Here is a 144,179-nt window from a genome sequence, read left to right on the forward strand (position 1 = left end):
TTGGAAATGTAGATCTTAAAATACGTAGAAAGCATATCTCAGCCGTATATTTTGCATTTCACTTGTGCAGATATAAGCAGCTGTAACAAGATGCTCCAGCTCAAAACACTCCCTTCTGCTGATGATGGTATTTTCTTAGCAAAAGTTACTGCCTTTGCAACACAAGTTGGAGGGGCCACTACCCACATCTCAGCTCTCAGTCTGGCATGTTAAACTGTTACTCAGAGGATTGTATCCAAGGGAGATCACGGCCTGGGCACACATGCCTCTTTGCTGACACAGACAGGAAAGGACAATAGTCTTTGGAAAAACAGAAGCCTCAAATAGCTGGGGAGCAGTACTGTCACACATCACTGGCAACGTGCACACACAGGCTAAGAATTCTTTTCGTCTATACAGCCATACAATTATTTTAGCAAGACCAAAATGATGACTGCAGCAAAACTAAAGAAACTTTATGGTTTTATCTATGCATATCAACTGTCCATTTTTACTAGGTTTTGGTTCTAGTTTTCAATGAAAGCCTGTTTAGAGCCCATTGTCTCTGGCTTCTACTAAAATCCAATGCTGCCAAGCCACTTTTGCAGCAAAGCCTTTACAGAAGTCTGTTTCATTTCAGTAACTCCTAGCCTGCAAACGTTCAGTCTTGTTAGACAATAAGGACATCACATCATAAAATATTTTCCTTAGATATCTCTGCATGCACTGATATACATCAATTTTTAAAAGGAAACTTTGAAGATGGGGGGACTTGCTTGTCTTACTTCTACACTCAATAAAAACACTGAGAATACCTAATTACAAAATATTTAAATTCTGGTTTGCTTAGAGATAATTAGCTGATTAGAAAATTAACTAGCATTTGAAAACAATATCCCAATGATCTCTGTGACACCCAGTGAATTACTATAGGCTATCAAATATTTGAGTAAAGCTTTTTCACAGAAGCAAAACAAGCTGATGTAGCACAGACTGGTTCAGCTAAATAGAGCACACTGAAAAATAGGGCCAGCGCACAGTATACGTTCCGAAGAGCTTCCCTTTATACGGGGTACAAGGGAAATCGAGAGTTACCAGTCCACAGGAGGCTGCAGAGGCAGGAAACAAGCGGCTCAGAGCCAGCCAGTCCTCCACAGTTATTGAAGACCATTTATAGGCACATAAATATGTTGTGGAGTGCTTGAGAAACTCTTTGAGGGCTTCTGTCTGGGAGGTTGGCAGCTATACATGAAAACAGAGTTTTCTCACGATTTCGCTTACGTGTGAAACATTCTCCTTCCAAACCCGCATTCCGAGGCTGGACGTGTGCGCGTTACATCCGGACTGCTGAGAGGCGCCTCCCGCCCCGCTCTGCTTCCCTCACTCCTGTTTCTAGCCTTGGGGTGGCACTATTCTCCCTTGTACCAGCACGAAAACTTCCCTGCCTGCACAGGAAGGCATCGACCTGCCCTATAGCCAGTCGTGGCTATTCTGTTTAGCAGAGGGTCATGTGAATGTCCCAGCTCAGACAGAAGCAAGTCCCAAGCTGTGTTCATGGGGAGGAACGGGAATTATGCCTTTAAGCAGGAACACGTCATTCCACTGACACTGCCATTTCATATAACGTGTGCTAAGAGCATGTCTTTCATTAAATCAGCTAGTTTCCCAGAGTTTCTGAATTTTAATTCCTCTCTGTGGCATCCAAGATGAGGTTTGAATGACATCTAAGTACAGTTGGTTCTGTAACCTTGCATCTAATTGTACAAAACCAGCTTCCTGGGGGTGCTCAGCAATCCCAGCTCAGTGCTCGCCTCCTGTGTGTCCAGTCACACTGCTGTCAGCTGCACCTCACTGGGACTGTAGGTTTAGGGGTATAGAATTAAGGTTTACATGTCCACCCCAGATAGAGACAAAGGTATCCATTAATTCAAATAGCCTTTTTGGGGAAAGTTTTGCTTGGGCTTTGTTTGGGAAACAAACCTCCTACACCTCTATCCCTCTTTTTTTTTTTTCTACCTGTACAACAAAGTCTTACACAAACTGCATTGGGACATTGTCAGTCTGGATTAGAAGAACCACCTTGCCACTTGGAAAAGTGAGATCATGTGTTTTCAGAAATGTGTTATAACTGCCTGAGGGGCGTATGACTGCCACCGTCAGTTTCTTCTAACCAGATTAATAAATAGGAAAACAAGTTTTTGACTAACCACCACAAGAAACACATTTAACAAGTAAACCACTCTGGATACCAGAAGACCTTAACATGGTTTTCAACTCCTAGAAGAGAAGCACTCAATTTTACAACAGTTGATGCTGTATAATAGGAGCTGGAGAGGCTTTTTTCATTCATCTCACAGTCAGAAACCTGAGTGGAATCTAAATGTGCACATGTAGATAAATCACAAGATCTTATTCAAAGTTCTTAATATTCAACTTTGGTGTATTGTAAAACAAAACCCATTCTGTCACTCTAGTAAGTTATGTAACAGAAAATAAAAGTGTGCAAATGTTTTCTTTTTCCCCAGAGAATAAGGAGGATTAAAAACATTCTGGGCACAGTAAGGAAGCAGCACAAGGCCTGTTTCTTTGTTGAAGAGGATACCTAATTTAGTTGAAGACAATAAAGAAGTCACACTTGTCAACTATGCAGCTTCATTTCTGGAAATGCTGAGCCAGTGCCACTCTCTATTAAGTGTTATTGAAAGGGAAGAAGTTCACACTGGCAAATCTGGCCCTGCTATTCAGCTGCCTAATTGTGGAGCTAAACATCTAAACAAATATCTAGGGAAGTTTTTAAATATAAGGTCTATGTGCTGTGTATTTTTCTCAGTTGTTTCTTAATCCATTGTCTCAATTTCTTTTTCTTTAATCACAACCACCTCTATTCTATAGCCCCACTATGTATTATTATTTCATGTGTTTCACCTGATCAGAACACATCTCCTTTAAACAAGTTTGCTTCTCAGCCTCTGCTTTGTAAGAAAGTAAAAAAATGCAAGTTTTCTGTGCCAAGGTCATTAAAAATTACATTCTTACACTGCACTTCAATCAGACATCTCCTCCCTGCACTTCCTGGATGAGACACTGCCATCTATGGTTCTAAAAATAATCCTGCTCTTTTCTGACACACCGCTAGCCTGCATGTGCATCCTGCATGTGCTAGTTACCCACACAGCCATGCTGGACTTCTTGGAGCTCCTTAAATATAACCACGTGCATACAAATGAATGGCTTGTTTTAATGTTCCAGTGAAGCCATGAACAGATGAGAAAATATCTTTGCAATGCCAGTCCTTAGGCAACCTTTGGATCATTCCCACTACGTGCATCTAAATGCCTAATTTATTTTCATTACATTTAATCTGCCCAAGTCTGTTCCTGCCTTTTCATTATAAAGGCAGCATATTGTGCCTTCTAGGTACTGAGCTAGTGCTGCTAGAAAGGCAAATACAACTCCTGAGCTGGCAAATTACCTCTTAATTTCTGTTAACCTGATTCCTCCTGTATTTTAAACACTTTTTATTCTGGACTGAAAGGCAGGCAAGGGTCCCTAGATAAAAACCAGCAACACTGGTTAGGTCAAAAAAATTATGTGAGCATGCAGAATATTTATGTGAGCATTGTATAATTTCTGTCTCAATTCTGGAATTCCCTAAAATATGTCATAATTATAAAGGGCAGACTGAAACAGGAAAGGGAGCTTTCTTATGCACCTACTAAAGGGAAATGACAAAGACTAAAATTGGAAAGTATTAGAAACTCCCTTGCAAAGGAAACAATGAAAAGGGATCACATTTCCTCCTTCTTTAGTCCTAGTTGTACTGGATTGTAACTATGACCCTTTGGGATGATCTGGATCCTCTACAGCAGGGCTGAGTGGACACTGCAGTTACACAAGGTGATGTAATACATTGTACTCCCCAGGGTCATAGAACAGAACCATTAGGTCCATTAGAACTCTCAGATCTTCTCACTCAAGGAAGACAGCAACATGATCCAGGTCAGTCAGATGAAAGCAGAAACAGTAACTTCAGCCAGACAAGCTGCACAGGGAGAGGTGATACATTTTATTGAACCAACTGATACAGTGAAGAAAAGCAGACCAGCTTTCATGAACACAAGCCCTCCTTCACTAAGGCCAGTATCACTGGGCCAGGGGAGGAGGAACAATAGCTCCCTTCTCTTGAGAAGGTTAATCAAATTCTTTTCCAAAACAAAACATATCTTCACTATATATCCCATTGCCTTTCATTTATTAAAGTTATTTTCTTTTTTGGGTTTCTCATTGAACAGGGAAGTTAGGTTTTGAAGGCTGAAACAAAATTTTGAGAGGAAAAAAACCCCTGTAACACAAGCAAACACCTACAAATCTTTAATCCAAACTCTGCTTCTTTTAAAAACTAGTTATGACAAACTATGTAGTAGGGAGCAAAACAGACATCTTGGGAGAAAAATCTTAATATGAAAGGTGAGTTGAAGGACATGCTCTCTGCATTCCCTTAACCTGCAGCCTGTTTATTATTAAAAGCAGGAATATAAATCCCAGGAAGATAAAAAGCTCTCTCACCTATCAGGCTGAGCTGTTTTTTTCTTTTCCAGTATACTGATGAATTTCAGACCAGCATTTTATATAATTCAGTTTGTTCAGTTACAGAATAATGATCCTGGTGGTTAAACTCAAACTGTAGATCTAAATGAATGAGGCAATTTTGTGCATTCTAGAATCAATGCACATTTAAATACTTGTTTTCCTTCACAACAGTATTCAGAAACTCCTGCTTTATGGACGCTGGACCAATTTACTCTTACTGCTTTCCTGCTCACTAAGCTTGAAGTGTGTGTAGGCTAAAATGCCGAACAATGTGCACAGAATCCCAAGGCCTTGGTTAACAGACAGTGGATCCTTAAATAAGAGGCACCCTCCCAGCAGGGTGATGCAGAATTTGAAATGTCCAAACATGTTATACCTAGACATCTGTTAAGGATAATAAAAAATACCAATATTCTTTTTGTAAAAAGAAACACTTGGAAATTTCATTAGATAGACACAAAGCATGCAATGGTATGGCCATGATGACTCCAACTTGTGTACTTTTCTTGCATCTCTGTGGGTGTGAGTATTAACCTCCACCTAAAGTGTCTCACCCAATGTACACTACAAACTGACCGGCACCCCAACACTTCCTCAAGGTAGCCAGAGAGTGGTTAATACTCTTTGCAGGTATCAAGGTCAGTGAGGGAACCACCTTTACCTATACAAATCCTGAACAAAGAAAAAAAACACACTAAAACATCAACATGCTTTTCCAGCTTCATCATTTAAGATAAAGCAGGCAGGTTACCAAACAATTTTGCCATAGTAAATTAGCCCAAATGAATGCCAACATAATTCATCTGGAAACAAGAGAAATGACTAATGTTACGAAGGATACGTGACAGGTGACGTATTTCCAATGATCCAGTAAATGGACAAGTTTACCATAAAGGCTATTATTCCAGACAGCAGTACCATTATCTGTGGATTAATGGACACAGTCAGTAATCTGACCTGCTTTTGTAGATACATTCCAGGTTATTTATTCAGTTTAATTTACTTTCAAATGCAAAGTATCAGGCAAGAAAAACATATGGAGAACAGAAATAGAAGGAGCTTCAAATCAGTAGACACTGGTGATGTGTATAAGCAGCTCAGAGTAGGATGTCCATAAATACACACTGAGAGACCCACAAGCCCTTTTCTCCTTTACTCTGGTGAATATTTTGGAAAATCTGCTGCTCATGCACACAGAGGTTGCATTCTTTACCTTTGAGACAAAGTCTTATTTATGGTCACAACAAAAAGTATTTTAGCAAAATATCAGACTTTATTATTGTGAATACTTGCTATCCTGTCCCTATGCTGCAGTGCTACAAGAAAAGACTCACCACCAAGGGGCATGATCAGCACTGGTAAGAATATGCCACTGCCTCTTTTTTAGACACAAGGATACAGAGAGAAATTAGAGTCTTCTTGGTGGAAATAAACTACTAATTCTAGAGACCAATCAGTATTGGCACCCTTTCACAGAAGAGGAGCTGAGAGTGTCAACGGTGAGTCTGTTTATCTCTTCCCCTGAGTGGACAGCAAGAGCTGGAACTACAGCATTTACGTATTTTTAATTTAATACACTAGGGGAAGCTTCTAGATTCTGACAGGTTTTCCTGTTGTTCAGATGCTCTCTAAACAGAGAAAAGAATGAGGTAAATCAATTGACAGAATCGCTCCTCTCGGAGGAAGTGGGGTAGATTCAATAAAGGGCTTTTTTCCTGCACACACCCCTCTCAAGCTAAGTGCTGTATAAAAACCTGTTTCATAAAGAAATATATCTTACTATCAAGTTTAACTACATCAGTGATAATTATTTAAATAAAGTCAATAAAAGCCTTACCACAGCAGAAAGCGTCCAGGGCCCAAATATTCCCCCTTCTCCAAAGACTGGCTCGAAGAAGGGTATGATGAACAACAACATAGCTGAGGACATGGGTGCCTGGTAGTACAGCAACTGCATAGAGTTTACCTGCAACTCATGCTGCTTAGCACCTACCCACTAAAAACAAAAGAGAAAGCTGTTAAAACATGAGGGAAAAAAACATCATACATTGAAAACCTGAGCAAACTGGCTACTAACACAGAGGGAATCTCACATGGACAGTACCACAGACTGTTGAGCATCACCTTTGCCAGACTAGAGGCCCCATGTTTGTCTCTTACAAGCACAAAAGTCATGAGAGGACAAAATCCTATGCAGGGACAGTGAAAAAAAATCCTGAGTGCCTAAAACTTCTTTTTCCCATAGGCTGGGGGTAAAGTATTGCACTTGAGGAAGAACAGAAAAGTAGCAGAACTAGGAAGAAAATGCCAGCTCCCTTTTAGACTCAGCACAAATTCCAGATCCTGTCTGTGATGGAGCTGAGTAGCTTTGCCAAGGCAGAGATCTGCTTCTGCACCCTCCTTCTCATTTTCTTTCACATACATGCTAACAAAACCAGTAAACATTTGTCTTTCTTTTGCCAGTTTATTCCAAATTTAATGGACTGTATTTCAATATTGATTATATTTGACTCTAACTTCAATTTTCAAGGTGTCATGCTTCAAGAAATATTAGTTACCTATGGCTATGAAGACAGATGTTACAGCCAAAAAGATGCAACTTATATTATGCTTAAGTAAGATGTTTAATACTTCATAAATCACATTAACTGGTAACATGGATTCCAGTATAGAAACTTGCTAAGGATTTTTTTCTAATGTTAAAGGATAATTTCACTCAAGTACTATCACTTCTCCAGTATACACGCCATCCTTTAAATCTATTATACTGCATCTCTCTCCTCCTCCTGCCCCAAAACAGGACAAAAGACCATTATTTATCATCTTCTACATTTCAGGTCAAAGAGCCTCACTTCTTTTGGAGACACAGTACAACTGTTGCAAATAAATTCCCATTTAAATGGATGATTATCACATTAACATGACAGAGGATTCTGATTTGGGAGGCTTTTACAGTTTTGGTCAGTAATGAACTGGTTGAGTTATTGGTACATTGTTACAGCAGGAAGGGCTAAGGCAGTCCCTGGAAATATCTATTTTTTCAACCATAATCATGCAGAAGGGTTGTATTTTGCTTATATTGTGCACATGTATTAATGCACCCTCTACAAAAACACCTTAGACTGTGTATAGTTGAAATTGAAAAAGGATGCTGATAAAACGTAAATAGCTCAAGGATAAACTATGGGATTAACTGAAGGACTGGAAAACGTCCTTTCTAGGGAAAGGCTCAAATGCAAGGCACTTGCTTCATCAAGAACATCTGTTCTCTGTAGAAAAAAAGGAGTTTTACCGCTAAAGCAATCTTTGCCCCTTGAAAATACAAGATGACACCCCAACTTTTAGCAGCAAGGACAATCAGTTCCCCAGTTTACCAGGGATTAGGTGAATTACCACAATTTGGAGCGTTTTTTAAAAACCAATAACGGAGCCTGGCGGGTCTCCAGGAAGGCTGGAGCTGCTGAAAGGCGATCAACCCGAGGGGCAGCGTCTCGGTGACCAACCCCCAACACCCAAGGGGCAGCGCCTTGGTGACCAACCCCCAACACCCTCCTCCCGCCATTACCCACCACTTGGTACAGGGAGGTCACCAGGACGCCCAAGGTGGCGAACGCCATGCCCAGGACACTGAACTTCACGTCGTAGTAGGAGTTGAGGAAGACGCCCAGCGTGATAGGGACCTGTGGAGGTGGAGAGCGGCGTTTGAGGCGGGTGGTCCCTCCCGGCGTCGCCCCCACCCCGCAGCCCTGAGCCCGGCTACCCCCTCACCAGGGTCAGCTTGATCCGCAGCGGGAAGGTCTTGCCGTAAGCCACGCTCTGGATAACCACGATGACCGGCGTGGTCATGGCCTTGGCCAGCTGGTAGGTACCGATGGTGTTGCTCTGCAGGGAGAGGTTGGTGAAGACGACGAAGCCGCAGAAGCTGAGGGCCAGCGGCAGCACCTGCGAGGGCTGGAGGCTCTTCGGGGAGAAGGCGCCGAGCGCCTGGCACAGGTAGAGGCCGAGCCAGGTGATGGCGAAGTGCACCAGGGTGAGGCTGAGGTTGGGGAAGCCCAGCCGCACGTACAGCCACTTGTTCAGGAAGACGATGCAGATGGAGGCGGCCAGGTTCACCAGGAGCCCCGCGGCCAGCCGGCCCTGCGCCGGCAGCCAGCCCATGGCTGCGGCTGCCCGGGGCCGCCACACACCCGGCGGGGCCGCCACACACCCGGCGGGGCCGCCACACACCCGGCGGGGCCGCCACACACCCGGCGGGGCCGCCACACACCCGGCGGGGCCGCCACACACCCGGCGGGGCCGCCACACACCCGGCGGGGCCGCCAAACACCCGGCGGGGCCGCCACACACCCCGCGGGGCCGCCACACACCCCGCGGGGCCGCCACAATCCCGGCCCGGCCCGGCCGCCCCGCTCCGCCCGCACACGTGGGCGCGCGCCTTCCGGTGGCCCCGCCCCGCGCCGCGGCAGCCGCGGGACAGCGCACGGGACGAGCCCCGCAACGTGTGTGTGTGCGCGTGTGCTTGCACTTGTGTGTCTGTGTGTGTGTCTATGTCTGTGCGTGCGTCTGTGTGTGTATGTCCGTGTGCGTCTCTATATGCGTGTCTGTGTGTCCATGTGCATGTTCCTCCGCTCCCTCCCCAAGTACCCCCCCACACCTCTGCCCAACAGTCCAGCAACAGGCAGAAACGCACCTTCCCTCCAAGGTACCTCTCCACAACTGGACTGGGTATTTCCATAAAACATGAAAATGCAGGTACAGACAGGTACAGCACAAATGACATTCTCTGTCAGGTGTCAGAAGGCGCCGAGTGGGTGAAGGAGCCAAAACCCTCACCTAACTGCATGGTACTGCAATGCACTCTCTAGTAAAGGGAAAGGCAGCTAAATGTGTGTTTACATACGTAAACAGAGTCAGAAAGAGCTTTCTAAATAAAGTGCATCTTAAACATTGGAGTTTTAAGCTAAGATCATCCTCTGGTTCAGAATTTCATCAGCATTTTAGCAATTCCACAGTGTACAGAACAGCACAAGCCCTAAAAAGGCTGCCTTCTCTTCTGAAGGGCTGGAGGGAGCCCCTCACTTTTGCTTTTAGGCGTTCCTTTCCTCCAGCCCCAAGTGTTTGCCTTCTCCTCCCCTGCCTTCCACATACACCTTTCTGCAGTCTCACTTTTCTCCCCACTGCACCCATGCACATTCTTTTCCTGCCATGTAATGTTTTCAGTCTAGGAGCAGCTCTTTCTGGCATGTAACAAAAAGGAGGTTCATACAATCACCATATTTATATGACACTTTAGATTAGAACAAACAAACGTTTTCTCTTTTTGAAGCACTTTTATTAGAAAAAAAATTTGATGAAAAAGGTTGTATAACAAATAACATCTCTGAAGTTGGTCAGAATTTTTCAAGTTTAAATTGAAATCTGAGGGTGGGGTTCCCCAAAAATCAGAAGAGTTTGTCCCAGTAATGGTTTTGTTGTTTTGGGTTTTTTTTATGTAACCAGAATGTCCGTGTTCAGAAATCTTTGTAAGTATCTACATGAAAACCTATGACTGAATTTCATATCCCAAAGGATCGAGATCCTGGTCCAGAAGTATCAGAGAAGATTCCCTCAGCTTCTGTAGAAGTTTTCTGAGTTCTTCTTTGGAAAATACCTAAGAGTAAATTAAAAACCCCAAACATAATAAAGTTACATTTATTTGCAGTGAATAATGCTGACATTAGAGTAAATGGTGGTTAATTAAGTTACTATTTTTTCTAATGTTTCTATTTAAGATAGCATGAATATCAGGCATTTCAGAATGACATTTAATAAGGCACAGGAAGCTAGCAGCAGCATCGAAAACCCAAAGGTAGGCTTGAGATAGCTCTGTCTCATTTTGAGGTTGTTTTTCAGGCTTTTGGAGGGAAAGAAGGTTAGGGGTAAACCAAGTGCTCCAAAACAAAGCCTGCTTACACAATGTTCCGAAATGAAAGGTAATTGTAAAACCAATTACAATTCTACAGCTCAGCTTAGAATCATAGCATTGTTTAGGTTGGTGAAGACCTTTAAGATCATGGAGTCCCACCTTTAAACTTATTTCAATTCAACAGCTCCCATCTAAAAATTAGTAATTCCAGTATTCAGAGGAACTGCTTGTCAAAACACTGGCCATCGTCCTCAGTGTTTCAAAGTTAACTCTTTGATTCCCTAAGTCAGAATACAAGGAAACCCTTTACTACTGCTGTGGATGGGAATCGACAAAGAAACTTATAATGTTAAGGAACATATGGCATCTTCCTCTCTATATAGAAGCTTCTTCCACAGCCAACCCACAAAGCTTTTGAATGTCAGCTGAGCTGCCTGCAGCTCTCCCTAACTCACCGTGTAAAGCTTGTGCCGCTCTGAAGCGACCATGTCAGCCAGGCGCAGGCATTCCTGGTACTGCCCAGTGCTGTGCAGCACCGTGTGCAGCAAGAAGCACATCATTGGCAGACACAGCTTTCGCAGCAAAATCATCTGGTGTGTTCGCTCAGGGTCATCCTCAGCATCCTTACCAGAGCAAAGTAACATATTAGGATTATGAAAATCTACTTTTAAAAGGCAACTCAGCATAACCACGTCATTAGTAGCATCAGACGCAGAACACTGGGCTAACCAGCCTAGACTGGACTGTGAGATATGATTTCTATGGTAACTGAAGGGGAAGCAAGTTCTAACCAGTCACAGCAAGGCCAGCGCAAATTAACAGGAACACATCAAACTAAAGGTGACAAAGGAACACCTGGGTACAATTTATGCTTTGTGGTCTGTAACATGATATAAAAACTCATTTTACCTCTCTAACATCAACCATCCATCCTCCATCAACAAAAAGCAACACATTGTACATCTTCTCTTTAACATCAGCTGTAAGAGCATCCAAAAGGCCTTTCCAAATGCCATAATCCATCTGGCAAAGAAACAAAAAATAAACCACTGCAGAACAGGATAATTTCCAAGGCTATTTTAAAACAGACTCTTCACCAGCATGCAACAGTCAGCGCAGCTCCAATTCAAATTAGAATCTTCAGCCAATGGCTAAAACTTAAAACCTGCTGCTAACAGCTATTTCCATCCTTGCTTAATTCCCTGTCTAGAATCAGACAGATTGTTCAGAAGCAAAGCTCCTCAAGGAACATAATTTTAAACAACTTATTCTGCCATGCTTATAAAATAAATGTTTGTATTAACTGAATACTGGCCATATAAAAAGAACTTTTGGCAAAACAAAACTGCACCATCTTTTAGATATAAAAGGTGATAAATACAAGAATAAAGACTTAACAGCAAAATCGAGTGCTCAGATTTATTAATAACACTGACAATCAACACATTATAATGAATATTTACAGCTATATTACAGTATTTTATGCAAAGCTGAGTCACATTAAAAATTCAGAACTTATTGTGCAGTGCCACTATTATTCTATTGTCTCATACTCCCTTCAGCCTAAAAATAGAGTAACTTATAATAGAGTTCTTAAGCAATACAAAATAGCAGTCCTCTACTCTGTTTCATTGAACTAAGACTGCCTCCTAAGCAAAACATAAAAGTTTACAGTAAATAACTTGGACTTTTACTTACCTCATACTTCTTTTCTTTATGTTCATGGGCCACTTTTTCAGTAAAACTTGCTTGTGGTAACAAAGAAGGCTTCTGTGGAGCTGAGTTCATGTGTTTAAACCATTCGTTAAAGGTTTCATGGGCTTCCTGGATTGCATTGAAAACACTGTTTAGACATTTTTGACTCATATAATGACCAGAAGGTCATTACATGCACAGCTGTAACCAGAATTTAAATGGACAAAGCTAAAGTTTCACCACCAAGTCAAAACCATCATTATTTCTAAGTAATACCTTGGAATACTGCCTCTTTGAAACTCACCAAATATGCACGAATACATAAATGTTCCCGTATAGCATTATCATCTTCAGCTGGAAGTGGTGTATCCATTCCCTGTTCTTCCCATTGGTTATATATTTCTGCTATAGAGTCTTGGGGAATCTTCACAAACACATCTTTTGCAGCTTCATGTTTCTTCGATGCTATGAGAAGATGAACTAGGTATCAACAGCTTTGCAATTTCCATACCTTATTTTCATAAGCTGGAAAAGCCATGCTTTTAATAGACTAGATTCAAAGTTACAGCAAACATAGTGCCAAGAGCCAATGACAACAAACCCAACATTTAAAAAGTCTACAATATTTGTGAAGCTTAATACCCAAGAACTTCCTCATGATTGCATTGCTTTGCTTCAGTGCTTCTGCCCTCTGTGCAGGATCAAATACAAGCCAGTCAATCACATCTATTTTCAGCTGATCTGCCTGTAAAAACCAACACAGAGATTTACTACCATTTCAACCATACAGCTGATGTTACACATGTTAAATCTGGGCAGTGAAATACACAAGTTTGGAAAGCATTACGACATAGTAACAGGGATCACTTTATACATAGGCTTAGAAAACAACCTCTGCAATATGGAATAATAAAAAAATAATTTCTGTGTGTTCCCAAGATATTGAGCATCGTATCTCAAAATTTTTTATGGATTATGATGCATTTTCCTCATACTTTAATATGAATACACTGTATAAACCTCGTTTATGGGGCCCTTGCTATAATCTTCAGAGCTGCCATCAGCCTGTGTTAGATAAACTACATTCTTGTCTTAGAGAGCTTAAACTTTGTACTGAACAGCAAAAAACCTGCCAAATATTTGCAAACAACCCTTTGCTTTCTAAACAGCACTTTGAATACAGGCTTTTAACAGTACCTAACTGTCCCTAAAGTACTGAGTTGGATCCAGCTGATGCAAGGAAACTGTCCCTAAAGTACTGAGTTGGATCCAGCAGTGACAAGGAAACTGTCAGCAAAGGCAGCGTCTACTGCAGCTACGAATGTCACTTGAGCATGTTAAAAGGTACATCTGGGATCCAAAGTATTAATCTTCATAACCTGCGGAAGCTACAATAACATCCTACTCTCAACTGTGACGTAGTTTGCTGTAGACATTTCATGGGCTTTATCTTCACTTAATGTTTGCACACAGACATGGCTGCTGAGCAACAGACACACAAAGATCAAGGAGAAGCTGAAACAGAAGTTAAGGATTTCTGCACTATCCTCATTTGGTCACAAGGAAAGTGCATTTCCCTTACCGGCTTTTTCACGACAATTTCCACCAGTGTTCAAAGAAAACTGTGGATCTTATATGGTCAAGGGCTCCATAGTGGATTGCAAACTAGGATATCTGCTCTGTGAAGTTTACTCACCTCTGTTGTGCCTGTATCTAGCATTTGATCATGATGGCTGAATTCACCAGCATCCTTCTTGCGGATGTTTTCAACAACAGTTTTTGTTATGGTTGCAACATCCAGACCTGGGTTAAGAGAGATCTATATAAGAACTACCATGAATTCAAACTTGACACAAAAAGAATTTCAGACTCCAGTTTTTGATCTTATGCCTTACTACTAGTAATTCTTCTTCACACACACACATGGTTGGAATAAATTTTAAGCTTTTGAGATGTGTAATTTATTGCAGATATTTTACAAGAATGATATTTAAGAGAGAATATCAAATATGAGAAAAAGAATAAGACAACTAACAAGTTTTTCAGTCTGTGCTGAGGACCACTATTTGCTAAGACTACTGATTCCTACAGTTCTGGCAGCAAGACTATAATTTGACAGGAATGTACAAGGAAAAGCTGAGAATAGTTCTTTTACAGATGCTCAAGTAGGATGTTTTATTTTTGAAACCTTAGCCCAGTTTAAAAGAAAATGACTGAAGAATGATTGAACAGAAGTTAAGACACTGAAATCTGCAGTAAATCTATTTCTTTGTGAATTCTGAGTGTTACAGAGGCATTGTCAAAAAATGGACAGAGTGCTGCTTCATTGTAGTCCCTTTTAGTTGGATGTATAGGCCTGGAAGGAAGCTTTCCATTAATGCAGCAACCCACCATGGCTAAGAAAAAGCACTACAAATAGGACAAAAACACTGAAATACTCGTGACCTTCCTAAATCCACAAAGAGGTTTCTCTGAAATAATATGATCATGTCAAGTTTCAGAACCTGTATTTAAGACAGACAGCTGGCTTCTAGTTCTTGGTGTGTTTGGATATAATCCAGCAGCCAGTGACATTTAGTTTAATTCAGAAAAAGAACTTCAATTCCAGGTTAGTTACAACACATGTATACACCTACGTGAAGAAGTGATCAGCAAATTAATTTTATTTAATTGAAGAATAGAGACACAGGAAGGAAAAAGCTAGGAAGCTAGGTCGTGGAGTAAAAACTACTGAAAGACAAAAGAACCCAGGATATAAAATTATAATCGGAACTTCAAGATCTCTCACCTGCATCTTTTGCTAATTCAAGGCAGTGGTGGCGTTGATCGCTCTCAGTAACATCTTCAAGAAATAAAGCATACTGAGCAACAGCTAGCTCTGGGGGCAAGTGGCTAACATAAAATGCTATTAAATCTGTGTGCTTCTCGGATACCAGCCTCTGCAGAATAAAATGAAAATATAGGGAACAAGAAGGAAATATACAAGAAGGAAATATGCAGAAGATGCCCATTATTATATAAATATATATATAATATATAAACATACATTATTCCTCTGTGTAAAGACAGAAACATGTTTACACTACAGTAAAAACATGTATTAGGTAAAAATATAAATGTTTAACAAATTTATTATTACTTTATTCTGATGTAGAAAGATTCCACTCAGCTTCTAAACAAGGATCAATAGAACTTCCTCTTATTTAAGAACTGCTGACAGAAAATCTGCATATTAGGCAAGTTTCCATGTATATCTCTTGAGAAAAGAGCATTAGCTGCACCAGAGTCTTTTCATCCTGTAACCTTAAGTCTCCTTTTCTTCCTCCTTTATGTCTAAATTACATTACAGAAAGCAAACTATATTTCTGAAGGCTTACCTGAATGTAGGTCTTTAGGACTTCAACAGAAACTTCCTCCTTATTACAAAGAAATATAAATTCAATTTTAAATCAGATAATGTGGAAAATAAAATAGAAGATACTTTACAGGCTATCACTATTAAAACAGACAAAAGGTTACTTGCTTATTCTTGCTTCAGTAATCTACACAAACAGGCTCAACTGGAAGAACTGTTTCTCTTGGAGTGTGTTTAAAAAATATGCCTTCTAATCCAAAGATTTAGTGTTCCAAGGCTTTTCATATTCAGCAACTGGATAATATAGACTTTAGTCTAACTTGAATGTAACTTTTAAAATGTTTTTTATTTTTCTTTCCATTTTCTTGTATTTTTTTAATTAATAAACAAAATGTTATGCACATATATTACTATTGCAGTGTACCACATGCACTGTTTCATTATAGAAAATTCTAATCAAACAGGGTATAAATGTCACCTTGCTCATCATAGTCTGAGCACCTTAAACGTCTTTAGCCAAGACTCAAGTGTTTGTTACTATCAAGAATTATCATTTTAGTTTTATATGTGTAAATTAAAGACCTTCATCTAAGCAAATTGTATACAAACAACAAATACTAAATATCATCTGCCTCCTCTGCCTGAAATCTACTGAGGGCCGATCAAGAAATCATTCAGTAAATTCACTTACTCCAAAATTGTAGAGGCAGAATCAACAGTTACTCACAATCCCATAATGGAATTCATGTAGGAAATTGCACCTTTTTTGTCCTCTCTGTTAACCATATGCTCATGGCTAGTTCTACTATACTTTAGCTTAAAGACCTACTTTATCAAATTTTGAGTCTGGCTGAAAAATTATTATGTATACCTACATACACACACACACACACACGTTCCTCTTATTTACGTAAATGTTAACTGACTTCAAAATAAATTTCAACAAGGGAATGAAACAGTGATTAGAGGCATGAATAAACATAGTAACTCTGAGCTGTATTTAAATCACCTAATGAAAACACACATTTGTCTTTTGCCAAAAGAGGTTATATTCAGAAACTTATTTGATACATCAGGGCTTCTAAATTTTAAAACAGTAAAAAAGGAGAGGTTCTAATTACTTGTGATTTCCCCAGAAGAGAGTAATTACAGTTATGTGATCCATCTGCATATTTAGCACAAATAGACTAGGTAGTTAGTAGGCTATATTCAGTTCGTATTTTGAGGTAACGTGAAAGTTACAGTGAGTAGTAAAAACTTCAAGCAAGAACATTTATGAGCTTACAGCAGCAATACATACAGTTCCAATGACTGTCTGTAAGAACATGATATATTCAAAACATCTTGGCTGCTATGAATATGCCCAACACTGAAGTCTGAGTCAGGACCTTTGCAATAAAGGGCTTATGAGTGAAATCCACCATCCTCAAAACCAATTTTTAAGCTGAGCTGGAGGAGAAGAGGATGCTCTTTTCTCATTTTGGCTGTTGTATTTAGGCTTCAACATCAACAAGTACATTATTTAAGCATGCAGCTCCTCATCAGCCTGGTAGTAATTTGCTATCCCTCTATGTTGTTTATAGAATCATAGAATCATAGAATCGATTGGGTTGGAAAAGACCTCCAAGATCATCGAGTCCAACCCTTGGTCCAACCCCAGTCCATTTACTAGATCATGGCACTCAGCGCCACGTCCAATCTGCGTTTAAAAATGGACTTGCACACAAGCATTTCTACTTTAAAGACCAGCTACTGCTACAATCACAAACCAAATACAAGTGAACTTACCTTAGTCTGCATACCCAAAGTGCGGAAAAACAGAATAAGATGTGTCATGAAACGAAGGAGGTGTCCTGGGAGCACACTTCTGTCTTTGGAAAGCCACCTGCTGAATTCTTCCATCAGACCTATAGTCAGCAATAAATGTCTGCCTTAGCTGGATCATGGGAAAAAAATACCTAAGAAATATTTCAAAATCATGCATTTATTCAACAAATGTAATTTAGTCTCAAAAGTCCAACAAAACAGAACAGGAACCATTTTGGAAAGATGTACTTGTTTGGCTTAAATATCTACTGTATGTATTTTATCATTCCTCAGGAAAATTCTTGCATATATCCTGACATTTTTACATGATATCATGACTTCTTTGAAAACTACCTTATATGTCAATCTGCACAAAGTCCCTACTGTTTTAGAGCTTAGCTTTAAGGTGGAGTTTGCCTGCTGCATGTTTCTAAAAATCCATTCACATAGAAGTTTCTGGAAAGGTCACTCAAAATAATGTAGTCAGTTGACAATTAAAAATCCCTTATAGAAAAGCTCACCATCCACGTCTCCCAGTATAATGAATTTCTGAATCACATGATAGTGTTCTTGATTCTCCTCTATAACCCTCTGGAAAAAGAAGAAGAAAGTTCAAACTTCTAATAAAATCTTGTAGCCTAATGTATGAAGAAAACAAACTTCTAAATAAAGCAAAGGTTCCTCAGGGGAGAAAAAAGCTATCCTATTTCAAAGGGTATTCTTCACAAAGAGCAAGAGAAAAGGCACTTGCTATCTCCATGTCAAATTACGAGAATATCGACAAACTGAAAGAAAGAACAGAATACAGATCTGTGCAGTTAATACTTTCCTTGGAAGAGATCCAAGACTATGGGCTTTTTGCTCTGAAGAGGAGAATAAACAATGATATTACAGATAACGTATTCTACAAAGTCACAGAAGAAGCAACAATGTGTATAAATCCTTAAATAAAAGGTCTGTGAAAGTTACTTGAGGAAGAAGTAACTTTCTCCCCTATAGAAGAATTAATGCATTAATGCAAGAAATACAATCCAAATGCACCTCTAAATTTGCTATATGCTGGGAATTTCACTATGCTGCAATGGCAAATGCAGCTGGGTGTATCTGTAGCTTGACTGCATGTCTTTGTCTTAGCAATATGATAGATGCCATGTGCCCATGCCATCAAAGATAAGCAAGCGTAGTTTCAATTTAATCATTGCAAAAGCAAAGATGCTTTTAAATTTTGAAAGGCCTGTTTTGAAATACACAAAAAAGTCCTATAAAGAAAATGCAATGTAATCAATCTTTGAACATTTTATCAAAGTGTTAAATAGTTGATTTACTCTGTCTGCTTTGTATGTCTGAGAACACTTGACAGTCAGCTGTTTCTTTAGCACACCCAGCTGGTTCGTCATACAGGGCAAAACAAAACCTGTAAAATTTTCATCATTAAATGATGGCAGTATATAGAAAAATCTACTTGAATTGAGAAATAACATATTATAGAGGTAGGAAATATAAAACTGGATCAGTCATAGTGCGTATTTGAGCATTTCATTAAATAGTGCAGCAAAAACAGAACCCAGAGAATAGTTAAAAATGGTAAACAGTGAGGAGAAACACTTCAATTATTACATACTTTTTTGTCTGTTGCCTGAAGTTCTTCAAAAACCTTTTCTGAAGTCCAGCTTCAAAATAGGAGGGAAAAGACAAAAAAAAGTTTGAGTATTCCAAACAGATCACACAGCATGCTTTGTTGAGTGTAGGAACATAATTTTACTTGAAACTCACTTTGTTTCTAAATAATCTCTAGGGAGCTCTTCCATCTCCTCTGCAGTTATTACGGAGGTTCGTATTTCCTGCTCAACTAGAGTATCCACCATGACCCTGAAATATGCCCAAACAGTATCGTCCCAGGTATCACAAACTGGAAGAAGCTACGATTAAAAAAACAGAGCAAAAATTATCAAGAGATGGAGAACCATCAGAACCCAAACAGAGCAACAATAACTGAGATTTTTGGACAACAAAGCAGACTAGTACCATCTTAAAAAGCAGCCTTTCCCTCATCAAAGCAGGATGACTTTAAAGTCAGTAGGAATAACACTAAGAAAAAACTATCATATATTTAGTTAAAACATGTCAGTCCTACAATGAGCAGAAATATTTGCCATTCTCCTGTTTACTGCATCTTTAAATAACCAGTAATTGCAGTATTTCTGATATCATTGTCACATATGAAAAGAAAAATGCACAACTACCAAACACCACTTATCTAGGAGGCTTGACATACCTGTTTGAGGTTTCCACTCAGAGCTGCATAGATTGCTCTTTCGTACCTATTAAACTGCTCCTAAAATAAACAGTAAAAACACCCAAACTTTTAATTACACAGCACTTAAGGTTTCTAGTCACTTTACATTTTATTAGAGATTAATTCATTGCAAAATATTCCATTAACAAATGAAAGACCACAGGACACACCAGGAACCAAAATAAGAACAGCAAGTGACTTTCTCTTCACAAGAATCCCCTTGTAACTTACCTGAAAAATTTATATTGACCTGGAAAGAAAGCAGCACTTTTCCCTTCCCATTCAACTAAGTCAAGATGAAAGTCAAAGTGTCAGTGGTTTTACTTTCAACCAGAAAAAAAAGGCAGACATTTCCTGAAAAATTGGTGCTGATTATGTAGATTTCTAACTACAATACATAAATGTATTATTTCAGAAGTCCCCTTAAAAGCATTAATTGTAAACTATACAAGCGGCAAATACAGAGTGGGTAGGTTTACTTAAAATTGTGTTTCAGAGTTCAGAAAAGTTCAAATGTGTGTGTTAATATCAAGCCAACCAGCATTATCTTACCTCTTCAGCCATACGCCAACAACTTATTTTCCAAATACACCTGTATGGATTGCCTTGAACAGGCTCCAGCTCTTTTCCTACATGCAAAAAATAACATCAAAAAAAATGGGGGAAAAGGAAAAAAAATAAAAAGTGCTATTAAAGAAAGAGAACCCAGTAACAGTAACATTTTCTGTTATTAACCCAATTTCAATCCCTTTGAAACTCTTCCCAAAGCATTTTGATGCTTTTCACTGGGCCACAAGGTGCCTGTTCTGGGAAGTTTGGTAAATTTGTATCTGTAAGTTACAGTATTTTAAAAGCTTAGCTGCTAGCTAGCTTAGAAGAAAATTATTGTTTTGGCTATAACATATCTACAATGTTAACATTTGGAAAAAACCAAAGTTAAGGAAAAAAAAAGATAATTTTTACATCTTAAGGAATCAAAATATTTAAAAAATGTTACTGCTTCAGTGCTGCTATTTTGCATGAATGTGCATAAGGGCATTCAAACCCATATAACAGCAGATGCAGCAGGTAGACTCAAAACAAGCCTAGGACACTGGTGTGGCATGCAGGCGTAAGTGACAGCCTATCAGGATTTGATAAGTAGGAAAGTGTTATGCATTCCACACTCAGCTGGAACCAACACTTAGGATTCGTTCTTAAATTCCTTGCTAAATCCTGCAATGTTCTGAGCATAGAGAGAAGCGAGCAACTGTGTCACAAATGGGATCATGTGCAAGGAACTCCAGAAACAAGGAAAAAGGTAGTTTAATAATTTTCAAATATTTTAAAAGCATCTCTTTTTCCTGCACTTATATTTGCTGAAATGTAGCCCTGCTACACCTTTCTGAAGATGGATATGGAGTCTAATTTGAGTCTGTAAGCAACAAAATGTGTACTACGTGCACAAATCAGATATTAAGAAAATGCAGACTGAAATATTATCTGGAGTTGGAGAAGATCTGTCCAGAACTCTGGGACATCCACTCCCTAGTGATTATGCCTGATTTTAAAAGAGAAAGTGACTTTAGGAGGTTTAGATGAATTCAGTGAACTCATACTTTCAAATAAAGTAATTTCATATTAGTTTTTACACATTCAACAGACATGGGAAAATATATTGGATACAAAAAAAAGGCTCGTAAGAAAGAGCTATTTCTCTTTGCCACAAACAGATATTAGGAGAAAGCCCTCTGCTCTATTTTTATATCTGTCTCAAATGCACTTTGGAGCAGATACCTCCATTTATGTTAGGATCATGATACAATTTCCAGCCTTCCAAAGTTGCAGCTCTCCATGCCTGACCACATCGTTTGCATAAGCGCTGTGCCTGAAAAATAACGGATTTTCTCAGCAAGGTAGGAAAACCTCCAGCATCTTCTTTGAAAATGTGAACCTTATTAAAATAGTTAATTTGTGTAGAAATTGTTGTATGTGAAAAATAAGCACAGAGTATCTTAAAACACTTGGAAGACTCAAAAGTAAATATCATTGATTTTTTTTCACTGAACTTTTTAGTTTTTCAGTATTTATAGCAATGAGAGAAATGTGCTACAGCCTCATCTTTGTTAACTTAAACAGCTGTTATGCATCCTTCTGACAAGTTTAAGTGTTGTCCTGGTGCTTAGACGTATAATCCATCTCTTCACACAGTCATCTACTTTTCCAGTTGACTTAGACTTCCAAACCCCAACTGAAGCTGTGCATTTATATTTATATTGCCCTGCAGCAATATGCTCACGTTCCCATACCATTAGAAAATGTATAGATGTGTACCATACTGGAACAGAATACAAGCAAGGAACTATATTCCTAAGACTAAGGTACTTGGCACAAGAATCTCAAGTCTCCTTTCCCCCTCTTACTCAACTGTCATTATATATACCTGTGTGATAATCCACTGATGACTACAGACACAGTTAGGAAGTTCTCTGAAACATTCTGTGTGCTTGTCTGGCAGTGTTTAGTATAAAGCCACAACTGTGAAAATATACTGCCAAACAACCAAAAGACCCCAAACTACATTTCTTCCCTAACATCTACTCTACACCCAAAATTACTTAACTAAAAGCAAGATTTCATTAAAATGTTAATTTAGCAGTCGATATCGACAAATTGAAAATCACTACAAGACAAATTTAAACATTTAAATATATTTCATTGGTTTTAACAGTTAAGATATTTTAAATCTTAATTAAAAGTTATGCTACCTCATCTGTCATTCCTGCTCTGATGAGACTGAAGAGATACTTCAACAACCTTGCATCATCTTCTCGGTCCAAATCATCAAGTGGCAGTTTCTGTCGTATAGGAGCATCTGGATCCTGCAAGAAAAAAAGTCATCACTCATCTATACAACGCCTATATATCTCTTCCATTAACTTCCTGCCCTGTTTTATAATTTGAAGTCACTTTTTCATGTTGGCACAACAATCTGTACTATGTAAGTAATATCGAACATATTACTGTTTTACCTCTCTCATTTCTTTTATTCCTCTTCTGTCACTGTTCCTGTCAGAAGGAGCCAATGCAATTTACTGACTCCACTGTCTTGTTATTTGCCCCAAACGTCTCAGCTTCTACCTCTTCTCCCCTTCAAATGTCCTTTCCACTTCTGTCTATCCCCCTACCAGACTGTTCTTGTCCCCCACCTTCAGTCTGAGAAGGCTTTTCACAACAGCTGAACTAGCTTTTGTTTAATCCAAGCAGACTTTCTTAAGCCAATCAATACCTCAGATCAGTCCCCAATAGAATTAATCTTCTACGACTGCTTTGCTGTTACTGGGGCAGTTCATTACCTCATTCTACTGGACAGTCCTTTCTTTCCTTGCCTTCTTTCCTATTAGCTTTTACTATAGTAGCTCTCAAGGAATTGGATCAGGACATGGTTTCATTGTACTAGCTCCTGCACAAAGACAGTATCCCCTTATCTGTAATGGCTCCAATGGCTCCCAACCATTTTTCTGAGCTTTTCTGGTTAGGAACACTAGTTTGTGTCAGACATAAAAAGTCATAATAAAGCCATTTACTTCAACAAATGGACCACAAATACTTGTGATGGGGTGTGGGAGTATGGAAGTGATCGCTGAAATGAAACACAAGTCCACAGTGATCCCGAAAAGACCTTTTGAGGTGCCCCGCCTCACAATTTCTGTACTAATTTTTAGATAGTGCAACTATCTAAGAATTGGTGGAAAGCTGTGAAAATAGCATATATGCTGTTTCTAAACCATTTTGAAACCAAGCCTTATTTTCATATAATACTTACCAACTCTGTTACCAGAGCTCGAGAATTTCCAATGTATGAACTTGACTGTCGCTGCTTCAGGGTATGCAGTGTGTTATCCCTGAAAGTAGTGAAATATTTTATAGGAAAATGTTTTTTTAGCAAGCATCTTTTAATAAGACCCAAATATTGAAAGATATCTTTTCTTACATGGAATATGTTTACAGAACAGACACTTGGTTTGGTTGCTTTATCAATGGACTGTTGTGAAAATGCAACGTTTCACAAGAAGTGAACATTGGAATCAATATGCATATCTTTGCTCTCTTTCAAAAGCATCCATTATTTCAATCATTCTTGTATTTAACTATTAATTGACTTCTACATAAGCAAATTTTCCCATTAGCCTTCACTATAAAGTCAGTCTAGGGCAGAAATTCAACTTAAAATAAGCACTATTCCAAAAGCATCTATTCATTGGCCATTAAAAGTAGGTTTATCTAGGCATATAATGTGAAAGGTAGTCTTGGGTCTTTTCTGCCATAAAACACATCAGTGACAATAAAGATGACAATAATGGCTTCTAGAGAAGAGTCAATGACACAAAGAACTTAAACAGGCAAAAATTAAAGACAGAATAAGAAGTGACCACCCGAGAAACACATAACAGAAATCATCATCTAGGTTAAGATTAAATTAGGTTGGTTTGATGGTTTTTCCTTCCATTCTTGCCTCCCAAAATGCAGTAACTGACTTGTGAGAAGATATATTTCAGCAGACAGGTAAGAAATCTCAAGTTTTACGTCTATGTCTTTAAAGAAAAGAAGTAAATGCAGTGAACAACTTTAAAAATCACTTTTTTCCAAGAGTGATTCTGTGACTGTGAATCTTACACCTGATGAGAGCATGTATATAATTAAAGAAAGTCTGAACTCACCAATATACTGTTTTTGCATAAAACTCAATATTATCGGAGAAGTCCCCAATTTCATCCTTAGCAATGCTCTCTAGCCAATCTACCACCAGCTGGAATAAAATTGAATTGCATTTTTAAAGCAAACATATAAAAAATAATACTTTTACTGCCTTCCTCTCATTTCTGGATCTACTTGTTAACTATGTGGCAGCCAAAAGGCATACAGACCCAGAAGACTATTCCACTTGCATTTTAAGTATCCAATGTGAAGCTTGTTGGCACTTGATCTCTATTTCTCACTGGATGCTGCAGTTTATTAGTGCTACTTAAAAGTTTATTAATCACAATCAACAGTAACAGATTCTGCAAATGGGAAGAGCTCTCAGCCTTTCATCATCTCCAAGCTAGCCTGAAAAACCTTCCTCATCTTTAGACACTAAAGAGTGTTATTTTTATCCATAGAAGGAATAATACACTGGAGTGAATATAAAAAACTATTAGAAACAACCTCAAAACATGCATAAAGCATTATTGTTATAAATACTTAATTTTTGTTGTCATATTGAAAACTTTTCGTCATACCTGACTTTGTCGAACAAGTGAATCTTTTTGGAAGAAATTTTCTATGTTTGTTTTTTCACTAGCAGTTAAAACCTGTTTAAGAAAAAGCTGATTATTACTTCATGGAAAAGAAAACTACCACAAAACCAGAAATACCAAACTGCGCATGTACCCATAATTCATAAGCTTTCTAAAAGTTCAGTATGTTTTCTCTCCCCATTCCCTTTTCAAAAAATGGATGATACTATAAATTGTTTTATTTGCATGACCTTTGACATCCAGTTACACTAAAAACTCCAAACATGAGATTCAGAATATAATTCACAAATGTATGATGACAGAAAGGTTTTAGTTAGTAGATCCATTGATTCCACTACCTGCACTCATATTATTCTAAAGCTCATTTGTTACTATACATTTAAAAGATGACATTTTCCAAGATCATATGCACATTTAGCATAACCAAGTGAGAAAGAACAAAAAAAAAAAAAAAAAAAAAACCAACCAAAAAAAATCAGCCCCAGAGCCCTGATCCTTCTATCTGATCTGCATTCATTTAGCTTTCATTAGACTTGCAGTAAAAAAAGAACACGAGATGCGTTTTCCTAAAAAACACAGGTAGGAGGAGACTTGGGGTTTTTTTTGGCACAACAGTGTTTAACAGTGACAACTTCGCAGTGGGAATCCTAGAGGAAGCTATTTGATGATGACTAAGAAGAAAGCGATGATAAATTCTACAAAGGCAGAGTCTTTTTACTTATTGTTTTGTCTTCCTAAGCATATTCTGGCAGCAAAGACTGGAAGTGCTGTATTGACATAGACAAGATGACTACAGATGAAACAAGAATGCTAAAAAAATTGGACTTCTCTTGAAATAAATTGGAATCAGGATTGCAAAGGCTAGACAGTTTGAGACCACATGTTCTTCCTTTAGGAAAACCAAAATTATCTCTGACCTATGGGAACATTACAGCTATTGATGCAGCTTTTAAAAAGAAATAATTATTTCTATTGAATTTAGGTTGTCATGTGCAGAGACAGAGTTTGGACTCAATAATCTTTGTGGGTCCCTTCCAACTCAGGATATTTTATGATTTTCCAAGTGTATGTGGAATACTCAAGGAAACAAAATAATAAAAAGTTCAGAGTATTTTTTACACTAGAACCCTCTCTTTAGAGCTTAATATTTGGACTTACTCTTCACAATACATGCAATAATTTAATACTTGTCCTGATAAAAATCAGTCTCATTTTTCACTTTTGAATTTTAAATGCCCGCAATTTTGACATTGTAAAAATAAAATAAAAGCATTTAGCCTGTATTTTGCTAATTTAGCTTTTTATATCACTTAAAAAAACCTCCCACAAAAATAAGTCCACACTCACTGTGATATCAAATGCAGTTTCATCTTCCAGTGCAGACTGTATTCTGTCTCTAGAAATGAAAGTGCAAAATGTTAATGATTAAAATAAAGCAGAGAAAATATATCAGAATGCATAAATAAAAATGCTTAAAAAGCCTTTATAAAAATGGGTTTTTTTAAAACATACTAGAAGTTGCAAACATAGTAAGAACACAACTTTCATTTCTGTAAATAGATAATAAATATATCAGAATGTAGTTTCATAAACATTTTATTAATAGGTACTTAATTGCTTCACTCCCTATTTATAAACTCATAAAAATATATCCAAGACAGTCATCTCAGTGCAAAAACGTCATGCACTTTTCAAAGGAATTACCTATAAAGTGAGGACAACAGTCTCCAAGTTACCATCTCCTGCTTCAGAAGCCACAAGACACTGGCAGTTTTGGAAAACTTTTGCTGTCCAGGAGTAGCCCGATAAACAATTTTCCCAAGTATATTCACCTGAGGTAGACAAATTTATACACAGTTAATATTGCCCATCAGTGTGGGGTTTTTCCCTAAATACTTTCAACAACTGAGCTGGATTACTGTCTCAAAATAGGTAGATAATACTCCACATCACAAATTCCCTTAATTAGTAATAACAAAAACATTAACACAGACTAGACGAGTGGGTTTGTTTTGCAAACTGTACAAAACAGCTTACACTGTAAAATTTAAAAACTGGGAGGGGAGACACCAAGCACTGGGGGCAAAAAACCCCCAAACACCAAAAACACACACAAAAAAACTCCAACAAGCCACTAAAATCCTCAACTTTTCTTGCCATACACATCAGTATCAAATATTAAGTTACTCCTACTGGTATTTGTGAGAGCATTTATGCATTTATCCACGCCTGAAAGATACTTTTTCCTTTCTATCTCTGTTAAATGAGGGAACCCAATCTGCTAGTTACCACATAATTTACAGTATCACCAAACAGAAATTCTACTATTTTGTCTTTATTTACTATTAAGAAAGCCACACAATAAAATCTTTTCCATTGCTAGTTAGTTCCAGAGCTCCTACTACTGCCAAGAAGAGCCCTATTATATTTCAGGTGTACCAAATTCATCAGACATCAATATATTCATTGGTTTTCAAGTAAGAGGTGAACACAGATTTGGAGACAAGAAAGAGGTGTACCATCATGATGCAAGAGAGGAATACAATCTTCTGTTCTATTACCCACTAGAAAATATGAAGAGCTTATGGCTGCCAGGAACCACTGGGCTGATCTCGGGGTACAACTGAGAGGCAACATGATAACTCAGTGCTGTCCCTCCATCCCCATCCAAGCCCCACCAGCAACATCCAAGCCACACCTTTGAGCAGCATCCTTCACTGTACTCTTGTACATCCTTGGCAACACAGAGTCAAATTCCCTCAATTCCAAATGGCTTAAAACACCCACTCAATTATTCCCTGACCTTGCAGATCTTACCCATTTTCTCAAACAGGAGTTCCCCTATCTCACAGAATAATCAAGTTCACATTTATTTTCCTTCTCTTGACTGCTTCCCATCTGGGCATGCCATTGTGGTACAAGCCTCATTAAACAACTCACCATTCTCTGTTTCAGTCCCAACTATAAATTTGCACAAAAATGGGCTAGCAACCTCCCACCAAAACCACATTTTCCTAACATAGACATAGGTATGAAGTCTCTTAAAAAACTTAATCAGCACACCTTTCTTGTGATCAACACTTACTGACAGAAGCATTATAATTTCTTCCTTTCAAATTGTCAATCCCTGCTGATCCTGAACTGACAATCAACAACCAGTGAAGTAAACAACTGTGTCTAAATTCAGAGACACCTTTGAGCCAACATTTAGCTCTCTACGGAGAGCTTGTTAGTAATGTTAGCAGAGAACTTAAAGCATCGTAATACAATGATTTTATTTCTTTATACCTGAGAGAAATAAATACATTTTAATCCAGCTTATCAACATTAACAAAAACATCTATATATCTGCTAATGTGTATATTACCACGACACTTGAAGTGGAATGGCAGCCAGATGACATTTTTAGTATTCAGCAAGCTACACCATGGGTATTCCTGGGCCAAAGTAGTGTACGAGGAAGGAGTGATGTTCATTGAGTGATATTCAATGCTAGTGTGACTCATAAGACTGCAACCAGCTAGAAGATTTGAAGTACGTATGTCATGCACTGTGACTTCTCAGCAACATTGCTTTGAGAAGGGACTGTAAAATGAAGTAAATAAAAACCCAAGTAAACTACTTACCTGACTGTTACAAATAGTTTCATACTCATCCACAAGATCAAAAATGGTAGTTGACGTATGCTTCAGGAAGGAATGCAGAAAATCTGAGTACATGCTCATAGTAGCTAGGACAGATTCAATAAGGAACAGCTATATTAGTCAGATACAGCTCCATTAAAAAAAACCCAAAACAACAGACAACAAAAAAATCCTTCTGATGACAAGGCACCTCATCTTTCACAAATTTAATTGAGAACATTGATTATATGATTTATTTAGATCCTATGAAGTCAGAAGAACTTATCAGCTAAGATAGTAAGGTAGACAGAAGCTATGAGCTAAGTCAAATAATTATAAAAATTTTGCTGTAAATATGTCATCCGCAAAAGTTTTAACAGCACAACTAGTCCAGTTGTGTCTCACATCACTAGAACATCCCATTTTTTCCATCAGGTTATACAGAAGACAAAAACTCACAAAACTCCAATAAACTGGAACTGTTTAATTTTCTGAACTTTTTAAACCAGATTGTTTTTGACTAAGAAATATCAGCAAAATAATAGAGATAAAAAAAGAACATACATATTTATATCCCACAAATAAAGACTGTGGTCAATTATGAAAACTCCAGACTGTCTCACCAGCTTCCCCAGGGTCATCCTCACGCAGCAGTACAGCACTCATAGTGACATCTTCTGTCATATTGGACAGGTCTGGATTTACAAACATTCCTGTCTGCTGAGGGGAGAGTGCCATTGTCCAGCTACTTTCATCCAACTAAAACCACAACAAGAACATAAAGAAAATAAATCATAATCTCAGACATTACAAGCCTAGCTCCACATTTTTTAAATCTATATGAATGGTACATAAACAGAGAATCATAAAAAACTAATAGTGGAACAACTGTGGTTAGGTAAGGTGCAACTATGCCTTTAGCAAACAGCTCTGAAAAGATAAATTCTAACCTGGAAAAAGAAAAATCCCTTTTTTTCCTGAAAATAACAAAAATGGAAGTTAATCTAGTAAACCCATATACTGTAAAACATCATGTATCACTTTTCATCTTCAAACAAGCAAATCACTCCAAACTTTAATGTTCTATTATGCTAAATGCTTAGGTAGTGTTTCAAAGTTAAAAGGTAACATTGATTAAGTTGTAAAGCATCTTTGAAAAGTTAAGCAAAATAGCTAAAATTTGAATCAAACATTTACCTTTCAACCTTCTTGGTGAAGTGCTCAAAACCATTTATCAATCACAGCAAGGTATTTAAAATAATATCAAGCATCAGAATATTAAAGGAGGAAATAAAGACCTATGTGTACTTTGTGGAGAGTACTTCAGGTGAGGTGTTTGACAACATATCTGACATCAGAGCAGCAAAATAGCCAAAACAGACGACTGACAGGACAGCTTCCTAGAGGTGTTTTCATGCCAGCAATTGTATTCTCAGCAGCAAATAATAGTATATAAAGACCCAGAGATGTGCCACTGGCTGATTCTTTTTCTGAACTCTTTTCTACCCACAGTATTCCTCTTGCCTGATCTCTCTCTGCCACTATAGCCAACCAGAACAGAATGCCATAGTACTCCCATTGCAGAGTAAAAATAACAAACACAGTTCCAGCAAGATCCTATCAGGCCTCTGTCGGAAACACAAAAAGGGCTGATGAGTGTTCTCATCTACCAGCAAGTAAATTTTCCTGTCACACTCCTTTCAAAGCTTTTGTCTAGTCCCAAGTTTCCCCTGCTAATCTAAACTAGATTCAAGTCAGAGCAGTAAATGCTAACCTAAAATGTATTCCACTCACAAAACATCAGTTACAAGAGGGTCTGAAACAAAGAGAAAGTACCAGTGCTAAGAGCTGTATACATGTTAATCAACTAGGCCCCAGAAGCTGATAAGCTATAAATAAACAAATGGCCTGTATCAAACTACAGAAACAACTAAACGGGTAAATTAATTAAAATGCAGATACAGAGGGATGTCTTAACTTCTTTTGAGTTCATTTAAAAATAAACAGAGATAAAATACCTCAGACATTCCTACTGATAACTTTTCCAATCAGTGTTTTTCCAATAACATTGCAGTAGAAGGTAATTAATGTCATCTAAAAAGTAATCAGAAGAGTTTGTTCTTTGAAGTCCAAACCTTAACACCTAAGTGAAGCCTAATATTGGAGAGTGCTAAAATAAGAAAAATTCTTAAGTTTTAACTTGCTGACATAAAACAATTATCTTTGAAGAATTTGTACACAAGCAAAGTCAGGATTTTTGTAGTCACAAGCCGATGTTATGAAAAAGTTTAACACACATGGTGTATTTGGAAAGTCCTTAAAACCCTCTATTATTCCTCACTGCACCATCTCAAAAACCAATACAGTAATAACACCAGCAGCAAGCAGCAATACTACCACTAGTAAGCTTATACCAACCCACAGTTTGTCCTTGGTGCAAACAACACAGAAACACTATAAACTTGTAGTTTCTAATGTTTGACAAGAACAAAAGAGAACAAGATGCTCTAACCATCTTACCATTGACAGATTGCCGAAAAGTCCAGAAGGTGGTAGAATCAGAGGAGATTTCCCTCCTATTCCCAGGAGAGCAGACATATCCGATGGCTTCATGGAACTCCGAGGTACTGCTGTACCTAGAAGACAGAGAGGTTTTTCTGAAAACAAAAAATATTTAAAGTCACTATGGTCTATCCAGAAGCTCCAAAAAAGTGTTTTAGCAGAGACTGAAGTAAGAAATCCAGCAGCTGCATTCCAGGCAGAGCCTGAAGCAAGGCTGAATGCAGGTGTATATATGCACCAAATACGTGACACACCTTCAGTTACTGAGTTCATTGATAAACATGCATGAGCATGAAGAGCAGTACATCTCCAGTAACTCTTACTTGGAAAACAGCCTCCAAACCCTTAAACCAAAAGGCAACCACAAGTCTGCTCTACCAAGCACTAATCTGCTACAGATACTTCTGCACATCAGTCCAGTGCCTAATGTGTTCCCAGGAGTATGTGACCCATGTAAAGACTGCTTTGCAAGATGATAAATACCCAATCCTGTGTCAACAGGGAGATCCACCATAACAGATCATCCTACAAAACAAAGATCAGAGAATCTGCATCAAGACAATAGCTACTTTGGTCCCCTTATCACAAACAGCTTGGGAAGCCATCTAAAAATACTATTGCATCAAGGCAGTGACAGACAGGAGCTGCATCAATAGTGGTAAAGAGAAAATGACAGAGTCCCAACATTTTGTAGCCTATTTGGAGAGAGGAGTGCTTGGACAACCTTCAACCGCAGTTCTTGGTAGCACGACAGCTTCAGTCAGCATTGAGATCATTAATTTTTCCTTTTGGTCTTGAGGACTGCTGGAATCTGAGGCATCAAAAAATGTCCACAACAGGATATACAAACACAGGATATACAGTACCTAAGCTAAAATGAACAGTGGAAGGTGCAGCCATGCTCTTGGAGCTTGATGGAAAACACACTGGCTAGATGATGTCAAGAACACAGGAGTCCCCTCTATGAATGCCTGAATGATGACAAAATAAAGATTACAAGAAGAGACTGTGGCAGGGAAAGGGGAGGTAAGCCCTGATGATAATACATATGTGTAAGGAAGGGGCACATTGTTTACTTCAGTCATAACTAGTGAGGGAGGCTCCAGAAGACTACAGACCTTTACACAGTGTGTTTACCATCCAGTCAACACCAAGAACAACAGTGCTGACACAAGAAGGCTGATGCTAATACCATTTATCTTTGCTGCTGGCTGCCAAAATAGAAGCCAATAGATGTTACACTGAACAAAAAAGACCAAGGGACTACACAGAACTTGGCAGGAAGCCCAAGAAATCATGAAGAATATGTCTCTTTGGAGCTTTGTGCCTTTGCAAAGTGCCAGTTAGGGAAAAATCCCCAAATGTTCTCCTAATATGGGTCCCACTGAAGCAGAACATGGGATGACATTGGGAGGTTTTAGGGCAACCTGAACCTAGCCACCATGTGAGGTTCCACAGCTTTTCTGTGAGGTGTGCTAATTTCTTCTTCTGCTAGTGGAAAGGAACGTCATTCACTACTGATGCAGCCAATAAATAAACATGCAGAAAGGTCAGCAACAGAATTAATCTGTCACAAAAAGGATGGAAAAATATCTGAATAATAAAAAGCTACTGCAAAAGCAAAAGAAGGATGCAAATAGAAGGAAACAACAAACATACTAAGGCAGAGAAACTGAAATGATACTGGACATATTCTTGTGTCAGACAATGAAAATGAAGCTCAAACCCACTTTAAAAAGGCAAAAATACATTGTTAATCAGGAATAACCTAAGCAAGCAACTTACAAACATAAATGTTGCCTGCTGCTTGGTGGTTTTGTACATATTCAGGAATGTGTTTAACTGCAAAATCACAGAATCACCACACAGCTCAGTGTACTGGGTTTGCATGGCTAGGTTTTGGTAGTGAGGATGACTTCTGTGAGAAGCTGCCAGAAGCTTCCCCCATCTCTGATAGAGCCAATGCCAGCCAGCTCCAAGATGGACCTGCCACTGGCCAAGGCTGAGCACCTCAGCAGTGGTGGTAGCACCTCTGGGATAACAGATTTAAGAGGGGAAAAAAACTGCTCAAGGAACAGCAGCGGCAGAGAGAGGAGAATATGTGTGAACAACTCTGTAGACACCAAGGTCAGTGGAGAAGGAGGGGGAGGTGTTCCAGGTGCTGGAGCAGAGATTGCCTGCAGCTCCCATAGCAAGACAGGCTGTGACCCTACAGCCCATGGAACTCCATGGTGGAGCAGAGATTCACCTGCAGCCCACATAGGACCCCACACCAAGACAGGTGGATGCCGGAAGAAGGCTGTGACTCCATGGGAAGCCTGTGCTGGAGGAGGTTCCTGTTGGGATCTATAGCCCTGTGGAGAGAGCAGCCCAAGAAGGACCAGTTTGCAGGACTTGTGACCCTGTGGGGAACACATGCTGGAGCACTCTGCTTCTGAAGGACTGCACTCTGTGGAAGGAACCCACACTGGAGCACTTCATGAAGAACTACATCCTGTGGGAAGGACTCACGCTGGAGAAGTTCATGGAGGACTGTGTCCCGTGGGAGAGATCCCGCACTGGAGAAGGGGAAGAGTGTGAGGAGGCCTTCTCCAGAGGAAAAAGGAGCAGCAGAGATGGCTTGTGATGAACTGATCACAACCCTCTTTCCCCATCCCCCTGCATCACTGGTGGGGGATGAGGTAAAAAATGTGGCAGTAAAGTTAAGTTGCAGAATAGGGTGGGGTCAGAGGAAGGTGTTTTTAAATCTGGCCTTTATTTGTCAATATGCTACTCTGATACATTTGGTAATAAATTAATTTCCTCAGTCTGTTTTGCCTATGACAGTAATGGGTGAATGATCTCTCCCTGTCTATATCCTGACCCATGAGCCTTCAAGTACATTTTCTCCCCACCTTGTCCTGCCTGACCTGGGGAATGATAGAGCAGTTGGGTGGTGGGCAGCTGGCATGCAGCCAGGATCAACCCACTGCACTGAGTTGCGAAGGAACCTCTGGAGATCTCCTGCTCTAATCCCCTGCCCAAGGGTGTGCTGAATGGAAAAGGTTGCTTAGGACCGTGTCCAGTCAGATTTGGTTACCTCCAAGGACAGAGACTCCACAGACCGCCTGGACAACCAGTTCTAGAATTCAACCACCACAACAGTAAAAAAGGTTTTTACGTTTAAACAGAATTCCCTGTGTATGCTGCTGTGCCTATTGCCTCTTGCCTTTTCATTGGGCACCACCAAGATGAACCTGGCTCTCTTTTTACTCCCTCCCTTCAGGTATTTATATACATTGACAAGATCCACCAATCTCTTTCTCAGGCTAAACAATCCCAGGTCCTCTCAGTCTCTCATCGTATGTCAATACTCCAGAACACTGATCAACTTTGCAGGCCTTCACTGGACCCATTACAGCATGTCCAAGTCCTTCTTCTTATGAATTGTTATTAATTATGAAGTCCAAGAGCAGAAATCCTTTAACTAAACGGTAAGAGAGCAAGCAGTCTTACCTGGCTGGTGAAGTAACGAATTAGGAGTTCGGGAAAGAAACTGGCTTCTGGGTGTCATGTTTCCAATAGTGTCATCCAGAGGTGTGAGAACTGATTAACAGACAAGTTAAGAAACACTCTCCTAAACGTGCTTTTCTAAATGATTGTGACTACTTGGAAAGCAAAACTATGTTGATGTAGTTCAAATGTTATGCAAATTACACACCTTTCAGAATAAACCACAGTTCCATTCATAAGCCTGAGTTAGGTCACAAAATGTTAAACCAGAACCTTAAAGCTGGAGGGCTAAAATGGACACCACAAAGTGAAGTTCAGAAATATGAACACAACACGTCTGGGACTCCTCACAACTGCTCAGATCAAAGAGAGCCCTTTTGCCCCATGAGGAGGTACTTTATGCTACAGCAACCATAACAACTCTGAGTCTGAAGGCATTTTTAAAAAATGTGTTCTCTCTCAGTTTCAGGTGCTCTGTTGCTCTACTTTTCTTCTTCCTGTCAAGAACCAGGTTCAGTGCTTTGGGTATGATTTACTATGAAATAGTTGTATAAAAGTGTCAGTAGCCTGTATTATCAGTGTCCAGGAACACCTTGATTCCTAGGCACAACATAATCAGGGCAAATATCTCACTAGCTTTATTTTACATGCAAAAACCAGAGGCACAAGCAAATGTACTAGATTCCTTTGTTATTATAACCATAAAAATAACATTTTCTTAGCTGTCAAATCACATGGGGGGTTTTTCCTTATTGTAAAAAATGGAGGGGAAAAAATTCTGAGGAAATTTAAATCTATGCCTTTGTAGTCTTGCTATTACAATGGATGGAAAGATACACTGAATCATCACAATACTCTGATAACAGAATACCTGTAAAAGAGCATAAATCCATAAAATTAAGATATAATGAAGAAAACTCCTTTTTTCTTTTCCAAAAATTCAGACATGGAATCATCTATGACTTACATAGTTCTCTGGGTGGACATCAACCTGAGTTGATATGCCCAATAAAAACTGTAAAACACCACACTACATAAACATAATGAAACAAGTTTAGGAGATGGACAATGCAACATCCTTGCAATCACATTTAACTCACAATCAAAATAATACATCTTCATATAGTCAAAACCAATCTCTTACAGCCTCCCAAATATGCTGAATAATCTGTTCAGGGCCATTACTTCAACAGTTATGATATGGTTTGAGACTACAATGTAGGAAAAAGGAAGAGAGAGAGAAAACTCCATTCAGAGGAAATACTATTCTGTGAAAAGGCAAAGAATTGCATCTTTTGGCTTATCTCTAAGTTCTTCAGTCAAGGCCAAGTAACGTACCATGTTGTTGAAAATGGAGTACTTGTCTAAATGAAACTCATTCAGATTTCCTAAGTCACGCTGTCAGTCAGTCCTTACCATCCCTCCCTACTGTGTTAGAGTATTGCAATTCCAGTTTTGTTTTTGAACGTTCCTCCTTCTTGATGCATGGAAATACCACAGAAAGCTGACTACAGTAGAAGAAAATAAGAGACAGCTCTCAAAAGGAGAATTTTGACTGCAGAATACCTCAAAAATCAAGTAATAATTTCACATTACATTCATATATTCTTCATTTTAAATAGGTATAAAATAAAAAGAGTAACTTACTGTGTATTCAAAAACTATTCTCAGCATAATTAAAATCATAGCAGTAATAAAAATATATACACCTGGTGAACGCAGCAAGGAGCAGCTAAAGAGAAGACAAAAGTTCTTTGCAGAAAAAGGATACTAGAAACTCTTTTCTGAGAGCCTTGCTTCCGTCCAGGTCTGGCCATCTCTGCCTCAAGGGGGGATGGCATGTCTTCAAAGCCATTTCTAGAAAACAGCAACACAGACAGAAAGCAAGCAAATAAATTCAAGCAGAAAATACAAGATGTTTTTGTTGCATTAAAGTAACTCCACAACTGGGAAACTTGAAGTGTCAAGTCATCTCCAATTCTGCTACTGACATAAAGGTTCCTCTGCAGGACATCCAGCACTGCTCATCAGGTCAGGGAAAACGACCTCGCCTGAAACCCCATACTTTGTTCCTCCTACACCACAACAAACAATTTATTATTAAAAAGAAAAAAAAATGCTAATAAGAGATGTGACAATACGAAATTCAAATTTGAACTGAAAAATTCAGTTGAAAGAATAGCATGACCTCACTATTTGATTTTTTCCTTCGGATACACACACTGGGAAAGTCCACGTGTCTTGCAGAAGGGAAGGGATCCGCTCCCAGTTACTCCGGGGCGGAGGGGCCGCTCCCGGCGGGCGGTGATGCCTCAGCAGGCCTGGCAAAGGCCTCGCTCCGCGAGCCCTGAGCGATCCACAGCTCCCGGTCAATCCACGGGCATAGCCAAGAAACAGCAATCAGATTCAAGCTCCCGGGGGACACAAAAACCTCCGGTACCCGCGGCCGCCGCTCCCGCCCCGCTGCGTTCCGCAGCCCGCAGTGTACGCGCCGGCTCCACCGCCGCCGGGCCCGTGTCACACACGGCACTGCACGGAACGGCACAGCCCCGGGCGGCAGCACCGGCCGTCTCCACGCTCACCTCTCCATGGCAGCGGCCCCAGCGCGGCTCAGCCCGGGCTGCGCCTTCCGGGCTCCAGCTTCCCGCCTCCGTCAGCGCCGGCCCTCGGCCCGGAACCACACGGCGCCTTCCGCCCGCGCCGGGCGGGGCGACCGCGCTGCACATGCGCCTGCCCGCACCGGCGGGCACCGCCCGCCGGCCCCAGGCATCGCTCGGTCTGCCAGCAGCGCCGGCCCCGCGCATTGCCCGCACCGCTCGCCCGCACTGCCGGCACCGCGCACCGACCGCACCGCCCACACCGGAGCGGCAGCGCTGGGGCCGGCCAGGCCGTGGTGAGAGTGCCCGGCTAAAGGCAACTCGCCTCTGTCAGTCCCCGGGATCCTGCGTTAAGGGACAGAGCTTAATAAAACCCCGTATTTTAAAAGTTCTTGGAGCTGTTTGGGTTGTCTCGCCGCGCAGAGAAGGGCTGCTCAGACCTCAGAGTGTTCCATACGTTCGACAGAGCACCTGCGTCGGGCCCTCGCAGTGACGAGTTTGCATCGAATTACAAACTCGTGTCTCTCCCGTTTCTTGCACTATAACTGGGACTACTGGCACCAGCTTTAAGGGATACAGTAACTAGCATGCAGGATCACTCTATGCCTACCTGCTTGGACAAATAACAAAGTTAGGAAACTATGAATTTTGGCCACTTCTTAACTATCGAAAACCACGTAATACTCTCTATCAGTACAAACGACCGTGACACTGACAGTAGTCCATTTGCTTGTGCTCTAGGACAAGAAAACCTGTCCAAACACACTTGGAAGTACTTGGGTATATTTAGGGCTACAACTACAATGGGGTAGTACTTTGAGCAAATTAAGGATACATCTGACAATGGCTGCAAAAGGCAGCTGATGAGGACTGGATATGCAGAAACACAAGCCAGCAGAAAACCTATGAGAGTAGACTGGTCACTCAGGCAATGTGATTTTTGATTTAAAACAATAAATACATGGAGTTGTCTTATCTTGTAGACTGTCATGAACAAGTGAAGGCAACAACCTTCATTACAACAGAAAACTAAAAGAGCATAAAAGGAACCCTTTATCCTAATTCAGCACTACATATTTAATAGAAATTACATCTCAACACATCCTCCCAAAACAGTGTAGCATTACTGTCCCTGTAGTGCAGTGAGAAGTTCAAACAGTAATGCTCAAATTCATATCTGGTTTAATAGTTTGCCACCAGCTCACACTCTCAGGGCAGGGAAGCATAAATATATGAGCAATGGAACCATGACAGAGAAGATGCTTCCTTTGTGTGCTGTCGCAGGTTTATTCTATGACAAATGAGGATAAAGCAGATCAGGCTGAAGAAAAACTAAGAGGGCAGCATGCATGCTTTTAAAAAAAAACCAAACCAAACAAACCTGTAAAAGTATGTAAAAGATTGGGGCCTTTTAGAGAACTTAGTATGTATAGCCTCTCTAAGTGCAGGCCAAGGGAAGCACCCTAGAGGCTCCAAGCTGGCTCCAGTAAGGGGGGGGGCAAGGCAGGGAGAACAGGGTAAAAATCCGGGAGTGTGTTCTCAGGCAGTACTTTTTGACTGGCATTCCACTTCATAGTTATCTGAGAGGGAAAGAACCGAGAAAAAATGACTGAAAGTTTCATGCAAGCATCTTATGCTTCCAAGAAGCAGAAGGGAATACAAATTTTTCAGTAAGTGATAAAAAGGATTCTGAACTCAAATTTATAATTAAAAATTATTACTCCATCTTAAGTTTGACATATTTGCATCAACACTGATCTTAACTGTAGTTATGTTACCAGAATACTGGGGGAGGTAGCAGTGCTCCCTATATAGAGGCAGGGCAACCAAGGACAACCCAGCAGCTAGAATGACTAACACAGAAAGCTGGCATGTGTATCTTCAATGCCTAAGGTTCCACTGGTCTCTACTACCTTTCTGTGAAGTTAAGAGTCTAGAGAATGTACTTTGTTAATTTTAACACAGTGTATCCTGAACTTCAAACAAGTAAACAGAACTCCAAGCACACTTTAACAAAATATGTTTTAAGAAAGCTCATGAATCAAATAAATTGTCCTAATGCATTGCTAAGCTGTATACATGATATCTGCATGTACAAAATTGCAATTTCAATTCAGAACTACCAAAAGCTCAACGAAGTTCATGCTCAATGTGTGACAGCAGCACAACTGCATTCAGTACAAAGAAAACTATGGAACTTGCGCTATATCCTGCCTTTTTGTAAGAGAAGGAAAAAAGCTCATGTTATAGCCTATCTTTTCTTAGTTGAAACACACTCCTGGAAGTGGGTAATTGTTCACTTTTTCATTTAAATACACGGAAACCTTTTTCTAAAATCAATCTCAAGAATTTTAGTGTTCATGTGATTCCTTAGTATTTAAATACCCATTTGAGCTGAGACTCAAAATGTTTGCTCAGGGTCTTACCTAAGCAAACTGATTCCCATAACTACTTCTATTGAGGCAGCTCAGCTAACCCCCCTTTTTATTAAAAAGGAAAAACGAGACAGATTTGTAACTGTCATTTTATTTGTGTCTGAAAATCATGACCAGTAGTGCCAAGAATCTTCGTTGCTATTGGGCAAGTTACAAGCAGTTAATCCAATTTATGAGAGCTGGCATTTCACATGATATTTTGTACTTAGTATGGGAGTGAAGCTACTGACTCCACCTTGCTAGACTTGGAAGCATAAGGAGAAAATGCCACATAGTATGAAAACATAAAGTATACTGATGAAAGAAGGAACAAACTTCCCCTATAGTTTCACTCAGTACCCAAAACTGCATACATGTCCCATCCCTCCAAGTTTATGGTACCCCAAAACCACTATGTAAATTAATTAGAAATGACAATGTCTTTCAAATGAAGTAGTTCACCCCAGCCACAACCTCAGAGGAAAAAAGCCCTGGTGATAGTGAACTTTCTTAAAACAATGAAGCTGTAGAGCTTGTTGCTTGGCAGAACTAATATCTCTTGAGATTGAAGTGACTACAGTGGAATTACAAAGACATTCCTTTCTCCCTTTGTAAATCTCTCCCTAAAGAGCAAATCTCTCCCTAAAGAGCAAATCTCTCCCTAAAGAACAACGCTTTGAAAACAGGAAGTCATTCTCTGGTTGATGACTCAAACTTCTGAAAATAAAGCAATCCCCCCAAAAACCCAAACAGAAAAAATCGGCAAAATGCACATTTATCTGTTGTTTGAAGCCCAGATAACAAAAACAAGACTACAAAACAACTTTGCTTACAGTTCCAGACAAAGCATGTAAAGTTTTTCACAAATATAACTATCATTTCAGAGTTTATAGAATGGAGAAGGTAAATTATGTTCTAGGAATCCTCAACTTGTTCATAAACCTTTCAAAGAAAAGCATAAGGTGCTTGAGATTCAGAAATAAAAACCTAATTTGATTAAGAGCACTGCTACTCTAATGCAACCTTGGCAAACATCTCACAACTGCATTTTGTTACATATTTGACCGAATTGTTATTTGCTTTTATTCTCCTTCCCATACAAAGGCAAAATAAAAGCTACAAATTGATGTATAGCCAAATGTCACTGGGACAGTGGTTTAAAAAGCTTTCTGTCTACACTGATGTGTGGCTGCATCATCAGATTACAATGCAAAAAGTGCTACAGACAGCTGTACATTGACTATTTTGACCATTCACATCTAGTATAACTGTCTATTGTTGATACGTTTAAACTGAAGTCTATCTAGAACTAGTACAGTACTGTTGCCAAATTTCTCCCCCTTTATTTCCAAAACTGCCAAAGGTCAGAAAACTTTGGGACAAAAAGTCACTAAGTTTGGTTCATTCAGAGTTTGTTTACAGCATTTTAAAAGAATAAAAATCCTCTAGTGTTCACCCATAAGGAAACTGCAATCCTATTTACATCAGAAAAGGAGAACAATACACAGTTTAATCCAAATTCCAAACTCCTCCCATCTCTCATTTCTAGCATCACAGTATCAGTACATCTTATGAACAAATTTAATATCTAACTCCATAATACTTTTCCAGAAGTTAAGTTCTCTTATGCAGGGGAGCAATAGTAGTTTGAGCTTACAGGTCATTCATTTGGATATCTGAAAACATCTGGCAATGTCTCAAAATAAGTCCTCTAAGTTAGTCAAGTAACATTTATTTCACAGAATAATTTGAGAATGAGAAAGGGCACTAGAAACAAGATAAGGTATAAGAGAAATTTATACTGCAATGAAGAGAGTCCTAATATGAAGAGTGCAATTCCATTAAATAATACTACTGTATTTCAGAACATAAACATTACTTTTCCCATAGAAGGCTCAGACTTTAAATATTGACATATACCAGTTTCAGATTAGGAAAGAAATAAAGCAGTCACAATCTTTGTGTGCACTGTAAGCATAAGCTAACGTTACAAGCAGTAATACATGTGTATTAACACAGAATTTGAAAAAATTACTGCGTTAGTTCTCTAAATGTGAATTACGCATATTTTCATCCAAAGTTTTATGAGAACTGTTCTGTTTCTGTACAAGTAGTTCAAGTGTGAACTTCTTAAGGATTGGTACACAAAGCAGTCATCTTGAAGATTTGTTAAAGTTCATTCAAAACTTTCAGCAGACAGGATTCTTTCTAGAATTGGTAACTGCTTACACAGTTCCAATTCCTGTGGGGAACTGGATGTTCACTTGCTCAGTCAGAACAGCTTCTTATGCTGCATTTATTTAGATATGAAGAGAATTTCCATGTGTTTTGCTTTTTGTTTCATGTCCATCATTTCCTTAGCACCATTTTGCCATGCATCTTCCCTTTAGCAATGAGGACACTGCTCCCTTGAAGCTTGTCTATGTTTTCAAGGAGAAAAATACTGGGGTTTAGGTACTACCTGTGTTTTGATGTGCTGGCCTTACAAATCTGACTTAAGTTCTAAATACAGAGGGCGTGGTGTGTGTGTGTGTGAACATATTTCACCTTTTTAGCACAATCTTTAGATGTTAAAGCCTAGAGATTCTGAAAATTTTACTTCCTCAGGGTCTGATCCAATTGGATACCTCTAATTCTGAGGAACAGCCAGACACTGAGACCAGACCAGGGCCCCTTCTCTGATGTTCTCAATGAATTTTCTCTCACTCCCACACAATGCCATCTGTACAGCTGCCTGGAAAATAAACACCTTAAAAAGACCACTAAAAGGACAACTGAGACATAAAAGTGTTACAAGACCTGAATAAGCGGAGGATGAAAATGAAAGGAGGGAAAAATACTGATTAGCTCATCAAGGAAGAAGGTAGGTACCTAGTAAAAAACAACTAGAGCATCTAGTGCTCCAGTCTCATCCTCTGGGGACCAAGCAGGATGCCAAGAGCAAAAGTGATTATTTATGGGGATCATCACATATTCCAATGATAAATGAAAAGGTCTTAACTCTGGTTCTGCACAAGTGCAAGTGTATTGCCTCCATTAAACAGTGGTGATGACTGATGAAATTACCAGCAGGAAGGATCAGCTGGGCTCCTTAATTCACTTTGGGCAATGTAAACCATCTCAAAGCTTACCAGTATTAGCTAACCTAATCTCATTGAATTTGCAGGAACGCATTACAACAAGCTCTGATGATTCTGTGCCAGAATAACAGGAGGCACCAAGGATTTGGGTGTGACATCAATTTTCAGCAGCACAGCCAAAATCAGGAAATCATCTACAGGCCGCATGTTCCAATTCTCAATCCAAGAGTGCTAACAGGTATTTCAAGTCTGCAAAATTTTGCACTCAACACTGCAAAAATGCTCTTCTGCAGTTTTCCTTGAAACCAAACAAATATGGCTTAATGATGCAGAAAAATCATATTGTCTCCCAAGAAATTTTTTTTGAGCCACACTAAGTAAATTTTAACAATTAATTCTTCCTGGAAAGAAGGAAAAGAGCAGACAACATATTTGTTAAGTTTGAAAACAGCCACTGATAGTCTAACCTCTGAAGACAGGTATTTTTGGCTCTTCATTAGGCCTTGGAGTATTCAGAGTACAGAAATAAGCAGAATTTCATTCAGTTAGGAATTCATCCACCTTAACATATGGGATATTACTAGAAGAAATAGTTATGGTATGTATTTATCAGAAGACAAAGTCATAAGGGTTCCTTTTTATCCTAAGATGTATGAATCTGCACTGTGCAAGAGATTAAAAAATCAATATTTACTAGCACTACTGAAACGCAAAACATTCAAGTAGTATAACTGTAATGCAAGCCCTTGCATGGCAATCCAAATTTATTGAACTACTGATGCTAAGTCATACAAAATTGCACCACTTTAATTAAGGCTTTTAGTTTACATTTGGCCACCTCAAAGCAGTTGTAACATTAGGTTGGTCAATTTAAATACTGTGGCTCCCTGTTGGATATACACACAATCTTTACACCCAAACGTTAATGCATACAAAGCAACAAGGCATTGTTAAATAAATCAGCAAAAGTTAATTACTGCAACTTAGGCCCTGTGACCAATTACACATGATTAAAATTACTTCCCACATTCACATCCACAGTACTCTTCCACCATTTAACATCTCAACCAAAACGTTACACATGTAAAACAATCACTAACAGGCAAAAGTACTAAACCTGTATATTTGGTATTGCAAATACACTTATGCATGAGCAAGCAAGGGAATTCACAGTGAGAATCTACAGCTGCAGAAGCCCAAAAATGATTTACAAAAAATTGTTAAATCATTAAAAAATTGTTTTAAAATATACACTTCTTGTTGTAGACCCCCACTGTACACACAACTATAAACATTGTTCCCTATGTAAACAAGGAAGAGGAAACATACAATAAAAGGTTGAAAAGTCTGGACATTTCCTTCCCAACAGATATTAAAGGCCATGTCTTTAGTCAGACGCTATACTGAAAGGACTCAAAGACTAGGTCACTGTCTCCACAGGTTTTTCCTAAAATTAAAAAACTATATAGCCGTTGTGTTAAACAAAGCGCTTTTGTACAATACGATGATGATGATCCTGTATTTCTTTAAAAAAGTTACAATAAGCTACAAATACCGATGAAGCAAAGTTATCTGGAGTAGTCTATATAGGAGCTCTTTGGACTTTCTTTTATTATGCTAAAATAGTGGTGCTTTTAGGATTTACATTATTGTACTCTCCAATAGAAAGTGGGGATTGTTGAAGTATACAGTACACAGTTTTCATACATGTACAACATTGGTGGATGAATAATGTCTCTTATCAGTAATACTGGATGTAGGCTCTGGTTTTACCAGTTGCATACATAGAATATTTAGAAGTAAAAATCTCTCATGACACTGGAAAGTGATTAGAATGTGCAAACTGATGTAGCTTTCATCCATTTCTTAAAGGGTACCACCACAGGAAAGTCCATTTAAGATGTTGGTAGGTTTAATAAAGTTGGAATGCTGGCACTGTTGAATTGGGCAACAGTTCTTCAGACCTGTAACAACAAAACAAGGAGTTAGTAACAACTACTTGTCCTTGCTCTTTCCAACAAAAGCAATAACTAGCAAAATTCATAGCAAACAAACTTAGAAAACAACTTTATCACTTCTCCTTTACTAGTATAATTTCTATTGTACATATATAAAAAACATACTATCTCAATTATTATCCTAACTGGATTAAGATAGAGGTAATAATCCAAGCTAAACTGTGGAATTAGGATTTGATTGGCGAGACTAGTTTTGCTTCCAGTATGACTGTTCTGTGGCTTTAAAAACATGAACACAATTGAAGGATCAAAGCTCTTGAATCAAAAGTCCCATTAAGGACAACCATTTCTGCCTCTCTCAGCTAATGTTGAATTGATCAAAGTTGTTCAAAGTAAGGAAGTTTCAATATACCAAAAGGTATTAAACATGGCACTACCTGATTGTTAATAAAAGCCTGTGATTTTTGACAGTGAGATGTCCTACCAGGATCCTCTGGTATACCAAATAGCTCTATCGGTTAACAAAGGAATGGGTCACAGTACTGAGACAACTGAACCACAGTGTGTTCAATAAAACTAAAGGGAAGGGAGGTAACGGGCAACTTGCATGATGTCTGGTCAGTCCAGACAGACCTCTGCCCACCCTAAGGCTTGGAGATGAAACGAGGGAAACAATCTGCCCAAGAGCAAGCCACAGAAAAAATTCATGCCAGTTGAATAATTTCTGAAAAGACTTGCTTAAAGAACAGGCTCAAGCTTCCTTGATCCTTCAGCAGCATTCTTTTGAGTATGGATTAAGTCATGTACAACTTTAGCCAACTGCAAATGAGTAAGAAATTCATCTAGTAACCAACAGGTGCAGGTTAAGTATTTAGAGCCTTAACAAGGATCACTTCACCTTTCTCTCCCAAATGTACTAATCACAGTGCAGCCTCCAAAATACCCATACTGAGGTCTCAAGAAAGGAAGCTAAATTCCTATGACACCACACAAGCACATGCAGGAGTTTGAAGCAGAAAGTGACACTTTAGCATGCAAATTGTAACATTGTACTGTGTGCATTCCTGGTAATTGAGCTCTTGCAGCCTACTCTACCAGGCTCCAAGGAAAACCCTCTTTCCAAAAGCTAAAAATTGGAAGTATCAAAACACTGTTAATTTGAGCTCTACCGACACCTTAAATCTTGAAAAAAATTGATACCGGTGTGAACAGTGTATCTTGCACATATGAGTAGTTTTGACTTTGAAACAGCAAAATAAAGACTATAAACATTTCTATAATAATATACATCAATAATTTTCAAAGCTGTTCTGCATCAACAGCAACCACAGCTGTTTAGGTTTTTTTATTGTTGTTTAGTTTGTTTTAATAGCCATAATGCACAGAAAAAATTAAAATGTTTACCTGGCTCAGAGCTACAGTACAGTTATATATTAAAGTAGCTGACATGATGACTTTTTGCGTGCTTTTCCAGGCACCGGAGTTTTTCTGTTAATTTGTCGCACAAGGTCATAAAAGATCTGAGAAGATAAAAATCAATTGGGTTATTGAAATTAAGAGGTTTCTCTTATAACCTGAAGCCTTCAATCTTCACACATAATGTACTCACATCCTCAAGAACCCCTGGAAATATTTATCACAAAGCTAGAAAATTGTCTACTTAATAACTGTTTGGGCTTTTTTCTTGTTTAAGATAATTGTCTGCCAAAGGTTTTTCCACTTTCAGTGAAGCAAACTGGAAAGGCATCTGCAGCTATTTAATCTCTGGGTCAAATTCATCTGAATTCACACGAAAAATGACACAGTGATCAACTACTACATCCTATTATTCTGCGGTTCAGCACTGAGGTCAAGAAACAGGTCACAGCTTTCCCCTAACTCAAAACGGTCTAAGGATATTATTCCAGATACTTTAAAATATTGGTGCCTAAAGAATCAATGCAGCCTCCCTAGACCTACACCATGACAAAGCATAACATTTCCCAAAAAGTAACTCATGTATGGGACTCCCATACTCTCAGTCTCCCAGAATTCTAATGAGAACAGGATTTTGTTGAAAGATTATTTTAAGAAAAGTCAGCATACTACAGTTGAGCAGCCATCTATTTCATTCATAATTGACATAGTTCCAATTATTTCCGTATCTCCTGAACTAAGGAAGTCATAGTAAAGCCATCCCAGCAGTTTCCTAAGTACTGGCTCTAAACCAGCAAAACATTCCAACAAGGGCTTACAGTATTCAATGGAAGTTCTAGTTTATGAAACATATGACTTTTATACAGTCAGGGTGATTAATTTATATTTAAGGAATAGTGAATAGTTTCCAGAAGTTTCCAACTAATTAAACACATATTACTTGTTTTAAAAATGAACTGCACTGAAAACCACCATGGTCTTTTGATTACTTGCAAGTCTTACACAGAGGGCCTTTCAACTCGATTGATGCTGCCAACGTTTTCCACATGACCCAGTGAACTGCATCAAGGTTTATAATAAAATTCAAGCTATTCCAGAAATGTAAATACTAACAGACCTTCTTTTTAATAAAACTTTTGTATCTCATCCTTTATGCTGGCACCTCCCCCAAATAAGAAAGCACATGTTACAGCAAGTCCCCAAAAATGAATGAATTTGATCAATCATCTAGCTCTTGTGTAGAAAGGCTTTTGCCTCCCTTTTTCTTTACAGAACAGTTAAATTTAACAAATCCTTTAAGAGTTTTTGTTATTACCATATCAAATAATTTAATGCCAAATAACTTAAATCAAATAGTTTTAATGACTTAATTCTCTTAAAGGTCTTTAAAATTATAGTCTAGCAATCCAGTCTCAGTTGACAGAGATTGTATCAACCAGGGAATGGAACATGAAAAAAGTATTTATTCTGAATTCATATGAATACAGTTTGAAAACAAATTATACTAAAATTAATATGAAAAAAATCCCAAGTCAAATCCCTTAACATAAACATCTCACTTTTGTCCATTAGAGTGGATATTATTCGTGATTTTGTTAGTTTTTCCTTGACAAGTTATAAATGTTTGGTTACCAGAGTGTCCCAGCCTTCTCACCCTGCCACCCCTGGCCTACATAGGTAATGTGTCTTACCTCGTTAACATTTATCTTTGATTTTGCAGAAGACTCTAAGAACGCACAGTTATTCCATTGCCTTGCTAGGTTCTGACCTTGTTCCTTTCCCACAACTCTTTCATCTTCCAAGTCACACTTATTGCCAACCAGAATCATAGGCACCTAAAAAACAATTTAATACCAGCAAAGACATAATAAAAATTTTAGGAAAGCATCATGTAAATGCATACCTAAACCCCTATCTGAATCCTTAGAGGATCCTGACTTTGAGAATAATCAAGCTCTGGTTTAATTGAAACTTAGGTTTACAATTGTGTGATGCTTTAATCCTCAAATCAATGTGACTATTTTTTGCCTGCTTTTGGCAGGGCAGTGGGGAGGAATAGTCTGAGGATTCACCAACGCTGCCAGTTGAGCAAATTTCATGTTTTCTAGATGACTTACAGAGATTTCATTTTCAGATGTTTAAGGCATCAAGAAGTCTACTGCAGAATTTGCTACACAATTCTTACAGATTCAGAAATGCTGGAAACAGTGTCCTGTACTGGTAGCATCATGAAGGATGCTAAAGCTCCTTTCACCATTCCTCTACTTTCAGCACATCAGCACACTTTTCAAGAGCAGTTTGCGCGCACAGTTCTTATTTATAAGGTCCTGCATACAGAGAAAAGAAACTTGCTACCTTATCAGAATTACCAACTACACAAAACAGTGATTTGACCTTTGTGGCAAGAAAAGGCAATCATACGATTTTTTTTTCTTTTACTCGTTTAAGGACAAAGTTAAGTTACTCACAGATTCAAGTGTTGAAAAAAGGTTTACAATATTACAACTATTTTTTTCATTCCCCTCACCAAGAAAGCAAGTTATGCCTAAGCTGTGGCATATGAAAACCTTTTTCTGTGAATTTTGTTTGGAACTAAAGTTCATTATCTTTCCCCTGATATTAAGGAATGCCTTTCAAGACTGAGGGAGGTGTTCTGAAATGAAATACAACTCCAAGGAAATACTACCAAAGAAAGCTCTTACGCTACTCAGCATAAATATACCACGTAAAGTACAGTTGAAAATACAATCACATTTACATTGATTTTAGTGTACAGAACTAACTTCATGCTAAACAAAGCCGTAATTTGGTAAGTTGTGAATGGGAAAGGTACATGCAACTTAAAATAGCAGCCTTCTGAGATACATTTATGTTAATAGGTACTAAGTCACTTCTAGAAGTAATCTGGGGAACATGGGCAAGACCTGCAAATGCTTACAGTCAAGAAAGTGCAAGGTTGGTTGTATTACAGAAGTCATAATGCACCTCCCTGAAACAGAAATGTTTAATCCACTCTGTGTCTACTTACAGCAGAAGCATATACAGATACATGCAGTAAGGAAAGCATCAAAGTTTGCACAAACACAGTTTAAATGAGATGAGCACACTTAAAAAACTGGTCATTGGTTACATTTTTCTCCAAGGAAGTTTTTCTGCCTGAAGGCTATAAGCTACAAGATGTTTCTGTTACAAACACACTCTTACTGCTGTTTCACATTCAAAATCCCTCTTTGCTTTTTTAAGGGACCAAGTATTCACTTCCTTCAACTGTTGTAAGGGTTCTTTTATCATTTATAAAATATTTAGCCTCACTTTATAGCTTTAATAGTGCTAAGAGATGCATAAAAAATTGCGTGGAAATAGGATGACCAAACAAATGCAAGCAGACAGACAACATATAAAACCTACATAACATGAAAATTTAAACTTAAACTGCATTTTAACTAAATTTAAGCTTACATTACTGTCTTCAGTGAGAACTTAAAATTTTGTGCTTTTAAAATACTACAAACAGTAGGAACATTGAAGAGAAAATTACTCTGGGTGTTTTCACACCTTCATTGATAGTAATTAAGGCAACATAGAGTTGCTTTAGAATCTTTGCTGCAGTACTGGTGAGTATTAATTCTCTATAAAACCCGTGACAAATTACAATTTTTTTCAGTTTAACTCAAGAGTTGCATTTCTGCACTACACATCAACTGGTTGATACATCTCTTAATTTAAAGCCTGTAAGACATCTGACCACAGTGTGTACACTGCAACATCTGTAATGAAAACTCTAAGCATTAAGAATTTTTAGAGATGCTTACATCATCAGTGTCTTTGACTCGAAGAATCTGTTCTCGTAGATCCTGTAGATCATTAAATGTAGACTGTGCTGTGATGGAATATACTAATGCAAAACCTTGTCCATTTTTCATGTATAGATCTCTCATCGCTGTAAACTGTTCCTGTAATTAAAAAAGATACAGATGTTGCATTCAATTTGTACTTTCCTTGCATATTGCATTCAATTTGTAGTGTCTGCACAGACTGCTATAAACTTAACGTCACAAATGGGTCACAGGTACAGTGCATTTATGCCCCCTCCCTTCCCTGTTAAGTTGACCAATATTTTACTGTTTGACTCTAAGCACTATAGAAAACAGAACTGCTTTTAAGGAAATCTGAAGTTCGGAACACTATCTGGTGTGGCTGAGCAACATCTAGACATTCCCAACAGCCATACCCTGGGAAGAGAAGTCACAGAATCTAGAGTAATTTCAAGGGAGAGCAATACAGCAGAAGGTACAGTGTAATCTGTAGATTAAAAAAGTTACATTCCTCCCAAACTTTTTCTCCATCTCCCAACAGTTCCTTAAAATGGATCATAAAGTATATGTATCCCTTTTCAGCCTCCATTTGGTAGTCTAGGCACTTTTCTACTTTAAATTCCACTTTACTTTTCAAGGAGATGGGCTAGAGGATGGAGACACTCAATAGACTTGTCACATTTCCTTGACTTCAGTGACAACGATGATATTGCAGATAAAGACCCACTGGTGCACTGCTGAGCAGCACCAGGACTTCTCCCTGTTTGAAAACTCTAACCAGTATGACCATGGAATAGCATTTGCCTTTCTCACTTTTGTGACTTGGCCATCTGGTGTCTGATCAATCACTTATTGTCCCTCCCTGTACGTCAGGTAAAAAGTGCAATTATTTCTAGGAAACAGTCAGTCTATCCTTCTGTTTTTACACAGTATTAATCTAAGATGGAATTTAAGGAAGTCATTATTGAATCAGGTTACACATCTTATACTCCAAGCGTCTTAAACTCATTGGAATCAATGAAGGAAATGACTGGTTTCAAAATTTCTGGAACTAGTCAGAGAAAAACCTGGGCAGTATGCAAAGGGTCAGCATAAACCTTGTACTTTGAGCTCCTAGAAGCTGACTAAAGCAATACTATTTTTATCCCAATGTCACGGTACATCTCACACACAAGAGAAAAAGGAGATGAGAAGAATGTATTCACTACAACAACAGAAATCAAACCGGTGTAGCCCAATGGGCCTAAATTTTCCTCCAGGCAATATAAACTTAAAACAGGAGCAAAATCTCTTTTAAAATGCTAAATCTCATGTTTCCCCTATCACAGAACATGAGCTCACAGGAATTTCTGCTGCATTACTTAAGTATTGTTTAAACACTAGTATGTTAAAGAACACCTTTAATCCAAGGCACTGACCACAGCTACTCTTCAGAGAATGAGAAAGGAAACCCATCACCATTTATATCCCCACAGCTTTTGATGGAAAATTCCTTTTTACCTACCGTTCCTGCAGTATCTAAGATTTCAAGCATACACTGTTGTGCATCTACTTCAACTTGCTGTCAAGAAAGAAAGATCAGTTTGTTAGAATTTTTCCTCTTGCACCTCTCCCATCTGATGACATCAGAAATTGTGTGATTTTTATAAGCAAATTCATAATGCATAAAGCAACATAATGGCTCAAGAAGTTTGTATGAATATACCATTTGAAAACAGCAGGAAGAAGCCTTTCAAAGAGCCCAGTGACATTTCCAAATGCAGCATCAGCAGCCAAGTACCACTTTGCAAAGTGATTAGGGATTTTTGATTATTTAAAAGGAGGCTGCTAAATTTGTAATGACGATCATCAGCAACTAGCATAACTAGTTTCCACTTGTTTCAGGGATCATCATAGGTTGAAAGAAAAGTACAAGTGGAAGCAAGAAAGCGGAACTGTCATTCTAATGCTTATTTAATAGTAATTTATATCAACAGCAGTATAAGTAGTTCACCATAAACAATTAAACAAGCACCACTAAGAGTGGTGTGCCCAAAACAAGCCTTCAGGAACACAAATTAGAAAATTGACCCAGCTTAGAAAAGTTTGCAAAAAACTAGAAGATTTAAGAAGACAGATCAGTTTTTGCATCAATTCGAGTTTCTCTAGTTTCTACCCCAAAGAAATGGCTGTGAGGGCAGCAGAGGACATGGAAGTGTCTTTAAGCTGTTTCAGGCAGACTACCCACATTTTTTTTCTTTCAAGTTATTGGTACACTTGCCTTGTTTCCACTTGCATGTAAAATTCCTAGTTGACAGATCAGCACTCCAAAGAACCTTGTGTCACCTATTATCCATATATGCATTGTAACTAGTTTAACTTGTAGATTTTCTTCTGTAACTAGATTTGAACTTAGGAGGTGGGAAAAGGGAGTATTTCCACTCCTCTTACGCATCTCTGATGCTGCCTATGGATGGCAATTCCTTAAAAATAACCACCATTTTAACATGTATTCCTGACAAAGTTATTCATCTAATTAAGTAGCATTTATTCACTTTATGAAGAAATATTTGGGGAGTAAACCAAGGCATCAAGTTTCAAGACTTCATACTCATTTAGGTCCAGACAAAAAAGTCACATCCTCTCAACTTCTAAATACTATAAAATTAGATTTAACATTAATGGCATAGAATTGCAACTGCCAAATAAACACATTTTGAAGTCACTTAAGTCAAGTAGCACACTAGAATTTTAAGTACAGTGAAAGGATGAAAATGACTGCATAAAGTGTTGTCCAGACTTCAGCAATCTGTCTGATTTGAAAAGAGGTATTACTAGTCATTTCAGGAACAAACCTGAGAGGAACATAGTAAGATACTCACTAGCAAGAGCAACAAAAAAAACAGTTAGCAAAAGGCAAAATTTCTTACGATGGCTTTAGTTTCTTAGGCTGCAAGGAAATAGTCTTTGGAAATGTTAAATGAACAAACATCATGAATCTAGTATGACCTGAATAATGTAAATATATAACAAAAGGAACATTTCACTTTAGGTCAGCCTTTGATTTTTTGAGTCACTTACTGGGCCTGACCCAGTAAAGGCCTGCACCGAAGATACTGAAGTGCTGGAGTGGGACCAGAGAAGAGTGACAAGGCTGGTGAAGGGACTGGAGCACAAGTGCTATGGGGAGAGGCTGAGGGAGCTGGGGTTGTTTAGCCTGGAGAAAAGCAGGCTCAGGGGAGATCTTATAATTCTCTACAACTACCTGAAGGGATGTTGTGGCCGGGTGGGGGTTGGTCTCTTCTCTCAGGCAACCAACAGTAGGACAAGAGGACACGAGCTTAAGCTCTGCCAAGGGAGGTTTAGGTTCGATATCAGGAAGAAGTTCTTTACAGAGAGAGTGGTCAGGCATTGGAATGGCCTACTCAGAGGTGGTGGATTCACCCTGCAGGTTTTTAAGATGAGACTGGACATGGCACTGAGTGCCATGATCCAGTAATCAATGTGGGGTTGGATCAAGGGTTGGACTTGATAATCTCAGAGGTCTCTTCCAACCCAGCTGATTCTATGATTGGGATAGGGTCCAAAATTCCTGCTTCTCTCAGAGAATTTAGTTTTGGTGTTGTCTCTACTAGAGTTCTAGCTTTGGCCAGAAGCCCAAATACTTAAAACAGACTAGGTCAAAGAAAAAATGTGTGAATTTATCATTTTGCTCTAATTCCTCTTCTGTTCAGAAGACATTTTGGTGACTACATGCAGCAACAGCTGTTAATACATCCTCTTTATTCCAATATAAATGTAGTCCAGTGTTGAAAAAGGTCTTGCAATTTTTGCCTATTCCCAGCTAGGTCTGGTGTACCTTGCCTCCCTTGTATAGACAGTGACATTTTTGTGGCCATATGATGAGCTACATCAGAGTACCAATGCATCCAAAAAGTAATTCAGAAAAAAAAATATTAACTGCCACAGCCAAAAACTTATCTGTTCCACCAAATGGTTAATGGTAGCAGTTCAGATACAAACTATCTTAGTCTGCAATCTTAATCATGGTCTCAGGTGAAACTGAAGCATGAGCAATATGGAGATTCAAGATGACGCAAGCAGAATCAAACCTTTCAGCCCGTCATGCTGAAGGTGGGAAGAGAGAAACTAACAGGCCACTTGCTGTAAGTGCTTGTTCATTTATGATGGGTTTGTGTTAACTTGTTAATAAAACAACAGCCCATCTAATGGAAGCATATTTAGCTATCATTTAAACTGTTATGGGATGCAGTATCATCGATGCCTCCAGTGTTTGTTATAAAGGTGAGTGTGAACTTGGTTTTAGCAGTTTTCTTAGTAACAAAGCAGCTTAGCACCTGCAAGTCCAAATCTACCTGCAGATACCAACACACAAACTATGTATTATAAAAATAAAAAATTGTAGTATATTTTACTTTTTTTTAATTGATGTTCCCAATTCTGATAATGAAATTACCATTTCTTATTAACAAGCTGATAAGGTATTATGTTTAAGCATTAAAAAGCAAGACTCAAATTATTCCTTTTAAACAGACTTTAAGAGCACCTTCATATTTCAAACTTGTTAAGTTATCTGGTATTTCTGGGCCTACCCTTTTTCAAGCAGTGACTCATGTATTTGACAATAGGTATTATAGTTTTAAGTTTCTGTAACACTAGAGAAGTCTTTTGGATATACCTTTCTGTAGGAGTCTTCTATCGTGGGATCGTATTTTTCAACAAATATTCCTTGAACAAACTGTACAGTCTGCAACACAAAAGTTCTTGTAAGATTCTCTTGCATAGTGACATTTTGTAAACATCATACACAAATGACTCTTCTAGGTATATATTCAGTTATCCATTAAGTTTTTTAAGGCAAATCAAGTGATTGGCAGAACTATAAGATTTTAAGAAACAACATGTGCATGCCTATTTAACTATTAGATGAAGCAATGCTGTATTTTCCTTTATCCACTGTCACTTGGAATATAAGAATTAAAGCATGCACTAAGGTTTGCCTATCTTAGAATCAGTATTAGTTTCTAGTTGACCAGGATACTAAACAGCTGCACAGCTTTTACATTTGCATTTAGAACTACTGCATCTTCTGCTCTTATCTGCCAGCACAGGAATTAGTCAAAAAAGAACTGCCAGCTTTTACTAGTCTTAACTAGACTCAGTAGGCTGCTCCTGTGTACCTAGCATGAAGGATGTTTTTAGCACAAGTCAGATGGAACCTTAAGACTCAATGGCCAAGTCAAAGCAGACACATTCAAATCCAGAAATGCTGCAGTAAGACAAAGAATTCAGAGGTGAAGGAAAATGTTCTTTCACAATCTAACATAATTTATTATTTAAGTTTTTCTTTAGGAACTGCTTTGTAAGAGAATACTTCTTACCCAAGAGTGGGCCTCTGGACCTTCCTTCATGATAAAGTGCACAATTAAACTGAAAGATGCCAAGTTTTGAGGTGGGCTGCAAACATCGTATTTTGTGAACTTTTTCAGTTCTGGTCTAGGTCAGACTGACCTGTTCTGTAATCATTTAAATAAAATACACAAGCTCTTTGATTTACAATCATCTATCTGCCACAGCCATACACCTACCAGCACAGAAAGACCTAGAAAACATGTTAAACTTCCTACAAACATGCAAATACGTATTCCTGCTTGCATAAAAAAAATATTAGCGCTTTAGAGACAGCCATCAAACACGAAGCAAACAGTACCCTGATGACCTTTCTAGAGACAGGACTTAGAAAGGCCAGACATAGGCAAGCCGGTTCACTGTGTGATTCACAAAGCAGCTTGATTCCCACAGACTGATGGCTGGGTTACCTGCTGAAGCCAGAGACCTCCATAATGCTGTGGTGCTCCACCTCACAGCCTCAGACCGATGAAGCCCCATCAACCAACCCCGTACAAAAACAGCAGCACGTGGGAATGTAGCAATGGATGCAGAGGCACCCAGTACAGGAGCTACCTATCCTCTAGCCACGAAGTCTCAGCAGTCATTGCTAACACTTACACTTACTTGCGCACAATTACATAAAGAAATACACTTTTGTAGAGAGTGTATTAGAGAAAAACTAGAATGAACCTAAAAAAAACCATACTGGAACTGCCTCACAGACTACTTACCAGAGCAGACTTTCCAACACCTCCAGAACCAAGAACCACTAGCTTGTATTCACGCATGATGCAAGAGATAAATCACCGTCAATACCTAAAAGACACAAAACCACCAGTCTGATTAAAGTTTGATCTACAACAGAAACTACAACCATGACACCACAATCCACTTTACTAAGCAGGGTTTGATAAAAACTCCTTTGTTAATTTTTTAATACAATAGACATTTTCAAACCATCAACTCTTAATGCAACTACACTAAATGCCGCAAACCATCAGACACGGTATTTCCTCTACCTCATTACTCTTCTCCCATAAAGAATATCACATACTCTACTATACTAAAGCTAACAGTCACTATTAATAAGAAACAATTACCCAAGATAGCATGCATTTTCTTATTCTGAAACACCAAAATGCCCAACAAAGAATCACACAGAGAGACTTGTATAAGAAAATTAAATTCTCTCCTTCCCAGCAAACAAACATTTTTTAAAAAGAACATTCGGATTCCACAAATAATTAGAAGAAAATAAATCCCTTCCTAAATCTGAAAGTTGATTAATGTTTTGCTAGATATCTAACTGCAGTTACAATGACTGATGTTTCATTAATAAGTGAGGCAACTAAAATACTCTTTAGAGACTATTTCTCTTCTACAAGCTAGATCTGTTCCCGTGTTCCACACTACGTAGTGGGCTGCCTACAGCAATCTGTCAGATCTGCTGCTCATCTTTCTTGAAAACTGATCCAGCAAAACCAAAACAAGGCCACAGATTTTGGGACACATCTTTGGGTCATACCCACTAGCAACTGAGCTAACAGGACTCTTACTGCTGACCTGAGAGGAAGGTCTCAGTTCCTTTCCTGTGGAGACTAGTATTTATCAGACTGAATTCCCCATTTCTCGCCTCTCTACTCCTGCAGAAAAATGAAACCCTCCCAAACTAATGAATAAACTAGGGGGGCTGGGGAAAAGGGGAAGTGCAGGGATCCAACACAGGTACTTGTAAAAGGTAAGCAGCAAGGAAAGTAAGGTAAGAAAGACCTTTCTCATCAGTAGTAATCTCAGCATCTCTGAAATCACACCATCTGTTAGGTGTTTAGCACAAAACGCTAAGATGATTTAGACAGAAATTAAACCACCACCTACCTGATGGCATCCCATCTTTGCCATCTCTGATTAACTCCACACTCAGAAGACTGAGAAATCCACAGATCAGGTCCTATTTCTTCTTGCAAATGCATAACATTTCAACTTACCTAAACTGTTCCTCACAAAAGGAATGCAAGGAGAAAGCCTTAAGGAAATAATTGACCTGATGTCCAGCAAAGCAGATGTCTCCATAGGCTTCTGCTACCAGTAAATTTTGAGACTCTTCAGTGATTTTCACACATAATAGGATATCGTTTCACTCCTGATTTTAAAAACTGTTTTCTTCTCTACACAATTCTTTGCGAGTGCAGACCATGAGAACCATTCACACCACAGGTTTTTATCTACTTGGCACCACTGTGAATGTTCAGTTAGATACGCAAATCTGTAAATCACTGAGCCTTTCTACAAACAGAATTGTCTCTAACTGTAATGAAAGGCACCTTTCAAACTCATAACAAATTAAGCCTTGAACTACATAACCCATAATTTCTTTAAAACAAGTATTCAGTTATCCCTTTATTTCTAGAAAGGTGCCCTTGAAACGACATAAACATAGTGGGTGTAGGGGAAATCCCAGTACAGTAATCTCGGCGAACAACTGCAATTTCAGTGTCTTTAAAAGGACAGTTTAAGCTGAATTTTTCAGTTTCCAGTCTGAAGTTAGCAACTAAATACCGAGATGTCAATAATGAAGGGTCCTGCACTTTGGCCACAGCAACCCCCTGCAGCACTACAGGCTGGGGACAGAGTGGCAGCCAGGCAGAAAGGGACCAGGGGGGACTAACTGACAGGAAACAACAAGAGCCAGCAGTGTGCCCAGGTGGCCAAGAAGGCCAATGGCATCCTGGCCTGTGTCAGGAATAGCGTGGCCAGCAGGAAAGTGATTCTTCTCCTGTACTCGGCACTAGTTAGGCCATACCTTGAGTACTGTGTCCTGTTCTGGGCCCCTCAGTGTAGGAGGGATATTGAGTGCTGGAGTGTGCCCAAAGAAGGGCAATGAGGCTGGTGAAGGGACTGGAGCACAAGTCCTATGAGCAGTAGCTGAAGGAGCTGGGGGTGTTTACCCTGGAGAAGAAGACACTCAGGGGACATGTTATTGCTCTCTACAGTTACCTGAAAAGAGGGTGTAGCCAGGTGGGGGTTGGTCTCTTTTCTGAGGCAACCAGCAGTAGGACAAGAGGGCACAGTCTTAAGCTGTGCTGGGGCGGGGTTAGTTTAGACATTAGGAAGAAATTCTTTACAGAGAGAGTGACCAGACATAGGAATGGGTTGCCCAGGGAGGTGGTGGATTCACTGTCCCTGGAGGAATTTCAAAAGAGACTGGATGTGGCACTTAGTGCCATGGTTTCCTTGACAGTGGTGTTGGGTCATAGGTTGGACTTGATGATCTCAGATCTTTTCCAACACAGCTGATTCTGTGAAGGCTGCCAGCAGTTTAAAAGTAACAGAACTTTAGCAGCAGGTACCATGTATCTATTTTAAGTAGTTTGTGACTTTTTTTGCTGAATGATCTACAACTCCATGGAAAATTGCAAATTCTGAAATAAACTAACAAATTTGTCTTAGTGAGATTGGCAATTTCACTTTTGGCTCTCCAACGGCAAATCAGGAACTTCACACAAGCCAAAGCTTCTTTCAGCATCCAGTTTTGGAAGTTCAACCCTAAATATCCAGCTGCTGTACAACACTCTGGAGCCCATTTCCCTACTTTAAGTGGTGGTACATAATTAATGCATACACACACACACACACACAGAGCTTGGTTAGCCAATCATCTTAATCACTGAACACCTAAGCAAAAAGCTTTTTAAGATCTCTAAAGAAATGACAAAGCCAGACTAGCACACTTGTAAGCATTTCTCTGACCTTCCCTCCAAGCTGAGGCAATGACCAATGCAAGTACTAACTTCCTCCATGAAAATGCTTTTGTCATTTGTACAGTTAGTCTTTAACTCACAAGAGCACGCAGTAATCCTTTATATAAACACACACACCCACATAGCACAGAGGTAGCTCGACACCCCCGTACTGGTGTATTGTCAGGTAATCTGGCCATTTTATCTTGGAATGAAACACGACCCAATGTATCCTCTAAAAAGCTTTAAGAAAGCCAGCTTGGATATCCCTAACACAGCGTGCAGCAGAAGCACCACCCATAGTCCACTGCCACTTAGATCTACCACCTCGCTGGCTTTGAGCAACAGGAGTGATGTCACTTCACTGTTCTCTTATTCTTTACTAACAGTAAAGAAAAACTCAATTTCTAGCTAACTTTCCTAAGAAAATTTTTCTGCTTACAGGTCTTTACTCCCTTCTCAGCTAAGAAGCCACTGGCTCATGAAGCCAGGAATTGCTTTAGGACACTGCAGTCTGCTACACTAGTTGATGTCATTAAAACCAGTTTTTCACTGACCTGTATGCCTGATGGCTGCAAGTGTGCCCCAGCCTGAGCTAGGGCTCTGATCCTGCTTGAACTTGACTTACCAGAGATTCCAAGCTAACCTGACCTGGGGCTCTGCTCTAGCTCAAACCCATTTTTCCATATCAGATATACAAACTGTTTGCATCCTAAATCTTCACGGTCTTACTTGTTTTTCAGTTGATACAATGCTTGACTCTGGAACTAACAGTATATTCAGATTCATCCAGTGCCAAAACTATTTCCTTTTGACTCAATAATGACAAATGAGTGGGGGCAAAGCAGGAACACAACAAATAGAGCCATAAATATCTGACCAGCATTTCCAGAATAGGAAATGTGTTAAGTCCAACAACAATATCTGTCTGTAGTCCCCAGATCACTTCTGGGATGTAAAATGAATGTATTCAAAGAGGCACAACAAGAGACTAAGGTATGTGAGCAACAGGTAAGCAAAACCCCCCAGATTTATAGGGCAGTTGAGAAGTACCCACCCAACCACTCAGGAATCAGATACAAGTAAGTTTAAACTTATTCCTAGTAAATAAGTACACTGTTTGAATCCTTCTTTTCATTTAATGGAGTTTATTTTAAGAGAGAAATTATGTTTTAAAGGCTGTCTGCCTTTAAGGTGACTGACCTGCAAAGAGTAAGAGCAATGCCAATTTCCTTTCCTTTTTCATTTTTCTGTTCCTTCATCTTTAGGCAGGAAAATACTGTCAACTACCCTAACCGTAACCCTGCAGGCTCTAAAGAGCAAGAAGATAGGAAGCAGGCAAAAAGTAAGACCTTTTTTTCTCTTAACTGGAGCAGGTACTGGCTTTGAATAGCTGAGTAAATTATTTATATGCACAGGTATTTGACATAACTGAACAGTGGAGATGTTTAATGCAAGATTTAGCTAGAAGAAAAAAGGGAAGCTATCCTTCAAGAAACAGCATTATCACAAACTGGATTCTAGTGCTATTTCAAGTACACAATCTCTTGAAAGTACAGAGCTCATTCTCAGATTGCCTCCACTGATGCTGCCGTTACTGCCTTGCCCTTCCCGAGACACAATCATTGGTAAAACCATCCTCTCTTGGCAGCCTCTCCCTGTAGTCTGTCCGTATCACTTTTTGTCATTAATGCATTAGTGTTTAAAGTAGAATTAAGAAATTAGATTAATACACAACATGGGACACTTAAAAATTAAAGCCCTTGATAAACTAGAAAAGCAAGTGCACACACTATATGCACACACACACTTTTCCCAGTAAGGATTCTCTCTTAAGGATAGGCAGATCTTTGAATAAACCCATCTGAACAGGAGGAAAGGGTAACCAGGACAAGTTGCTGAAAATGAAGTCCTCATATCTGACAAGGGCTGTGAACATGGAACTTGCTTTCTGCCTCTGTCCTTATCAGATAAACCACAAAAAGTGCCTCCTGGACATTTTCTTGAAGTTTCTTGAAGCATCTCTCCAGAAAAACACAAATCAAAGTGATGATGCTAAGAAAATTGAAGAATAAGTAACGTTACTTTAGAGGTGAATGAAAAGACTGCACACTTATTGCTTGTAAACCTTCCCTAAAAAGCAACCATACAATGAAGAATTTGAGAAAGTTCAAATACCATTGGCAATTATGTTTAATGTGACAGTTTTGAAAGGAGGGTGGGGGGGCATTTGTGGGGTTTTGTTTAATTTTTGTTTATTCATTTTAATTTTTTTTTCAACTCCTTCAGCTTCAAATTTTGGTTTTTGACTGAACTTTGTTATCTGTCTGAGGAATGAGAAAGCTAACAATCCAACCTTTTCAAGTGATATTAAATCATACGAAGCTGTAACTAGAGCTCAGCCCCAGATCAAAGACATGAACTAAATACAGTCACTTACTTGAAGATATCTCCAAGGCTTGCTTATATGAACTAGTTGTTCAGGTATGAAATTAAACAAATTGTCCCTCCCAGAAGCCTTAACATTTTCAGAAGGGGAGATTATTCAGCACTTCACAGACACCATGAGTCTTGTTCAGGTCCTGTCATTCTGGTTGCATTGTGAAGTTGCAGTGTATCCACTGAAATTTTCATAACACTTCTGCCCCAGCACATTTACCTCTCTGGAAGAGCAGCTTTGGTAGAACCACCTCGGGAATAGCACTCCTAAATTAATCTCAACTATTTGCATGAAAAAAATAAGTTTAAAAAACTAGACTGACAGATGAAACAAATTAACTGACTGGTTTACCTGCTTACAATTAGCAGTGGAGGGGAAAGAAAGCCAAGGAAAAAACCCCAAGCTTGTTCTCAGAAAGGGGATACCAGCCCCTGAGGTGGAACAAGATGATGACAATGGTCAGACATTTGGAAAAACAGCACTGGTTCAGTCATGGGAAGAACCAAGGTCAGAGGATTGTGCCCTTGCAGAGAAGGTGTTTCCCACTTCTGTTACTGGAACAGCCTCAGATGGCCAAACCTAAACTTTTCTCCTTGTCTGTACCATCCAGATTCCACTAAGTTGTGAATCTCTTGGTTAAGAACCTCTTCTTCAGGTACACTATTAAGAGAAGATGTCTGTTTCTCTTAAAATTCCCCAAATATACATGGGGAAAGTCTTAAATTCTTATCTCAATTCCAACGAGGGTTCTTTTCCGGAATAATTTCAGTGCATAAAGCAGAACCTTGACAACAGAATCCAAACTGAAGCCTGTTCATTTTCACCAACTTTTAGATACTTTAGGAATCAAAGCAATTCAGACATTCCTTGCTCAACAGCGTAAGTGCGTCTCTTATAAAAAAGAAATTAAAATACTCGAGAACTGTCTTTCACACATTGATAGAAAACACTGATCAAATTCTGAAGACCAGATACACTGAGAAGCTGACCAGGTCTAATAAAGACTTTTATATTCCAGATTCCTGGAAGTAAAGCTATTTCATTACTAATGCAGACTTTTGGAAAAGAACCAAGTGTTCACTAAACAAAGCTAGAAGCAATTTTTATTTCTAGTTTTCACCTGGTTTTGGTAGCTTTGATAGCTGGGTCTGACATACACGTATTTTGTTAGTTGAACAGCTGGTTCTTCTGGGCACTAATACAATAATTTTTCTTGGACAAGAATATTTCTTTAATTATGTTCAAATATTTCAACTGATGTCAGAATCTTCAGAGGATTTTTAAATAACTGGCTGGTTAAGCTTATTCAGTGACATGAAGTCATACTAACCACCTGAGAAACAGCCAGAGAGCTGAGAACAAGCTACTGCAGCACAACCACGGCACAAAGGTTTAAGCTGCTCCTTGAACTGCCCACAGGGACACTTACACAGAGGCAGCTTCTCCAAGTTTTCCTCCTTTCACTGAAAGGAGTTACCTTGATTAACACTGCACACCGGGGGCATTTCTGCCAATCAGCTAACAGAAACTGACCTTGTGAGACTAGTTCCACTGGCTATAATTAGTATAGCTGAATAAAACTTTAGGTTTTTTTCTTAACTGCCAGGTAGATCTTAAATCTGAACACAAATTTAATGGATGTTACAAAGATAACAACTGTCTGCTTGAAGCCACTGACATCTCAAGATGAAAGCTTCCTGAAGTGAGAGACTTACAAGCATGTGCAACTTGCAGTAGATTCGTGCAAAATATAAAAAGCCTTCTCAAGGCAAGTAACGAACATTCTTATGCTACTAAGAATATGCTCTCCATCAACACTTACTGAGTTTGACTTTCAACTTTGTGCAAAAATTTCAATGTCAATTCAAATTTAGAGTACCCTATAAAATCTATACTGTAGAATCTATTTAAGTTTCAAATGAAATTTGCAACATTTATCAGATATATTCTTATTTTTGGTGACTGTTTGCCATGGTTTTGCATTTTCTCCCTATTTCTGTAAAACAGTCACCACCCCCCAGGAAAGTTGTTTGTGAAATGTTTTACCAGTCAGACTTACAGTTAAAATCACGACCTTGGAATTCCTGAAGAAGCTGAATTGCAAATGTTTTTTTTTGTTTGCAAAGAAAATCCAGGCAGGCAATAAACAGAAACAAACTTACATTTTAAAAAATGCTACAAGTATACTAAATTCAGATAATGCATAATTACCACATTATAATATCCTGCTATGCGTAAGCCAAGTATTCAAACATACAGCAAGTTCTGAGAACTGAGCCAGCAATTTACTGCTGAGAATTTGGCTCTGTCATTGCAGGGAAGGATCAGTATTTAGCTGTAAAACTTTTACAAGCCACATCATAGTATACACAACATGTTTTACCTGATATGCATCCTTCTGATTAAAAGCTGATAGAAGCATTTGTTTGTCTCCATAATTGTTACAGTAAATTTTATTTTCAAGCCACAAAATGAGGTCAAAACAGCAGGACTACAACTAAGACACACCAGTTTCCAGAGTCAAGATACTTCTCTTGAAAAATGCACTTGTCCAGTTTGAAAGTTACTTCAAGAACAAGCTTGCCAGTTGGCTTCAGATACTCTTCTCTGGAAAAAGGGATCTTAATTTCTCTTGCAGAAGCAAGACCTGGCCTCAAATTCCATGAGGTATCTGCTTAACATCTGGCAATCCCAGCTCTACCTTGATTGTGACACTGGTTGCTGAACAGTAAAGCCTCGTATCAAGTTTCCTTCCACAGACATAAGCCAATGCTCAGATAAACTGCAATTTCGGGATCACCTGAATTTTTGTTACTCCTGTTTATTTTTATCCATAACCTACACATTATGTACACTCCTGGCAATGCCCAAGGAATCATAACTTGCACAGTCTTCACTATAAAAAGTGGTTTCAATTCAGGTTTGTTTAGATTACCAACATGTTTCATGGCACATATATAGAGATATTTCCATTATTATTTGATCTTTTGTTACTGGCCATTTAAAACCAGGTAGTGTAGGCCTTTTATGTACAAACCATCCTTCGACAGTACAATTTACAGTAATTCTATTACAAATCAGGTTGGTAGCCTGAGAGCAGTCTTACAAATTCCCATACCTCATTTTAATTAAGATTAGAAGTTTTATCTGTTAAACAGACACCGATTCTATGCAAATTGAGAATACTTGCTACTAGCATTCATTAACAGGAATAAAATTAGCTCTTCCATGATAAATGAACCATACCAGCAAAGTCCCTAGTAATTTTATCTCATGTCTCTTTTGACCTCTCAATCTATACATCCCTAATAGAAACATGGTATTTGAACATGAGCAGCAAGTGCCATGCAAAGTCATCAGAATTGTACCAAACTTCACCCACAGTTCTTTTTTTACAGCCTCAGACACGTGTCTTGAGGGTAAGTTGAAAAAGACACACACCAACAGCCAGCAACAACCACCATCTTCTGCCACGGAGTTTTGCAACCTCTGCAACAATGGAGGTGCAACCTTACCCACCCCTTTCACAGTTATAACTTCATTAGCTGAATCCACTGATGAAAATGAGTTTGTGAAAGGTCTGAAGTGCTTAACTGAAGTGAGAGAAACTTGTGCAGAACATCCTGTTGTTTATGGCAGTGAGGCAGCATCACCTTGAACTTAGGGCCAGTTGCTCCTCAGAGAATGTCCAATTCACAAGCACAGTTTAACTAAAAGATGACAACTGAAGTTGACCTTCACACCTCTTCCTATGTGGAGATGCACAGACAACTTGGTTTTTTCTGAGGCAACGACTAAAATGGCACAAGCTTCAGAAGAGCATATTTTAAAAAAAGAAAGAACAAAGAACAAACACAAACCAAACCCAAACAACAAAAAAACTGAACCCCACAAAAAACTCCACCCACTTAAAAAAAGCCCCCCCATACCCAGGAGCCCCCCTCTCCCTTCCCACAAAAAAACCAATCCAAAAATCAAACTAATAACCTGCACTAAAAGAAATCCTTGCTAATCCCAGCATGCAAAGCTGTGAACTGCCACAGCCCTGCATCTGCTTTGCCAGCAGCTGATGCATCTTAGCCCTCCAGAAGTCTCACTTGATGGGTCAGGAATTTCCAAGAGGGGGGGAAATCTGGAAGTTAGGAGCATAAACCCAAAGGCAAGCAATTCACACTTGCAGTGAATTGCAAGCCTGAGCTCACAGACACAAGGACACCTACAAAAAAAGGTGAATAATTTTAACCAAATAAATTTGAAGCACAGTCATCCCCACACCACTTTCTATTACATAGACTAGATCTCTGGGAGAGAGTTACTAAATTAATGAGAATTGAACTTGTTTAATCAGGTCTCCACAAGATTCTATTTGAATCTTCTGAGGATAACTCTAGTTCATGTTTAGACCATACTTTTTGATTCCTTTGCATCTTCAAAGCTTGCCATTTTCTGGCAAAACCTGTCATACCTCAAGACTCACTCTGCTCTAATCAAATTGCATTGGGTTTGCATGGCAAGGTTTGGGTAGCAGCATTGCTACATGTGTGGCTTCTGTGAGAAGCTGCCAGAAGCATTCCCCCGTCTTCACCCAGAGGGTGGTTGGGCACTGGAACAGGCTCCCCAGGGAAGTGGTCACTGCACCAAGCCTGACAGAGTTCAAGAAGTGTTTGGATGATACTCTTGGTCACATGGTGTGACTCTTGGGGATGGTCCTGTGCAGGGCCAGGGTCTGGACTCGATGATCCTTGAGGGTCCTTTCCAACTCAGAATATTCTGTGACTGATATTTTTTCTCTCCCATCCAGTTGAGGAGGGGAGTTATGGAGCAGCTTTGGTGGTCACCTGCTGTCCATCCACAACACAAATCAAACACATTCATAAGGCAACAGAAGATATCCAAAGGATACTTACAGTTAAAATTGGCTCCAGAGGTTTGGATGGGAAGACCTTTCTAAATACAAATCAGTATGGTCTTTTAAGAGTCATCAATTATTTAGGCTATGACAATCACTACAGCATTTGAAAAAGCATTACCCCTACATCCTTCAGCAGGTTAAATATATGCATCTCAAAACCATCTGCATTTTGGGCAAAGCCTAAGCAGAATGACCTTTTGGTCTATCCTGACTGTTCCAGTGAAACAAGTTTATCCTTCAAGAAACCAGTTCACCCAATGCATACTCTGTTCAGAGTGCTACAATCTAAGACTTTAACCTTCTGTAGCCAAGTCTGTGAACAGCTCCTTATTTTCACTTCTACTATCACAGTAGATTCAGCATTCAGCTTGGAAAAGAGGCTTCAGCTTCCTTCTTGGAAACTTACAGCACCAAGTTTGATTTCAAAAGTAATCTACTGGGAAACTAAGTAATGGAAGAATGGCATTACCTGCAAATACAAATATTTTCAAGTTGATATATTTGTCTTTGAAAAAAGTTTTTGCAAATTGCATCTTAAGATCTTGCCTCTGGTTAGATGCGGGACTAATCAGGAAGACTGCACATTGTTCAAAATGCTGGTTACTGCAATTAAACTAAGTTTAAGCATGCACTTAATGCTGCTTCTTCACTGGTTTCCTGGCTAAACAGGATCCAGATTTCTAGCAGAAAAGGAAGAGGTAGCATCAAGACTTCTTTGTTCTTCAGGAATAAAACTGTACAACCTACTTGATCTTTTCATTCCAGGCTTCACATAAAATATTCTTATTTTCTCACTTTTAATTCCTACTCACATTGATACAGCACTTTTCTTCTGAGACTACTCTTCAGAGTTTGATGAAAAGCAACATACAGATTAAAAGGATGACAAACACAAGCACACACAGTGGCCTAAAGCACTTAATTGTAAAGCCTCCTTTTCAGCTACTCAAGTCCTTGCAGAAGTTCAGTTACCACATTTAAGTCTCTGCGAGGTCTCTGGCTGAACCTCAATTTAGCCCTGGGCATTTCCTGAAATAAGAGGTGTATGGAGGACAGGAAAACAAAACAAGAGAGGATCATTAAATATATAATCCATGGACTTGCTCAAATATAAAGAAAGGTGCAAAGCTAACAGTAAAATAAGAACATACAATGATCATAGGTATAAGATAGCTATAATTCAGAAATGCTTGTCTCCCTCTCTAGTATTCAGATATAAAAAGCATGTAGAACATTTAACACCAAATATAAGAACATTTGAAGACCAAGCATCTAGTTAAAAAATTAGTTATGTATGCCTGTTTATTATATTATCACAGACTTCTAATAGCCTCCAAACTTACTCAATGCCCATGATGATTAAGCACCACGGTGTCTCTTCTTTGGTTAGATTCCCATCTAATCTTCTACTAAGTCAAAAAAGATATATCGAAAAATGGAAGAGTGATATTCTCCAGCATGACAGTCAGCTATTCTTGCCTCTTCCAGTGTTTCTTCTTGATGCCACAAGATTACTACAGTCTCTTAGATTCCATCAAGGCCTAAGATGACAACTTGGCACCAGTTTCTAGAAGCATGGCACAGTCTCAAATAACTGATGTCAGCAGAGGTTAGATTTTTGAACACAACATTTCACAGCCCACAAAGAACACTAGTCCAAGGCATCTCAAATTATATACTTGTTGATATAAAACTACCTTGGAGATTCATCTATGGATTGTATCATATTTGAGAATTCTGAAGGTGAGTTTACACTTGCCACAAACTCATTTCTGATGCTGCTCACTGTAAAACCCATGAAAACACATTGTATTTTCTGTACATTTCTAACAATATAAACGAGACAGTAAATAACAAAAGGACCATTTCCTCCTGGATGGGAGTAAAATCACCATACCCACACACTGCCTACTGCCCATCAAATCTCCATTTTAAAGTCAGAAGGGTCAGAGAAAGACAGGATGATATATCTTTATTCTTAAGAACTATACAAATATAACTCCAAAAGTGTAAGAGTCAAGAGTTTGCATGCCATATTAATTTATATGCTCTCCCAACCCAAAGAAAATCCTTCAACAACACTGTATGCAAAAATAAATTACATGAAGCCAAGCAGGCTATGTTTATGGGTCATCTTGTACATCAAGCTTTCAAAATGTTACCTTCTAAGGTAACTTCACAGTTAAAGATCACAGGAGGGTCACTGACTGCATCTTACAACCTGTAACAATCTACCATAACCACTTCATATTTGCAGGATTAATAAAAGAGGTTCATGCACAGTATGTCATTGGGTGCCTTTGAGCAAGCCCAAGCACAAAGCCCTGCACACAGAAAGGCCTGGACTGGAAAGGACCTAAAAGACGATGCAGTTCCACCAGTCATGGGAAGCGATACCACCCACTAGATCAGGTTGCTCAGGGCCCCATCCAGTCTGGCTTTTAACACTTCCAGAGATGAAGAATCCTCAACTTATAAATATATAAATCTAGTCCTAAAAGCTGTATTGCAGAGAGTAAGATTTTTAGGTAACTTCCACTTAAGATACTACTTGCTTTCCACATTCCAGTAAACCCTTCTCCATGCTCAGAAAAAAATAACAAACTTTGCAACTTTTCACTAGTCTTCTAACAAATCACTTTTTGGAGAAGTATTAGACCAGGTGTTACAGAAGTTTGACTAACTGCAAGCAAGGACTATACAATTGCACACCTTAACTATCACTATTGCCTGGGTTCTGATGCAGTGCAATCACTGCTCAGCTTGCTAGGCTCATCTCAAATAAAAAATACTGACTATACACAAAACCTCTAGAAAAATCAAAGTAGCTGGTCTGACTCTGCAACTGCTGAGAACACTTTTATTTCAGTAGTGCTAAAGTGCCACTCGTAGTAAGGCAGAGGTCCCTCCTTCTGTCTCCTCTACCTCCCCTCTGGAACTCCACTCAGGTAAGTCACAAGTATCTGCAGTTCATCTTTAACACAGATGTGGTGGTACTTTTTTTTCCCCTTCTTCCTGATATACAAAGCATGCCTTTAAGAAACTTTAATTCACTGCAAACAAAAAAAAGTGAAGGCACAATTGGTGAGGTTGCAGAAACAGAGACTGTGAGTGGAAAAAATAGGACAAGACTTCAAAAGCTAAGAAAACTAATACAGAGAAACAAAAAGAAACAGTTGCAGAGACTATCTGTTCACAAATTATTTCAGATTAACTGAAGATGAGGCTAGACAGCATACATTATTTGGGCAATAGATAGCAAATTGATTTGAGAAAAAGCTTTCGCCATCTAATGTCTCAAAAAGTTATGGAGTAAGGCATACTAATGGAAATATTGTTGAAATGCACACTGTCCTTTAATCCAGATTACCTACTGAAATTAGGTAATAATAACTGACTTAATAATAATTTAAAACAAGAGTAACATTCACTTCAGTGTCAACAAAGCTTTATGGAAAGAGCACATTCTCGTGCTATGAAAAAGAAATTTAACTACAGATCCTGCTTTAAGTTTGCCTTCAGTTATGAAAATAAACTCTTCTGATCCTGTTCAAGGCTGTCCAAAAATTTAATGATATAAATTTTCTCACAGCTCTGCAATTAAAGTTACACTGAAAATTATTTCATGCATGAGTAACAGCGGCACACAATATACTTTTTACATAAGACCTGGTCAAGTCATTCAGATTTAGCACACCTTCCTGTGTTGCAACAGCTGCAGGAATGATACCAAGTGATCTAAGAAAGTACAGATTTCCTAAAGAGAATCTCAAGCTGGAGAGAAACATGAGATGCTGCTTGTCTGCCACAGTATGCAAACACCAATCCATTAGAGTGGCTCGGCTGTCCTGCTCCTGCACTATGGCCTGGCCTTCCTCCCTCGGCCAGGAACGAACTAACCGCGTGGGCTGTACTTGGCAGTCTCTTCTAGTAGTTGCATAGCAGGGATTTACTTCAAATAACATCAAGTCCTTATAACTAGAGAGCTGACTGATACAGTGTACAAGATATTGCCAAATGTCTCCTCTTCTTCCTGGTTCACCTCTACAAAGTTTCTTTAACTCTGCAACACACATTCCTCTAGGGTCTTATACTGACTTTCACTCTACTGCTTCAGTAGTAAAAAAACACTGTTAAAACGCTGTTCTTGAAAAAAGAGCATCCTGAATAGCCAGAGGGCCTCCAAATCATTTTGTATTTCAAAAGTTCCCTAACACGCAGATTCCAAACTGGTGTTTACAGCCTTCCTCCCTTTCCTTGCTGCTAGAAGAGAGGAATATGCAGTCTGTCAGGAGCTCACAACAACACGCATAAGCAGGCACATAAAAATAAAAAAGCCTTTTTAATTTTTAGTTGTCCACTGTTTCTTTAGACATTCTAAAGCTTGACAGATGAGTTTCAAGTAAGAAACTGCTTTTGAAGGTAACCTCATTCAACTGCTCCGTGAAGAAAGTTTGTACCAGCAGACAAGCCTTTGACTTGTCCAAACAGTGTTTACCTACTACAAGCAAACTGCCAGAGCTTCATCAAAGTACTGTTACTACTATGCCTATCTCACTCCCCTTTCTCATGGCTGCCAGGCACCAAGGACAAGCCATACATTAGATGCTCTGAGATACGAAAGCTCTACTACAGTCAACTGTTAAACAACTTGGAAAACTCAGTCAACTTGAAAACAGGTCTCCTATTAATGGAACTCAAGTACAAAACCACTTCTTTTTTCCCTGCTTTATACAAGAATAGAAGCAGACCATCTTAACCATACCTGAGAAGGAAAACAAAGTTTGCCTTCAAATATGAAGGTGTGGTTACTGTAGATACTCTAATCTCTCGGAACAAGAAGGCTGTCTAAAATATCCCTCTGCCTGACCCAGATGCAACAGAACACAGCAGAAGCTGCCCCGACTCAGCAGGGATTCAGCACACTGACACCACACACTGCACTTCAGTCTGCTTTTGGATTTGTTCTGAGATAAAGGAGTGGCAGCGCTTGCAACCACAAGCTAAATACGAACTTCTGTTGCACAGGGCATGCTGAGTTTACATGCATCTGTTTACTAAGGGAGCAATTTTGATTAAAACTCACAACAACTCGAGCCTAACCTGAAGAACCCTCTCAAATGTCAGTGAAGTATCTGAGAGTCACCTAAGCATTACTTGGACAGACCAATTCATAAAGGATTCACCTACTCTCTCAGAATACACCCAAGGTCAACAGAGTGCCTGTTTATATCTTTAAGATATTCTTATCCTTAAGAGCACTGCTCTGTACCTAACCCTGAGCAGCCAGCAGAGCTCTCCAGATGACAGGATTGGCACTACAGCAGTAAGCATCAAGTACTCAAGTACTTCTGTGACTCCTGCACTTCCCACATCCCAGGTGATAGCTGGACAACTGTTTATTTTAGTTCTCTGTCACATTTACTGACTGTCGGATCACAACCTACAGTGTAGTCTTCAGCACACTTTGTTCCTCAGCCATACAAGTAATTTCTTTCTCCTTTTGTAGGCCCTCACCTAGATTCCCATCTGTTTGCCTCTGCTCCAGAAAGGCTCTCAATTAAAAAGACAGTCAGTTTTACTCTGCAAAACTAGCACAGCACAAAAAGAACTGTCATGGCTCACTTCAGATTTATTTTTGATGAACTGTCCTACAGCAGAGCTTTGGAACAAAACAGCACAATTTTAATTCCACTCAGAAAACTTATCTGGTGCATGCATGTGGTAAAACAAGCACAACGCACAGGTACAGACAGTAAAAAGACCACTGGGGTTTTTTAACCCCTAGATACAAGTTCTGTTTTTACACTTATAGTCTTTCAACTCTGCTTTGCAGATTATTTCACCCCCAGGCAGACAGGTGCTCCAAATCTGGTCACCTTTGCTGCAAAACAGATACATGGCACTTATATTGCAAAGCGCAACTCAACACTCAGTTACTTGGGTACAGATAATAATACAGTTTTACATTACAGCGCCAAGTTAAAACTGAAGTTCTTCATACCACTACAAGCATCCCTGAAAACACACAGGTACCAAAAAAACAGAACACTGCATCTAATTAGTTAGAAAGTTTATTTTTGCAAAGCCTTTGATGTGAACAGACAAGGTAACCCCCACTTTTCACTTAGGTATTTTTATCTAGAATAAAGTCTACAAGATAGACTTTGAGCAAGAGTAAAAAAAGATGTGATGAATAAAGAAAGTGAAAATACTCGACTGCAGCAAGTTTGGTTGGGTTTTTTTTCCCCTCCCAAAAGCTTGTAATTTTAATACAGAGGCAAGTTAAACAAAAGTATAATAATCTGATTAATGTTTAAAGTTTTCCATAGGAGAGAAGAGACCCTATCCAAAGGGAAATAAATTTATTTTTGAATGGCTGCTTTTTAAGGCAATGCAATTGTTTTTTTGCCTTTTAATTATAATGCATGAAAAAGAAGAGTGTTATTTGTCTCCTCTTTTGTAACAGTAATTTCAATATATACTTTACTGTCAAAGAGTACTGAAAAGTCTCTGTTGTATTTGTCATACACTATCTACACATCCACACTTGGGTAAGATGTAGTTGTTACATGCTTAAAATTACAAATTACACTGACCAAAGCATATAAGTGCAAGAACACACACATGACCTGTGTGATTTTCAAGCTGGGCATCTCTGACATATGCTCTCTCTTGCAACTTCATCACCTTATTATCATACCCCAAAACAGTATAGAAAAAGACTATTTTTTTTGTTTCATTTACCCTAAGCAGTCCAATCCATCCCTTTAAGATAGAAACAGGAGTAAGAACATGCTGTTCTTTTTTCGCAGAAAACCATGATTTCTTATTCTCTTTTGTATTCTGGGGCCAGTGTGAAAACAGTCGGACTTGGTCTGATTTTCCTCTCTGCAAACTTTGTTTTCCTTCCACCACTTCTTCACCAACTCAAACAGAAGGGTACCAGGTCCTCAGGCTTATATTAGACGGGTTTGGTGCAGGCACAGCCAGTCAAATTCTTCCATTTACTTTGACACGGGTGGTAGTGGAGCGCTTAGACCAGACAAGCATCCCTGTCATCATGCCCTTTCCAATTTGCGATAAGGCAGAGGGAAACTCGCTGGCCACGGCGCTGCCACCCCCGTCCCGCTCCGTGGCCGCCCCAGCCCGGCCGCGCCCGCCCCGCCCCGCCCGCACACACCGGCCGGAAACAGCGAGCGGCTTCTCTGCGGCGGCCGGACTAGGTGGAGCTCGGCTCGGACTTCCCGCTGACAACGCCGGCGGCCGCCGGGGACCGTCCCCTTCCCCGCCCGGGGCAGGGCAGGGCCGAACCGGGCGTCACCCACCCCTCCCTCCCCGCGGCCGTCCGGGCCCCACGTCGCGGCCCCGACCCGCGGGGTTACAACTTTCCGCTTCCGCTCCAACTTCTGCTCCGGGGACCGGCGGGCGGGGGCCGGCGGCCACAGGCAGGGCCGGGCCCTGGGCAGGGCCGGGCCGGGCCGGGCCGCAGCGGCTGCCCCGGGCCGCCCCGCTACCCCCACTCCCGCGGAGTCTCCCCGTGCCCGAGGCCGGACGCGGTGGAGGCTCCCGGTTCCTCCTCCGCCATGTTCCAGGCTGCTGCCCCTTCCCTCACAGCGCGCCGCTTCTCGCCGCCCCCTCCCAGCACCGCCGCCACCGCCACCGCCACCACCCCACCCCGCCCCGCCCCGCCACCTGTACCGGCGGCGCAGCGCCGCTCCCCGGCACAGCGGCCCAGCCCTGCCCTCACTGCCCGCCGCGACCCACCGGACAGCGTCTCCGCTCCCCCTCTGTGCCTCCTCCACCACCGCCTCCTCCACCTCCTCCTCCTCCCGGCCGATGCCGCCGCGCTGCGTTCCGCTCGCCGCCTGTGCCGGGGCGCGGCTCGGGCCGTCGCCGTGACGCCGCACGCCGGGGGCGGGCGGAGGGAAGGAAGGAGGAGTGACCCCGCCGTGCCGCCCCCCGCGCAGGCGCTCGGGTGCCCCGGCTCGGCCTCGCCTCCTCCCGGCCTCTGCCGCCCCGGAGAGAGGCGGCGGAGGCGGGGGCGGGAGCGAGACCGGGCCGGGGCCGGGGCGGCGAGTTCCCCCCTGGGTCGCCCCGTCCGTGTCCCCGGCTCGGGTCGGCCCCGTGTAGGAGCATATAATTAGCCTTGCTGGATGTCCATTGCCTGCAAATAATTACGGTGTTCCCCTTCGTTTATTTCAGTCCTAAATAATGCCACTTTTTTGTGTCCTGCGTGTCACTAGGACGGTCCCGTGGTGTACAGGAGAGCACTCTGAACTATGAATCCCAAGGGCCTGAGTTCGAGTCTCAGTGGGGACCGTTCCCTGGCAGTTCAATGCCTCCCTGCCATCCCATCCCGTCACATCTCGGATGCTCAGCAGGGTCAGCCCCGGTCAGTACCAGGTGCTGTGACAGTCCCGAGGACTTCACTGTCACTGTCCAAGCTCGCTCGGCCGTGGCAAATGGACCCTTAGGACTTAAACGGTGGGGCCAGTTCTGCGCCCACTGTGCCTCACCTAAAAATCCACTGGGCAGGCTGGAAGAGCTCCCACACCGACATGGGGGGCGAGAGCCCTTGCAAATCTTTGTTCGCGAAGTCTGGCCATACATACATACATGCGAGTGTCACTAGTATCTAACAGTTATAAAGAGTTTAGCTGACAAACGTTAAGAATAAACGAGGGCTGATGTTTCTAGGAAACACTTAGTAAGCAAATAGTTAACGTGGTGTATTCAGATAAAAGTTGCGCGCAGAGGAAGTCCTCGGCAGAGTGTGCAAAGCTGACAGGAAGCCGAGAGAGGCTTCTGGCGAGCAGAGAGGGTGTGGAGGAAGCACACGCTTTCTGCTGGCAGGGCAGAGATAGGAAAGGAGACCCTACGGCTTCGGGAGAATGTGTGGGAGCCGCGACAGCTCAGAGCGAAGGCAAAGAATGACCAGAGAAAGGAGCTGCCCTTCGTAAGGGAGGCTTCATCGAGATTCAAGGCATCCAGAAAGTGATACATTTAAAAAATATTTTTCTTTAACAGTGTTGCTCCCAAATCTTGAACGTCATGAAATCTCTTCCAAAGTACAGATAAATCTCTTGGTGTTTTACAGCTTAAACCCTTGTGCAGGACTTTGATAATGAATCACCGTAAATGATGGATAATGCAAGAGAGCTCTGGTTGTGGGAAATAAAGTTCATAGAAACCAGTCCTTTCTCAGCAGGAGATCCTATGCAGGTCAAAAATCATTAATGAGGGATGTCAAAATAGGTAAAATACAGCCTCTCAAGTAAAAAATCAGAAGAGCACCTCATGCATTTATTAGTTGTGTAGCATGTTTACTCACCAGAGAGAAAAACATTTATGTTCTTAGACTTTTCTGTCAGTAGATATTATTATCAGCACCCAGAAACACTCAGAGGAAAAGAACAAACAAAGATATATCCTCTGCCCTCACAACTTTCTTCAATGAACTAGGATAATCACAAATAACTAGCCGTGTTCCAGGAACAGATGTGTGTCATTAACCTAGTAATATTTTACAATGTGCCTTTAATTGTTCTGTGTTTTATAGGCATTGGAGCTAATCCTGTTCTTTGCTATACAGTGAGAAAACAGGAAGGGGCCTTAGGGAGTGTGAGTGAATCTCCCGTGAACAGATCCCGGCATTCTGACTTTCATACAGGGGTATCTGGAACATAGTATTTTAAAAGAAGTGTACATACACATATGGTTTGCTTAATTTAGACTTGGAGATTGATTACTGTAACTGGAAGAAATAGGCAATTAGAATCCAATCTAAGCAAGAGGTCGAGTGTTCCCTTTTCCCACCTCTCTCAGCCACATACTTTGAATGTAAATTGGGCCCTTAATTTTGGATTTTCCTGTGAATCATCTAGCTAATTCTCAGCACAATTCTTAAACCAGCTTTACTCATATCAGTGTGACTGGTGAATAGCAATTGGTGTGCTTGTTAGCATACTCACCCGGTACTTTACAGGGCTTGTTCTGCTCAGCTTGCTAAGAGTTTCTTATGTGCCTAATCACTGACGGTTACTCAAGCAGCTGAACAAGCGTGGAGGTGCCCCTATGATTGAGTAACTCCACAGAGAACCAGGGATATGGGGGCGACACCGCCACAGTGCTGCTATGTTGAATAGCAACAACACAGATGCATCAGCTTTCCTTAGTGGGCCTGCCTGTTCCCAGCATTGATCTGGGATTTTTAAAAGAAGAACGTCAACTACTCAGCTGCCTGCTTACTGAAGAAAAGCCGGAAGAGACTTGCTTATGCCCATAAACCTTAACATCAAATAGACCTTTCCAAAGCACTGTAGCAGTTGTCCTTTGCGCTGTAACTTCTGTCTCCCAATTTACCAGTTGCCTGCCTGTATTTTAAAAACCTCTTACTTCAATGACTAGTGTTTAGCTGTAGGTAATTCAGCCTGCTCATCACTAACACAATGAGCTGTCTGATAATGTCATGGCTGTTATGAGGAAGAAAAGAAAACAGAAGATCTCCTCTGATGGAAGATAAGGAGGAAAATACTGACAGATCTTGTTGAAAAGTTCTGTGGAATTAGTGGGGAGAATAAGGTGGGGATTGACAGGTGATTTTTGGGGAAAACAAGGTAATATTTTTTAAAATGATTGTTACTTGCTGGCAGGGTGGCAGGGCCCTTGGCAGGACAGCCTTTGGTCACCTCTATGTAATTTTTCTATTATTTTCCCTGGGGCTGCATGGGTGTTGGGGTGAAGAGTGTGGCACTATGTGTATTGCAGTTTCATTACTGTTGAAATACAGCCACCTCTGGAACAGGATGCAGAGCTGGCTTATGCCAGCAAACACTGAAGTTAAGTGGGTATGTGGTGCCAGGGAATATTGTGCTGGCTGCATGCCAGCTAGCTGTGAACTTTTCTAGAAATTTGTCCTGAAGGGAAAAGAAATACTTTGGATCATAGAACACAAAAGAAAACGTCTTCAACACTAAAAAAAACCCCAAGTCCGTTATTTTTGAGACATAGATGTGTGAAATACTTTTATCATTCTTTAGCCTTCAACATGATTTTCGTTTGGTGTTTCTCCATACTCAAAAGATTTAGTCATGTAGAGTGGGAATACCTGTCTGTCTGAATAAAACCTTGAGGTGTTTCAGGGATGTTTCTTCCCCTGCAAACTCAATGCAATTGCTTTGTGTCTTCATATCTGTTGATACAGCTTCAGCCTGAGGTTTTTCCATGGATAATTATCAGTTCTACTAGTTCATCACCTTCATTTCTGACATAACTTCCATTATGCAGTTCTGCTTCTTAATCTCTCTTCATTGCATCTTCTTGATGTATTGCCATTTGCTAATCAAATTTATTTAAACAGTGGTTTAATCACAAGCTTGTCTGAAACTTAACTTCAAGACTTTTTTCCCCAACTTTTTTTCACTTTCCTTATGTTTACCTCATTGTTGAGGAAAATTCTCAGTCACTGTGCTGTCTTCCTCCTCCAAACTATGTTGAATTTTCTTATCTCTTAGGGAATGTTTCATGACTCTTCCAATTTATCTGCCAAAATCTCTTACTGAGCTAACCCTTTTCCTTATCCTTGGCCAAAATCCCACTATTTGTTCATCTAATATAGCCCTCCCTTTATATTGTGATTTGTCTCACTCCCTGCCCTGTGATAACTGCTCTGAGGAGGAAAATTTGCCTTTCTTTTTCTAAGCTGGGGAAGAACAGGCAATGGACACTACTGCAATTTAAATTGTAAATGTCAACATTTATTTACAGGAGTCTCATTTTTTATTCTCTTTTCTTCTGTCTTTAAGAGACTACTTTTATATCACTGCAGTTACTTCAGATAAAGCAAGGAATAGCTGTTTCACAACATAGAGGTTGTGAAAGCACAGCACTCTGAATTGCAGAGGGATTCAAGAAAATGCCCCAAGCTCTGGAATTTAAACTCTTAAAAATGAGGATTCATTTGGTAAAAGGAAAATCCCACTTTATTTTATCCTGTGTTAAAAAGACCTTTCAAATTGCTTTGGACAACTAGTTTATCAGATATGGAACAAGATAGTCACAGCAACATAAGTGTTTCAAAAGTGTAAATGAAAAATAGTGCATCCCCGTGAAACTAGAGAAGAAATGTAATCACCTGGAGCAGAATCTGCCTGGGATACAGGTGAACGCTTCTCTCAAAATCCCCAAAAGTCACACACGTTTTCACAGTTTCAATGCTTCAGAAATTTTATTTCCCTGCTTTTCCCGGAAAACAGTTTTAGCAGCACATGATGCAGAAACGTTACTGCTTTCTGAATCACCAACTCCTGTGATACCTGGATAGTTCTTCAGAGTCTTCCTTAAAAGGATTGGCTACAGTGGCAGTTCACTGATGATGATACAGTCACAGTTTAAATAATACGTCATTATAAAGTTGTAAACGAACAATGTCCTTCTTCACCCCATTACCAGATATTTCAGAGTAATGCATTGAGCAGAATAGGACAGCCCGAGCAAAAACAGCACTGGGTCCTTGGTGGTAGTGCTGACCAAGTACAGGGAAAGTGGCTACTTTTGACTCTGCTTTACCAGAACATGAAAGCACTGAATTTTGACTTGGTAAAACAGTGTTTATAATTATAATTGAATGTCAGTACCACATTTTAACTGTTGTACCTTTCTTTCGTTATTTGATTTTTCCCCCTTTTTTCATTGTTAATCTTTTTTTAGAATACTCGTTTATATTCAAGTTTTGACTCTGCTGGACACAGAAGAAAGGTTCCTGTTGGTTTTAATGAGCTTTATACCAGGACTTAAATTCAGCCCTTGAGGGATGTGCAACATTTAGCAATACTTGCCTTTAAAATATATATTCACTTCTGGTTCATGTCAATATTAAGGCAGGAGCAAGTATATTTAATGATGACAGGTCTAAAAATACTCAGTGTTTTTGTCCTGTTTCCCCTGGCAGCAGAATTCTATCTCAATTAACAGAGCAATTTACACTGAAATATAGATACAGATGTGACTTTTCTTTGCTTTTTTTTTGCTTCTATCCACTTCAGAATCTTAACACAATGGGCCAAAAGCATTCCCGGGGAAAAATTGTTTACATAACAGTTCATTAGTTTTGGTACTCAGTTTGGTAAGAAGAACAACAGCACAGAAAGGAGAATTTATTTCATAGCTTTGTTAGACCATTTTCTTCTTAGCTTTCTCTGTAGATGTGGCCTTGTTCTGCCATGTTTCCTCTGGCCATGGAAGCTGTTGCTGAAACTACAATCAGGAGAGAGGTCTTAATGAGGAGAGTTGAAGTCTACACCAAGGGATAGGGCATATTCCTTGCCTTTTAAAGCTGGCCAAAAAGCAGGTTAATTTTTTTCCATTAATATTTTTTCCCAAAAGAATGCATTACAGGGTTTTTAGCAGATAAAAATGTCTTTGTTTTACTTCTTTCTTAACAAGTCCATGAATGGCAAACCATTCAAACAGTCATTTCATTAAACTGTTTACCACTAGTCCAACTGCACCTATTATAGTTAGAAGGTAATTTAGTGAAATTTTGTATCCTCTAAATAACCAACATAAATCCAGGAAAATGTTGAGAAGCAGGTTGATTTTGGAGAAGTGCATATATTCAAACCATCTCCATATAAGTTGTTATATCTGCCACAGGCCATGGCTCACAGTCTTATCAGGAAAAGTTTTGACTTGTCTTAATGTCGTGTGAGTGCAATGATAATCAGTGGCACTGGACCTTTGCAGAGATGTGTTAATGCCCCACTCTGCCTCCTCTTGCTCCCTCTCATCACACTCTGCAGCTTGTTTGCTTCACTTTAGCCCATTTTTCAGGGTGATTTATCAGCTAGTAGGCCTGCAACCTATTTACCCCTTTCTGCCATCACCTTCAGAAGGACTCATCCATTCTTGTTCCTTAACTATCCTGAAGGTCTGAATAGATTACTTGTGCAACAGATTTATTTTATGAATACTTTCATTCTACTACTGCTGTACTACGCAGTTCTGCTGAACTTCAAATTGAAGATTTCATAATATCCTATTTCCATGAGATATGTGTGTTCTTATATTCAGTTTTTGTCAATAAAAATATGCATTTGAAATGAAAATGCTGTCCCCTCCAAACCTTTCTTAGAAATTCAGAAATGCTTCGAGGTCCCAAGTCTTTTAACTGCCTCTGAACTACACAGAACCTTCTGTTACAACCTCAAGCAGCATAAAATTTATTATAATTTGAACTCTAGACAGGATTTTAATATTCAGAGGAGGCTAGGTGAAGAGGAGCCCTGTGAATCACTACCAAAGATAGGGACAGAATGGAAGCTGTTGCCCTGGTGTTGCATTTCCTTCTGTTAAGATTATACTTCTGTTGCCCTGGTGTTGTGTTTCCCATGCTAAGGTGATACTCCACAAGCTATGCTGGTTGTGCGCCCTGTTTGTGTGGGCCATGTGGCATTTCCAAATTTCATTCAAGTGAAGGAAGACACAGGGCCTTGATTTTAATGATGGAACATAAAATAAAAATTCTATTTTATTTTAATGATGTTGCCACTTAAGTTGTTCATTTTATTGTTCATGACTTTTCCTAATTCATGTTTTGTTTTGTTTTTTCTACATTATTCCTTCTCCTTCCATTTTTTCTTAAAAAAAATCATCAAATTATGTGAGTTTCAGACTCTAGTGAGGACACAGTGAACTAAAGTAATGGATTTCATGCTGTCTTTCTCTAACTCCTATGATTTTGTCTAAAATTTATTATATATAATCCCATTCTTTTATACAATAGCAACTTTCCCCCTCCCCCCTTATTCTCTTTGTCTTTTATCTTGTCTCCCATTTTGTTTTAACACGGTAGTTTAAAGATTGCAAGTTAGTTCTAAAGTGGAGTTGTGTGATATAATCAACTTCAAAAGAGTATTTAAATTTCCTTTCATCCACTACTATACTGAAATTTTTGCTCAGAGATCAGCATTTACTTTTTATTTTATTTCTTTATGCTCCTGCAGTGTTATAAAAAGAGAGGACTGTAGCTTTATTTCCTGAAAACACTCTTAGATTAGCACCATGTTATTTAACAATTCTGGTACATAACAGTGGATTCAGAGAAAGAGCAGTGCCTTGGAGATAGGAGTAATTTTCTAACCAGTTCTTTCGAATAGCTTTTTTTCATTTAGGTGGGTTTTTTTTTTAATCTGTCTTTGGGCATTAAGTAATGGAGGAAAAGTCCTCAGGGGGTAATCCTTTTATAGAAGATCTGAGGCACTTCAGGCTTTCTCAGGTTAGCCCATTTCCTGCTCTCCCTGTATCTACCCTGTACTAGGCATAATATATTTTAGTTCCCAGAAACATTCTGTGCATGGTTTAGGTTGTTTGTAAAGGCTGGGAGTGCAGAACATGTCATGTGGCCTCCAGAAAGTAAACAGAACTGCCCACAGTATTACATGTACAGTCACTGGGCCAGTAATTCTCAGCATTTTCCATACACACGATTTCTGCTCATCTAGCCAGAATGTGATTAGATGGCTCTCTCAGACTACAGTGTAGGGAGGGCAGTCGGTCATGACACCGGTATTGAAAGCTGACTGTGTACTTGTCCAAGTAACACTCTGGAGATATATTTTTCAATTGCTCTGCTGTAATAAGCTACCTATGCACAACAGAGTCACGAACCATTCTGTCAGATAGATCCTGTCAGCTTGTTACAGTTCATGTCAGGTTTGTTAGAATATGTCCAAGGCAACTTGGTCCATAGTTAGAAATCCTAAGCACTACTAACAAATCTCAGCCCCGTTTTCTTTCAGAGTGTGTATCAGTGGCAAACAGCTTGCCAGCTGATCCTTATACAGAAACTGTAATTTCCGTAAAAGACAATTAAAAGTGTATCATGCGTCCAGTGTCCTGTGGTTTGGTACCAGTACCACTTAAAACAGATTCCATGTAGTTACATGGTTTTTGAAAGATGGACAAATGAACCTTAGTTCTGCGTTTCTATATAAGCAATCACATAGCATATAGACAAATTACAAAATTAATCAAAGAATATTATTAAATACATCCCCAAAGTGAAATTATTTGCTTACCCACACACTTCATAAACATATACATGTAGGCAAAAAAAAGGGCATTTTTGATACACCAGTTTCCTAAGAATTAATCCACAGTCTAATAGGTTATGTGACAGCATTAGTATTAGGGAGAATTCACTGTACCTATATACATGTAAACATACAGTTAGAATTGCTCTGGGAATCCTATATTTGAGTTTCCACACCTCTTTGTAATGAAATGTTTGACCTTCATGATGTATTAACTTACAGATTTTTTTTTAATTTAATATACTGATGAAATTGGGGCAGAGAACACAGATGACTGCCTCTGAGCCCTCAGGCTCCTGATTATCTCAGGATAACTGTGCCTTCCTGGAGTTGCTCAACTGCTGCATTAACAGTCTTTACTGTGAAGAAAGCAGCATTAGATAAACATCTTTTAGAAGGGTATCTCTAATTGTTTGAGCCTATGGAAATAATTTGCCCCAAGCATCAGCAGTAGATAGGTGTGGTTTTCAGATCATCAAGAAATATCTTTGGCTAGTATCAGCTCAGTGCTGTGTCACCCTCGTTTTAATTGACATTGACTTTATCACTTACTCATTCTAACGTGTTTACAAATCTTGATTAAGTCACAATAGTTAAATGTCAATATACTCAGAGCAGCTTTATGGGCTAGGGAGTTACCTGCCCTTTTTTTGTGTTTGAACACCTCATGCAGAGACAGTAAAAGATATTTATGCCCGAGTATTGGCTAGTGCCAGCAACAGCTGCCAGCAGCTGAGGGTGGCACTGTGAAGATGTAACGCCCAACAGAGGCATCCCAGTAGGTATCTTCACTCCCCAATTAAGCAGCTTTTCAAAATAAGCCACCATCCTTGTACTTGCACTTATAGCAAACACATCCCAGGAGTGAGGAGCTTCTAAGCCATACAGGCCCACCACATGGATTCAAAACTGGATGATTATTCCGCTGGGGCAGGCAACCTTGTGGTTGTCCTCTCTGTGTGTTGTTGACAAGGACTGTTTTGAAGATGACCTCCTTTGCCTCTCAGCTTCACATCTTCAGTATGTGCTTGTTCCTTTTAACACGTGCACCATTTTGTCCTCCTGAATATGTCTCCCCAATCTTCATAGAAATGTTCTGCTCAAGTGCAGAGGCTGTGCACTCTGTGTCACTATATCTGAAGTTCATAGGTCATGTAACTGCCAGCACAGAAAGTGAATAAACATACCCTATAACAAGCTTGGTGAAGTAGAAGTGTTGTGGTGCTTGGAAACTCCAACTGGAAGGCCTATCTCACATAAATGAGGCCACTATTCCAGCAAATTACATCTATTTCTGCTATGTAAAACTAGGGAAGTTTGGTTTCCTGGGACCTTGCTGTCCTTCCAGATTAATTGCATCCAAATTAAATAGAAGGTGCTGATATTACACTGGCAGTATCAGATGTTCCTGTTTCATTCACTGATATACAAGTTCTGTTATATTTTCCTCACGAATGCCAAGTGGTCTGATGACAGTTCCTGGATTTGTTAGGATATATTTGAATACAGTAAAAGTCATTCTAAGGAGGAAAGAAAAGAAAATACAGCTTCATTGTTGACTGCTTTTTTTTTGGTAGTTTTACATTAATCTGTTCTCAAAAATAATTTATTATTAATAATTTGGATATTGATAGAAAAATTTGTGGCACTGACTTGACATCAGAATCTATGTGTAGGCTACATTTTATATACTACTTTTGTTTAAAACTTTTCTCTTGTCTCCAGGGAATTTAGTTTGAACTACCATAGCTCCTTGTATTATTTCTCAAATATTTATTCATATGTGCCTCAAACTATCATACTTTATGTCAAAGTATCCTTGTGCATATATGTGTCAAATCACATAGATATACATTAATACTTGCAATTTTTTTATACAGCACACAATACTGTAACAACATCATACATACACATAACCTATAACATATACAATTATTATAGAGGGACATGTAATAATAATAATTACAATCGTGTATAAATGTATGTGATGAAAAAGATCATAAGAGGATTGTAACAACATGCTTGCTATTACTAGTGATACTTATTTGCAAGGAGAAAATAAACCTAAATATCTGTAGTGGATTATGAGTGCCTGAAAGAGTAGTTGTCCTGAAATTGGCATTGTAATTAAAATTCATACCTTACTTTAATCCAGAAAAAAGGTATGAGGTACAGAAGCCTCCTCGTTATTACTAAAAGGTTCCCCACAAGCTGCAAGATGCATGTTGTGAGCGTGTATCTGCAGTCAGAAGTTACTGTACTTTTTACAAAGACCACACAGTGCCACAGAAAGGCGTTAACACTTCTGCTCTAACGCTGTGGTTTGTGAACACTGACGGGTCCTGAAGACTCCCCTCTTTCCCGAGCAAACACTCACAAATCTGCCGTAGGAAGAGATAAATGGATAGACTTCAACCCCAGCCTGCTTTCACTCCTCTGAACGGCTCATTCAGCAGCACTCGGCTTTACAGACATTTTTCCTGAGGCTTTTATCTCTGAAAGGAAGTGGGGACATGACTTCCCTGTTCCCACTGCCGGCTCCCGAGGCTGCGCATGGATCTCTTGCCACAATAGCTGTAGTCGTATTTCAGCAGCAAGCATCAAACGAGCCATAGCTCCAACAGAGAAAGAGGAATATTAATAACAGCCTCAGCTGTTCTCAGGCTTGGGTAGGTCCATGAAGTGCCACTGGTATTTTGGTTGCAAGATGATGATATGTGAACTTGTTTAAATGATACAAAGTAATCCACTATAATTACACTGATTACAAAGGGAAGGATGGCAGACCATGCACTTCTGCATCCTAGATACCGGCTGTGAAGTTTTAACGACTGAAAATAATTTATTCTGTCTTAAAAAAAATTGTTTCTATCAGTGCAAAGTTTAGCAGTTTACTGATACCTGCATTCTATTCAACACATAGTCTTCTATTTGAACAAATTAAGGGTATGATCAAATATTTACAACCAAGCTATAACTTTCAGAGCTTGGAGTGCACAAGGAACGCATAATCAGATTTTGGGAGGCTCAACTCCACAGCTCACAGCTGCCTTGAGTATCCCTTAACAACATATATTCCTAAGGCTTCCTGCCAGCTTGGATGGAGAGGAAAAGATATTAATTAAAGGTGCTATGCCACGTCATACCAGCCAGAGATCCTACCTAATAGTTATAGTTCACAATAGAAAGAAGAGTCTTGATGGAGATCTCCAGGATACATATGTTAATTACCCTGAAGATAATTACTGGGTGCAATGGTAGGAGATGATGAGTACTCTTTACTCACACAGGAACCTGTGGGCCAAGTGTAAAATGGTGCCGGCTCTGCTCCTACTGGCTAGTAAAGTATGAACATGAGTATCACAGATACTCTGCCATGCTAAGGAAAATGCCCTATATGAAAACTGAGTATATTAGCCAGCAGCTCTTTTGAGCATTTTCATTTAAAATTTTGAGGAATTTTCATGTTTATATTGATAATCCAAAGGGGTGCAAAAAACTGGCTGTTGGATTTTTATTAATGAAAACTATATCTCTTTCTCCTGCCCTGTCACAGTAATCTAGTAGTTATTTCTGTGTTTCTCCAGTCCATGTGTTCCATACTGTGCCCACAAGGTTTTCCCATGCAATCAAGCTGAGATGTTGATCTGCTGAAAGGATTTCTGTGGACCAGAAGACAACTTGGCAATATGGCCCACTGTGGTCATTCTGCAAATCCTTTGCCTAAGTGTGACAGAAGCCTCAGTACTTTTACAGCATTAGTGCCACATATTCATCTCTCACTTGTAGAAAAGTTGTGCTCACCATGAGATCAGGCTGTTGAGAGCCTTGCCTCTGCTGTTTTGATAGAGCTCTGTCTTGGGTTACACAAAAATTCTGGTATCCACTTTTCTCTTTTCTCCAAATATGCCCTTTGACTGACTCTCCAACCCTTCCTGCTGGGTTTTCTGGGCATGGGAGAGGTGATGCACATGCAAGGGTGTCCATCCTGTCTCTGTCCTGTGGCCACGTGTGTTTTTCCCACGTGGGGGAAGGGGGGCCTCCACCTTGATTTGTTCTGGTGGGTGGGGCTTGGAAAGTTTCTCCTCATCGGTTGGTTTAACCCAGTTTTATCAGTGTTGTTATTAGCATCCTTCTTGGAAAAGAGTTATTTTTTCACTTACATCAGGGCGTATTTGGTGTCTCTCTCTGTATTGGAGAAACCAGGAGTAATGAATCCAAGGGAGGAGACTTCTGTCTGAGGTATCCACCCCTCCAAATTGTCTCAAACTGAGACAAGGTCATACCAGGACTGATTCAGGGAGGACCAGGGTGATGTGTGAGGTGTGTGTTGAAAGACAGTACTATGAGATCCATCTGATTGCCTTCCTCAGTGCCCAGAGAAGCAAAAGGCGTAGTGGAGAGTTTCCCAGGCTGGGACCCCAAAGCCAGGCACAAGGGTGTGTGCAAGCTTGGGCAGTCCAAACAGATCAGAACCAGCAGCTGCACTGTGCTGTGCAACAGCATTTCCCTCCGCTTGGCCTTCTGGTTGTGCTGCTCTGCTGCTGGGATATAGTGATCGTGAGGAGGGGGGCCACAGAGTTCTAACTTCAGTCCCTGTCAGGTTTGCCGCTGAGTAGAGTCCAGCCATATCTACAGGTTAATAGTCCCTCTTAATGAATGTACATCAGAGCCTTAATTTATTAACCGAGCTGCAGGAAACATAAACATACCTCCTCTACCAAGCACATTTAAAGAGTTCTGGCAACAAATTAAATATCACCTTCAAAATAACTTGCATTCCCCAGGGATCATACAGCACCTCCAAAGTCTGTCTTACTGTCATTCTCGCAATCTGTTTTTCACTGCTGTTGAACAGAGCTCATACCTAGCAGCAGTTCTTCCAGAGTGCTACATGTCACCTGTAGGTCCTCTTGTTGTTCTGTTTGTCTTCCAGGAACCTGAGCAGAATTGCCATAAAGAAGTAAATGGAGTATAAGGTGATATCCTTATAACTGTAGGAAAATTTAAAAATAAATAAATCTGCACTAAAAGAGAAATGAAGCTCTTAATTATTTAGAATTCATCACTTGCTTGGGACAGTAGAACTTCATGATTTATTAAAAGCTTAATTTCATTTTGAATTTTGTTTCCAGCTTTTACCGTTATATCAACCTTCCCAAGAGGCCTTTCAGCCCCAGAGTCTACAAACCCTGCAGATGCAGTTTTAGGGAAAGCCACAATCCTCTTATAAGCTAGATTTTATTGAAATATAAGGCTATACTTTGGGCAGTATTCTTCCCTAGATTTGCTTATGTTGTAGAAATATGTAGGTAGTATCAACTTTTCAGTATTTCCCCAATTGCAAAAGGAAGTTAGATCTGAGTCCCTGTTTCCTTCCCAGTGACGGAGCAGGCCTTCATGCAGTAAAAAAGAAATACTCCCCATACAAGACCTTCCTTTAATTTTTTTCTAGGGTATCATGGGAAGGTCAGATGAAATCTGGCCTTACAACATTTAATCTGACAAATTTTTTTTGTATGCCTTCTTGCATGTAAACAGTACAGTAAAGCACTTTTCAGAACAAAGGATTATTTGAGAGGCCTACTAAAGATGTTGGGTTCATTAGATTCACACAGGGCCAAATTCTGTCCTTCAGGACACACCTTTCATTAGGAGTTAGATCATGCATCTAGGGAATGGAAATTATCCTTTAATGCAGTCATATCAAAGAGATTCCATTTGACAGTTTTCTCATTTCTTTCCACAATTAAAAATGCTAGCAAAAGCCCTAGAACAAGTTCATTTTTTACTTTGATTTATTCCATGTTTCAACCTTGCAGCTTATTTTAAAATAATTCTGTATGACCATAGCAGAGCCCTGTTTCTGTTGCCAACTTGCAAATGGCTAATTTTCCTCTCCCGCCTTTGCTCTTGCACATAAACCAGCTCTTCAGTTTGAAACTATTTCTTGGAAGATGAAACATTGTAGAATGAGAAGGGAGAGACATTGTTCCAGGAAGGGATCCACATGCTGGTGTTCATGGCCCTAGATCAGTCTCTGAGCCAGCTAGATCTTTCTTGCAAAGACATGGATGGAGAGTGGAAAGGCTGGGAGGCTGGGAAGGTGGATGGTATCAGCAGGACAAAAAGAGATTAGGTAAATATGCAGATTAAATGTCACTAAACATGTTATGAGCACCAGGGAGCAACACACCATCAAACATACCACAACAATAAATCAGGTTGTTGGGAGATGTAGAAGAATGGAATGCAGAAGTTGTCTAGACTCATGCTCTCCATGAACAATACCTTCCACGGAAGGCATCTTCCATTGGAGACAAAATACTGAATGGGATGGATCATTAATTTGACTTAGTAGGACATCTCTGCTGCTTTAATTAGGAGCTGATCTTTGAAATTATTATTGTTTTTCAGTGAACTTTTCATAGCACTTGGATTGTCACAGCAATCAGAAATAAATTAAATAACAAGAAGTCATGCTTGTCCTAGTTCTTATTGCCACAGGATGAGTTTCTATCTTACAAAAGGTATTCTTTATTGTTCATTTGCAGCACGTCATGTAACTATAGGAGCCCCCGTCTGTATTCCGGGGGTGGGGGATATGCATCTAAAAGCCACTGCCTGAGGGAGGAGGAGAAGGGAGAGTGACATAGCTGGAAACACATAATGTACCAGATGTGGGCTTATTCTTGTAAAATCCAAAATTTCTTTTCCAATTTTTAAAAAAGTCTATGTTTTATTCCAGGTAGAGAGTGATCAAGTCTGACACAGTGAAGTTTTTCAGACTCGTATTCTGTTATCAATTTGATTTACCTCACTTAATCCCTTTGGAAACTGTATCTGACCTAATTTTTTCAGCAATGACTCTTATGGCAAGAACAAATAATAGGGGTGACCCTGTGCATTCCTGCCATATCTCTTTCTCTCTAATGTGGATCATTCTTGTTTCCATTCACATTCATCTGTGAAGAGACAAAGTCAAAGATCAGTTTGAAACAGCTGATATATTCCTGCAAATTCACATTTGGCAGTACTGTTAGTGGGTAAATATTGCCAACATGTATTGATTGCTTTTTCTGCTTCAGTCAACAGACCCAATGTTTTCTGCCAAATATATTTTTTTATGTAAATGACACCTCCTATTGCCTGATGTTGCATGAGCTGTATCAATTTACTGCAAACCTCACCTGCTCTGAAAGTGTTATTGGCTCTGAAGGGGATTCCAGTCTTTTCAACAACAGATTTTGCGATTTCCCCTTTAATCCAAATTTAGCAGAGAAACAGACTGATAACAGTGAGACTTCCAGTTATGTCTGTTTGCCACATTTTAGGGAGCTATCTGTCTGTGAATTTGCTGTGACACTGTAAGGTGGAAACATAAATGGCTTTTATCTCTCTTGGGCCACTATTATTTCTCTGTGTGCATGTGTATGTACTTGTGTGTGAGCGTTTGTGCATGTACTTGTGCGTGAGTGTGCACCCTGATAAGATGCCTTAAAGTCTGTTCTGTTAATAGGCCTTCTGTGTTGCTCCTCCTGCAGCCAGCAGCCAAGCTGCCCTCATTGCTTGTGGTGGGTGATGGAGAATGCTCAGAATTCAACAAGTGTCCGCTGGCTCAGCTGCTTTTTTTATCCCCTACAAAGGCATGCCTGCAGTATGGAGGAAAGTGTTCTGTGCTCCAAGCAGCAATATTCTAGGCTGCGGTTGGTGTTGAGGGAGAGGTTCTTTTGGATTCAATGACAGATGGAAAAAAAAAAGGTTCTTCCAAAGAAGTTCTTTCTCTTTGCCCGAAAGCAAGCATTTTTATTAAAGAACTGTAGAGCTAGATGCTGTTGCATCATCAAGATATGGAATCTGAGACGAGAAAATATATTTATGTAGTTATATTGTACTTACAAGGACTACAAAATAATTACTTCTTCTACTATGATGAGGTCTAATAGGTCCAATGTCAAAGCCCTTCTGGCAGAGACACACCCTGCTTTAAGAACACAGGCTATTTCGTGGTGTGGAAATCTGTTATTGCTGCTTTTGACATGACATTAATGGTTATTGTGAAGACCTGTGTGAATAAACAAAGTCCTTAATGCAGTACGAATACCTCCCTTTAACAGCAACTGCTGCATTCAGTAGTTTGTTTCAGAATCCTTTGCTGGGCAGGAAGGTGTACAGTGACTTATAAATGCTTTCACTACTGTTCTTTTTCTGCTGTGATCATTAATCAACTCAAACTCTCGTTTAACTTAGTGTTACGAGGAAAATCATGCCTCTTGTATTGCAGAGCTGCAGTATGATGGGGAAACTTCAGACCCTTCCTTCTCTAACCAAACTCTTCCTCAGTGCCTCTGTGTAGTGGCAGCAAAGGAAATGAACTAAACAGCTCCTGGTCTAGAGAGTATTACCTACATTAGTTGTTGGTACTGAGAACTGCCCATCTGGGAGAGCAGCTGGAAAAGGCCTGAACACTATCCCTTCACCTCACCTCACACTTTTGCTGTTTCCCATTCCCAAATTATGGTCTTGAACTAGGAGCAACTGAACCCTATAATGAGATTCCTATTAATTGGATCAGTCCCTCAAATAGAAGAAATCTCATCTTAAATTTTAAAATATTTGTAGTGTTAAAAGTATGTTTTGAATTTTTATTCTATTTCTAAATGAATGGAAAATGAGACAGAAAGGAACAGTAGCATGAAGGACAGAAGTTCAAGGTTTCGATAGAGTGATCTTCCTCCCTTTTTATGCAGGGGGATATGGAGGTCCTCATGTGGGGTCCTTGTGATAGGATGGATAGTGCAAGCTGCTGATTGACTGTTTAGAACAAGCTTACAGCTCTGCAGTTGGAGAGCTAATGGATAAGGGATTATTACCTGCTCTTGGATCTCAATTATGCAATCTTTGTCTCTGGTCTTCTGTGAAGCAAGAAAATTGAAGCAGAAATGAAATTTATTAGCTATGTTATGAATGTGGTAAATGCTGATGTCTTATTGCAAATGAGGCATTTGCTAAATAGAAATGCTTTTAAAACAGTATAATCCTTCACTGTCCCTTCAGGACAAACAACTGGAGCGCAGTGATTGCAGAAATCATTTAGGTCATGCAAATCAAGCTCCAGCAGCAGTGTTTCATGCAGTGAGAAGGGAAAGCTAGACTGTCCTATTAAGAAGCCTTGTAATGATAAAACATGATTAAAATGACTTAGAAGAAATTACCAAGTGGTGGTCAAGAAGGGCTAAGAAGGGCAAGCCCATCATGGAAATGTGTTTTTAAACGGACAAATTCCAAGCAAGTATGTTTATCATAGTCACACATAAATGGCTGAACAATAATCACATTAAAAAGATGTAAAAATCATAGCCCTTACAAGGTCTGAGGGTAGTTTAGTAGCTTTTTATATACAGAACCAATTTACATCAAGTGACATAGGGCCCAAAAATTCTCATGTAATGTTTTCACAAAATAAGACAATCAGCTTTCTTCTGGACTTAAATTTTAAATGTCACTTAGAGGAATATCAAGTTACCCAATATTGTTCAGTGCAAGCAGAATGTAATGAAAGGTACTGCAGCTAATGCTGCCGCAGTGAGCTTTATTGTACAGGGAGCCAGCTCTGTCACTTGCAGATCCTGGAGATGAATTTCCCTTACAGTGGTGCAGGCCTGCCAGTGCAGCTGAATGAAGGCAGTGTAATCACTTTCTCTAAGGGGGCTAAGTAATGGAGATGTGTGGCAGTACCTCGAGGAAATATATCATCAACTAAACACACTGTTTGGTTTCAACAGGCTGTGCACAGACTTCACAACTTGGAGATGTCTGGCTCCTGAATGTTACTGCACAATAAATATGAGAAGTAACTTCTTTATAAGCTAATGGTTATAAACCAGATTGAACAGTAAGCTACCTCTTGGCAAACACCAAGGAGCATGTCTGTTCCTCCTCCTCTCTCCTTCCCAACCACCCCTCATTTCACTTCTCAGAATTATTTCTACTGCTATCTTTAAGAGGTTTTGGTCCTGAGGGCCCAAAGTTGGTTCTGGTGCATGCAGCACCCTGAAGTCATTGACACCAGCCTGAAATTACATGCTCACACAAGGGATGAAGCTTGGCTTTGGACTTGCCAGCTCCAAATTAGGTTTTGAGGAATGCAAATTCTGATGAGCTCCCAAAGCAGGAAGCTGTCTGGCTCTCATGCTTTCCAGCCTTCCTCACCAAAGACAGGTGGATGACAAGGCAGAAGAAAGGACAATCATGACTTGCTAGCATGAAGGAGGAGAGACAACCAAGACTTTGTCTTTGGCCTGGCCATGGCATTGTAGAAAGGAAGCTGAGAGGCCAGTTAGATATCCTCCTGGCAGTAAGATGAGGAGCATAGGAGCTAACTATGTGTGAGGTGTTACTGTGACAACCCATGAAGCAGCAGTGCACTGAAAACAAAAGTACGTAAATGCAAAGCTGAAACCAGAGAAGGAAAAAAGAGAAGATAAAAAACATGAAAGTAAGGGGAAAACAAGTACAGTAGAAGCAAGATCAAATGAAAAGGCCAAAATACAATTTGAAAGGAATGGGAGAATAAAAAAAAGTAGGTAGTGAGGGGGCACCAAGAAAGACACATGATCAGAAATGAAGTGTTTGATACCCTGTTTAGCAAAAGGGTACCAGGATGTGGTGCCTTCACACCAAAGACGCAGAGATGTTTTGGGTGGGGTTTTTAAATCTGATTTTAACTATCTCAAAGTTAGATATTCAGCCCGAGGAGGTTTCCTAGGCTCTGTGAGTAGCTGTCAGAGAGAAACAAGTACCAGGAGAGGTTCAGTCCTTGAGCAGTCAGTGTGGACATGGTGGCTCCACAGATGTTTCCTTTGCTGTTAGCTATGGCTTTAATTAAATTGCAGCTCTTTTTGTCTCCTTGCCTTCTCACTCCTCTGCACTGTTTTATGACTGGTGCTGGTGAAGCTGTTGTTGAGAGACACAGTGAATTGTGTTGGGAAATCAAAGAGATCTCTTAATAGTCTATGTTGCTTGTTCAATCTGGTGGTCACAGAGTGGCCACACAGAGTTTCATTGAACTGCTGAGAGAGTCTTGTGGAGCCACAAATAAGTGGTTAAAAGAAATGGTGAGACCTGCTTAAGCCCTCACTGCCAGTAGGAAAGCTGCCCACTTGCTATGCTGGTGATGGTGAATGACTTGTCCTTTAGAGGTGTCTCAGCAAGGAGAGGTCTGATGGCTAGCCTGGCTTGGCAGCCTCACTCTCCATGGCCTAGCTCTTTGTAACTAGTATATCAGGACGATTACTCATTGCAATAATGGTGCATCTGAGCTGCTCTATGCATGAAGTAGAGTTAGCTTCATGGCAGAGAGGTCCAGGAGACTGTGAAGCAGCTGATCCCCAAGGAGTGTTGGTTGTACCCTGCATGATTGCCGCATGGCTCTGAGGCCTTTCACTAAATCAGATGGAATTTCACATTGCAGGAGTTCACTTCTTTGAGCCTTCCATATTCTTTGTGTTATGCTCATTTTCCTGCTGGGCTAATCACTTTGGCAGCACCAGTATGAACAGCACCAGTGCCAGCTACCTTTCATATTTAAAAACTGCTCATATATACAGATTTGCAGTAACTAATTACAGAAAGAAAACTCTGATGCAGCAGCTGTCAGAGAGAAGTGAAAATTAATGGAAACCAGTTCAATAAAGCCTTCATTTGGAACAGCTAAAATGCATGGTTAATTTAAATATCTGGCCAGGCTGGATTAAGTAATCTATGCTGGGCACAGATCTTCAGCAGTCACTGCACTGCTAATGAGCGAAACAATTCTCTTATTATAAAATCATTATCAGTCAATAAAATGAGCTCAAACCACAAAATAGGAGCAAAGTTCAGGGATCGAGAATTCATAGTTTAGCCCCATCACTGCAAATGTCAGGAAATTAAAAGAAGCTCTATGTAAGTCACCACACAGTGGAACTCAATGCACAAAAACAACCCCTGAGTGCCATGGCAAGACTTGCAGACTCTTCTGAAACAAACTGCTGTTTTTAAGATGAAAGAATTGGCCTTAATCTTTGCTCCCAGTTCTCTGTGCCCACCTTCATCCCGTAAGTGTGGTTCATGCAGCTGCTAATTATCCAGCAAAATGCAGGCAGGAAAGACAGAGTTGAAAACTTGGCTTGAAAGAAAAAGCAGAATACGGTACGTATCTAAATTATAGTTTAAAGACATAAAATAAGAAAAACCTGTGAGCTAACATTATGCCTACAGGTGGACACAGTTCCCCTTGAAGGGCCTACACTGCCTCTAGACCCTATCTGGGCTTGTGTAAAGCTATCTGAGGAGTTACCAAGAGCAGGATGGACAATGATAATTAGTGATGACCCATGGACTCTTGCTGAAGTTGACAGTGAAAGTGTGATTTTTCTCAACAAAGGTTATATCAGAGGAAGAGTTTATTGCATTATACCTCTCATTTAGTTAGGATCTGCACCTCAAGACTTGGTTTGACTGATGTTTATTCAGCACCTTCTTTCTCTTCAATTTTTTCAAAGGAAAGATGTCACTTTTAGGCCACTTCAGCAGCTCTGCACTCAGACTGGGCTGGTCCCAGCTTGCCAGCTAGTCCTTGGTCTGCCTGATTCTGCCTCCTGCACACATGGCTCTGTGTCAGAGGAGCTGCAGACAGGATCTCTGACACCCTACTTCCCTTCATGGGAATTGAAGGAGGAGTTGCTCTGTCCAAATAGCTTGCTCCTAGAGGGTTGATAACAGGGCAGATTTGGAGATGTCATGGTAGGGCAGAAAGAGAAGAAAGTGCTGGAGAGAAGATGTTGGAGAAGGTGAAATATTTTATATAAAAAGACAGTGCATTTTTTTTCCTAGACAGATTTATATCCTAGACACCAAATCACAGCATATACATATTCACCTACAATATGAACAGGCGGTTCATTGTGCTAAATTCAGACTATTTGCAGGAAGACATTACTGCACTGGTTGATGATGCTGTCAATTTTCAAGGTTACCTCTTGACTGTACAGGAGAGGAGCAGATATCAGGGCAATTTGGGTACTAAACCAGAGACCCAAGAATGTGAATTCTTGCAAATTCTGGAGTGTGATATCAGAAAATATTGAAAATACTTTCAGAAAGCACAAAACCTGTAGAAACTTCTAGGAAAAAGAGAGCAAATCTATGAATCATAGAATACATATAAACTGACTTAAGATACACCAGTAGAGTTACTTAGGATAATAGTATTTAGCTCTGTTTTACAGTTCTTTTATTTGCAGATCTTAAAATTCTTTATAAAATGAAGGAAATATACTTTTGTTTTGCATATTACAGATATCAAGCGGATTGAATCACAAAGGAGTCTAATGACTAACTCATGGAGAAACACTGGGTCTTTGTCTGTCTGGGTCTAGCCTGGACCTTTTTGTATGCCCAAAATTATCTTAATCTGTAGGTTTTGTTGGAAACTGATGCATATCAGTGTCTTCTGTAAGAAACCTTTGGGTCTCTGCTACATTGCCAAGGCTATAGTTTCAGTTGTACCATATGTAGGATATCTTCAGAGTGGGCTAACCTTGTAATAGATACTTACAAACTCTGTAACTAGGCAACTAAAAGAAGGGAAAAAAAACCCTTAAGGGGGTTATCAAATTTGTCTTAGGAAACCCTTGTCCTGCTGTGCAACTTAAAACAAGACAAGATTACATTTTATCTTATATTCTCATAATTCATGCAACTGTATTATCCAAGTTTTACTCAAAACCATGAATCTGCATCATATCTACCACATCAGAGAGGCAAAATACTAATTTTTATAGGATTTTTACCTTGAGTTATTAAAAAACTCTGTTATCTAAATAGTAATGCATTCTGGTCTAAGTATATACATTTTATTTCATTGCATTGGACTTCTCTATTGTTAATGAATAAAAACTAAAAGAGCAAGCATAGGTCTGGGCTTGTTCTGTGTCTCTTTATGTATTCCAGTTTGCAGATTCCAAGAGTCATTTGGATTTACTGTTTTGAATATTAGTGGAAATACACAGATCACTTGTAATGATTGCAGTCCTCGACAGGAAGGTTCTGCAGATGAACCTTCACTTGCCTCCACCAGCCAAGCCAACCCCTAGTTATTGCTATGCTGACTCAGTGAACTTCAAGAAGTTTACACGAAGCAGACGCTGTGATGCAATGCAGTGAATGAGCTCTTGCAGAAAAATCAAAAAATCCAAGGCCAGATTTCTTACATACCTTCGTAAACAAGCCACAGCAAGACAGAAAGTAGTTAGGTATCCTAATTAACACAATATATCCCAATACTAACAAATAATAACTATGTTGCCATCAGAATGATGACTTTGAAGACGGTACAAAAAAGTTATATCCAAAGTATAATTAAACACTCTGAACTGAGTTAAATGTGATGAAGGTTGTAAATACCACAACTATCTGACATAGTAGATTATCAATTTTAATGATACCTATAAAGCTTTAAAAAAAGAAGAATATTCCTAAAATAGGGTAAAAAAAAAAACCCTTCCCAAATATTGTAAAGAAATGCAACAGCATAAACATAGACTCATCTGTTTCTGCAGGTGGTTGAAATGCGTCCTTGGGGAACAGCAATTCCTAGGCAGAAGTGCCAGTGTGAAACACTCTGTGTGACTGGAGCCAGGAAGAAAAACCAAGCTTTTCATTCTGGATGTATATGAAGTAATCTGTGAGCAGTTCAGGAATCTATATGTCTTTTCAGGAAGAGATTAATGATGGTCTGTTTTGCAATCATTTGTTTGTAGCAGCCAGGCTGTGTGGAACAACTCTTATGTGTTGCATCCTGAAAAGTTTGCTATTTGCTATTTTACCATTTTCCACTTCAGAAGCATCTAAATTTAGTAATGGTGCATAGCTCTGTGTCCCTAGGGGCCTCCAGTTCAAAAGTCCAGCTCTGTTTTGAGTATAGGTTTAGTCAAACGGCACAGCATGATATAACAGTGGTTGAAGAACAACTTCTGTCTGTTCCTCAGTGCAAAATCTTTGTCCACTCAATCTGAGAGTGAGGAGCCTAGGTGAGATTCTTGGGGATGAGGCAATTTGAAGGCATTTTCTCTCACTCTTTCAGTGTGGACTTCACCGAGACATGGGTTGTTCTGGTTCTCCCCCTGGATGTCTGTGGCCCCATGTCTGCTTACAGCTCCCACCTCACACTGTCTTGCTGAGACACAGTCAGTCACCTGAACAACAGCCCCATCGTCTATTCGCCTACTCTTCCTCTGCAAGTCCTATTTGCTGGGCCTTAGTACTGTATGGAGCCACTCTGTCCCCTCTCCTCCTTATACCCATGCTGCTCACTGTCCCACTGCATCTGGGGCCTTGGTGTCCCCAGAAGGGAACAGAAAATAGACCTCACCCTCCTTGAATTGCAGAAGCAGAATCTATTAATTACTGCAGCAAACAGCCATGAACTGGAGAGATGGACTTTTGTATAAGGGAAGATATTTACACACATTACTACAAAGTCAAAAGTATGAGTCTTTGATCATACTTTTGATCATATATTTCTTGACCCTGATCTTCAGAGAAGACACTTTGGAGTTTACAAAGGATTTTTAATTGTTTCGAACCACTTTCTGTTCTTGGTTAGTCCCATGCTGGGGCATATCCTACTGAATGTCTCCCATCATACTAATTTCTTTTTCTGCTCCTCTTGGCTTCTCTTCTAACATTTTTTTTTGTTGAAGATCTACATTTCTCTTTCCAGGTTTCTGTACAGATTCTTAGGAAATTCTCCCTGGTCTTCCCTTCTTCCTATCCAACTTTGACCCAACATAATCTCATCCACCTACACAAAATCAGGTGACATCTCTGTACATAGCTTGGATTTCCACTTCTCTGCCAGATCTTTCTGTCCAAATCCCAGCACCTTCCTCTAGCAATCCCCAGATGATGTCAGGTCAAACTGCACACGTCAGCACAGTGCAGCAGCTATTGTTTACTAGGCTGTCCAAAGTCATCTCAGTGCCCAAGGCTCTTTCTCTCTGTATTAATGTAGTACAGAATCCTAAATGCTTTAGTAAAATTTTTTTCTTTTGGTCTTCTCAGTAGCACTAGTAACAACAATAGGAAAAAATTCCCTAGGAACAAATTCTTAAGTTATGAACTCTAGTTTTAAACAAGGAGCGTTTATATTGAGTGGAAAAGAGAAGGCCTTTGTTTTAACACAACAATCAGGCATGAAGAAAATACAGAAGTATGCTTGGCCAAATTTTTCAGCTTCATTTTCTGTCAATAAGCTAGTGGTAACAGGATTTTTCTTGCTGAGCTTAAAGCTTATGCTGTATTATTTTAGATATGCTCCATTACCTTATGGCACAAAGGATTTGTTTTTCTCCGTATACAACAGAATTCATGTTTCTGTTGTGAGTTCCTTTGAACATTATGAGGAACTGTACAGTGTCCTTTGGCAAGAAGGAATGGCAGAAAATAGGAGATGCTGCTTGTGAAACTCCATGGGAGTGAGTCTGTCTAGCCACAGTGCAGCATAAATTCAGTTCAATATTTATCAAAAAGGAATTCATCTGCACAGTCCCCCTGTGCAGCAAAGTTCAGATTACTTCTTGATAACTTTTCTTATGCATTCCACTGTGCATGACAAAAAGCTTGCACCTGAAACCAGATTCAAGTACTTCCACTGTTTAAAAACACATACTACTGTTGTGTTTTGTTATGGTTTTTTTTTTGTTGGCTTGGCTTTTTAAAGGCAGAAGTACATTTGTCTGTTCTTCTAAAGGGAAATCACCTCTGTCTGCATCTCAAGGTCAAAGATCAACCTTCATTTGTCAATTCTTGAAATATTTCCTGAAATGTCTTCTGTATATTAAAGCCGAGAACCTGAAGTAAGAACATGGAGGTGAGAATGCTGAAGATGTTACCCTCCTTACCACAAAATGCTGTAGATCAGTAAAGTTAATATGGGCTCCAGAGTGAATAGAAAACTTAATGAAAGATGAATCCATTGGGGTCTATTAAATGCAAAATCACCATGTCTGGTTCAGGAATACTCTGAACCACAAATTCCTGTGTGCTGGATAGATATTCAGGGAATGACTTGATGCACTTGCTCTATTCCTAATTCTTTTCTAGGCATTTACTGCTGCCCACTGCTAGAGACTGGGTTGTGCTGATGTTCCTTGGTGTTTCTGTTTCTATGTTTTGAAAGATTCTTATGGATTAGTTCACATTTCTTCATAGGAAAGGTAGGAAGAAGAGAGGAATCAAATGATAACTCAGAGAGGAAGGTGAATAGAGGTCACTGAGAGGGAAATTGAAAGAGAAGAAAGTAAATATTGTCATATTTTCCCACTGTCTTTCCATAACATATTTATGAAATGGGGAGAGGCTAAGCCACTTTTGGATACATTGTGCGTAACCTGATGAATCTTAGAAGAGTGAAGAGCTTGGTGCAAGTTCTGATCCTCTTCCAGTCCAAACAGTCTGCTTTAGAGTCAAAAGAAAACAATGTGGTCAGTCTCTCTTGCTCTCTTCACATTCTGTAGTGCAGCTAAATGGATAATTGAAAAAGGCACATGTAATTCTAGCCAGCCCATGCCTTAGCTAATCAGTTTAGCAATAGAGTACCTGTACCCTGCTTTCCAACTTTCAAATAGCTTTCTTTTCTTGATCATTTTTGTGGTATGCCTCTGAGCTGAATATTTTGGCCCCAGTTAACTAAGACCTGTTGTTTCCTTTATTCGTCTGCTGAACGATCATTTTTGCAGTTTCTATTTCATCAGTTAAAGAGTTCTTCACCCTGCTGTTCCCTGCAGTTGGGGAAAGTAAGGCCAGAAACTCCAGCCTTGTTTTCAAAGAGTAGCCTGGACTAAGACCTAAAGTTTGAGAAACAATTGAGTTAGTTGGCAGCTGCTGACTTCTTACTGATACGCAACAAGATTTTGAGTAAATGTATTGTCTTTCCTATGACTCAGATCTGTCTTTAAGGCAGCCCATTCTCAGTGATCTGTGATTTCAGGCTAAATGATTGCAGAGGTAGTTTGGATCTGGCCAGGTTCAGTAGTTTAGACAGTATTACATAGACACCTATACCTGTACCAAACTTACCTAAAGTAAGTTTGTCACTGAAGAATCTCAGCCAATTTTGTACATTTTGTACACTGAACTACTTAATATGACCAGACTGAAGCTTCCTCTGAGAAAAAGCAACTTAGGTGTCCAAGCACCCCACGGCTCAAGGTGGCTTTGCAGAAAGCCAGCTTTGGTTTAGCAAGTCTGACTAACTCTTTCAAAGCCCTGACTAATAACTGCACTATGCTTCTCAGCCAGCTCTGAGCATTCCTGCAATGTGGAGCATGGACAAAAGGCCCCAGCTGTGTGGTCCTGAAGGAATCAACATGCTCCAGAAGGGCATATTAGCACTAATGTGGCACCAGCCATCCTGGCAGACTTCACAGCAAACCATTCAAATGCCTTGGCACCAAGATACTCCGTACCATATTGCCTGCAATTTTCATTAGCTAGGTTATTTCAGGCTTTTATTCCTGTTCTTCTCTCCCATAGCTCTGGGTAATGGCAAGTTGACCACAGCATGAAAGCAATGATTTTGCCATAACTGTATGTATTATAAGATCCGGTAACTTTTGTGGCTATTTAATGCAGTCTCTCATTTTTGTCTACACTTTTTTGGCTAGGCAGCCTGCATTTTGGGATCCTAGCCATGGAGCACAAAGAAATTACCAGTTAACTCATCTCTGTAATAAGCTGTACTTATGAGTCCTGTCTGTGGGATATGCAGAAGGGATGGTCCAGAGAGCTGGAAACAGGACTTCATTGCATACAAAGAACTACAACAACAAGCATAAAACATTGCTGCTTAAACAGTTGAACTCTGTACTATATACACAAAATAAAAAACTGAAGTCGCTAGTCTTGATAAAGCTGATTCTCACCAAAGCATGCAGTGAATTATCTGGGGTTTTTTGTTTGGTTGGGTTTTTTGTTGTTGTTGTTTAAAAAGGAATATCAAAGCTAAACATGTTTTTCAGATAAAAAATGTAATTGTAAAATATTGCATTAAAATAAAATTGGTGAAATGAGTAAAGAGAACTTTAAAATTTTGTCTTCCTCTCTTTACTCTTAGTCAGATTTGAAAACTTTCCAGCGCTGTATTCTTCCTTTTAGATGGTGCAGTACCTTGGCAGCATTTCCTGAAGGCTTTTCATGACCTCCTACCATAATTTCTTTGCAACCTACAGCAATTTCTCTAGAGTCTTCATAAAAGAATATTATAAAAGTTAGTAATGTAACTATTTTTTCTATTTTCTGGTGTTTATGAGTGTCAGATATCTGCTATTGAGATTTACCGTAATTTTTCTCTCTTTTTTTTTTTTTTTGTAATTCTTTCTTATAATTATGATAGGTGCACCCAATTACACAATGATATAAATATTTCAAAAGCTACCAAATCTTACACATGCAAAAAAGGAAGCTTAACAATTTTTGCTAATCTCTAATGCAAGATGCATCCATTATTTATGAAGATGGCAGACAAAGGGGAACTGCTCTTGAATGGAGTCCTAAATACTACGCACGAGAAGGCCTGGGCAGCTACAAAGCACAAGAGTTCTTGCTAGAAAGCTGCTGACCAGTGTCTCTGGAGATTAACTCTGAATGTTAGTCTCCACAAAACTTTATACTAATTGCGTGTTAACTGGATTGAGATTTGTAAAAGATGGAAGGAATGATCCTGCTATCCAAGCATCATTTTGTACCAATACTGATTGAGTTACAGTAGGTCAGCATTTTCACCCTATCATCTCAGATTTTCTGCATCTCTTTTGTATGTGTATGAGGAAGGCAAACGACCTTTAGTAGTGGAACACTGTGTAGAGGCCCATACATGGCAGTTAGGGGAACACATCTGGATCCAACAGCACCTATAAATTTTCTTCCCTCTGTGTGGTTGTCACTCATACTAGTGTGTGTGATACTAGCCTTAATGCCTGTTAATGCTTGCAAATGACACAGTGAGGCCAAATTGCAATTTCCTGAAAGCTGAGCTTAATAGACCTTTAAATACTATTTGTTTCTGCCGTGGCTGATGAAGATTTTCCATGTTGATATTCCATACTGAGTTGGAGAAGGGTCTGACAAGGACGGGATCTTTTGCTCATCCATACAGAATCCATTTTTGGGTCTCTCACTTCAGAAAAGGGAGAACTAAAGGCAGAGTTTCATGGGAACAGCAACAAGAATGATCTGAGCTCAAGAAATAATCATGAGGGCACAGACTCTGAGGAAAGGCAGGAGGAACCAAGGTTATTTTCTGTGGAAAAATGAAAAGAGAGGAGTGACATGATGTCAGCCTTCAAAAGTGTTTTTCAGGCACATTGAGGGCTGCCAGGGAGAGGACAGGAAATCATCTGACCTCTGTGTTCATGTCAGATAAAACTACAAAAAATGTGCTAAGGGGGATAATGCAAGTGCATCACATGTTTTGAACATTACTGAAGATTTGTAATAGTAAATATAGTAATGTACTAAAGTATGTGTTCTAGGAAGCAGATCTCTAAGAGGAAGCTGGAGAAACATCAGTGAGAAGTAGCATAGGTATGGTCCATCCTACTGTGGGTCACGGTATGGATTAGAAGACCTTCCAAGAGACCTCTTCCTGCCTGCTATTTATGAGTCTATATATAAACATTTGAAAGATATTTCAGATGGAAATATATTTTAAAAAATCTGGGACATAACTGAAACTACTCTTCTTAGCTTTTGTTTGTGCTGAATTTTCTTCCATAATCCACACACCAGGTACAAAACAGTTACAAAGCCCTGAAACACCTGAATGAGGACCCAATGTGAGAACAGCAAGAGGTAATAGGGTACACCACTTAAAATGCTGAGAAACCTTTTAATACATTGTTAGAGCAGACTGGTGTTGACCAGCTCAAGAGTTCATTTATGGATTTGAATTAGCTCTTCCTTTCCTTCCTGCTGTGCTACGATCTGTAAAAACAATAATAAAAAAATAACAAGAAGAAAAGCACAAATGTAATAGAAAATGCTTTAATCTCCCCAAGTTTTCAAAATATTCAAACTTTTTAAGAACTGGGGAATAGTTTTCCTCAGGGAAACTGTTTTCACATTTCCCCCTTGTCTCATTTCCTAAAAACACCCAGTGCTTTGAACTTAAAAGGAATCACACAGAAATGATGGTTTTATGAACATGGCAAGGAGAATGGTGTCCATCATATTTTTTCCTTTAGAAGTATATTCAGGTTTTCTCTTTGTGAATTCAGGCATGCAAAATTCTCCAGTCTTTGTTTTAACCACAGACAAAAATCAGTGCCTTTACAGTTAATGTCAACATTAAATATAAGCTTGTTGCCTGTGATCTCAATGGAACAATTCTGTGTGTCAGTCTTACAAGGAGTTTAACTTCAGGAGAACAAGGTCTTAAAGAAGAACTACAAAGCACAGAATGCTTTTGTGCCATGTAGTCAGCTAAAGGGGGAAAGGGATGTGCTCTGTATTCTGAGGGGCACCTAAGAAGCCATGGGATAATTCTGTAAGCCTTTGTTTCTTCCTTCCTCATCCTCTACTATTTTCTCCTCCTTTCTCTCTATACTTTCCCCCCATTTTGTGACCCCTTATGGAGAGTGCAACCCTTGCTCTGTGCAAGTGCTGCATAGCTGGGCTGGGGTTCACCTTCAAATAGTTATTGAAAGCAAGTTTCTTATGGCCTTGAGCATTTTGGCTTGACATTTAGAATATATTTTGAAAAAATGTCAGTATATTAGCTAAATTGCTAAACCAAGTTTTGTTTTCAAATGCACTGGACTTATGTGTTGAAAACAAAAATGCCACAAAGACTTGTAATCATAAAGCAGCTGAAGATGGTGGTTGTATCTTTCCTTTGTTATTTCTAGTGGGTTTTTTTTTTTCACTTTAGGTTGATAGCACTACATCGACTTCATGTCTTACTTATTATTGTGTGAAAAATTCAAATTAAAGAAATCACACAGTTGTAAATTGCTGGCATATGTAGTAGCAAATTAAAGAGCAGTCATAAACAGAAATAAAAGCCTGAAATGAATTGGAGTTCTGAGGGTGCACTGAGAAACCGACGAAAGACATCAAAGACAGCAGAAAAAAAATTTAACAACTTAGCAAGGAAAACCGGCTTTTAAGAAAAGGCATTGGATTCAGCAAAGTCGTGCATGGCCCATAGAGGATAAAAATAATGAAGGACAGCAGGGACTGCAATAAAAATGGTTGGAAATTAATATACCCTGAAAAGTAGTTGGTACAGTCTTTGCCAAAAAACTCACAGCAATTAAGCAATTATAAATGCTCAGGAATTGTCTGAGGAGAGATGATTTGCTGTGTAATGTTACAATGTTGCTTACATGTCAGGGAATAACTGGCCTTTTAATCTAGGCAGATCAGAAGATTCATGAACCAGCTTTAATGCTAAATAACAAAAAATTCTCCAGTAGTTTTTAATAGTTTTATGACAGCCTAGAAGGTCAGAAAAAAAGAGTCTAAAGCATTCGTAAAATTATGTCAGGGATTATCTTGTAACCCTTACTTATGCTTTTAGTTGCTTTACCATTATGGGTTGCAAGTATCAAGTGTGTGTTTGAGAGACTCTCATACATTCTATGCTAAGGCAAAACCCATTTCCCAGGCCATAGATCATTTTACTGTATACTTTTCCATGTGGATCTGGGCTCCTGTTCAATTCTGAGAATTGTTATTGTCACCAGGATGGTGATGAATTAGATGAGAATTAACTCCAAAATACATGTATCACCAGCAGCACCTATAACACCCTTGTAAAAGTTTGAGCCCAATTCTGATCCCACTTTAGCCTAGTTTTATGCTAGAGAACTTCAGCAGAGTGACTACTGGTTTGTTGCCATATAAGGGTGATCGAACCCAATGTGACTCAGCCCATCACTTGCCAGTCTGTTCTAAGTAGGACTATAATAAGAACTTCCACAAAGGAAGCTAACATGCAAAAAATAAAAAAGAATAGCAAAATTGTGCCTTTATAGACATTTGTTCCACTTTTTTTGGCTTTTGAACTGGATATATCTACACAGACTATAAATATTTTTTCAAGGCAAATTTGACATACTTGTGAGCTACCTGTGTTAATTTTAATGTACTTTATGCAGTGGTAAAGACATGACAGCACAGGCTGGCAACGGAAGTATAAGTAGCCTGAGCACAGGTAGTAGTCACTTGCCCATGCCACCACCTTTTGTTACACTTGCTAGCTAGCTTAACACTAGTCTGGGTGTAATAAAATCATTTTGCCTGAAGAGGAATATGGCACATAGAAACCCTCTTGAAGAGAATGTCAGCTAGGAGGGATGCAATTGTCCAGTTCATGGAGTCACTGAAAGCCACTTGTTTCTTGATGGACCCCTAATCAGGAGAAAGAATGACTTTGTCCTTGAGGAAAGCACTCCCAGTCCATGATTAACCTCACATTATGCCTGAGAGAAACATTATTTTGTTACTCCAAATTTTATAGCAAAGATATAGTGTTTGTAGTGTTTTATTCATGGAAAAACTTATTAGTTCCATTGGAAAGACAGGTTATAAAACAACTTCCGCGGTGGCTGCAGCTATGGGGCTATACCCAGCAAATGCCTCAGGCATGCAACTCTACCCACGTGGGACAGGTTTACTCACATGACTGTGGATACTGCTTGTGTTTCATAGCAGTGCACTCTGTCAGCCTCTACAAGGTCATGCTATTTGCCTTGCATGCTGCTTTTAACACAAAAACACATTTAATGTGAGTGGATGTTCAGCTATTCACATAAGAAGTCATCTTGAAAGTAATACACTGTCCTGTGGAATATAAATCAAATTACATGTATGTATATTTTTCTCATCAGAGAAGGTTATTGCAGCTATTGCTGTAAGGAGTCACTAAGACCACTGTTCCCTTTGCTCAAATTCCTCATTGAAATGTGCAACTTTTAGGAGGCCAGTAAGAAGCCAGACTATGCGTAAGAGGCAAGTAAAAGAGACTTGGGGAATGCATAGAGAACCAGCCAACTGCATAAATCATAACCTTATACTTCTCTTCCTCTATTGCTTCCTTTTTTTTAGCTATGGGACCATGAGTAAAACATTGGCTGTACTGAAAAAAGAATTAAAAACAATTTTTAAAAAATGTGTCGAGCCATAGGAAAAATGGCAAATGCACCATGATGATTAGTTGAAACTTAGCAAAGAATGTCATGCACTTCTAGCCTCAGGCTGCCTAAACTCTGATCCATGGGTCAGATGAAAGGTAGTTATATAGTGTGGCCATTAGAAGCCTTATTTTGTCTTGCTTCTGTGGCTTTTTGATATGCTTTGTGGACAAGCAAAGATTTCAGAACTATTTCCTTCTCATTCAGCACTTGCAGTCTCTGCTGGTTTTTGTTTAAGTTCTTCTCTTGGATATTTTACCATAGGGTCCCAGAGTCAGATTCCTGGCATGAAGGTGTAAAAGCTTATTCCATTTGTAATGTCTCCTCCAGGACTTCCAGGTTTGTTCCTAGAAAAAGTGTAGGACTGAGCGCTTTCCCCAGTTCCCTGCTCCTGGTGCTGTGGGGTCTTCTGTGTGTGCTGGCAGGTGCTGCTCAGAGCAGCACTGGCAGTAACTATCCTCCTATTGTTGTGATGACTCTGACAGGGATGTGATGGATGGGAGGACTTGTGGAAAGCTGCTAAAGTGTTAGGAGTTTGTGAGGAAGCAGGAGTGACCTTGGAGTTTGGCAGTGAGTCTTTACTTGAAGTCACCTCCCCAGGCTGATGGTGAAGCTCTTGGTGACCTTGAATGTGATATACAGCATGATTAGCCAAGTTTATTGTCTAGCCATGTCTGGAAAGTCGTAATTGATAGTTCACCAATAGACCTCACAGAGGGATACAACAGGGGTAGACAAGGGCCTCTCTGGGTCCGGCACTATTCTATGTGTCATTATCTGCACAGATGATGAAATGGCTTAGACCTAAAACTAATTTTGAGATATTGGACATACAGGAGAAAAAATATCCTTGTAAGTTTGTAAGTGTAAAGTATGGCAGTTGGACAATAAGAAATGAGCTTTGATCACAGCAAGAAGGATATTTTTTTCTTGGTCAGCTATTTGAAAACATTTCCAATTGTGACACCACTTCACATATGGAATAAAGGGATTCTGCTGGCCAAAAGCCTAAAGAAAGAGAGAAGAAGATTTGAGGAGTAGCATTCAAACTGTTGTCTCAGCCTTCATTTCTCAGGCCCTTCCTCTTTCCTCTGTACGCCTTTTCAGGATGCAGCCAGTGTCACAGCTGACGTTAGTCACCAGCACCCTGGAGAACCCTGCCCTGAGGCACATAGCCTTGCTACATCCTAGAGAAAGGCTCAAAGAGGGAGAGAAACTCTTCTCTGTAATTCCTGGTTTGAATTTGCCAAATACAAGGAGTTTGACATCTAAGCAAATGTTAGGAACCATGCTTTCAGATTTTGTCCCTTCTACCTGTTCCTGAGTCTAGTGGGTTTGAGAATGACTGAGCTGTAGCTGATTATGCTCTACACAAACACCCCTGTAAGGAAGTTTTGGGCCATCTCCAAGGCCAGCTACCCAACAGACCCAGTCCTGTGATGGCTGTGAGATCACTAGAAGCTGGGAACAGTCTTATAGGCCACAGGAAGGGGTTCAGATGATAGTTTCTTTTTGCTCAAGCTTTCCCATTAAAAGATGGATTGCTGTGTATTATACTAACCAAGTGTACTGTTTGAGTAGCATAAGCAAGTGGCTCTACACCTTCATTTGGGGGCTTACTTGAAAAGGTGTGGGATGATCTCTTCCACGATGAGGCTGAATAGTTTTAGGATCTAACGCTCTTGGCATGATGGCTAAAAAAATTAATTAAATAATTATTTATATATCCATGTCCAAATGAAGACAGAAAAATAGAAACAATGTTTTTGGACTCTTCATGGCTATCACATGAGTCATTTAATGACTCAATAAAAGTCTTGCTTTCAGGTGCCTCTTCCGGGACATTACCACACATGTATACACACACACACATGCACACACACAGACTGCACAGTGCAAGAAAGGTTTCTCTCATCTTGTCTGGCTTTTGCCATGTCCGTGGATGCTCTCATCCTGTTGTTCCTGGTTTAGCCCTAAGCACACACACAGAATAGGAAGCCTAAAGGCCTTGCCAAAGTGCCCTGGCCCCTGGTAGACTATAGGGAGGAGAAGGATTGCATTTATCTCCAGCTATTCCTGAGCTAAATAAAAACAGTATTTGTGTCATCTAACATCCTGGTATTTATATGTCAGGAGGCAGAGCTTAATTTCTTTATTAACCTGAATAAATAATTAAACTTGTTCCCAACACTTCAAGGGAAAAATCATTAAAAAATTACCTTACTAAATGGGAATAACATTATGTAAATAAAGAGGAAGCTATTCATGTGCATCACCATTTGTCACTGCTGCTGTCTTGTCTGTCCCTGTTAAGTGAAAGGAACCTTTTCCCTTCTTCTAAGTCTATCTTGTTTTATGTTTATTACATCTTGTCACCTTGTGGCACATCCAGCTAGATTTGCTAGAATTGGATGTTGATATTAATAATTACTTGTCTGAGCTAAATGAAAGTGCTAATGAAGTCAAGGCCCCTCTGGGGTTTAAGTCGGGGCTTCTATTTCTATGAAGGTGCAGCTGGATTTTTGTGAAGAAAGCTAACATTATCGCCCTAAAAACACTTCTCTTGAGTGATAGTAGACCATAGCATGTGCTTTAGCAAATAGTAACCAGTGCTACAGAGCAGCAAGGAATTTGTGAAATGTTGAGGAGGAAAAATAAAATTGCTGCAAACTACCCAAAAGCTACAGAGCTTAATGCAGCATGTGGCTCAGCTGAAGGCAGAGCTATTTTAAATAATTGATATTGTTGTAAATGTACATGATGTGGTACAGGAAGAGGTCAGTGCCTAATAGTTAATAAGCCCTTGCCCTGAAGGGTTTTTGGCTTGATAGTGCAAGTGGAGGAAAGCCCTAGTACCTCATGAGAGGGATGGGCTGCCAATGGTCACATGACTTTTGGTACAGAGATGTCTGAAGGAGCATGGGGGTGCGAACTGAGAGATGAGGAAGTAGATGGAAACGAGTGAGGGAGACCAGCAGAAAGTCAGATGCAGCTTGGAAGAGGCAACCAGACAATTCAGAGCTGTGCCATTTTAAGCAGACTGACTACAGCACACTGGTGATTCAGCAGCAATGCTGGTGTGCCAGCAGAGCTTTGGGAGCTTGTGTGAAATGAGTTCAGATACTCTGAACCCAAAGTCTGGTGTGATCGGTGCAAATAGAGAATCCTATGGCTGAGACCTCCTCAGCTCAGATGTAGGGTGGTCAAGGCAGTGGGTGGAGGGCTCTGAAGATTACACTAGTTATCTGAAGTATTAGGATGTAGGGAGTATTATAGCAGAGGAGTGAGAAAATTTGTTGATATTTCCTACCACATTACCCCTGGATGCAGTAGAGTTTAACCTGTGTGAATTAGTCCAGAGGGAAGTGGCAACACTCAGAAAGCTTCTATAAGATAGTCTTATGCTTTTGTAGCTGTATAGAAGTGCCCCTCGAACCTCCCTGATCTCTCTTTTGCTGACTCTCACAGTGTGGGACACCTCTGGACTGTATTGAAGCCTCAGGGGGCAGGGAGAGCTGTGCCAGTGAGACAGCTGGTTGCCATTACATTATTTACTCCTTACCCTGGAACATAAAAATAATAATGGCAGGAATGTTAGTTTAAAGAGGGAAAAAACAGCAAGCAAACAAGATATTTTTAGATCTGACAGGTTCAGCTCTAACACATTTGCATCTTAAACATCTGTCTATGTGTAAAGAATTTTCATGCATTTGGATGCACAGAATCAAAATCCGCTTCAGTGCCACACTCAACAGCTACCATGAGCATTTTCTGATACAACTAACTCAGAGTATGTTAAGTAATTTATCAATATTTTAAGAAGAGGCGCTTTTGATAGAAAAAACCCTTCTCCTTTTCTCCATTTAGCAGATATTTTTTGAGGACAGCTTTTAAAACCAGTTTTTAAACAGAATTCCCTATTGATCTCCATAGAATCCCACTTCTGAAAGGTAATGTGGTACCACCATATGTCAGCTTCTCAAAAATGTGGTATTTAATCAAGCAATGAGAAGTCAATTTTGTGATACGAAACAAATGTAGAGCCATATGGTGAGTAGACCTGCTGGGGGAACACCAAACTTTCTGGTTAACGGGACAAAAATATCTTGGTAATTTTGCTGTCTGTTGCCTAGTCTGCTTCCAAGACAGCCTGTAAAATCAGGACATATGGGGCAGAATACATCACGTCTAACTTGAGTCATCTGCAATTCAAACATCTGCATCTGAACTAGGCAGCTTGGGCTATCTTTGCTGAAAACAGATAGACAGGTACTTTAAAAGTGGTTGACATATCTCTATTTTAGATGTCTGGTTTGTGATAAAATTAACCACTTTTTTAAAAAAATGTTTTTTTCTCCCATTGGGATTGACTATGCAGAAAGCTTAAATCACAAATCTAGATGAAAACATACCCACTCTGAACATGAATGTTCAGAAGAATCCCACCTATGGGTGAGATTTTTGGACCCAGAGGATGCTGAAAATGTCCAAAAGTGCAGACACATAGTATGGTTTCCACAGAAGTTGGAAGATTCATTCTTGTGAAAAAAAAATGCCCTGATAATCCAAAATATTTTTGGAAAATCTAATTTAAATTCAAATATTTTATTGAATTTTGAATTTTTGTTTTTTCGCAGTTTTCTGTCTCTATTAAAACAACAACAACAACAACAACAACAAAGAAATAGGTGAAGTTGATGCAGCTTTGCAGTGTTTAGTAGAATGTGGCCCTCTGATGGAACATAGGCCTGTTCATGTTTCTCTAAGACTCTGCACTTTGCAATGTGAGGCTTTACTGTTTCAGAAACATTCATATTACTCCTTTAACTTTGCAAGATATCCTAACGACAAGATGAAATATGTGAAGCACAAGCTGTCTTTGGGAAAGCCTGGAAAATGTATTTGCAAAGTATGTCTTTTCCAGTGTAAAATTCTATGACATAAATTCAGTTGCTAAATTAGTAACCCTCTTTATACTGTTAAAATGTCACAACAATTTCTATCTTTGAGCTTCATTCTTTGGAGCACACCCAGACACGCACATTGTTTTGCTGCTGTTGTTCTTCTTATGATTGTGACGGAAGTCTAAGCATTCTTGGTAAAGAGGAATGAAGGACTTGTCTGAAGCCAAAAATAACTAATGAGGAAGCAAGGAAGAGGTTGATAATACATTCCCCCTGTAGGAAAGCAGTACAGGCACTACAGTGGTGTAAGCTGATGTCTTTTGCTTTATAAAGCTGCTTAGCTCTACCAACTCCCCTTGGCCTCTCTTCTTTAAGGTCCACCACCACAGATTTTACTTTTTTCATTCAGTGAGGAAACATTAGATACTCTGTCCCTCCCTCCCTGCGAGCAGCCATGTGGTCTACATTTCTGAAATTGTATTTTAGCAGATCAGGGAGGAAGAGGCCACAATATTGATTTGGAAAACTGCATTACATTAATGGCAGCTCCTCTCTTTTTGGTTTAATTATAAAAAGCAGTCATGAATACAGATCTGTTCTTGTGCCTGTAGAAAACTGAAACTTCACTGAAAGCAAAATTAAAGCCCTTAAATGCATAGGTGGTCAATGGAATATCCATTCAGAACTACAGTTTTTGTGGCAGGAGTAAGGAATTCTATAAAATAAATGCGAATACAAAGTGTTACACTTTCAAATAGGGCATGTATCAACAAATATTAATAGTTCAATACAAAAGTTTCAAGGAAGGCAAAAGGATTGCAGCTGGGAAAACAGCTGATGTGCTGAAGGCACAAAGATAAGGCCCACACCTGCTAGACTTCTTTGCACAGGAGTTTCCTGATGCCTCAGTGGGATTTTGGCATGAGGACTGTGGCTGAGGTGTCTAAATTGTGTGTGTTCCCTGGACTGCACTTTCTTGTAGGTAACTCTATATAAATGGATTATGCAGTTTAGTTTTCTGCTTTCATGGGATCTCTGTGAGCAACAAGAAACTCACAACATCAAGTGTGTGTTGTCTAATCATCTTACTAGGAGTCAGAGGAATGAAAGCCTGTACTGTTCAATACCAGCAGAATAGCCCATTTATAGTAACTTCAATATTTCATTTTAAATTCTAGATGAAACTTCAGGGTTTTGAAAACAGGAAAAAAATCCACAGTCTATCTACACATTGCATATACTACCATATAAACTAAATAAACACAAGGAAATGACAAAGGAGCAGCTCTTCAAAGTATGGGCTGAATGATTAGTGAATAGGTTATTTTTAGGTATAAACCCCCTTTATCTGTCCTTAAAGTTCCCATTTGTTTAGAGGAACATTTTCTGAGGCTGCTGACTTTCTTCTAAAGCAGTTTGTGCAGTCTTCCAGACAATCCACGCAACATTCAGAAATGTATACTCATGACTAATTGAGTTGTCTGCTGACTACTTCTGACACACACAATTGTTCAACATAACAAATTCAGCAATAAAAATAGAGCAAAGCAAGTAAAAATCGAACAATGAGCTCTTTAACTCCAAATACGAATCTTTCAGACTTAGCTGGGAAAAGAGCACATTTAATTGTTTCCCATAGGATCAAGTACAAATAAAGCACAAATGTAAATATTTGTCTGAAAAATGGTACCTCTGCTAGCAGCTAAGTCAAGGCACTGCAAAATGCAGGATGAATTTTGATCTCAATTTGCAGCAAGCTTATTGCTGAAGTCAGAAGGTATACTGCAGGGAGGCAGAAAAGGGCCTTTCACTCTATTAAACAAATATTGTGTGTAAGGCTGCACCCCACTGAGGCTGGAGGGTGCAAAAGAGAACTTAAAAGAACCTTACGCAAATTAAAAAAAAAGTCAGGAGATCATCACCTATAAGAAAGGCCTGGATAAAGTTGGTGAGAACCTACTGGATAACACTTTTGCAAGTGAAATATGTTTTACAGATAGAAGTAATGATAACACTCTCCAGCCTGCCAACAGAGGGACAGAGATGGTGAGAAAACAGCTGATAGGACAATGCTTGAACAAGCCCTGAGAAGAGACTAGCACAAAGACCTGTTCTTTGACCCACAGGCAGCAGAATGCTGGCTTGTTTGGTAAATCCCTAGGTATAAAAATCTGTCTTTTTAAGGTGTTTGGAAGTAAAGAGAGACCTGGGACCTTCTCCAAGGCTTCTTGTCAAATCAGCAAAGAAGACATCTAACTTTTGGTAATGACTCAGTTCAAGAAGTCATAAGAAGAATCAGTCAGATCATTGCTTAATATTTCAGTGGAGATCGCCTCAGATCACATGGGCCAGCAGTAATCCAATGCATGCTCAGACCTCCTGCCATCCAGCTATCCAAACGACTTTCTTAGAAACGATATAAGCTTCTCAGCAGATGAGTACTATAATTTAAAAGACATACATGACTATGTGTAGGTAATTTAGGAGAATTGCACAATTAAGCAGCAGCCACTTAAAGACAGAGACAGGATATAACCCAGCCTTCCTGACTCCCAGTCCCCTGTTAATACCAGCTGGAGCATTTTTGCCCTTATCCTTCAAAAACAAATAATTCAGCTGTTTGTCAAAATTCTCAAGTAAAATTCTGTGCTGCATCCCCAGGAGATGTGATATAAATATCGTAGGCCTGGGGGTACTCACCTTTTTTACACCTTCAGTGGCATGTACTGGGCTTTCCAAAGGTACTGCAGCTTAAACACAACCAAAAGCCACCCTTGTTTTTCATATCCTCTCCGGTCCCCGTCTAGCATTCGTCAGTACAGGTACAAGTGTCCAGGTTTTACTACTGTCTTCAGCAGTGCTTTAACCAAAGGAGTATTTGCTGCTGCCAGTTTTGTGGATTTCTTTTGTTGTGCTGTCAATACTGCATAAAGGGACTGAAACATGGTGAAGAATCTTGCTGTCACCTACTTTCGACTCCTGTGTTTGTCTTTTTTCCTTTTGCATATTTGTATGGTATAGTCAATAGGTCAAAAAAAAGAAAAACCACAAAAAACCATGAAGTGACAAAGCCATTTTCAAATACTACCCTTTGAAATGTTAAAGCAATGTTAGCTAAATATAAGTATCTCAACAAAAAATGATGACAGTGGGCTTAGTTTTGAGCCTTTATAAGTACATTCCCCAGAGAGTTCATACAACCCACTAATGGTGAACTAATGGGATAGAGCTGGTAGCAGCCAGCCTCTTGACCTACCACACTGCCCCTGCCTTCTGATGGCCACATCACCAAAATTATAGAACAGGACAGTTTTTTAAAAACGGAACTATGGTACTTTAATCTACATAATACAGGTTTCTAATAGAGGACAAACACACTGTTGATGTAGGTGACTTATTACAAATACTGACATTGCATGTGAATGACCCAAATGGCACAAATTCAGGCTCTGACTGAAATGTGTTAAGCTGCATGTTTCTAGCCCATCAATATAGTTTACAATTGTGAAAAATATCCATACCCTGCACAGATGGTAGAGATAATTTAGTCCAAAAAAGTCATGAAGAAACAAGTTTTAATGATAATCTGGGATTTTTTTGCTTGCATACTTTTTAAGGTGAGAGAAAGAACTAAGAGAGTAAAAGGCTGGCAATCTTTGTGTGTAAGGTAATGCTGCAGTCAGGACAATTTCAATTTGTTTTAGATCCATCTGTGCCTGAACTTCAAGACAACTTTGTTCTTGACAGCATCCTGCCTGAGTCTCAGCCCTACACAGCACCTTCTCAGAGCAAACTCAGACCTTGGCAGTGTCACATAGAGGATTGCTTCTGTTTGTGGGAAAGGGGTGAAAACGCATGCTGAATGTGGTGTCCCTAGTGTGACAAGGTAAGATTGTCTCTTCCTTCCAACTCTAGTTCCCTTCTACTTGCACTTTCAATAATACGGGCTGCACTTTAACCTGGGCATCTGGCAAAGACATGGATAACCAGGCTAGCAGGGTCAAATCTAGGTGTCTATCTGGCCTGACTTTAGGCTTGTTTCTGAAGCTGGAAGAATGTGGAATAGTGATGACTCTGGCACTAGTTTTCCCTTATAAAGGACAATAGAGATAATAATCAGAACAATTATGCAAAACTCACCAAAACTTTCAGGAATCTGTAAGTAAGTACTGATAAATATTCAAGTAGCAATTGGTGGGATTGCAAGTGCAAGTCCTTCTTTTTAATCTAAACAAAGCAGAGAACAAACACCAAGAGACCATGAGAAAAGTGGCTACACTAACATAAAAAGTGCAACTGAAGTAAAAAGTGGTTGTTAAATGTTAGCAAATACAGTGTGGTAAGGAAGATTTCTAAAAACAAGTACAAACAAAAAGACAAGTGGGGGAGTAAAATTCTCAAATTGTAGATACTTCTTTACAAATATCAGAAGGTACCTCCAGTATTCTCTTATTGAATTGTAAGCAGAGAAAAAGCTGTTTGAAAAACATTGAAAGACACTGTGTTTATGCTGCTTTTATAAAGTCCTTTTCCTCAGTACCTATGTGCCCACGTGTTTCCATTTCAGCTTTATAGTTATTTTTGACTCAGGCTTTTTGGCTGTTGACAGACAGTATTTATAATGCTCTAAGTGTCTCTGTGGGTACCTTCCCTCCATGCCCGACTAGGGGTGGGGAGAGAAGTATAGCTTAGCCTCATCCTACCTACCACCTCCTTCAGGGCTGAGAAGACAATTTCTGTCTTTGACCAGCCCACTGTACCACTGCCCATAGCCTCCTGCTAGCTTTTCAAACATATGCCTCCATGTTCTGTCTGATGCTGTCCCAAACACTCAAGAGAAGCTCTCCCAGAAACATCTGCATAGCTGCCTCATAATTTCTCTTCAGTTCTCCTTTAAAACTCTCCTTTTTCCATTTTGTCTATAAGTTTGCATGAGACTTACTAGATTGACAAATATTTGTTTCATCACTTCCTTAGGCTTGTTCCCTTGTCTGCTTTTCTGCCTATCTGCTGCATCTTTTCCTAGCTTTTAACTGTAGGGTTTTGGGGGCCAGAACTGTCTTCTCAGGTGCTACTGAAACAAGGTCCTGTACAAAGACTGTCTTTCCTGGCACAAACACCTCTTGTCTCTCTAGCACACTACAGATCAGCTGTGGTAGTTGTCAATATATTAAAATAATTTTTTTCTGGATTTAGATCTCCCCCCAAGAAAAATCCTTATGATCAGGACCAAAGTCTTAGCAAGGGCTACTGAGGTCCTGAGAGAAGAGATGAACCATGGTTTAATGTACTTGTAACAGACTGGATGATGCAGAGGTATGTCTTACCCATCACTTTCAGGATTAATGAATTTAGTGGCAAACCCATGTCACACATCCCTGTGGGCAGGCCATCATCATCTAAGAAGCATCTATGCACTAAACCCTAAATGGCATTTAGGCTATATAAGTGACTAATATACCCCAATTCCAGTAAGAAGGGAGGTTTCCAAATATGAGTTATTTTTTAAAACTGGTACTTTCTCATCATTCAGATGTCATCCAGTCAGAGAATAACTTGGGGACTTGTAAAACTTTCATTTTCCTAAAAGACCAAGAAACTTCCTAGTTACATTACAGCCCTTGTGCTCAAAGGCCACACTTCCCCTTCTTCTCAGGGGTCCATTAGAAGACATCTGCAGAAGAAAACGAAACATTGATTGTCTTTGTCTCATCAGTTCTTCTGCAACCTGATTTTGCATTCAGAAATAGATTTGAATTAGAAAAATCAAATGTACAAAAACCGTAGTGCCTTGAGGGAAGGAGACAACAGTGAAAGAAGAATTGTGGGTGAGGGTGGATGGTAGGTAGAAGGGGGATATGATCAGTGGAAATGGACTCTCTGGGTCCTCACTAAGCACTGTGCAGCTTTTGGTGGATGGACCATGTTACTGTCAACACCACAGGCTCTAATCTTATTGTCCATCCTGTTTATCAGATCTTGGACACTAATACAATATAACTGTCTTTACTGTCTTTAGATCAGACACAGATGAGCAGCTTTGCTAAAAAGAGGAAGGTCCAGCAGGAGCAGTTTGCTTCTGAATTATGGCACAGTAGTGCTGGACAGCTTCAAACATTTTTAATAGGAAAAGCTGTGGATCTCTACCCTAGCAATTCATCTACAAACAAGGATATAACAGGTCCATGAAACTACTCAATTAATTGTAATTTTTTTTTGCTGTATTTATTGACTTTCCTGATCATATCACTGGGATTTGCTTGAAAGGCACTGCTGCAGCTGTCAGTAGCACCTGCAGCCCAACCCTGCTGAATATGAACGTGGGGTCAGATTTCCCAGGTGAAAACAAAGATGTTCTGGATTACCAGACCCCCTGCAGAGCTGATACACTTTCTTTTTATGTGCACAAATTCACTGCTGAAACCCGACCTTTGAAATGTTACTATCTTAGAATCTGAAGGGCTTGGTGCTAAGCAAATGCAACTAAAACAGACCTACTCAAGACTGCCTGGTCCCTCCTAATATTTTTCTGGATTGTGTTAAACTTTCTGAGCATATAATCTTCTTTTCCTTCAGCCCACCAACTCATCTGGAAAGGGAGGGACCTCCACCCCGACTGAAGTCACAGTGGAGCTGGAGTGGGAATGCCCAAGGGGATGCTGATGCAAGAGAACAGTGCAGGAGGTAACTTTGGTTGTGCCTGTGTGCCTACAAGGAATTCAGCAAGAAATATCACAGAAATCCTGGAAAGACAGGAAAGGCATGAAGGCCCCAGGAAAAACCCCAGAACAGCAGAGTGCACTAATAGCCTCACTGTTTCCCGTCCTGCCTCTCTGGGGACCAGACCTCTACCCATAGGCTCAATTTCAGGCCAGGCCCCTAGACCTCCATCTGAGCTGTGGTGCTGGCCTTCAGTGCCACCACATCTATGCCCAGCCATAGACCTACTTGATCCTGGCCTGTGCAGTGCCTTGACCTTGGACCCATCTCACCACCACAGAGGTGCTCAGTGATCTGGACTCCTGGTGGCACTGTCTGCAACTGCCCTGCTCCCTGCCTGGGATAAAGTCCTGCCCCATCTGTCCTCATGGTAAGTCCCTGCATGCCCTGGCCCCCAGGAAGATGGTCCAGTGGCATCCTGGTGAAGCTCTGTCAGAAGCATGGGACCTCACCTCCCTCCCTTGCTTGCAGCTGTGCTCACAGAAGCATTGCTGGGTAGGATCTCTGTAAACTGGGACCTCTTGCATCTGCAAATGTCCGCTTTTGCCAGCAATTTCTCAGACAATGCACAGAACCCTGAATTTTGTGTAATTCAGAGTTGAGAAAGCAGTGCAGAGCACATGGCTCTGGTTCTACCAAGGCGCTGTATGTGCATGCCGACAAGAATGCGAGAGGTACCTGTTTCAAACGGAGTCCTTATTTTTTGTCTCACAATGTTCTTGCTTTGTACGGTCTCTCCCCTCAAAGGGATTTTCTCTTTTGCAATCTGATCCTTAGCTAGAAGCTTGGCATTGAAACCTCTCCATCACACAGTACAGGACTGCTGGGCACAATGAATCTTTGTTATCAGTCTGTCCTCACCGAAGAAATGGAAACCTCCAGCTCTTCAGGCTAATATGGCTAATATTTGGTTAACAGCTACTGTTAATGATGTGGTACCAGTTGCTCAGTACAGTCTTACATAGTGTGAAACACAGGCAGAGACCAGTGTTGAGGCTGGTCCCTCACTGCCCCCTTTCACAATCTGGTCAAATTAGCAAGAAGGCCTATCACCTTTTCATCACATTTTTTCGTTTTGAAGTTCATGACACTTTGCAAAATCTTAGTAGTTTTTTGCATTACTTTGTAGAAAAAGGTAGGGCTTTTTTGGTATGTTTTTTTGCTTGTTTTATTTTGTTTGGTTTGGTTTTTTGTTTTACAAATCAGTTCTTTTTCTTTTTTTCCAGTTGGAAGTGACCTTTAAATTTTCTTTACAAAACTCCCACAGCACTGAGGGTCTTTGCAGAGGGATTTCTTGCTGCTGATAGTTATGGTGCAAATTGCACTGGTCTCTTGATGTCTTCCCCTTCCTACTTTATGTTGAGTAAAGGAACATTTTAAAAATCATGTTATAAGTGTTTTTAAAGCTGCTTAGAGATGGGAAAAAAGAGAAGTGGTGGAAGTGACAATATTTGTTCATTGTATTGCCAGGCAATTCTCAGATACAAATGAGAAGATGTTAACAGCTATCCCCAGGATACTTGGAGCCAAAGAAGTTGAGAGGAGGAGGGACAGAGAGGTAGTGGGTGAAAGAGATGGTCACAGCTGTTTGGTCAATCCATAATAGAAGAGCAAAAGAAGGATGTTACCACTTCAGTACTGGTGTCTAGAGTATTTCATATCTCCTTACAGCGTGGCTACTTGTGAGAGGGAGCCTGCTGGACTCTGGAGTGCTGCTGGGCAATTCTTGAAAATTCTTTAACACGCAATGTGTTGCTCTTAGCTGCATTAAGGCATCTGGGCAAAGATCTGTATAGTGCATTGTGTCAGAAGACCTTTAAAAATGGGTTGAAATATGTTGATACTAACTCTAGAGGAACTTGTTTGAACATTTTTTTTGTCAGGCAAATGGCCATAAAATAATTCTGAGTGGGAACTTTGCTTACTACCTTAGGTCAGATTTTGAAAGGTATTTAGGTGCTGAAAGATAGAGTTAGACTTCTACTAAGACTTTCAGAAAATTGTCACCTTCATAAAATCTTACTTGGCACATGTCTGATTTGTTTGGCACTTAAATATCTCAGAAATCTTGCACTCTGTGGATAATAAATACAGAAAAATAATGAGAGTTCAGATTAAAAAATAGCAACGTTTGTATCAGGACTGGCATGCACTTAAACTGTAAATGCAACAAAGTCAGGATCTCTCACAAGGTGCATGTAACTAAAAGTAAAAATAAAAAATGGTCACCTAAAAAAAGAGAGAATGAAAAGAATGAAGAAAATGCAAAAAGGTCTACTTTATAAAGAGCCCATCATGAAGATTTAGATGATTTACTTTTGGCTTTCTTTTTAACCTTTTCTGTAGGGAATTACTAGATGAATGTAGAATTGCAAATTGAGTATATAGATCTTTCTATACATTTGCAGAATGAGAGATCTGAAATATCAGCATTCTTAAAACTAGTAAGGACACTTACTTGTTCAAGAGAGTCCAATATATATTCTGTGATTTTGTGACATTCTGCAACACTGAGCTAATCAAACTGAGGTGTTCTAACTATGAGTCTTCAGTTTGATTGGGTTTTTCCCCCCTTTCTTTTCTTTCTTTCAAAGGGTGAGAAATAAAATGGTTCTTGAATATGTAGATCAGTATAATTTAATTAGCTTTTATGACCAGGACTCCTCAGAGATAACCATAAAAGTCAATTAGACTGTATTAAAATGCAGCCATTTCCCTGAAGCTTCTGTGAAACAGCCCTTACTTATTCAGTAAAATGGTATAAGTCTAGATATCTTAACATAATAAAAGGAATAGTAACATAGAAAGACAGGCCTGTTGTTGTTTTTAATGTAACTGATCTCTATCTTCACTTTACCACTGACTGAAATGACTGACAGGTTGCACCTTGAATTTATGCATTTACATGCTGTCCTGGCCAGGCAGTGATACTGTACGGTCTTGCAGTCTGTTCAAAATCGGATTCGAAGAAGATGGTTAGCAAAGTGTAGTGCCTCAGGGCAAAAGCTGGTTATCTGCTGGAATCAGGAAAGGAGCATGTCCCAGCTGCACTGCCACTCCTAACTCCAGATGTTACACACACACACACACAGCTGGCTGAGCACACAAGATGTGCAAATGCAGATGATTACAGTCAGATGATTACATCTTAATTGATGCCTTCTTTCCTCACCTTTGCCCCTCTATATTGTGATCAGATCTTCATCTATGTTTAAAAACAGCTCTGAGGTGGCACCTGGTGACCATCCAGCATTTACCTGCTTGGCCTGTCTCCACCTACCCTACCACACTGGCCACAGTTAGTCTGTGCATGATGGCTCTCTGCCTCAAGTTGAGGTTGCCTCCTATGGTCTTGGGCTCTAGTGCAGCCCAAACATCAGGTTTCTGCTGAAGCAAACAAGTTTGAGAGTAGAATCACAATTAGGTTTTTAGTAACTTTAATGAACATTACAGACATACATGACTACATTAGAGAATATTCAACTTTTTTTTTTGCTCCTTTTCCTTAGAATTACATATTCTGGCCATTACAAAGAGCATGATTCGACTTTTAATTCTCCTGATCAAGTACACACTCTTAAATATTAGTAAGCCTATTAATGCTGGGAATGGATTACCATACTCCTATAGGTATGAATTACACACAGCAGAGGTGGGGAGGGGTCTGTAATATCTTGCCCACCAGCAAGATCAGTTTGGTCTTAAGTGAAGGAATGGCAAAGCAGCTGGGCAGCTTCACCATCACTGCCACATGCATCCAGCCCTGAATTCCAGCAGAGCCTTATTTATTTCAATTAGCTTATTAGACCTTTCAAGCCTTCATGCTTATCTCAAAAATAAATATTTGCTGTACAGCATGTCACACTGCCTGGTATTATGTTCTCTGCGTAAAGAATGTCCTTGCAAAACATATACCAAAGAACTTGTTGTAAATCTATTGTGAGAATCCTCACTCTGGCTTTGCCTGATTTTATAGGATTAAATCTCAGAGTTGATGCTACATTAGTGTGGTGTTTCTGTGGAAATTACTGCATTTCATAATAAAGTTCTAAAGGAGAGAGACAAGTGTGAAAGAAACAGAACTCATATCAAACTTACAGCAAATAAGAACAAGCATTATCTCAAAATCTCAAGTTCTTCTCTTCCTTTTAAGGCATAAAGAGAAATATTTGTGAGTTAGCAACCACAACACTAAGGTGACGAAGTAGTTAATCTGTCAGCAATTCCATCAGCAAACCTATTTTTCAGGCCTGTTATCTGTGGTCTGAAAATCAATTCCAGACTTAATCATGGACAAAGGGGTGCATTCCACTGTTCTGCATGCCAGTGATACACATATATCACTTGAAAAATAGACTCCAAAGGTCTCAAACCATGAGAAATTAAATGCTTACAATATTTATGACAGAATATCACCATCGTGCTAAAGAGTGCAGAAAACTGGACAGAATAAATGATTCAAATGCAAAATAGTTTGACCCTCTGTTGAAAATTCCTTGGCCTTTAGCCTTATTGTACAATCAAAGGCATGTAAAAATTCTGCTGGAGTTTGCCTCTTGTCATATCTCATTGCTTAATTATTAAACATGTTTGGTATGGTACAGTTGCTCTATTATAAAAGTCTGTCATTACCTGAGCAAACAAAATTCCTTGTCCTATTGTCCTCCTAGACAGTCAATACCTGATAAGGGTCAGGGCTGCAGCTCCTGGCTGAAGCAGGGCTGCACAGCTGTCCAGTGTGAAACGGTATCATCTTGGGGCAATGCTGGCACTCACACAGCAACAAGACACTGCATTTTCAACTATTTATTGTTTTCTTCATGCAAGAACAAATCCTGTACCCTTATGTCCATCTGGACAGACCAGGGGGAGAAGACAGGACAAGTGATCCTTTGGCTCCAAAGCCTTTGGAGCAAGAGGCTGGAGATAAAACTGTAAGTGATATCAAGCAAGAGCACCAAAATTACAGAGGTTGCTGCACTTCTCAGTACAGACGGGTGGCAGACAGAAGAGCACAGCTTAGAGAACATACTGCAGGACCAGGGAAAGGACACCCTTCCTCCTCTATGCCTACTTGCCCAAACCCAGTTTCTCACCATGGGCTTGTAAAAGGAGATCTCTCTGAGTCACATATGGGAAGCATTTCTGCACCTGTTGATTTTCAGGTTTTTTCACTTAATTATAACCAAGGACCTAGCATTAGTGAAACATGATGACAAAAATTTTCATCTCTGTAACCTTCAATGCAAAGCCCTGGTCTTAGCATCAGTGTAGCTCTCAGCAGACACAGCCTCCTTCAGTTTTGCTACCAGCTTTGTGTGCTCCTACTTTTTGTTCCTCAGTTTGGATTGCTTGCCTGCTTTTCCAGATAGGGTCTGTGAGGCATCAGCTTTCCACTGATGCTTGTTGGAATGGTGCCAGTTCCTGGCCATAAGTATCAGGCACAATCCAGTATCTCTGTTTAGGCACCCAAAAACCGAGCCATGATACATCCAAGTTAATGGCGTTTCACTTCATTGGTTTTGTCACTTTCTGTGCAAGTGCAAAACAGTCCCTTGAGTTAGAAAGGGAGTGAAAGGATTGTGAGGCTCAAATACTGATGAGTATTTGACCGACATTCTGTCTCCATCCCTTGGTCCCACTGACAAGGTCTGACCCCCCTCACAAGAATGTGTAGCCCAGCGCTGGGCCCGGCAGTGACTCTGAAGCAGCACAAGGAAACGCCATGAATACGTAGTGACCTCAGATCCCTGCAGCATCTTTGCCAAGGTGCCTTTAGCTGCAGTGATAATGAGCCCATATGAGCTGTGCTGTGGTGCAGCAAAGGGCTTGACTCAGGTTGATGCTGAGCTCTGGCAGCACAACTTAGCTATTTATGAAATGTAGGGTTTCCCTAAACAGAAAATTGTAGTTGGGGGCTGCCTGGGAATGTCTGTAGGGTGCTTAGCATTAGTTTTGTTTCTGAATGAGTCTGGGGACCAGACAGACAGCATCCTGGAAAGAGCAGCAAAGTGGGCTGGTGCTGTGGGTACTTATGTGGATGTTATGCTGCTAATTTATCTTCATCTGTGTGGTTCATGTTACATGGCAGACTGCAAACAGGGGCAGCTGAGCTGCAGGCAGGCCCTTGCAGGCATGTGAGCAGTTCCCCTCAGTGCAGAACTGATGCTGGTGGTTTGGAGTGGTGACTGTGCTGGTGCTGCAGCCAGCCCTGCCATGCACTGGAGTTCCTGCTCCTGCCTCAGTCCCCCTGCGGCTCTTCCCACTCCCTGCAGTCAGAATGGGCACCAGGGTTGCTGTCAGCTGCAATCAGCACAGAGCGAGTCTCCCTCCCTGCTGTCAGCTCCAAGCACCGCAGTGCAGGCATGGGTCTGTTCCTCTGCTGCAGAGGTGGCAAAGTTTGGCAGAGGCCAAGGCAGAAAGCTGGAGGGAGCTCTTGTTGGGGCCATATTGATGGGGATACAGTTTTTCTAAGGCAGACAAAAACCTTATATAGGAATTCTACGGTTCATCTCTCATCTCTAGTACAAGCTGTGCACAGAAATGCTATAGTTTTATAGCCATATAATCTAGCCGTATTTTCTAAAATAACAGACTGAGGCTATTAAAAAAATTCTGTAAGGTAATTTCTTTTGAAGCGAACTAACTCAGCACTTGCAAACCTAACTTTATTGAAAAAGAGCTCTATGCCAAACCATGGGCCATCCCATCCCACAAAGCTTTTCAATGAACTGGAAATGATTTATTTTCAATGTCTTGACCTCAGGGCTCAAAGGGAGATCTGGCAGCATCCCCATGAAAAAGCCCACATGGAAAACATTTAATTTCCTGAGATGCTACTCCCACCATGTACATGAAGAGGAATTGCTTCAGCCACTGCAAGGTGAGTTTTATGAATCATGAACTCTGCCAAAGAAGGATGAAATACAAACAAATAAGTAAGTAAATAAATACGTCCTCTCTCTCCTTTATCACGCACAATTTGGAGGGTAGAAAGGACAAAAATAAGGGTCCTATAGAAAAAAGCTGATATGAAAGCCTAGTTTAGAAGGTTCTTTAGTTTTATTGAAGAATCTCTTGTCCAAATCTTAAAGGTCTGTGTAAGGCCTGGATGTGTTTACTGTGTACAGGAGCACTCTTTTTGCAGGGGAAGGAGAGGGTCTAATCTGTATCACCTGGAGTGGGAGCACACACGCTGCTGCAGTTCACAGCCTGAGACACTCTTGCCTCCTGTGCAAATACATTACCTCCTGGATTCATCTGTGACCTCTTGAGGTATTCTGTCTTTACCACTTCGTCTTTGCCTGTCCTTATCCCAGGAGGCAACCTGGAGTTTTTCCCATTGTGAATTAAATTAATGAGAAAAGAATCTAGGAAAAAATCAGCTATTCTTTGGCTGACTACCTTTAGTTATCCTACTAGCTGTGTTGGGGTTCAGCATTACTAAAAGAATGAATAATAATCTAATATGCTTACTGTACTAGAATAGAATCTAAAGAGGTATTCAGCTAGTCACAGCATGCATTTAAAATCTTTTACTCAGCAGTAACATTAAAACAGCCAGATTTTCAGCCCTCCACACTGTGGATAATGAATTTCTTTCATCCCAAACAATTTACTCCCCTGTGTATTTAAACACTTAACCAGATCAGTTGTATTTGTACCAACGAATGCTCTGATGTGCACAGCAATGGAAAAAATGAGCAATCAGTGTGCAGTAATGATTATTTTCGTGGTAAATGTTTTTTTTTCTTAAAATGATATAAAAAAGTCACATATTTTTCAGTCACAAGTGAGCACTGTTTACACAGTATATTCCCTCCTGCTCTCACTCACTTTGGATGCTATCCAGAGTTGACTGAAGTCAGGAAGAGATCACTGTTGACTTCACTGGAGCAAGATGGGATTTGCTGCCTGCAGTCAGCATTCGTCTCAAACAAGCATAGCTCTGGAAATGCAGTGCAGATGGAAAAGGCCCATGGAAAACGCAGAGTTCACAGTACTCAGGGTTAGTAGGATCACCCTTTGGGCACCAAAACATAGTCAAAGCTGGAAGGGAGGGGAAAAAAAGAAGAGTATTTTAAAAAAAGGTTTGCGTACTTTTTTCCCCAGCCATTTTACTTTCTGAGCATTTAGCTATATTTGGTTGTGTTTTTAGGCTCTGTTCCAGGAGCAGATTGAAGAACGAAAAACTTTGTGAAATGAAAGTTAGGATTTCCGCATGATCAATTCACTTCAAAAACTAATGTTCAGAAAGAAATACCCTACCCTGCACACTTCTCGAAATACAAATATTTTGTACAAATGCAATTTTAAGCTAGCCACATGAATCACGTCTCTAGAATATAATTCCCTTCTTTTTAAATTTGACATGACAGCACAGAAACAATGCCATAAGGAGCCCATTCTTTCATCAGGGGTTGATTTCCATGTTCTTTTACAAACTTGTGTCGAATTAAGACTTTTCAGTTACAATTCACATGGACAATTTTTCAAAGCAGCTCCCAGAAATGCAGTTAATTATTACAGCAAAATGGAATTTAGGAAAAAGCTTTCTGCCCTTTAGAGAACTGAAGAGGAGTGGGGTTTGGCCCATAGAGGGGGAATTCACCCTGGGCGAGGGATGATGTGGACTTGAAATAGGCCCAGATCGTCGTCAGTCTTTGACTGTACTGGAAGCTTTGCCTGAGCAATAAGAGCTCACATGAACTTTTCATTTGTGCACCCATAGGGGAAGAGATTTGGCCTTGGCTGTCAGCCTCTTCAGTCCTTCGGGCTCTCTGCGATGGTTCCTCTTGATTTCAAACATATCAGCTCGGCCTATCCATGCAGTTGTAAAAATTATGGGGGTTGATGAGAGCCATTCCCCATTAGGTGACCTCTGGAAAACTTGCTCAGTCAAGGACAAGAATTTCTATCCCATTTTGGCTAGAGAGAGTTGAAATCATTAGACTTTTTTCCATCATCAGCATCCTCACTGGGGAAAGACGGTGGTCAATTTTTATTGTGGTTTCAGCAAGGCTGTCCTCAGCACTGTGTATTTCCTGCTTGGCATCCACCTTCCTTGCCTTTCAAATTCATTACGGGTAATCTGCTGTGAAAGAGACTATTGAGCCTGTGTGTCTTGACCACCCAGGCCTATGAATTCCTACTGTCTGATCTATATACTTCTGCCATAATAAAAGCACTGGAGAGCAGAGCATATGATAAAGTGCTCCTAAGGAGATCACTGAATCAATCTTTGCCTTACACCTTGTTTAGCACCATTTCTTCTGAAGCTGTGTAGATATCTATGCAGCTGTATATTTTCAACATATGCCACTTCAAAATAAATTATTCAGGACTGTTAGATTACTTATAAATGACACCAATCAATTAACACCACAGCCATCAGTCTATGGGGCTTTAGTCACACGTCAGGATGGTACAGTTCTTGACTCCATGTTTCCCAGTCTGAAGGATTATGGTAATGACAGCTTATTTTTATTGAATTTTTAATTGATGAATAATATCTCTGGACTCATGGTGCTAACATTAGGTCTAGGAAGAATTAGTCTCTTGAAGGAGAACATGATACAAGCAGAGTTGCCCTTCTGCAAACAAGAGCCCTATTTATATGTGGTACCAAGCAACTACATGAGTTTGCTGCTGTCAGTAGTCAGAGTCTTTCACAATCTTTTGCACTGAAAATTTGTGCCTTTTCCTTATGCGGGGCCGCCTAGGCCTTTGAGGAGGCCACACATTGACATGTGCTTCAGTGCTGTCCTGTAACAAGGTTAAAAAGTAGGGTCGTTCCAGGTCATGTGAAACAAAGTGAGCAGCAGCCTGTATTGATCCCTGGGCTGAAGATGCCACATTTCTGTTTGCAGGTTGGAAAAGGCTCAAGTCTCCCTCTTCTGCATCACTGATATTTCCAGTGTTTCTGCTGGTGCTACCAGAAAGGTCACGGGATAGCAAGGTCTGCAACCCTCTCATAGAGAAACAAACCCTACTGCTGGCTACCAAGTCCCAGAGCCATGAAATCAAATATTTGTTTACCTTTGTTGAAGGGAAAAACCTGGGATCCCTTCCTCCTTCCAAAATACCCAGCCCCCAGGCAGATGGTGCTGGTGCATGCTCATGGTGTGGGTATAGGGTAACCCATGCAGAGACTTGTGCCTAAATACTGACAAAGAATAACAGAGCTCATCAGTGTTTTCCATGTTGCTTTAAGAAGCAGTAAAGCTTTATGATGAGGGATAGACACCATTATTGTGCATTAAATGTGTGTTTTAAGGACAGAGAGTCGTCTAATACTAAGTTTTCCAATACGGGTTGAGCATGTCATTGAACTGCTTGAGCGTTTTATATTTAAATCTTCCTTGTAGCCCCATGAGCTAAAATTAGGCTGTTCAGAGTCCAGCTGAATTAACTGCATAAAGTCACCAAGAATAGTTTAAAAACATATAGATTGTATGCTGACATGAATGGATTCATTAAGGGTGATTTGTCGAGTCTGACTTGGAAGGTGCAGTGAAGACGATAATGAATTTTAATGTGGCCAGTGGCTACTGTTCAGCAGATATGAAATTGGAAATCAATGCTAGCTGTTAAATACAAATGGATGCCTTACATCTGATGCAGTTTTCCTCTCCCAGCCTTTCAGCATGCCAGGGAAGTGTTGCAATGAAGGAAGAAATCCCAGCCTTGCAGGTCTGCCAGTGCTGCTGTCTGTACTTTCTGTTCATAGCTGGGGTACATCTCACCCTCTGTGAAATGGATCCACAGCAAATGCTTCCGACTCCTGCATGCCAGATGTGGTGGCTCTACCAGGTCTAAGCCTCAGTCTCTCTGTCTGGAAGCTGCACAACTGCATCTGAGTGTAAGCTCATACATATCTCTAGATCTCATGGTCAGAAAGAAAACTTAGATGGGTGATGAGTGTGGAATGGATGCAATGATGCCTGAGCCCACTGGCAACTGGAAGACTAGCCTAAGGCAAATTAGACTGCAAACTCTAAAAGCCATGAGTGACTACACTGCAGCTGAAAGGGGTTGCTGGAGAAGTGGGGCATCTCAGGGCACCCTATCCTACACCATGGAAATGCTGTTGGATGTCCCCCTGGATTTTAGTATGGTGCCAGGAGTGGCTTGTAGGTAAGTCTCCGCCTGCCAGAGAAGAATACTCTCCTGTCCATGAAGCTCCACCTAGCAGTGGAGACACCATGTCCTTGGGGGAGCACAGAAAGCCTCGGGGAACTCTCTTGTATTTTGCCTAGGGCATCAATTTGCTATAATCCAGTTGTGCTCCCATATAATGCAGAGACAGGTGTTTTAGTCTCCTAAGTAGTGTCTGTTGCCTTGCTTTCTACTATCTTTCTTTTCAACACACATATATGAATGACAGAAATAACTTGACTTTGTTTCTTTGTAATAAAATATTGAATGAAAAGACAGAGACCAAAGTGTCTTCTTCCCTGATAACAAAGCAATGAAGAAATCAGCATCCCAATCTCATTTAAATATTTGCTGGCTCTGTTGACACTGGAACGTAGAGCTAAGTCTCTAATTAAATGAGAAAACAATAAGCAGTTAGTAAACTGTTGTTTTTCAAAGTGTCTAACAAAATAAGCACCACATTTAAATGTTCACTTCCTAGATCTCTCAAGCTCTAATCAATGAAGTCTAACACGTCCTTTATGAAAATACTGTTTCTTTCTCCTCTGCAGGAGCAGAAAAAAGGAGAGAAACTTTTCCTAGCATGTGGGCAAGAAGGGCACCTGTGCACTGGACACAAATACAAATTCTCCCATGTCAGCATGATAGTGGTACTGGTGTAATTAGCTCTTCTTAAGTCCACAGAACAGCCCCAGTCAATGCAGCTGGTCCACAGAACTTGCATGGGGCAGTTCACAAGACACCAACTCAGTAAGAAATTCATGAGCTGTGCTACCCTATTTTTTCTGTGTCAAAACTTGTCTGACTCCTGAGGAGCATCTCCCATTCTGTACTTTAATTTTACCTAGCAGTGGTTCCCATATGATAACATTATTTTTCTCATTTCCATGTCATCCTTGACCTGTGTTGGCACCATGTACCTATCTCTCCTTGGCTAATGTGCATAAATTTAGGCAGTAAGGTTGAAGTATTAGTGATTTTCAGACATTTTGGCTGACATTTTTACACTATGAGAGGAAGATTTCTGTTTGAAGTTTATTTGAGCTAGTGAACAAAAGGTGGGGGAGGGCAGAAGTTTGCTAAAGCATCTCCAGGAAGCATCACATCCATTTAATGAATATCTGAGATTTTGTTTTAATTGATATTTGACATTTCAAGCCAAGCCTGAAACCTCTAGGATTTAATTGCAGTAAAATCAATGGTAAACCAGAAGTAATGAGGTGTGCCTGAATTATCCTGAAATAGATGTAATTGCTGTATAACTCACCCAGCAGGTCCCAGTTTCCCCAGCCACAGTCAGTATCTCATTGTTTTCCAAGTGAACAGACGTCAGGAGCCAGTGGGATAGAGCATAATCAGTCAGGGTGCTCTTGTTGCCTGTTTTGCTTTAGAATGTCATGTAGCGAACAACATTTGAGAGGAGGAAAGAGTGCTGGAAGAGATGATGGCTTGCTGGCACCCTCAGGGTGCTTCACACTCGAGTGGTGGGTAAGATGAGTGTGGAAGTGTGATGCCAGGGTGGAACAAGCACTGGTGCAAAAGACTATTCAGTTGGGAGGTCTGGGTAGATATTAATGGTGTTCTCATTAGAACTGAGTTTTGACTTCCACTGCACTATGGAAAAGTCTCTGCTACAGACCAAGATGAAATACTTCATAAATTATCAGCTGTCATCTACTGGAATCACAGCTCTGAGCTGCAGCACTTCACGGAGGTACAGGATGAGGTACTTAGCCAGGAGAGCTGTGCCTAGGGAGTCTGTTCTCCTAAGGGACTCTGGTACATGCATCTCTTCTCAGGATTTCTTGCTGCCTGATCTCTGCTTCCTCTCTTTCACCTGGAGGCAAGCATTCCTAATGTGGTGAATCCAGGCTGGATGTCTTCTGCTGCCTGAGGATGCTTGACTCCACAGATCCTCCACTGCAGACCAGCAAGGCACCAGGTGTCAGTTTACTACACTGCCTCCTCTACTGCAGGGGTTTCCTTATGCACAGATTAACTATGCCTTAATTAAGGGCACTCAGCTGGGAAGGCAGGAAATGCAGCCTGAAGGTAGCATTTGATGTGGGTCTTCCTCCTGCTGCCAACTACTGAGCTACAGAGGCAGCCTCTGTGGCCCTTCAGTGTTGTGTGAGATTGTGGAAGAAACTTATTTTTGAAAGAAAGGTAACTTGATAATTTAAGCCTCCCTTCCCTTTTTTTTTTTTTTTTGTCTCCCTAACAAATAGATCATTTGCCAGCTCAGGGAGATGTATTAGGGATACACAGTCATCTAGACTTTTACTAAAAATAATGTAAGATAAATTTAGCTAATGAGTTCAGCACATATATATCTTACTAGCCTTCCCCTGCTAGTCTTATACTGGTTCCTATCGTACATCAATGTTTCTTCCAACACATGTAAATAACACACAGAGCACAATTCAAATTCCCACAGAAAGCAACTTACATTTAGTTACAAACAGAAATAAGTGCAGCAGCAATTGTATAGATCGATTTGGGCAGTATATCAAAAGTTGTGACAAATTCTGCACCTTTTGCCCACAAAGATAATCCGTATCAACTTCCTAATGTCATTGTGATAAACAGAGCTAGATTTTCTGAAAGAACTTTATCTTGAAATATATTTCATATTAGCTTTCAATGCCAAAGGCACTTTTAAAATCTTACATGTGTCTAGCTAAACCATAGTGGATGGGTTCCTTACATTAATAGAGAACATAACCAATCAATTAGTATAAAGACTCTCTCTCTCCCTAATCACCTTAGGGTTACAAATGCAAAACATTTTAAATAGCCAATTATTTGTCAATGAGGCAAAGATTTTAATGCAAGTACACTGTATCTATCAGTGTGGCTTACATGAGCTTTTCTAGAGTTCTCAACACTGGATAAAAATTGGAGATGTAAGTTTAAATATGCCAAATGCCTCTTTGTGGTGACCTGGGTCCCCTCTTTGGACTCTATTTAGGCTGGCCATTCCTGTGGTGCTCAAAGCAGCAGAGCACAGTGTGTTGCAGGAGGCCATGTGCAATATTTGCTCCTTGTAGTAGCCATTGTAATTCCCAAGTGTCATTGAGCACCATCACGTAACAGCAGTCTCCACTCCACAACAGTTACTGCTACTTTAAAACTAAGCTTACATTGTGGTCATGTTTGCAAGTTGAACTTGCAAAAATGTGTGAAGAAAATAATTTTCAGGCAGGCTGTCTTGAATATTGGTGTCCAAGGTGACAAGGGTACCAATAATAGCATAAGCCTTTGTTTCTGCCTTCAGTTCTAAGTGACTGGGTTGTGAGATGACTACTTTCTTCTCACAGGACTGTTGTTTTGTTTCACTCTCTTCTCTCTGTGGTGATGCCCCACTTCATCATCAGGGATACAGTTAAGAATGAGCTTGTAGGGTAATGGGAGAAGGACAGATGTTTACTGTCTGATCCTTTGCAACAGTATGGCTTCTTCCTAAGTATTTTTATATGGACAAAGCACTATATACAGTTTAGTATCAGTATGAAAGTGTGAAGTAGAAGTGGTGTATGCCTCTGTCCTTCACCTCAGTCTTAATTTACATCTTCAAGGTTTGATCTTGTCCACATGAAGATGGTGGTGTTGATGTCAGTGGGATTAAGTACAGAGGGAATGATAAAAGAAAGTGCTTTATAGCTGGTGTGCATGGAACAAATTGGAAATACCAGGTGCAAGTTCAGGGAGAAGAAAGATGCAGATGTTGCATTTTCTCCATTTAGAAACAGGCATCCAAAAATCAATATTCTTTATACATAGTCCTGAAATATGCTGCCTAAGGTGACTTGGACACCATACTGATGTGTGTCCTCGAAATCAGATCGATACAAACATCTGCTTCAAAGGTCTACCTTAGTCATAACAAGTATAAGTCCTGACCCCTCAGGACATGGGCAGGTCCAGCAGAAAGTAAGCACAGACATAGTCTCCAGTCAAACATTCTTATTTGGAATAACATTTTAGGTACAGTTTGCCTGCTAACCCACTCATTGTAGGAATTTCTGTGAAGATCAGACCTGCCTGTAAGAAGCAGAAAATATATGCTTAATACAGCAAACTTTGATGATAAACATATGCTATATTGCTTCATTCAACTGCTTGTTCTTTTTCTCCTCAAACCCTAAATTCACTGTGTAATAAATATACAAAATTAATAGGGTATCTTTCCTAGGACCTTTCCCTAATATGACATTACAAAATTTTCACATTGAAAACCGATGGGAGCAGTGAGGCAGAGCTTTCATATCAACTGTTTTAAGGACAATGGAAAATTTCTCAGCATTCCCAAAAATGTTTCCATGTTCAAAGGAATTCCTTCTATCTTGAAGCAGATGTTTTACCAGAATATTTGCCATTTTATGACACTCTTACTCATGTTCACCCAATCACCAGTTTTCCTAGGAAACCCACTCAGGGCTAGATTTGCTATACCTGTAGTAATCATGGAGACTGAACCTCTAGGAAGAAAATGATGTTTTAAGCCTTTCTGGCATCTTGTGTCTTGGGTGAGGTGGACTAGTACAGATATTCCCATCTTCCGGTGCCAAAGAAAGAAAAATATGCTAGAAATTCACATATGTGACGCAATTGTCAGAGAGAAGAGGAATTTCAAAATTCACCGCAGTCCCAAATGAAAGACACAAACCCCAGTTATTTCTGTAGTACTGCATCCATTTTAAAAGTTATTTACATTTGAACTCATTTAAAAACAAATCTGATCAGAGCAATCAGTTGAAAGGCAGAATTCCTTTACCATCAGTTATATTAATGGACATTGATTAGAATGGTACTGTGTATGCTTGAGGATCTCCTTTCAGATAAATATTTTCTTTCTTTAATTCAGACTTTTAATTCAAGGTATGTGCCCAATCAGCATACTGTGCATTGACAGTCCCACAGCAGCAAACGCCAGACCTTGGTACTGGAGGGAATGTCTGTTTAAAAGGACACCATTTCTGTTAAAAGGTATGTTTTCAGATATTTGGGTTTTTTTTAGGAAGTGGTGAAACGGCATGTCCAAAAGCACTATTTCAAATATGGCATGACGGCCCCTAGTAATTTTATATAATATATCAGCAATATGGTATAGTTTGAAAGGAGTATCTGTTACTTTAAAGTAGTTTTGCTCTCAGGAATTAAGGCAAAGGCATGTTTTTCTAAAACGCTCACCCTTAATGAGCCTGCGAAGAAACTATTTCTGAGAAGGGCATATTTGAGTGCAGCACTATTATTCCTAACAAATTAGTCATATTGCATCATCAACACAAAACAATGAAACTAAAGAGCCAGGACCGTAATTTGTTCTCACACATACTGGCGTAACTCCACAGGGTCTGATCTTTGGGCACACCCCAGCTCAGCAGAGATGGCTTGGAAAAGGCAATTGTAGCCTGAAGGCAGCTCTGCTCTCCCAAGGAGTGGGTGTCCCACTGGACTGGACAGCGGATGGGGATGGGACCATCACAGGCTTGGCCACCTCCCTCCCTGCCTTTCCTCCTCTCATGTGCCAAGTGGTGCGTCACCTTGGTGCTGGATGGCAGCTCCCCAGGGAGAGGGCAGCCAGCTCAGGAGATCAGCCATTTTCCACCTCCCTCTGTACTGAGGCAAAGAGGGGAGCAAATATTGAATCAAAAGGAATCATTCCCCTTTCCTGGCACAGAACAGTTACAGAAGCCCATAATTTCTTATGCCTATTGAAAAATAAGAGAGAAAACAGGATATTTTGGTAGAGTTTGGAGAAAGATGCCTTTCTTTGTTCAAATACTACAGTGGTCTGTGTCTTGATTGACTTTTGCAGTATTAACATTTTTAAAACGTATTTTTAATTAAAATGGGCTGAGACAGATTTCCATTCTCAGTCTGGGACTGAGCACTTTGATTCAAACTGTGCTCTCAGTGAGGCTGCCAACAAAACATTTGACAAAGTGTGGAACTACTTCAGATTTCCAAGCAGAAAATTAAGATCAAGATTTACCCTTTTGAGCCTTCCTCCAGTACAGATAGGAGTTTTGACAGTAATCCATGTTTAAGACTAGAATCCCATTCTATTTGTGCTATCAAAACCCCATCTTCTGTGCTCTTTTTAGCAACTCTGCAACTTTATGCTTGTGAACAAACTGTAGAGTAAAAAAGTAAAACTAGTAACTAAAATAGCATGCTCTACTAAGTGACATAATGAGCAGTTCTTTCCCCTTCTCCCACGTGCTAGCTTGTTCTCAAGTATTAAATCACATCCTAAAGGCTGCCCTACTAAGGAGCACCTGAGGAAAGCAGCTGTAGTAAGCTAGGGCCCTGTTTGTGTATCCACAACTGTGATGGATGGGGGTGAGAAAGCTACGTGGGCAGGGAAGTAATTGGAAGTAATCACTAAACAGACTTACATAAGTGAAATGATGCATACAAGTAGTCTTTGGAGATTAAAGATATTTGGGTTGGGAGAGGAGCTTTAATTGGAATTGACCTTGTAAAACACGCTCCCTTATGTTCAGGCTTATAATCATGGGTGGGCTGGCTGATCTATTTAAAAATGCCTGGTTCAGATTAACCACCCAGGTTTTATACACAGTTTTTAGATGCTTGGTAGAATCACGGAGAACAAATGATTGTGTTTGAATATTGATCCAGTGCACTCACAGTTAATGAAAACAAGTACAGATGTTAGATGTAGCACCTGAGACAGCACTATCAAATAATGTTTTGACATACGAAAACACTGTCCTTCAGGAATATAAAATAGTAATAATCCAACTGCTTCTTCTAGGACAACAGATTTCCAGTTGCTGATCTCTGGATAGATTTTTAGCTAGATCAGACATTAGAGGAAAAGATCTAATAAGTCCAGAGAGCATCCCAGAAGATTTGGTCAAAATGAGTTTAACACTAACCTAAATGTAATAGAACCAACACTAAAACACAGGTTGTTTTGCTCAGGAAAGCTGTGCAGAAAAAAAATGCCCCATCTTTTTTCACTCTGGGTGGGGGCATGTGAAGGGCAGTGCTGAAAAGGGGCAAAGCAGATTTTCATGAGGAAGTTGGGGTTACACTTACCAGGATCGAGCTGCAACTAGTGCCTCTCTCTGACTTTGTTTTGACCTCTAAAATAGCATACAGCAATTGTCTGTGAAACAACCTAAAGTCCCACCTCTTTTTAGAAAGGAAGAGCATGAATGAAGAGTGTGAATATGGGATATTTGGAATTTGCAAACTTTGTTGGTGCATCCCTGATGTGAGCTGCTAGGCCACTGTGGGGCCATGGGAGCCTGGTGCCTCACAAAGGCTGGGCACTGCCAATGGGAAAGGGAGACCAAGCCCTGGCTCCTCAGACAGGGGAATAGGATGGTGGGACACCTCTGCCTGGGCTGAAAGCCTACTCCATGCAAAGACCCTTGCTTAAGTTCCTGCCCCTGTGCAAGCTTCAAGCTTTAGAGCTTCTGTAGTTATTATCATGTGTTTCTAAGTGTCCACATGAAATTTGTAACTGAATTGCATAGAATTGACAAGTGTAAGTAAACTGTAGTCCTTCTTCTCAGTTGAGGAATTTACAGTGTGAGAATACACAAAATGCTTTAAAATGTTTGGGAATTGATGACTACAAGTTGTGCTGATGAAAACTCAGTTTTTAGCAAAGTGAAGTTTTTCTCAGAAACTTTGCTTTCCTCTGTATTACATATGAAATACAATACCCCTCCCTCCTTCTTATCTCATTGGCCAAAATTGGGAACTCACTTTGTTGTCTGCCAAAACTCAAGTTTCCTGTAAGGAAACTTTTTCTTATCCCTGCACACAGTTTCTGACTGGCTTCATGTGTAGAACCTCCGTCACTAATGTCTGGGTGTAGCATCACACTTCCAGGAAACCAAACAAAATTCACATTTGACACAAATGACTCAGAAATTTACATCAGAGTAATATATTAAAGCATGTTGTCTGTGCAAGAAATAGTCTCTGATATTTTTCTCCCTAGAGCCTCAGACTCCATTACAATTTTTTGACATGCCTCATTTTTTTTTTTCAAACAATCTTCTATTGCTAACTTCTGTGCAGGCTTTCAAAGTGGATGCTGTCCAGAAATCCTATTACAATAAATTTACTGTATTAAAAAATCTGAGAAGGAAATAAGATATGGTCATATTATTAAGTCTGACTGTTCACCACTGCCAGTTTTTCATCCAGTCCTTTGTTTATTGTCATCTTATCCTGCATTTAATCTCATTTAAAGCAAAGGTGCTTTAGTGCAAAGACCTTCCACTTTTTTTATTTTGAATGCCTTCTGCATATATGATATCACATTTAAAGAATATATTCTATCTCTTTTAAGTGTTTTTCACATCTGTAATGCTGTAGAAATCAATTGTTACAAAAGTTTAAGAGTTGTAAGCCTAATAAAAATGTATTTCTCTGGCTCTGTCTCCTGTGTGATAAAAAGCAAGGCCAGCTTTCCTGTATTTTTGGGACAAATCAATTACCATATTTATCTAGAAATCCTGGTTAAAAAAATGGATTAGATACTAGAAAATCTGAATAAGAAATCAGCAGCACACTAGAGGGCATATCCCTAAAAAATCTTAAGGATCACTTGCTTTAAGTGGAATTATCTTGGGATCTCTAATACCTCCTTGGAGGGCCATTATTTGGAGCCTTCCAGGCTGACAATGTGCTCAGAGGCCACACCACCCGAGCAGCCTCCCCAGAGCTGCAGTGCAGGGTCAGCACTCACCTGGGGGCAAAGTGCTGCCGAGACACTTCAATTTACAGCCCTGAGGCCCAAACACGAGGTTGCCCTGAGTGAGCTGTGTGACCATAGCCAAAAGGAATGGGACCACAATGGCAGCCAGCTGGCCTCAATTTTTTGACGCAGTCCTAGCTATCCACATCACTGCAGCTCCAAGTGGGGGAAAAAAGTGATTTAAATATATGGCTGCAGAAATACAGAAAAAAGGTGTATTATTAGCAATGGATTTTCATTTTGCCTGGGTGAGGAGGCAACACAGAGGTTCTGTTCCAAACACACCCTCCTTCCCCCATTCTCTAGAAGACTGTTGTGCAAATCAGAATGAAGTGGGCTCTCCAGATGAGTCCTGTGCTGATGGCTAACATCGTGTTGGTGGTGGCAGTAGTCTTATCATTTACTGGATGGCAGCTGTTCAGCAAAGCATTAAGTGTTTCTGCATTTTTAGAGACATGTTTTCTGCTGCATCGGGTTCGTGCCACCTAGTGGTGACAGTCCCAGCGTGCCGAGTCCCATCGGCAGCACAGTCACTGCTTTTCACATCTTTTAATGAAAAACAAAGATAATCAGAATACACTTTCAAATAATAAAGCACAATGTCCTAAATTATTAATCACTACGCTGGATGCTCTAGTAAGTTTGTCTTTCCTCTCCAAACCGCACATCAGCCCTTAGTAGACTGGACTTTGGTGAAAGAAAATGTCAAAGGCATGTGTTAACATCTGGAAATTTGCCTGCCCACTCCAGCTGGCTCTGACTGGGTCTTAAAGCCAGAGGCAATGCAGAAATAAAACAGAAGAATAGAGAACTGCTTCACTTGGGCAGTTCTCACTTACTGCCACTTCTTCAACTGCCCAAGTCATTACACAGTTGTCAACAGTCTGTGCATTGCCTAGAAGCCCTGAGAGGTATATCTGAAAAAATAAATGTTTCTAAATAGCTTTATTTAACTGATCTTGTCTTTCACTTCAATTTATGACTATTGGCTAAACTTAACATGGAATAGATTGGCTTAACAACCAGTTGTGAGGAAACCTGTAGTAACCTTAAGTTAAAATTCTTCCATTTGTCTTTGTTCAATGATATTTTCAGGCTTGCTTAAGTACTTTTGAAGATTTATCATCTTTTTGGTTGTACAATTTAATTCAGGCAGGGAGAAAAAAAAGTACATAATCTCTCCACATTGCAGAGTTGGAGTAGTACCAGGAATGAATCTGGACCAGCAGATTTATTGACCAAAACACAACAGAAGAAACTGTTGAGTTCAATCTTCCTGCACTGATCAAGTCACGGCACAGAATGCAGTTTTAATGAATAGACTGCAGTGGAAAATTTCTAGTATTTTGCATTCATGTACGGTTTAATGGATTCAGGCCAATACTGAAAAGAAAGTCAGCACTCAAGTCTTCAGAGAAACCGTCATGCCATAAAATCTGCATTGTTCCCACTCAGACATCAAAGATTTGACTAGCCCTGGTGAGGAGGTAGGAAGCAATCTGAAACCCTGAGTTGCTTTATTTCCCAGAAACACAGGGAAATGTGATACTTCTCCCACTCTTTTCTGGAAACTGTTAGATTAGCCTTAAATTAATAGTGAGAACCTCAATGAGTTCTTAGGATGGTCATTGCTGATAAAAGCTCCTGTTTGTATGTAACCTTAGTAGTTCCTTAGTAGTTGGTCCTGCTGCATGTATGATATGTGTTCCCTGGTCTTGTTCTCTGCCATACATCCTTCTTCCAACAAGTCTTTCTGCCATTGAAATTACCCAAAATGCCTAGGAAGAAGATAAAACTTGTGAGTATAACATAAATTGTATTACGCTAATAAAGGCTTTTAGGGATTTAGTTGATGTTCCTTAAATAATCCGGTTCAAAACACAATGAGAACTGTGTCTGAGAGATGAGCCTTGGATCTCAATGAATGTAGAAAATGGATTAGAGAAGCATCGTTTGTTGAGGATTAAATATTTTATAGACAGAACAAATGTAAGACATATGGCTTCTTTAAGCTGTCTTAATACCATGCTATCAGTGTTCAGTGAGTGTCAGAGGTGGATGGAGAAAATGCAGATGTAAATTATAAGGAAAATCATCTGGAAGAGGTGCTGCATTAGAGTTACATTTTAAAGTTAAAGTCAGGACAGATGCAACATGCTATGACAGAAACCAACCTAAGATGTTCTTTAACATCAAATTGTTTATTTGAGGATGACTGTGTCTGGGCGGAAGCAGAAAAAATCGAACATTAAATCTCAAATAATTTTTCAAAGTTTGAAAAGGCAACAGCTTCACAGAGGCTGCCAACATGACCTGTGCTTAAAGGAGAGACCACAAATGGAGAGAAAACAAAGAATACCCATTTTATAAAGTTGAGAACAACATACTAGCTGTGACAATGCAATCAAGCTGGATGGACTTCTTGGATCCGATTGCTAGTGTTCAATTAACATGTCGAATGATTTTCAAACTTCTTTCTGGTATTATTTTTATAGTTTAATTTCTGATAAGACAAGAGCAGACTAAGACTCTTCTGTCTTTCAGTTAGAAAGTTTAGATTTTTTTTTTCAACAGGTGATTTTCTATGGAATATTTAATTTTCAAATATTTCCACATTATATTGCATTGACCAGAGCAAATATTCTGTGGGAAGTTAATGCCTCACTGGAAGCAATGTTTTGCTTTGGACTGTTTTTCCAAATATAAGGTGGGATATAGTTTTCTGCTTGCCTTGGTGGCCCCAACAGTTTTGCAAATGGGTGTTAATCAGTCACAAAGGGCCTGTATTTACTATGCTGCTACACTCAACACTGTACAGTCAGGAAGATATTTTCCCATTAAGCAAAATTAGGACCACTGGGATATTCCAAAAATGTTAACCCTTCTTCTTTGTATGTGCAAATCCAAATCCAAATGGAAAGTTCCAGCATAAATCAGCCAAAACAATGAGGGCCTTTCTATGTATGTCTATTTTAAAACACATATTTAAAAACCTATGTACTATTCTCACATTCACAGCTTTTTTCCTGCAACTTTACATCCTGGTGGGTTTGAAGAAGTGCTTTGTTCTGCTGAGAGCATTCCAACTTGGCTATGCAAGTAAAAGTGGTGGAACACCTGCCTGACCTAACCCTTAGAAACAGTTAAGTACTGCCACTGTTGGTTTTAATTTACTATGACATTGCTCTTTAGGTTAATGCTTTCACCATCCTTCTCTTCTCCTGAGGTCATCGGGAATGGTCTTTCTTATATCAGCAGGACTTTCAGGATATGACAGTTACAACTTTATCTCTTCACCCAATATTGTAATTAAGGGATGGATTTTGACAGTTCATTCCAACTCATGATGGCAAGACGCAGCACACCTGCAGGTGGGGAGGTATATATTTCAATCACAAAACCTGTTGCTGCTATTCCAGATTAAAAATCAACAGTTTATTCAGATTTTATCTGGAGCAGTCTATCTACTTAAGAAAAAACTTTGCCAGAATTCACAGCTACAGATGGCTCCCATGAATGACATCAAACCACGGCTCACATGGGCCAGGTTCAAGCCACTGACTAGAACATAAAATGTTATAATACATACTTCTTCTTACATCTCTTAGCAGAGATGGTCAGCCAATGACCGTATGTCTAGATCTGGCCTGCAAAGCAGTTAATGTGCTATCTGGAAAGAAAATAGACACCTTTGTCAGACTGTGCCTCTGAGATTGCTCCACTGATTTCAGTGGGAGCCACTCATGAGAAGGAAATTGCAGGATTTTGTTCCAGGTAGCATCAGAGAAAGAAAAACCCTAATGAAATTATCTTTGGAAATGTACCACAGCAAGTCAGGTATTTTGAAATGAATCCAAAGTATCATATTTAATTGCATATATTTTCTAAAAGCTGTTAAATACTGAAAGTCCTTTTTTATCTGAAGTTGAAAAGGCATCCAAGACTAAATTGACTGAAACTTAACTTGCAGGTATTGAGATTCAGCAGCTGCGATAAGGACCAGATTGCTGGTTGTGTGGCATTTTCCTTTCCAGTGGTATTGGTACTTTAGATTTTGAGACAGATTGAAAGAAAATACTAGAAAGCATCATGTTTATGCAGATCAGCTGTAAAAACTGTGCCCATTTTATAAAGGTCCTGAGAGCACTTCTCCAGCGGGAGGTCTGGCTGCCAGGGCCTGGGGACAATGCAGAGTCAGTGTAGCCACAGCAGAGGTCCCCAGGTAGTGCCACAGGTGCCACAGGGAGGCTACAGCTGAACCCCAGCCCTGTCCTGGGGGAGCTGCTCCCAGTCGAGTCTTCACCTGAGCAACAAGGCTGCTGCCTGGCCTCAGCCCATCCCCAGTATGGTTATTTTCTTTTAGCTGGGAAAGAGTGGAGTCAGGATCAACCACACAAGGTCTTGAATTTGGCAAATCCCATTATCAAGTCCACAAAGACCAACAGGGACCACCGGGCCTCACCCTGGGACCACCAGGGGTAGGGCCAGGCTCAGCCTTTAACTCCACACTTGCGCTTCCTGCAGCCAACACAAAGACCGATGCTGTCTTCAGAGAGAGATGAGTAAGGTACTCCAGGAACACTCTAAGCTTGCTCAATTTCTCTGGTGGGTATTATGGAGGAAACAATATTTTTAAGAAACTAGAGATATGTGTGTCACAGTGATGTCATATTGGCCATAGAAGGAACTTCAGGATTTTTACCAACTGCTGTTTACACAAGACTCTATTAGAATGGTGTCCTGGGGGGCTGCAGATGGGGAAGGAGGTAGAAAACAGCTGTGCTGGTAAATATTAGATTTCTTTGTGCTCATATGTATGTCAGACAGAAGTGAAGCTCAGATAATTATGAAATTTCAGCTTTAGTAAGGATATGCTGACAAGATCATTTAGATGTGATTTGTATGGCACTGGATCACCTACCAGTCCCAATGGATGGGGCAGGAGCACATGATGCCACTTCTGCTGAATTATCCAGAGTACAGAGTTTGTTATTTATACTGGATCTAGTCAAGTAATTGTGCACATCAAATCTAGTTTTTCTTGATACGATGTAGTTGGCATGGTAATACCAAACAGTTTTTGTGGTTTGTGGATAAAGCTAGGTTGGCATATGTAACGGCTGGAGCATTATTAATCCCTATGGGCTAGTAGGAGTCAGGAGGGAAGAGGCATACATTGAAAAAGAAGAATTGAAGTCTGGTCTGTGTTCAATATAGAATGATATATAATCACGCCGTACCAGTAAAGGCTTGCCATCTGCTGGTAGTTTACTTAACAAAAAATGAAAACAAGAAGAACAAGGAGGCTTGCATTGCAGTTACTACAGGGTTAGTGGATAAAATGGCTGATAAACAAGTTGATATGGCTTGGGATCTTGAGAACAGCTGCCCCTTCACAAAAACAATTCTGTGTGTCTCTGTGACAGAAAACCCTCACCAGAAGCTGATGCAGGGACACAAGAAATGAATACTACAGCAGAATATGCAACAACTTCTCCAGATGCCACAAGTAAGGGAAAGGAGGTAACAAGCCATCTGTGAGGGGGTAGCTACTCCTGGTAAATGAATTCCTGATAAGGAGGGAGAATATATGATGAATGAAAGTGCCACTGGTTTTTCCTGCAGTTAGGTGCCAAAGTTGTTTTTCCTTTGTCATCCCTTTCCCAGTCTGTCTTCGGGACTGTTATAGCTACTGGTACAGTGTATTTTAAGATTAATGTCTCTTAATTTTTTGTACTATAAACCACAGCAGGTGTACCTACGGTTTTTCAAAATGTGACTGTTGTATTACCATCTTTTTCATAGAGAACAGAAAAAGGTATCAGCACAGATGACAGACAGATCACTATTACCAAAGCAAGAAGAATTTTTAGACATTCCTTTAGCACAGTGCTGCCAGATGAACAGTGTTGATCTAGACATACAAAATCTGAACTTGATTGAACATTTTCATTCTGTCCTATAGGCTGTTGAA

The 144,179-nt window shown here is 39.9% G+C and overlaps 3 protein-coding genes across 4 annotated transcripts; all 3 read right to left on the reverse strand.

The window, feature by feature from the left end:
• Positions 1–4,025: 4,025 nt before the first annotated feature.
• SLC35E3 (solute carrier family 35 member E3) lies at positions 4,026–8,980 on the reverse strand. The gene is made up of 5 exons (XM_071549966.1): positions 8,338–8,980; positions 8,139–8,249; positions 6,407–6,565; positions 5,411–5,493; positions 4,026–4,945 (listed from the first exon to the last, which is right to left on the reverse strand). The coding sequence occupies exons 1-5, from the start codon at positions 8,725–8,727 to the stop codon at positions 4,759–4,761; spliced, it is 930 nt and encodes a 309-aa protein (XP_071406067.1). The 5' UTR covers positions 8,728–8,980; the 3' UTR covers positions 4,026–4,758.
• A 905-nt stretch (positions 8,981–9,885) lies between these two features.
• On the reverse strand, positions 9,886–37,257 carry NUP107 (nucleoporin 107). Of its 2 annotated transcripts, none has more exons than XM_071552256.1 (28): positions 37,165–37,257; positions 36,354–36,439; positions 34,586–34,675; positions 31,049–31,164; positions 29,152–29,287; positions 28,532–28,635; positions 26,610–26,737; positions 26,253–26,301; positions 24,888–24,959; positions 24,327–24,415; positions 23,432–23,510; positions 22,374–22,487; positions 21,403–21,493; positions 20,179–20,255; positions 19,606–19,665; positions 19,104–19,249; positions 18,952–19,000; positions 17,852–17,921; positions 17,313–17,431; positions 15,547–15,585; positions 14,958–15,108; positions 13,866–13,972; positions 12,812–12,914; positions 12,474–12,634; positions 12,173–12,298; positions 11,384–11,497; positions 10,930–11,097; positions 9,886–10,219 (listed from the first exon to the last, which is right to left on the reverse strand). In XM_071552256.1, the coding sequence occupies exons 1-28, from the start codon at positions 37,170–37,172 to the stop codon at positions 10,112–10,114; spliced, it is 2,760 nt and encodes a 919-aa protein (XP_071408357.1). In that variant the 5' UTR covers positions 37,173–37,257; the 3' UTR covers positions 9,886–10,111. The 2 variants fall into 2 exon arrangements, with proteins under 2 accessions (XP_071408357.1, XP_071408356.1); XM_071552255.1 differs by having other exon boundaries at positions 31,049–31,185.
• Positions 37,258–40,351: 3,094 nt separating this feature from the next.
• On the reverse strand, positions 40,352–74,218 carry RAP1B (RAP1B, member of RAS oncogene family). Its single transcript, XM_071552257.1, has 8 exons — positions 74,110–74,218; positions 55,985–56,069; positions 54,541–54,609; positions 51,367–51,423; positions 49,860–50,000; positions 47,739–47,882; positions 46,036–46,151; positions 40,352–44,637 (listed from the first exon to the last, which is right to left on the reverse strand). Exons 2-7 carry the CDS (start codon positions 56,039–56,041, stop codon positions 46,065–46,067), a joined length of 555 nt encoding a protein of 184 aa, XP_071408358.1. The 5' UTR covers positions 56,042–56,069; positions 74,110–74,218; the 3' UTR covers positions 40,352–44,637; positions 46,036–46,064.
• Positions 74,219–144,179: the final 69,961 nt, after the last annotated feature.

This window comes from Pithys albifrons, chromosome 3, assembly GCF_047495875.1.
Source record: "Pithys albifrons albifrons isolate INPA30051 chromosome 3, PitAlb_v1, whole genome shotgun sequence".
Lineage (NCBI taxonomy): Eukaryota > Metazoa > Chordata > Aves > Passeriformes > Thamnophilidae > Pithys > Pithys albifrons.

Bases quoted from the DNA above. Each gene is read 5' to 3' on its own strand.
- SLC35E3 (XM_071549966.1), bottom strand. From the start codon at position 8,727: ATGGGCTGGCTGCCGGCGCAGGGCCGGCTGGCCGCGGGGCTCCTGGTG. The intron at 8,250-8,337 runs GTGAGGGGGTAG...CCACCTCCACAG, and splicing joins TGCGGATCAAGCTGACCCTG to GTCCCTATCACGCTGGGCGT. The intron at 4,946-5,410 runs GTATCCTTCGTA...ACAGATGTCTAG, and splicing joins GGAAATACGTCACCTGTCAC to GTATAACATGTTTGGACATT.
- NUP107 (XM_071552255.1), bottom strand. The intron at 19,250-19,605 runs GTATGTCAAGCC...TTTTAATCGTAG, and splicing joins TGAGTGGAAACCTCAAACAG to CTTCTTCCAGTTTGTGATAC. The intron at 17,432-17,851 runs GTGAGCTTTTCT...TGCTGACTATAG, and splicing joins TATACTGGGAGACGTGGATG to GTCTGATGGAAGAATTCAGC.
- RAP1B (XM_071552257.1), bottom strand. From the start codon at position 56,041: ATGCGTGAATACAAGCTAGTGGTTCTTGGTTCTGGAGGTGTTGGAAAG. The intron at 54,610-55,984 runs GTAAGTAGTCTG...TTTGTGTTGCAG, and splicing joins GTGTTGGAAAGTCTGCTCTG to ACTGTACAGTTTGTTCAAGG. The intron at 47,883-49,859 runs GTAAGCATCTCT...ATTGTTTTTTAG, and splicing joins GAGTCAAAGACACTGATGAT to GTGCCTATGATTCTGGTTGG.